The 144,179-nt window shown below is 42.4% G+C and overlaps 2 protein-coding genes across 8 annotated transcripts; both read right to left on the bottom strand.

Moving 5' to 3' along the window:
- Positions 1-62,311: 62,311 nt before the first annotated feature.
- SOD2 (superoxide dismutase 2) lies at positions 62,312-77,075 on the bottom strand. The gene is made up of 5 exons (XM_039532068.1): positions 76,920-77,075; positions 73,016-73,218; positions 69,053-69,169; positions 65,796-65,975; positions 62,312-63,339 (listed from the first exon to the last, which is right to left on the bottom strand). The coding sequence occupies exons 1-5, from the start codon at positions 76,952-76,954 to the stop codon at positions 63,194-63,196; spliced, it is 681 nt and encodes a 226-aa protein (XP_039388002.1). The 5' UTR covers positions 76,955-77,075; the 3' UTR covers positions 62,312-63,193.
- Positions 77,076-93,365: 16,290 nt separating this feature from the next.
- Positions 93,366-143,579, bottom strand: LOC120400455 (WT1 associated protein). Of its 7 annotated transcripts, none has more exons than XM_039529037.1 (8): positions 142,370-143,579; positions 120,830-120,865; positions 120,675-120,730; positions 109,391-109,449; positions 107,385-107,512; positions 102,010-102,188; positions 96,904-97,058; positions 93,366-94,723 (listed from the first exon to the last, which is right to left on the bottom strand). In XM_039529037.1, exons 2-8 carry the CDS (start codon positions 120,857-120,859, stop codon positions 94,140-94,142), a joined length of 1,191 nt encoding a protein of 396 aa, XP_039384971.1. In that variant the 5' UTR covers positions 120,860-120,865; positions 142,370-143,579; the 3' UTR covers positions 93,366-94,139. The 7 variants fall into 7 exon arrangements, 6 of the variants coding, with proteins under 6 accessions (XP_039384971.1, XP_039384973.1, XP_039384972.1 ...); XM_039529039.1 differs by having other exon boundaries at positions 143,231-143,579; XM_039529038.1 differs by lacking the exon at positions 142,370-143,579 and adding an exon at positions 132,244-132,519.
- Positions 143,580-144,179: the final 600 nt, after the last annotated feature.

Below are 144,179 nucleotides of genomic sequence, written 5' to 3'. Positions count from 1 at the left end.
GCGTGTGTGTGCACAGCAACATTAGCAGCAGCAGCAGCAACAAAAGTTTAAGGATGATCAGCTCTGGGAGAATTTTCACTTTGTCTCTGAGAGTCCCACTCTATGTGCTTTCTGACCCCGTGTGATGGGGTTTTCACCACACAGCAGAAAAGAAGGGCTTAAAAGGTCTTGTGGAGAAGGGAGAAGCAGCGGATGTGATATACCTAGACTTTAGTAAGGCATTTGATACAGTCTCACATGATATTCTTATCAATAAACTAGGCAAATACAATTTAGATGGGGCTACTATAAGGTGGGTGCATAACTGGCTGGATAACCATACTCAGAGAGTAGTTATTAATGGTTCCCAATCCTGCTGGAAAGGTATAACAAGTGGGGTTCTGCAGGGGTCTGTTTTGGGATCGGCTCTGTTCAATATCTTCATCAACGACTTAGATATTGGCATAGAAAGTACGCTTATTAAGTTTGCAGATGATACCAAACTGGGAGGGATTGCAACTGCTTTGGAGGATAGGGTCATAATTCAAAATGATCTGGACAAATTGGAGAAATGGTCTGAGGTAAACAGGATGAAGTTTAATAAAGCCAAATGCAAAGTGCTCACTTAGGAAGGAACAATCAGTTTCACACATACAAAATGGGATGAGACTGTCTAGGAAGGAATATGGCAGAAAGGGATCTAGGGGTTATAGTGGACCACAAGCTAAATATGAGTCAACAGTGTGATGCTGTTGCAAAAAAAGCAAACATGATTCTGGGATGCATTAACAGGTGCGTTGTGAGCAAGACACGAGAAGTCATTCCTCCGCTCTACTCTGCGCTGGTTAGGCCTCAGCTGGAATATCGTGTCCAGTTCTGGGCACCGCATTTCAAGAAAGATGTGTAGAAATTGGAGAGGGTCCAGAGAAGAGCAACAAGAACGATTAAAGGTCTAGAGAACATGACCTATGAAGGAAGCTGAAAGAATTGGGTTTGTTTAGTTTGGAAAAGAGAAGACTGAGAGGGGACATGATAGAAGTTTTCAGGTATCTAAAAGGGTGTCATAAGGAGGAGGAGAAAACTTGTTCACCTTAGCCTCTAAGGGTAGAACCAGAACTGCAGCAAGGGAGGTTTAGGTTGGACATTAGGAAAAAGTTCCTAACTGTCAGGGTGATTAAACCCTGAAATAAATTGCCTAGGGAGGTTGTGGAATTTCCATCTCTGGAGATATGTAAGAGTAGGTTAGATACATGTCTATCAGGGATGGTCTAGACAGTAATTGGTCCTGCCATGAGGGCAGGGGACTGGACTCTACGACCTCTCGAGGTCCCTTCCAGCCCTACAATCTATGAAAAAGCAGCCTAGGGAGGCTGTGCAGGGAGCACTCACTGGGAGAGACACTGCACAAAGCAGCCAAGCAGGGCCCTGCAGGCTTACATAAAAGGAACTGCAGGGCCCTGCACATTCAGTTGCTGCAGGGAGCCCAAGTAGAGAGGACTGCGGGAAGGTAGTACCTTGGGCACAGCAGTTGCTGGCAGGGATAGAAGGAACAGGAGGGAGCTCCTGGCTTGCTGCTGGGACTTGCTATCTAAAAGCCCTGAGAAGAGGGTGAAGAAGATGCTGGGGCTGCAGGGAAGTGGCCCAGGAAACTTAAGCCGCTCTGGTGGAGAAGTTAAGGAGAGGCAGCAGGAGGCTGCTATCTACAAGGTCCCTGGATCAAGACCCAGAGTAGTGGGTAAGCCTGCTTCCCTCCCCCCACTTGCCACTGTGACAGTGGCTGGACTATAGAACTGGGAGATAGCTCACGCTGTCCCCACCCTGGAAGGGGGAAATTCAGATAGTGGCACAGATGGAGGACTGAGTCATGAAAAGGATGCTGCAGTACTTGAACTGAGGCAGGTCTGCAAGCAGAGACCACAATGGGAGGGGTGCACCAGCTGGCAGAGCTAATCCCTGTGGCAGCCAACAGGAGGCGCCGCTCTGGTGAGTCAACCCCATCACACCCTGATTGAGGAAAGCGCTTAAGTACATGCTTAAGTCATCCCTTTTCAGGACAGCATATGCTTAAATTTAAGTAAGTGCTCTCCTGAATAGGGATGATTCCTAAATCAAGGTCTCTAGGAGCATACTCTGTTATATAGGGGCATATAAGGAGATATAAATCCTGCTATACAGGAGTCAGCCAGAGTTACCAAATCACAGATTCCAAGTTCCACAGAAGTTAGACTCTGAATGAGTCTAGTTGTGCAGTAGATGAACCAAGAACAAGAATTTTTGCTGAGTGTAGGCCAAGCTTGATGGTCAAAGTGCTATTTGAATGCAATCTGACTAGTACATTAGCTGATCGATTGTGAAAATCTGAAATTGGAATCATTGAAGTGAGAGGAAAAAATGAAAGTAGATTATTGCCTATATTAAGTTCATTGAAATATTTGTGAATCTCACCTGCAGGTTCAATAGAAATCTTCCAGATGTGCTATTCCTCATCACTTTTCTGAATTCAATTTAATCTAACATCCACTGTCTCCCACCACTAACATGCTGGAAGCTTTTAATGCCTGCTAAACCCTTATCCCATTGTTATTTGCATATTATTTAGCTTCTTTTATTCTCTACTGAAGGCATTGATCCTTGCTTTCTGCTCTGAGTGTGTCAAAGAACTAGCATCCCTCCAGGAAGGGAAATTAAATGCTTGGGTAAACCAATCAAACAGAAGATTTTGTTGACAGAATCTGGTAATTGGTCCCAATACATCCACAGGAGGGTCACAGCAATTTCTATAATGGAGGCAAATGTTGCTCTTCTACTACTGATCACTTCGAGGTGCAGTGTTGCCAACTTTTGTGATTTTTACCAGGAGTCTCACAATATTTGGTGTTTTTCATAAAACCCCAGCTCCTGGAGGCATCTGGAGTACAAGAGATTCTCAGGCCTGGTCTACGCTACATGGTTAGGTTGACATAAGCTGCCTTGCGTCGACCTAGCTGTGTAATTGTCTTCACTTAAATTTGGCTCCTGCTGACATAAGTGCCTCTCTATGCCAGTTTAGTAACACCACTTCCCAGAGCAGCATAGAGTCACAGATGATGTAGTTAGGATGATGCAGTCCATACAGGCACTGCACAGCTTACATCAACTGTTGCTGACTTTCAGAAGCTGACCCACAATGCCCCACGCTGACAGTACAATCGATACAAGCGCTGGGGGTGAGGATGTGCACCGCCAACACAAAGAGACAAGTGTGCACACACACAAGTGATTTAATAACTGCTGTGGCTCTATGCCAACATAAATTAGGGCCACATACTTTTGTAGTGTAGATATGGCCTCAGATTTCATTTGAAAAATATAAGTAAGTTTAACCCTCATGGTCGCAGACAAAAGTGTGAAAAAGTGACTCCAGTGTGCCCTAAAAGCTCAGAAACCGGAAGGCCAATCAAAAGAATGGAAATTCCTTATTTTTTACAAATCTCATGATTTTGAGGGATGGACTGACTCAAGATTTTTGACCTCATGATGTTGACAATGCTGGGGAATATTCCAAAGAGCTTGAAGTCGTGAACCAAAAAGAACATGGAGTAAAAAGGAAGCCAGCATAAGAGGCTAAACCTATTCCTGGTGGAGCTGCCATTGAAGGCAATAGAGTTGTACAAAGGATGAGTTTGGCCTGCTTAAGTCTGGGGGAAATAAGTCCTCAAGATTTCTCAGCATGAATAGGATTTGGTGGCGCCCCACCTCAGTGGCCAAAGCTAATGTGCTGTAGGAAGAAAAAGGAGGAATGTGTAGTTATCTGTGTGAATAAATAGGGAACCTTGAAGGACAAGAAGGGAGCCATCAGGCAGGAAAACCTGATGAATGACGTTTAACAGAAATCACTGAGGAAAACAATATTGAAACTTATCACACAAACTTAACAGGAAACCACTGAGGAAAATAGTTTTCTAAGGGTAAGTCTCAACTACAAAATTAAGTTGACCTATGTTATGTCAACGTACAGCCACTGAAGTAATTAAATCACTTTTGCATGTCCACACCATACTCCTTGTGCTGGTGGTGCACATCCTCACCAGGAGTGGTGCACCAATTTAACTGTCAGTGTGGGGTATTGTGGGACAGCGTCTGAAAGGCAGCAACAGTCGATGTAAGCAAGGCAGTGTCTACACTGATACTACGTTGACCTAACTACATGGACCTAAGCACCACATCCCTCGCAGAGATGGAGTTATTAAGTTGATGTAGTAGGGGAGATACATCGGTGGGAGCTACCTTTTAGGGTAGATGCTTACAGAGTTAGATGCTTACATAATCTGCCTTACATCGACCTAACTCTGTAGTGTAGACCAGGCCACAGAAGTGAAAACAGGATCAGGCATCTAAAGAAATAAGTTCTGCAGTCATATTAGCTAGGTCCTAAAATTACAGTGGCTATAAATTCACATGCTCAGAGGACTAAAGTAATCACCAAAGGGTACTGGGAAGAAAAGCCACAGTACAGTAATGGTACTGTACAGCATTGTGCAGTGGGAAAAGTACATTCAAAATGATCTGGGCAAATTGGAGAAATGGTCTGAAGTAAGTAGGATGAAATTCAATAAGGACAAATGCAAAATACTCCACTTAGGAAGGAACAATCAGTTGCACACATTCAAAATGGGAAATGACTGCCTAGGAAGGAGTACTGCAGAAAAGGATCTGGGGATCATAGTGGATCACAAGCTAAATATGAGTCAACAGTGTAACACTGTTGCAAAAAAAGCAAACATAATTCGGGAATGTATTAGCAGGAGTGTTGTAAGCAAGACACAAGAAGTCATTCTTCTGCTCTACTCCGTGCTGATTAGGCCTCAACTGAAGCATTGTGTCTAGTTCTGGGTGCCACATTTCAAGAAAGATCTGGACAAATTGGAGAAAGTCCAGAGAAGAGCAACAGAAATGATTAAAGGTCTAGAAAACATGACATATGAAGGAAGATTGAAAAAAATTGGGTTTGTTTAGTCTGGAGATGGGAAGACTGAGCGGGCACATGATACAGTTTTCAAGTACATAAAAGGTTCTTACAAAGTGGCGGGAGAACAAAATGTTTTCCTTAACCTCTGAGGATAGGGCAAGAAGCAATGGGCTTAAATTGCAGCAAGGGCAGTTTCGGTAGGACATTAGGAAAAACTTCCTAACTGTCATGGGTTATTAAGCACTGGAAAAAATTGCCTAGGGAGGTTGTACAATCTCCACCATTGGAGATTTTTAAGAGCAGGTTAGACAAACACCTGTCAGGGATGGTCTAGATAATATTTAGTCTTGTCATGAGTGCAGGGGACTGGACTAGATGGTCCCTTCCAGTCCTACAGTTCTATGATTCTATGACTATAGGGATATTACACCTTCCTCTGAAGCATAGGTTATAGGTCAGTGTCGGAGACAGGAGACCAGACTAGACAAAGAGCCAGCCTGGGCAGTGTTTGTTTGCCACTAATACAATGAGTCATAGACCAAAGAATTTGCTAGAGTTGAATTAACTCCACCATTGTTAATTATCTGAACACATTATACTCTGCTTATTGTAACTCAGAGGATATGTTTCCCCCATATGCCAGTGAGTAGCCCAGAAAGGAAACAATACATTAATAATCCTTCTGTAAAGTGGGAGAGAACAGTCCTCAAACCCTCAGCAAATCAACCATATTGATAAGCTCAGTTCAAACTCATATTCATGCTGCTCCAGAGCCACCAGGGCTCAGCACCCTGCATCTGTCCTCCTGACCTTCCAGGAAAATACCCATAGCTAGTTCATTGCCATCTAAGTTAAGAACACCTAAATGTTTTGGGATAGTCTGTGTTACTCAGCACTGATGCTTTATATCTGGATGGCTTTCATGAAAAAAAATCACAGGCCAAACTCTGTAGTCCTTATTCAGGGCAAACCTTCCCTGACATTGGTGCTAGAGCTAACAAGCCCACTCTGCTCTTTGCAGGGAGATCAGGAAGAAAAGCAATGCCTGGAAGAGGTGGGCAGGCAGTGCCTCCCCCCACTCCAGATTGCTGGCTTCATGAGTTTCTATGGAACCTGAGCTCTCATTCCAAATATAACTGAAATTCTAGTCCAGGGGTCGGCAACCTTTCAGAAGTGGTGTGCTGAGAATTCATTCATTCACTCTAATTTAAGGTTTTGTGTGCCAGTAATACATTTTAACGTTTTTAGAAGGTCTCTTTCTATGTCTATAATATATAACTAAACTATTGTTGTATGTAAAGTAAATAAGGTTTTTAAAATGTTTAAGAAGCTTCATTTAAAATTAAATAAAATGCAGAGCCCCTCGGACCAGTGGCCAGGACCCAGGCAGTGTGAGTGCCACTGAAAATCAGCTCGCGTGCTGCCTTCGGCACCCGTGCCATAGGTTGCCTACCCCTGTTCCAATCTGCAGGGTGATGAAGAAGACCCTCAAAAGATTACTTGTGGGTAACTGACGTGTTGTCCTCCTGACACTGCACAGAGTGAAACACTAGTTCTGAGAGATGTGAACTGCCCTATTTATTGGAAGGAAGGATAACTCTAAAGGCCAATGAAGACGATTTAAAGGGACACGTGACTAACTTTTTTAGTATTGTCTCACTTTTTCATTTTCTGAGACACCCTTTAAATATTATGTCCAACGTTTAAAAAGTCCTTTAGAATTTGCTAATAGCTTTTCTGCTCCCTGTTAATGTGTAGAAAAGTCTTCGGAGCAGGTCTGCAGAGTAACACCACTAAACAGTTCCAACTCCACCCTGTCTGTCCCTTTCTGCAAGCCCAGATGCCTGCTGTTTGTGGCCTTCAGGGCATGGGGAGGGGATTGCACTGTCAATAGAACAATGAAATTTGGCGACCCACAAACTGACAAGATGCTGGCCTTGCCCTGTACCCTGCAACCACAAATTCCTCCAGCAGCTCAGTGCAATAGGGGTCACCACCAGAGTAAGGAGGGAAGGCAGGTGCCTTTCAAAGAGCTGCCTGGCACTTCACCTGGAGCTGCATGTTTGCAAGGTGTGAGTTGGATTCAGGCTCATACTGTTTTTCTCATCCTCATAGACCCACCCCTCCATCCCCAGCCTAACAGACGTATTGGAGCATGAGCTTTCATGGGTGAATACCCACTTTGTCGGATGCAGCTGGCAGGACTCTTTGCTATTTGCTATTTGAAAACTAATAACTTGCTGGTCGATAATATCAGAGTGAAATGTATGTAGCAACATTATGTGTGAAGTTATGAAATCCCCCCTGCATAATGTAACATGTTTATGTAGCCTCAATTAGGTAAAAGTAGTCAAGCAGGTCTTAAACAAAGGGCTGTGTGTTTGCCGCTATTTGCATATAAGCTGTAAACAGAGTCCTCAGACAGCAAGAGAAAGAAGGAAGAAGACAAAGAAAATCTGCATCTGAGCAAACAGACAGTAGAGAGGGAATCGCATGAACCACCCCACCACCACCAAGTTTGACATCTTCTTGCTCGCAACTGAAAAAACTTTATCTAGGGACACTCTCAGGAAAACGTATTTCAAAGGGTGACTGAACTATAAAAGTGAGGGCCAAAACCACCAAATTATCTCTCCCTAACTGTAGTGGTGTTGCGGTCATCCCTCCCGTTCTGGGCTGGAGGGAGGCCACACAGCCTCAGAACATCACCAGGATCGCTGCCTAGTATCAGAGAGAATTAGCAAAGCAAGCATTAGCATCCCGACCAGCGTAACAGGGCTTACCCACCAAATAGTCAAGGGCCAGAGCAAACACAGCAGTCTATAGTCTGTAGGCCCTTTAGCCAGGGGCAGAGCAAACAGAAAAGTTTGGGATCTGGCGTCCTAGCTCTGATGGATGGCAGACAAATACAGGCCCACTCGACTCCACCTTGTCCCAGCCCAGGGCCCTAACAGTGGTGGAGCAGCAGTCCCCGGGAGTGCCAGAGCAGCTGGCTCCTGGGAACACGCGAGCAGCAGCCGGTGTGGCTGGCCATGGGGACCGCCCAAGCACCGGTCCTGGGGGCGGCCCAAGGGAGCATATAAGCAGCAGCCCCCGGGGCTGTCCTAGGGCCAGCCACACTGGCTACTGCTCGAGCAGCCCCGGGCAGCTGGCTCCGGGGCCCGCCAGAACAGTGGCCAGTGTGGCTGGCTCCGGGGAGCACCCGAGCAGCAGTCCTGGGGGTGCCCTGGGTACTGCCTGAGCAGCAGCCCCGGAGGCCATCTGGAGCGTGGTCCCAGGAGCAGCGGCTGGAGGCAGTCAACACCCAGCACTGCAGCAGGGTCCCCCGGAGTAGCTGGGCCCCAGAAGTAGAGATTTAGTCATGGATATTTCTGGTAAAAGTCATGGACAGGTCAGGGGCCGTGAATTTTTATTTATTGCTCGTGACCTGTCCATGACTTTTACCAGAAATCTCATGACTAAATCTTAGCCCTAGTTATCGTGCCAGTGGCTCTTTTAGGTACTTCTGCCCAAATCATGCTCCCTGCTGTAGTCACACCAGAGGTTAACCACAGCCCTCCTCAGGCCAGCTAGCCGCACACTGGGCTGGCATCTTGTCTGGCTGTTTGGCCAATGCAAGCTGAGTAGTGCAGAAATGGAGCTGGCCCTATGGAATGAAGAGTTCAGTGCCAACCAGGTGTGTCTGAACCAGCAGGTGGCTTCTGCTGCATAGGAGGCAAGTAGGAAGTGAATAGGATAAAGAGCTGGAAAAAAGTGGCATTAGAGGGTTATCAAAGCACAAGTTCCGTTACCCAGCTTCAGCTACATCCTCACTGCAAAGCGGGTGGGTCAGAGCACACCTAAAAGTGCTCTAGCCTGTCTCCCAGACAGCCAAGCAAGCCTGGATTCAAAGCACATAAAAACATCAACATACGTGTTCCGTCTGAGGACCGTCAGGAGAGTTGGGCTAAAAACCAGCTAGGAACACAGGATAAGCCTGCAGTGTTTATCTGGACTTGGCAAGATTTGAACAGGGTTCTGCAGCACAACTGTAATGCTGCTTCAGAACTCCGTCACGTGGATGCAAACCATGCAATACACTTTGTAACCACAGCACAGTATGCTAGCAAGGTTTTATTAAAAAAACAAAAGAAAACAACTGGCAGTCTGGTTAAAATATGAGCACTTTTCATGGTAGGAACTCAAAGCAATAAGCCTAAATGGTAACAGAAATTAGATAGATAGGATTAGAGCTATTTATATACTGTTGCCAAAGAAAAATGTTTTATATCCCCAGCAGGCTTCCTGAGCTGGGGGAGGTTTGTGTCTCTGTTAAGATGGAAGTGTTGTATTAACACAGGAAAAGGCATGACCTGCAAAAAAATGTTCTTGTATATTAGGTTAATTCAATAAAAAGCTATTTGAAACAAAAAACATACAGTAGTGTGGGCAGGGTGTAAGTGACTTTGAATAAAGAGATCGTTTTGAAACAATATATAAGTGATATTTTAAAAACTCTGGCACGTTTTGATTTTTTGAGACAAGATTCAAAATGAAAAACAGCAGCCTGACTAGGGAGAAATAAGAGGGTTTTTGTCAGGGGAACAGGGAGAAGTGGTAGGTTAAGAGATATGCTGCTAACTGGGGAGATGCATGTCAGATGGATGAAATTATTAAAGGGATTAGGTTTATGTCGTACATTTATATATTTAGAAGTTTTGGTTTTAGTGGTTTAAGTTCTGAATGTCTGTCTACATTGCTAACATTTTTCAGAACCCCAAAACTTGGCCAAAAATCAGAGAAAATCAATCTCAATATGACATGCAATTTTCTCTGCGACACTTGCAGAATAGATGCCAGCTCATGCCAAGATCCCAATGCCACAACTGAATACTGACAAATCCATAGCTGAATACCAGTCTGGCTCACCTGTGTGTTAGTATTGTTAAAATAGATATTAGAATTATAAGAATGTGTTTAGAGTTGCTTGCCTGAGTGCCTTAATTTTCACACAGCACTGCTGCGGGTCCCTGTTATAACCTCTGTCCTTCATGCCCTTGGAGATTTTTTCAAATATTCCAGCATTTTGTCTTTTGGAACAGAGTTTGGATAGCACGGATTCATCTCCTCATACAGCGATCAGATCCAGTACCTCCCGTTCGGTCCATGCTGGAGCTCTTTTGCAATTCTGGGACTCCATGGTCACCTGTGCTGATGAGCTCACCACACTGGCGAAGCAGGAAATGAAATTCAAAAGTTTGAAGGGGCTTTTCCTGTCTACCCAGCCAGTGCATCTGAGTTGAGAGTGCTGTCCAGAGCGGTCAGAATAGAGCACTCTGGGATAGCTCCCGGAGGCCAATACCGTCGAATTTCATCCACACTATCCCAGATTCGACCCAGCAGGGTCAATTTCAATGCTAAGTCGGGGGAGGAGTACAGAAATCGATTTTAAGAGCCCTTTAAGTCAACAAAAATGGCTTCGCCATGTGGACGGGTGCAGGGTTAAATCGATCTAACGCTACTAAATTTGACCTACACTCATAGTGTAGACCAGGGCTAAGATATGACCTTTCCTACCCATCCACACAGACAGAACTCTCACCCAGGCTTTCAGCAGCTTGCTTCTCCATTACCGCACCATCTTTCTCTCCAGCCCTGTCGAACCCAATCTTGCCTTGCTCGGATCCATTCAGAATGCTGCTGCACAGATCATTTTCCTAGCCCATCACGCTGATGATGTCACTCCTCTCTTTCATCCCTCCACTGGCTCCCCCTTCTCCATCATGTCAAACATAAGCGACTTGCCTTCACTTTCAATGTCCTTCATGGCATCCCCACCTCCCCACCCTACCTAACGTCTCTGATGCCTCTTCAGTGATGCCAGGCGCCATCACCCACACGTTAAAGTTTCAATCAAACACTTTTGTGCTTTCCCCCATGCTGCCCATCCGGCCTGGGAGGAGCTCCCTATAAACCTCCACAAAACTCACTCATTAGCCTCCAAGTCCCTCCTTACAACTTTCCTTTGCTGTGAGCTCTTTGGGGGCAGGGACCAGCTTTTTCTTCTGTGTTTGTACAGCACCTAGCACAGTGGGGACCTGGTCCATGATCGGGGCTCTTAGGGGCTATGGTAGCAATAAATAAACTGAATTGGGTGTCTGGCTTATCTGGAGTAATAACGGTCTGGTTCAGAGGGAACTTAACTACGCCCTGTGGGAAACTGGAGAGAGGAGGGGGAATCAGTACCATGTTAAAGGTACATGGGGGAAAAAATCCCTGGAAACAAAACCTTACATTGCACACATGATGGGAACAGGACGAGAGAAAGAACAAAGCACATGTGACAGATGTGAGTCATGTTGCTTAACACACTACTGGAAATGGCTCAGATACTATGGTAATGAGGGCAGCATGAAAACCTACCGAGAATTGAATAGAAGGTGTCATTCACAGCCAGGAAGTACCAGGCACAGAGAATGCAAACAATCTGAGGAGTATCAGGCAGGTACATTATAAAGGTGGAGAAGAAAACTTACAACAGTTGGACCAGCCTGGATGCTGGGAAGGGCTCACTGGCAAATATAGACTATATCATCTTGTCTTGCCCTTGGGTCACAACAGACTGAGAGAGAAAATAGAAAATCAAATGTGAAAATGAAGAAACTGGAATCAATAAATGGGAACTAATGAGCTGAACTACTGGAAATGAGAATGAGACAGACTGTATGAGCTGTCTGGTTAGTGCATCCAGGTTAGATCAGCAGCTTTAATCCTTTCTTGGCTAAAGCTGGACTTCCCACTGAAACAGTCATTGCCAGCACTAAACACTGTGCAAGTGCTGGCACTCAGGAGCAAGTAACAAATTGGTTCACAAAAACCTTCCCAGCAAATGGACAGAGAATTGGAGTGGCTTTCAGTAACAGTGTTAGAGAAAGTGAAGTTGTCAATGAGAACTAGGATGGATTCTTTGAACAACCCCTCCTTCCAAAGCCAACAGCGGTCACATTTTCACAGTAAGCACAAGGACTGATGGTATTATGACAACCAGCACTGAACCCGTTGCTCCTGGTATCAACCAGGAAACCCAGAGCTTGGGGAAATGTCCATAAAGAGCTACGTGTTATTAGACGAAGGAACTAGCTCATCATGAAAGAATGACAGCCATTGGCAGTTTTTCAGGAAGTAACAGTGAAGTCAAGTTTCAAACTGGCAGAGAGTGTTCAAGCAGAAAGGGGGCTAGGAAGTGAATGATTAACACCAAAGGGTACAATGTCTGGCATATTAGATTAAATGACAGAAGTGTAAGAGAGGCAGTAAGCCATGCGTAGGGACAAATTCAGACTCCAGAGCAGTCTTATGGCTCAGCTATATTCTGGCCAGCAACAAATACACCTATACCCATACAGGTAATTTTTGTTTTCAGCTCGAATAACCACTGTGTACAGTGCACAAACCTGTAGGGGGCCACTGTCAAGTTAAGGGGGAAATCATGCAGAAACATGTCGATTGCAAACAATAGCATTAATCATGAACAGGGAAGAATTTGTTTTTAACAGAGCTGTCATTCATGTGCCTGAGTGTGCCTAAGTAGGGATAGCATGGTATTTATGGAGATGTAGTACATTGCTGATGGTGGGTCTTCTTGATGGGAAAACTCAGATGCTAGCCCTGAAGAGCACCAAGGACAAGGTTACTCTTGTCCCCAGCTATTGGATCTTTAACTAAGTATCCAGAAGGGATGGGACATTCCTAACAACTCCACGAATGCATGTGCGTGATGGAAGAGAAGAGGCATTTGGATAGATGGCCGGAGGAAAGTTCAGTAGTGCCAACCCCAAATATGCAAAAATCATGAATCAGGCTCACCAAAAATCATGAGATTGTCCTTAAATCACGAGATTACGTAAAACTAATAGATTTGGTGTTCTTTTTATTTGCCTTCTGCTTTTTGAGCCATTAGGATGCACTGGGGCCACATTTTGAAGCTTTCTTCACAGCCACAAGGGCTAGAAACTTACTTTTTCTTTAAGAATGAAGGCTGTCACATATCCACTTGACTCCAGGAGCTGGGCTTTAAGGAAAACAATAATTCTCATGACACTCATGACAAAAATCACAAGAGTTGGCCACACTGAAAGTTGGTGTCTAGTCTCTGCTCTGGAATATCTGATTCATAAGGAAAAAACCCACTCACACAGCATTGCAAGGTAACTGGAAAATGAGTTAAGCTTTTCATTCCTGCAGGCAACTTATTCACATTTGCTAAGGAAAAAGTGCCAAGGATATTCAAAGTCCCTTCCATAGTTCCAAGATGTAGTAAAGCACAGGACTGTGACTAAAGAATGAAAAAAGGTACCAGTCTTTAGTAACAAGTAACCAAACAGATTCAGATTTAGTGTATGTCTCATATTCTCAAAAGGATGGGAGAGAAAGAGACGGAATATGCCACCTTCTTCTTTTTAAATGGGGGTGGGTGAAGAAGAGGAGCTACTGATAGACAAGAAGTAAAGTAAAGAATGCTTTGAAGGGTATAATTGTAAAGTTTTTTACATTAATCCACTGGCTGAGGGACAGCACAGAGCATCTGTTTCTAGCTATAGAACTGCTCATGGAAAATACCCTGGCGACTACTAAAACTCCCCCCTCCCCCTTCTTCTCCTCCCCAAACTGCACATGCACTGGATTGCAGACACCATTGCTTGGGGCATTTCAACTGTAATCATTGGCAACAGATTAGTAAGGGGAGTCCAATTATGGTCTCAGATTTATTATTTATGGTTATAATGCGGTGACTTATACTGCAAACAATAGACCTGCTCAGTCACAGGGCTTGTCTTCCTGTGCATTTTTTGTTTGTTTCACAGTAGAAAGTGAGGAGGACACAGGGGGCGAATCAGACATTGAGTAGAGACTTATTCTATCTTGTATATTTAATTGTGTGTAATTTATAAGACCTAGCCACAGAACAGCTGCAACACAGAGAAGCACCCTCAAAAATATGAATGGGGATGAGCTTGGGGAAAGAATGTAAAGAGTTTACCCTCCAAAACTTGAAATATTTTCTTGCTGAATTGCAACCTACTGCAGAGCACAACTGCACTCATGTCAAGCATGTGAGCAACTGAGAAAAGAGATGAAGGGCTAGATCCTGGCAATGGATCTGCCTGGACGCATCCCTGCCCCCACTCAGGCTCCCAGTCAATGATCTTTTTGCAGAATCTAGCCCTAAGATTCTCTATACTACATTTAGGAATGAGCACCCACAGTTCCCTCTCCTGCTGTCCCCTTCTCCCTTAATGTCTAGCGTGTGAGATGCATCCTGGACCAGAGCAGGCCTGATCTAAGCTGGAGCAACTCCACTGACTTAGTGGAGTTGCATCTGCTTCTGCAAGAGATGAATTTTGAACCCCAATTTTGATTATATGTTTTTAGTATATGAAGGAAAACAAAAAGAACTACAACTACACTGAAATCAAAGGGGAAATGACAATGATAGGTACATTACAGAGCTGGACTTGCCATAGCACAGCGACTTCTCTACATTTAAACCATGACATATTTGCAATTTTTTCATGTCAGAACAGCTCCATAATTAATATCCTTCCACCATCTCCACCATTACACCTTCAAGGGTTTCTTAAGATACATTTTTATAGCAAGTCCAGTCAACATAGACAGTTGTTGGGATCATCTTATCAATTTGTCTCTTTTCTTTTTCTCTTTTTTTTTTTTGGCTGGTTTTCTAGCAACATGATAAGTACTTATCCACTAGATAAATACTATGATAGCACCTGTGATGGTTCTCAGGGTACCAGGACTGCGAGTCACCTTGTTACCCCCTGCCTCCAGCATGAGGGAGTCTTGCTTGTGGTAGCTGGGTGTAGGTCCCTAACACCTCCGCCTGTTAGTCACTCAAGCACTCTCCTCTGGTCTATGCCTGCCCAGACTTTGCCTTGCAGATTAACAATAGGTGCACCCAAGTCCCCGAGTCCCCTTGCAGCATTCCCCTGTGATATCCAGCCCCTGACACTGACTACTCACAAAAGCCCCAGAGCCTCTGCCCTCAAAGGACAAGTGTACCCCAGTTTACCAGTTTTAGTTACCTTTTCTGGCTAATAAAGCAGGTTTCCCATCCCAACCCCTGCCAAAAGTTCAGTCTGTTGTAGAGCTGGCTGGCTTCACAGAAACCAGGATCCAATCTTTCATGAGAACTCCCTCACTCCTCAAGATGTCTCCTCAGCTACAGAATTCCCTTCCCCCTTCCCTGTTACACTGAAAAAGTCTGTTGTCTTTATTCATTGGCAGGGTGATTCTGTCTGCTGTAATGTTCCTTTTTTCCCTCCAAGTGGTTTCAGTTGTTTGCAGTTGTGATCTGATGGTTTTCCATTGAAAGTCTTGGGATGGGTCACTTGCACTACATCATTGGCTAATCACGGCAGGGTGACAGCTCCCTCCTACCCAAATGGGCCATCACTGAGATATATTATCCCCTGGTGATTAATTTTTACTCCAAATCCATGAAGCATACTTTCAATATAATTGCATTATTTCATAAATATTACCCATATATACATCTCACCGTAATTATGAATCTTGCCAAGTTGCAGGCTTTCTGTAGACACCTTACTTGCTACTTTTTATGGCTAAATATCCTGCAAGATGTGTTGGGTGTAGTGAGTTTATCAGGTCTGAGGTGAGAATTGTTTGCAAAGAACATGGGACCCTTTGCCAAGGACCCTCTGTGTCACAACAGCCACACAAATATATTGCATAAAGTTGAAACTATTTTGGAAAATGGGTAAAAAGAAAGGTGCAACAAAAGAAGTGATAATTATAATAGCTTAAAAGCATTCCCACGTTACCATCTTCATTTAAGTATGATACAACCATCAAGCATGATGCATTGCCAGGATGCTAGCAACTAAAAATCCATTAATACGCTACATAATTTCTTGCTCACAGCAGATATTGGTTAAATGTTTTCATCCTCTTCTGCTGTAGCAACAAAGTATTGGCAGTGATCGTTCCTTATCACTTTGCTTACCTGACATCATCACTAGACTGTTGGGCTAAGCTCCACAAAGATTATTTAAAAGGGTCCATTGTCTGGAAGTTCTGCAACGACTCATGCCCACCCCAGTTCTCAGCATATCGTCATCATCTCAGCATCAAGTAGATTGGGACCTGTTCCAAAAACTGGTTCTCCTTTTGAGCAGACTCATGGTCAGAAAAAAATAGCATTAATGTCAGTCCCCACAGCTTTACTACGTATTCTGGCATAATATTCTGAGCACTACGTCCTGATATTGCAGTCTCAAAATAGTTAGACTATGTCTTCACTAGAAATGCTGCAGTGGCACAGCTGCACTGCTGTAGCACTTCAGTGTAGACACTCACTACAGTGACAAGGAGGGGTTCGCCCATTGCTGTAGTTAATCGACCTCCCCAAGAGGCAGTAGCTAGGTCGACAGAAGAATTCTTCCATTGACGTAGCGCTGTTTACACCAGAGATTAGGTAAGTTTAACTATGTTGCTCAGGGGTGTGGATTTTTCACATCCTTGAGCAATGTAGCTAGGTCAACCTAACTTTTTAGTGTAGACCTGGCCTGAGTCTCCTCATTAATTACACCCATTGCCAACTCTGACCTTTAGCATAGGAGACAAGCTTGCATTAGTTTAACTGCAAAGATCTACGTGTTTTTTAAATGGTTTAAACAAGTGCACGTATGTGTACAGACAATTTAATTCTCTTTAACAGTGGTTTATTTTGGTTAAGATTAATCTGTTTTTAACAGATTAAGATAAATAATAATAAAATGCTCAAACCCAAATAAAAGTGTCTACACACAAACTTGAACTAGTTTAAATAAATCAATTTAACACCACACCTTTAGCTAAACCAGTGCAACCCTGTGTGCAGACCAGGCCTCACTGTCAGAATTCTAGGTATGCGTTTCCTCCACCAACAAACTGCTGCTGCTGCGGCAGCAAGAAATACCTTTTCAGAAACATATGTATGAGACTTACTGTTAGCACTGTATGCCAGTTTGACTGCAAGCCTCTCTGTTATCCCTGAGTATGAGCACTGTTTTGGGTTTAACACTGAAGATATGTCTACGCTGCAGTCAAAGGTGTGACAGTAGCACATGTAGACGTCCCCTAGCTAGCCTGAATAACAATAGCAGTGAAGCTGCAGCAGCATGGAATGTGCAAACCTCCCTGGGACCCCAGATACTTACTCTAGAGCAGTGGTTCACAACCTGTGGCTTGCAGGCAGCTTGCAGCCCAATCAGCATGGAGCTGCGGCCCATGTGACATCCTCAGGGCCAGAGAGGTAGTATTGGATGCGGCCTATGTAATGCATTGTGGGCCACATATGCGGCCCACAATGGTAAGTAAGTTGAGAACCACTATTCTAGAGGAAGTAGCCTGTGCTGTCACAGTTTCACTACTACTGTTATTCAAGCTTGCTAGGTCAAAGCTAGCTTGGGGATAGCTACACAAGCTCTTTCACAACTTTGCAGTGCTTGTCTAGGGATTTTTCCCTCCACTGCTGCAGCAGAAATTGATAGGTGGTGGGGAGGCTGGAAACAGTTGGAATCCTAAAGAACAGACCTTCAGTATGTGACCGCTTTGTCAAGTTAATGTACAGCCAGGGGCGGCTCCAGACCCCAGCACGCCAAGCGCATGCTTGGGGCGGCATGCCGCGGGGGGTGCTTTGCCGGTCACCGGGAGGGCGGCAGGCGGCTCTGGTGGACCTCCCGCAGGAGTGCCTGCAGAGGGTCCGCTGGTCCCACGGCTTCGGTGGAGCATCCGCAGGCGTGCCTGCGGGAGGTCCACCAGAGCCACGGGACCGGCGACCGGCAGAGCGCCCCCCGCGGTGTGCCACCGTGCTTGGGGCGGCGAAATTGCTAGAGCCGCCCCTGTGTACAGCTTAGCTCTATCAACCTCGATAATACCCTATCAGAACATTTCCATTTCAAAATATTGCTATTAAATCTCTCTATGCTCCTAAGTAATGGAATGAACAAAAGGAAGATAACATGCCTGTGACTTAGTTTTCATCATAAATAAAAATAATGTCAGGTTCTGATGTAAATGAGAAGGTGGAAGAAAGTAGACAAACTACACAACGGATTATTGTGCATATGAGCAATCAATGGCACTGGAGGGCTCCTCTCCAGCCTATGGAACTCACTTGGATACTCGCTACCTATTAGGGCCCACATCCTGTACCAAGCTGTGAGCAGAGGCACTGGTGTAGCCTACAGGCTTTGGAAGCCAGTACCAAATTGTTTCATGCTTATTTTGTGTTTGGAAGGTTATATTTTCAGCAGTAATGGCTAGATAAGTATTTTGTTCTCTTTCATTCCCCAGACTTCCCCTCTCCCCACCTTCCCAAAAAATTAATGCTTGGACACTTTAAGGTTTCGATGGTACTTTCCTGGAACAGCTAACTAGGGTTGCCAGCCCTCCAGGATTGCCCTGGAGTCTCCAAGAATTAAATATTAATCTTTAATTAAAGTTTATGTCATGTGACGAAACCTGCAGGAATACGTCCAACCAAAACTGGCAACCCTATGCACCGCTGAAGTCAATGGGAGCTTTGCCATTGATTTCAGAGAGCAGAGGATCAAGCCCCAAAAGAGTTCTATGGTGATCTCATCACTGTCGGTGTCTGTATAGTGAACCTTCGAGACATCCAGGCTCGATGTAGTCTGATCTTTTTATTCTGCTGCACTGAGAACAGCAAGTTCAGGCTGGAGACCTCTTCTAATGCTGTAGTGTTTGGGAATGTTTTGGAATAAAACCATAAATAATAGTTATGAAGAACACATTTTTTGTACCTTACAGTGACAGAATGTGCTTTAAATTGCTCTTTCCATTCGTCTATCCCTCTTTCCAACATTATGATTCGGACTCGCACATGATTCAGAGTTTTTAACCTCGCACAATATCTTTTTTTATACACACACACACACACACACACACACACACACACACACACACACATATATATGAGAGAATCCTTTGGCCACAAGCTCAGCATTCTCTGCCTTTAAATCAAAATCATATGGAAAGTATATTATAAAGAAATACACTGGGAATTTTGAACCTCAGGGAAAGAGTGTATGTATAGCAGATGTTCCCTATTAAAGGAGAATGAATTAGAAGTTGGTAAGAACCCATCTTGTCCCAGATTAAACTCTGAATCAAAGACAGTCCCCACAGTATGGTGCTAACCAGCCTTCCATCTCTATGTACTTTAGCTTCGAAGACCAGAATTATTTATGAATGTAACTGACTTTCTTTGGTCAGTCTTGCTACCTCCAGAATTGCACTTTAGAAATGAAAATATTAAAAGGATTAGTGGGCTGATTCCAAAGAGCAAAAGATGCCAGTTTATGTTATTTTTAAAAAGCGCAGAGTGGCATGCAGGTTTTATTGGCACTTGTTTGAGAGAGGAAAACATTCACCACTCTGAAGTAATATGTAGCCATCTCAAACACAGTCTTATAAAACCTCTGGACCATCCCCTAGCAGCAGTATCCCTGGAACGCTTTTTTCCTATTTAATGTACTTCTTTCAGAGACAGACCTTCCTGTCACAATCCATCTCTTTGTCGCACCAAGACTAGACTAATACAATGCCCCTTTACGGAGCTAAGTCTTAAATGCAGCCAGAAACTGCAGCTGGTGCAGAATGAGGCAGCAGGCTTGGCAAGCCATGTATCGTGCCGGTATTCCAGGAGCTGCTCTGGCTGCCTTTTGGTTCCCAGATGGAGTTTAAAATGATGGGTTTGACCTATAAAGTACTAAGTGGCTTGGGACATACTAGCTGAGTGACTGCCTCTCCCTTGACACAGTCCCAGGCAGCATTTCTTCTCATTTCATAATAGAAACCAACAGATATCAGGCCAGGTCCTCCATGGTTGTAAATCACTGAAGCTCCATTGAGGTCAGTGGAGCTATGATGATTTACACCAGTTGAGGATCTAGCCCATAATGTATATTCCTCCTTTTTAAACCTTGTTGTCTGATTTGTCTCTGTGCCATTAAGCCAGAAAGGGTTAAGCCACTTGCAGGCTAAATGACCCAAATTCTACCTTTAAAGACATAGTAGAGAAGTATATAAATGTTAATTAGGGCTACTCCTTACAAATAGCTAACAAAGCCATGTTAGCTAGACTAGAGCTTTGAACTGCAAACCTGTATTGTTAGAGAATTAGAGGTAATACTGATTGTATGTGGTTACTCATATGGTGGGAGATGTTAACAATGTAAACAGACAGTTCTTGTCTGTTACTATGTTATATTGATTCAAAAATCAAAAGGGAATATTAACATTTTGATGACTTGTGAATGGAGTAATACCATTGTCTTCATTTCTCCTTGAAGTTTGTAATGAACTGCCTATAAATGGCGGCAGTGGGCAGTTGCCTTATGATAATTCATGCAGCTAATTATTGGTAGAGCTTAGGAAACAGGGGGTTACTTCAAAGCCACTATTCTTCACCCAAGGAATGCCTGCTGTCAAGAGGCTATCAATGGCCTGCTAGAGAACTGTAAAAAGAACTCTTGAGCCATGATCCTGTTATCTCAGATCTGCTTAAGCTTCATTGGGGGAAGTTTGGGTCCCAAGACTGAGGTATCCAGCTCCAGTCTGGGTCACCCTGATATTGGACATAGGACTATAACCTATGGAACTAATTCTGAAAGAACTCTTTGTAACTCTAAAGCTCACCATCTCTACTATGAAACTGACCAAAGAACTCTATTCATATCTGTATGCACAATGATCTTTTAATCTATACTCTCTCTTTTCTTTTTTAATAAATCTCAATTTAGTTAATAAGAAGAATTGTCTGTAAGTGTGTATTAGGGTAAGATCCGAAATATTCACTGACCTGGTAGGTAATGTGTCTGGTCCTTTGGGATTGGTAGAACTTTTTATATGATGAACAAGATTTTCAGTAATCCTCATCATATTTGACTTGGTGTCTGGGTGGGAGCCCAAGGCTGGGTTGCTTTAAGGGAACTGTATTTCTGGCTTCTGGATAACCAGTAAGGTATCAGAGAAGCTGTTTTGCTGATGGCTTAGTGAATCTAAATATTAGAATAGCCACCGGTTTTGGGGATTGTGTGCCCCATTCTTTGCAGTTTGCCCTGATTGAACGATCTCAATGTGGTCCCCCGGGACACCGGTCACAGTCTCATTACACTCTACACATAACCCATTCTCCTCGTTGTCTGTGACTATATCTATGCTTCCACAAATTATCCGGCCTTGGGAGCATTTCCAATTTCAGGTTCCTAAAACAAAAAACAGGCCTGATGAGATCAACAGCTGAACAGGCCACAGATGGGGAGCTGCTCAGTGCGTCTCGTGCTTGTGACCAAGGCAAAAGCACATCAACAAGTACCTCCTCTGTCCCTGCTAGCTCCTGGAACAGCAAAGATAGATAGTTCCAACTACAGTCAACTGTCTGACAGCCCAACGCACAACACCAGTACAGCAGAAAGGCAGGTGTCAGGCTGCAGACTCTCTCAAGTTGAGAATCTTTCCCAGCAGGAAAAAGACATCAGGGATCAGGATGAAAAACAGTGAAAAGGAAAACCATCAGCAAGGCACATCCAGACTACAGCCACATCTACACTGCAGAGGGAGGTCAACTTAAGTTATGTTGACAATTGTAAACTGCTGTATGTACATCCCTTGTGCATGTTCACAAAACGCTCCTTATGTCGGTGAAGTGTGTCCACAGTTGGTGCTCTAGCATCGAGGGAGAGAGCATTGCACCATATGCAAATCACCACCTTCTTCCACTAAGAGTTCTGGGAGTGGATCACAGTCCATCATCAGAGCCACCTTCCTTGAACTGTGTGTGGAGCTCGCCTCTGCCCTCTGGCACAAGCACACCAAAATGAGAGGTGCCATAATGGTGGGAAAGTATGTGGTGATCGCTTTGTGGAAGCTGGCAACTCTAGACTGCTACTGGTCAATCACAAATCAATTTAGACTTCAGAAGTCCATCGTGGGGGTTGCAGTGATGTAAGTTGCAGGGCCATTAATTGCCTTCTGCTACAAAGGACTGTGACTCTGGGCAATGTGCAAGAAATAGTGGATGACTTTGTGGCAATGGGATTCCCTAACTGTGGCAGGGCAATAGATGGCACGCATATCCCAATTTTAGCCCCAGACCATCTTGCAATGGAGTACACCAACAGAAAGGGCTACTTCTCTATGGTATTCAAGGTGCTGGTGGATCACTGGGGTCGTTTCACTGACATGACCATGGGGTGGCCAGGGAAGGTGCATGACACATGCATCTTCAGGAACATTGGCCTGTACAGAAAGCTTTCTTTCCAGACCAGAAGATTCCAACAGGAGATATGTGTGGTGGGTTGGATCACAGAACCCCCCTTGGGAGCTGCCACCTGATGTGCCAAGACTACTTCTGCCCCTGCTTTCCTGCCCCATCAGCTTAGGACTTCAGTGCCCTGCCTGGTTTGAGCCAGACTCTCTAGCCTGCTGCAAACCCAGACCCAGGTCTGAATCACATCCCCTAACAGCTGTAGGCTTCACTGAAAGCAGCTTACAGAAGTGTTCTTGTCTTTAACACTCAGATGCCCAACTCCCAACGGGGTCTAAACCCAAATCAATCCATTTTACCCTGTATAAAGCTTATACAGGGTAAACTCATAAATTGTTCGCCCTCTATTACACTGATAGAGAGATATGCACAGCTGTTTCCCCCCCCCCCATTATTAATACATACTCTGGGTTAATTAATAAGTAAAAAGTGATTTTATTAAATGCAGAAAGTAGGATTGAAGTGGTTCCAAGTAGTAACAGACAGAACAAAGTAAGTCACCAAGCACAATAAAATAAAACACACAAATCTATGTCTAATCAAACTGAGTACAGATAATCTCTTCTCACCAGTTCCAGAATGCTTCCTTTTACAGACTAATCTCCTTTTAGTCTGGGTCCAGCAATCACTCACACCCAGTGGTGAGCTGCAGCCGGTTCGCACCGGATCGCGCGAACCGGTTGTTAAATTTAGAAGCCCCCTTTAGAACCAGTTGTAAAGGGCTTCTAAATTTAACAAAGGTTCCAGCAGCTCCCTTCCCTACCCTGCCCTGCCCCCAATCCCAGCTCACCTGGCTCCAGCTTTGTCTCCTCCTCTGAAGGCTCTGTCTCCAGGCTTCCCGCCAATCAGCTGATTGGCGGGAAGCCTGGGAGGGCTGAGAAGGAAGCAGCAGCAGCTTCCTGCAGGTAAGCTGGGTGGGGTGGGGGGAGGCGCCGCGCGTCCCCGGCCAGGCGGCGCAGCTCCGGGCCGGCCCCCGGCTCTGACCCTGACCCCGACCCGGCCCGACTCCTGGATCTTAGCACGGCACTGCTGCATGTACTTTTCATGCCCCTTCTCTTCCATGCCATGAGGAATCTTCTCTAGGAGTCAAAGTTCCTATGGCTGGATCGGAGCTGCAATTGCAGTTTCCTCTCCCCACAGACCCAACCGATCCAGCAACATCTGTGTACTACAGGTGGGAACACGTTTGCTGCAGGGAGTCAGCATGGTCAACTAAGAAGATGCTATGTGAGCTCTCCACACCAAGCAAACAGGAAGTGGAATTTCAAAAAATCCTGGTTCTTTAAATGGGGAGGGGTGCAAGCCTGTGAACCTGGCTGCAGGGCAGCAGAGTAGAAACTGCTTACCAGAGCGGTCAGGATGGACATTTTGGGACACCTCCTCAAAGCCACTTAGGGTGCCATAAGCAAGTGCACTGTCTACACTGACACTGTGTCACTCTGTCGCAAAAAGCTCTATGCAGCTAGTCGAGGTGGTTTTATTTTGTTGGCATAGCAGGAGAGTTAAATCAGCAGGAGAAGCATTGTTCTGTGTACACCTCCACTGTTTTGTCAATGAAGCCTGACTTTTGTCAACAAAGATGTGTAATGTCGACAAGGCCTAAGTCAGAAAGGGTGTTGTGCCTATCTTGCTATCCACAGTCATGTTAATTCAGGGCCACTGCTGTCCACTGACCAGGAATGGAGTGGACCACGTTAAAAGAGGCCCGGATTCCATGAAAAACACATCAGATGCACTGCACTTTGTAGTGGCCAAAGCACTGCCTCCATTAGAAAAAGCCAGAGGGCAGGAGCAAGGACTCTGGGAACCTCACAAGGAGTTTCTACCGTGTGCTTCCTGCAATGGTGAAGAGGGGTTTGCAGCCTTGCAGAGCAGAAAAGAGACATGGCCTCCTCACTCGGGGTTTCCAGGTTGAGAGTCATACTGTTCTCCTCCACCGCACCATTCCTGCTTTGGATACTGTGTTGTTCTCCTTTCCAGCTGTGCATCATTTCCCTCCCTAAGGCTGGACAGAAGTTTCAGGGAAGAGATCAATTAATATAATTGACACTTATATAGGAGAGACCGTTGATGCTTTGAAATGGCCATGAAGCAATGAAAAATGTTTTATTACAGTTCCCCCTATAGATGACTTGACTGTTGAAAGTGAAATAAAACTGGCAGGACACTCACCACATTGACTCAATAAAGTATAACATTAACAGACACTAAAAACAATCAAGATGAAAAATAGGAAACTTTACAACCTCAGTTATGTGAAAAATAAAGATGTCGTGCAACTGTTAAGCTGGACGTGATCATTAAGGCAGTTTGTATTACTTGTCACACGGTTACTATATGTGATGCCACAAAGCCTGTGGGCTGGATTTCTTTTAGTCTGTTGCTTGCCTGAATATTCCCACTTTACAAAATGAAGAGAATCAGTAACCATTGTAACAACATAAAATGAGTTGTCGGTTTAATTTCAAAATATTTACACTGAACCACTCCAGGCCCCGAAGTTTAGGAATCACATTTCATTCCACTGTAGAATTAAATATGTATTCCTAACACCATAATTTATTTTAATCATGTTTTGCATTTGTATTTTTTAGTTATTTTCCTAAAAATGATTGATTCTCACTGGTTGGTAACCACTAAAATATGTTGTATGCAGTGTTGTAGAAGCTGCATCGGTTCCAAGACATTAGAGACACAAGGTAGGTGAGCTAATATCTTTTACTGGACCCACTTCTGTTGGTGAGAGAGAGACAAGCTTTTGAGCTTACACAGAGCTCTTCTCCAGCTCTTTGTAAGTTTGAAAGCTTGTCTCTCTCACCAACAGAAGTGGGTCCAATAAAAGATATTAGCTCGCCCACTTTGTTGCATTAAAACATGTTGATTTTCATCTAAGTACAGCCTTTGTACTAAATGTGATGCTTCTTTTGGCTAACCAGGAGGATACACAACATCTATACACATTTGTTCAGCTATTATATATATAGCTTAATGTACATTAGTCAGATAATAACAAATGTGAAAATTAAGTATTTTATAGAACAGTGAATTATGCATTTCTTATTTACTAGGTGATTAATTTTTTACTCAAAATTTGCATCAAGCTCTATTTGGATGGATATTCAAATTCAATTAAAATGCACAATTCAGCATTTAATTTTGTTATATAAAACTACCTCAAATGTGCTGGATACATAAGCAAAAAATGGTTATCAAAATACATGTTTGCATTTAAAACTAACTGATTGAATTAATCAAAGGAATTATCTGTCATTAGTGAACTGAACTAATTGTTTCTTCAAGGTTTTAGAACTAGGAGAACTCAACCTCTCACACCTAGTTTATATTCATAGATTAGAAGAGAAAAACAAGCTTTTCTGCTTTTTCAACTCCCAACTGGTTTCTTACCTGTGAATGAACTAGTCATTGAACTGAACTCATTGAATAGACTGAAATGAAGAAAATATTCTCTGCACCTGCAAAAAAAGTTACTGCTGTCAAAAGCTGGTTTAGTATTTCAATAAACTGGTTCCAGCTGCTGAGCCAGTCACTTCCACCAGTTGGACTTTGTTTAAAACTTGGCAGCAAATAAGTAGTACTTAATATTATTGTGTATATAATTTAAATGATTTTGATAAATTTGTGACGCAGTAGCGTGGATTGACCTGGGAATGTCTAGTTCTGCTGAGACTGTCTGCATGGGAGACGGGAGAGCAGGGGATGACTCCACTTGAGTGAGGATACCTGAGCCTGTAACCTGAGCTGGGAGGGGGTTGGACCCAGGTGACACCTTTGCCTGGGAAGCTGGACAAAGGCCGGGAGGAGGGGAGCCGTGAGGGAGGAGGAGTGAGACTGCAGCAGTGGAGTTTCAGTTTGGGGCTGACTGGGAAGACGCAGGGAACCCCAAGTCTGGGGTCTAAACTCCTTGCCCCCCAGAGGGACCTGGCTGAGGGGTCCTGGTTGTACTTACAAGCCTTGGTTGGAACTGTGTTCCTGTCATCTAATAAACCTTCTGAGTTACTGGCTGGCTGAGAGTCACAGTGAATCTCAGGAAGTGAGGGTGCAGAGCTCTGACTCCCCCACACTCCATGACAAAATTATGAGTTTAGCTTTAACACAGGTTGTCAATTTCATATTTAATTTTAAATAGGCTTTATTTTTTTAAATAAACCTGTATTTAATTTAAATTTAAAAAAAAATCTGATTTAACTTTAAAAAGCCCATTTTTAACTTAAAAAAAATGTTTATCCACCCGATACGCCGGGCATCAGATGGCACCTATCCCATTCATCTTGTCATGTGTCATTCTCCTGCCTGCCTACTGTACCTCTGCTTTATAATGCCTATTATAATTCTAAAGCTGTTAATCACTTCTGCTTTAGGCACACCGACACCATACACAGATCAATGATTTCCCCATCCCATTCTCTGAGTGTGCATGATGCATGGTATTTCCAGACACGGCACCTTTCAAATGCCCCTTTGCAAGACATGATATTAATTAATGCTGCTGCAAGGTTCCTTTATAATGCCTAGATACACATGGTGAGGAGTAGGGACCATCTTTTTGTTCTCTGTTTGTAAAAAGCCCTAGCACAAGGGGTCCTGGTCCATGACTGGGTCACCTAGGCTATTAATTATTATTATTATTATTTATTATTATTAAGAATGCATGTATATAATGACAAGTGATACAAATGTCCTGCCTCTCCTTAAATTCTACAGTTGTTTGTCATCATTTGTCCTAGAAAAGGAAGAATCTGAAGACCAGCAAATAAAGATTTAATATGCTTCCTCCCTTATTCTCATCTAGAGTTCAGCAACACTTCCCTGGTGTTAACGGCAAATATACTTACAGTTATCCTATTGCCTTACATGTTAAGGAAGTGGCAAATTAACTGTTACCAAATGGCAAAGGTTTGCCTGCCTCTGGATGGTTCTGGGGTTTATAGATAGATTGATTTCCTGCTAGAAGTGACTAGTATATGAATAGTATCTCTGGCAGCTCACTACAATCTTGCCATTATGAAAAGCTGGTAAGATCCTAGTTTCAAATGTTTTCACTTATCCTGCTGGTAAATTCCTATGTTTTCATGCAGTTACTCTGGTTTACCTTATCAATTCAGAATAAATTACTTGCTAAGGGAACAAACAGCACTGGGTAGTCGCCATTAGTTCTCTTCCCATAGTCCAAAATCTTTTTAGAAAAGATGCTTATTTTCTCTCTACACCATAAATTCCCCAGTGTGCTCCTTCAGTCACAGCACAGTCTGCTGGGCAAAGTCCAAAATTATTTGTGAAGTTTCTCAAACTTCCTTGTATGCCCCCCAAAAAACTAATTCCTGCACATGGGAAAATGACAACCAGTCATTTTGCTTTGCATAATACTAATGCTGGAAAGCCACGTAAACTGATCAGTAAATTAAAGACACAAAATCCACATGGGATTTTGCAACAGACACACTCCTCTCTCAGGCAACCACAGTATTTTGTATTTCAGATTGGCCTCATTCAGAATCAGCGGCAACAGGAGGTGACAACACAGGCCAGCTTGTTGCAACATAAGTTGTCTCCAGTGAAAGGAGTGTAATAAAGAAGTTAAATGAAAAATGTAATAATAAAAAAGAATAATATATGTACAGGAGTATAATGTATGTACAGTACTAAACAAAACAAGCTTTTCTACAATCTTGTGATTACTCATATGCTTAAAGTTAAGCACATTTTTAATTGCTTTGCAAGATCAGAGCAATAATTCTCAGCACCTTGCAGGATTGTGCCCATGATGACATCCTACTGTTGATATCACGTATCACAGATATGATATTATTCACACATATGCACAGGGAACCATTTGTTCTATGGATTCTGCATTGGAGTCCCATGTTTAAAAAGACAGAAAGGAAAAAAGAAATAGCTAATAACAACAATGTTTTGCTGCCATCTCAGTAGACATTCTAAGAGGGCTAATGGGGAAAAAAACTCACTAGGGAAGGAAAAGGTCAGCAAACTAATAAAATAAATGCAGCTATGTGGCTTTAGCTCAGCCATTTATGATGGACGATTTTTCTTCCAAATATGATGAAGTCCACTGGCAGATCCATAATGAAACTTTATCTATTCATATAAATCTTATTACTGCAGACAAGTTAACAGAGTTAGCAGCTTCACACTGACTACAGTCTTAGATTTATGCTTGCTATTCCCCCGCACACACACCCCAATCAATGTTTTTAATAAGCCATGCAGGGCCAGTGCAACCATTTAGGCAAACTAGGCAGCTGCCTAGGGCGCCTAGTGGTTAGGGGCACCTAAAAGCCCGCTCAGGCGAGAAGGTGGAGAGTGGAGGTGAGCTGGGGGGGGCACGGGGAGGGCCGCTCGCAGTAACGGGGGGAGGGCACACAGGGGAACCTCTCCCCGCCCCAGATCACCTCCACTCTGCCTCCTCCGCTGAGCACACAGTCCCCGCTCTAAGTCTCCTCCAATCGGAGCCACAAGCCTGGAATGGGAGGAGACTTAGGCCTGGTCTACACTGGGGGGGGGGGGAGTCGAACTAAGGTACGCAAGTTCAGATACGTGAATAGCGTAGCTGAAGTCGAACTACCTTAGTTCGACTGACTTACCCATCCTGACGCCGCGGGATCGAACTCCGCGGCTCCCCCGTCGACTCCGCCACCGCCGTTCGCGGTGGTGGAGTTCCAGAGTCGACGGGAGCGCGTCTGGAGTTCGAACTATCGCGTTTAGATTAGACGCGATAGTTCGAACTCCGAGAAGTCGAACGCCACCCGTCGACCCGGCGGGTAAGTATGGACCTACCCTTAGAGCGGCGCCGGAGTGCTCAGAGGAGGAGGCGGAGCAGAGGTGAGCTGGGACAGGCTCCCTGGTCGGGGTTTGCTGCCGCGGAGGGGGGGGGTTAGTTGCCGCAGAGGGGGGGCTCCCCACGCGGGGTTAGCTGCCACGGCGGGGGTCTCCCCAGGCAGGGTTAGCTGCCGCAGGGAGGGCTCCCCGGGCGGGGTTAGCTGCCACAGGGGGTCTCCCCAGGCAGGGTTAACTGCCACAGAGGGGGGGGCTCCCCAGGCGGGGTTAGCTGTGGAGGAGAGGTAGCTGCTGGGAGGGGCTCCCCAGGCAGGGGGGGTTGCGGGCTCCCCAGGTGGGGGGCTAGGTTAGCTGCCACGGGGGGGGAGGGGTTATCTGGGTGAGGGGGTGGCGCAAGGTGGAAGTTTCATCTAGGGCGCGAAACTTCCTTGCACCGGCCCTGAAGCCATGTCAGTTATAAAAACAAATCAACACAACTCTTATCAAAATGTTGGCCAACATGGTGAAAACACACTGCACTGGGAGCATTACAATACTCACAGGACACAATAGGCCATTTCCCTCCCTCATTTAGGTTCCAATCCAGCAAACCACTTCAACGCATGCTTATCTTTAAGCACATAAGTGATCCCAAATTTAGGACGACTCATGCCCAATGTTAAGCATGTACTGGATTGGCACCTTAGACCCTGATTCAACACAACACTTAAACACATGCTCACCTTTAAGCACCCATTTAATTCCATCCTTATTCCTAGAATCGGGACCTCACGCCCCGTGTTAAAGTAAAGAGGATCATACAGGTGCAACTGAGACTTGAATTTGACCCATTGTACCTGCTTACCATAGCAAAAGGACAAGATCATTCAAGCCATGCCCATCTGGCAGAAGAGCTTCAATAGCTTGATTTCGGAAAGCATATCTATGCAGGAAAGGTGCGCAAAGCATGTGTTTCAGTCACTTTGAATTCAATGGGACTTAAGCATAAGCCTAAGTGCTTTCCTGAATCAGGGCCCTAAAGCACCAACAATAGCATGGAGTAAAAAATCTCAACTCAAATAAGGAGGATATGAACCACCTGTGTTTGAACATATAGTACCAAGAATGCTAAAAAGTAATTTACCAGTGAGAGGTTAATGGATAGAAGTCTGAGGACAACAGCAGTCTGGGAAGCTGCAAAAGAAGTTATTATGGACACCGTCTGGCCACACTTAGCAATGCAAAACAATTCATAAAAACTAGTGGAAAAAAGTCACCTGTTATTCATAAAATCCTCATCAGCCCGATGGAAAAATACACTCAGAATAGATCCCTGTTTCTTTTTAATAGCAAGGCACAATTACCATAGATGGAATCCTACACAGGGGTAATCGTTTGAAACTGTAGCATCTGCAATTTACCAATGAGGGTTAAAAAAGAAGCCACATTTCAAATCTACATAACACATGATAAGAGTTCTATCCAGAATGTTTACGGTAAAACAGGTTGATATATATAAATATAATTATTTCAATGTTCTATCGTGGAAAGAGGGCAGTGTTTTGATCTGATGCATTTTCCCTTCAAATTTCAAAGGGAAAAGTAGCTGAAAAAATCAGTCAGTTTGGTATCAAGTGGCTTTGCATGTTTTATGAGTAAACTGAAAAGCTTTTTAATTTTTTAAAATGTTTAAAATCCTAAATCTATAGCAGAATATATTTACTCATCTATATTATAAATGAAAAGAATGACTTCACTTGGTCTATCCCTCTGTTGATGTACAATCTTTCTCTAGAGTATTGTTTAAAATGCAGTCTGGTTTTAAAAGACTCTCATTATGAGGCTCCCACCTCTCCCCTTGGTAAGGTTCTTCTGGAAATGCACCATTAGGAAAAAAAATTGATATGAAGGCTACGTTTTCCTTGACTCAACATTATCTACTAACTCCTACAAATACCACCCTGAACTACCCAAAATGACTACTGCCGTCCTAGGATGTATAAATAGGAGACTATCAAGTAGGAAGGTAACATACCATCTCTATGAGACACTGGTGAGCCCAATACTGAAATAGTGTGTCCAGCTCTGGTGTCCCACTTATAAAAGGATGTTGAAAAACTGCAGAGAGCTCAGAGCACAGCTACAAGAAGGATTTGTTCTTTGTTGGTTTTCAGATTAGTGTAATAAATGAAGGAATTGTGGAGGATGCTGTTATGTTTGCGGCATACACACAGAGAAGCTAGATAAAAACATAAATAGTCTTGCCGGAAGGTTGCAATGTAGCACTACTTTATTTCTTAAATTCAGAACAATAACATGGAAGAACCTAAAAAAGACAGAGACAAAGCAGGATGGTTCCTAAAACAGAAAGGACCAATGCAGCCTACCTTACTCAAGGCTGGCTGGCTGCACACTATCCTACAGAGCCACCTAGCCTACAAGCAGGACCATGAAACCCCTTACAAATTGAAATGGTAGCCTGCAATTCCAACACCATTTTCAAATACCCCTCCTGTGCCCATTATGCAATTCAGTTAACCAAAGCACAAGAACATGAAACAAATTTGTGAAAATTTGTAAATGAGTTGACTGCCCCCATGAGCCCTCTCCTTGCAGGGTGCCTTTGTGCCACCCTGACCTGTATTCTCCCTCTTCCAGGCCCTTTGACAGAAACTTCACACACTTGCTTGTCCAATCACCGCCCTGTTTATTCAGACAAATAACTCAAAAGTAAAACTCTAAGGGCTTGTCTACACTTACTGGAGGATCGACGCTGCAGCGATCGATTCATTGGTGGTTGATTTAGTGGGTCTAGTGAAGACCCGCTAAATCAACTGCCGATCGCTCTCCCATTGACTCCTGTACTCCACCTGATCGAGAAGAGTAAGGGGAGTTGACAGAAGAGCGTCTCCCGTTGACGTCACATAGTGTGAACCCCGCAGTAAGTAGAGCTAAACTACGTCGATTTGAGTTACTTCATTCACGCAACTCAAATTGCTTAGCTTAGATTGATTTTTCCCTGTAGTGTAGACAAGGGCTAGATCCCAAAAGTCTGTCCCAAGGCACAGCTCTTACTTCAGAGCCTGGCAGAGCAAAAAGGTTCCTTCATTGAGTCATTTTTATGAGTTCTTAGAGGTGACCTACTCTGGGGTTCAGCTTGCAGCTGTCCTGCTCAGAGATGACTCCCCTGTAGCCCTTCCAGAGTCAGCCCTTTCAAACAACTGCTTCAGCTCTCATATAAGGAACCAGCAGCTTGAGGTTCCCTCCCCTCACCAGATGTCTCCAGTCATTTAGCAAGCCTGCTCCACACTTCAAGTCTCCTAAAGGCAGCTCCCTCTGCTTTCTCAGATACCCTCTGCTGCCCCCTGCATCTTTGAGTGGGCCTGTCAGAGCACTCAATGAGTGGCTTGCCATCTTCATCCATCCTGGACACCATTCTGGTGGTTCTTGCTGGGACAATGCTCTATATGAAAAAGAAAGGGCTGCAAGACAAGGTACCAATGTATTCAAGTCTTTTGTCTGAAGCCATTGGAGCTCTGTGTGGTCAGGGACGAGAAGAAAGGGAGTTCTAAACAAATAATAGTGCAGGGTATTCACTGCCCATTATATTGCTAGACTCTCCTCCTTGAGGACTGAATAGCATGTTTCATGGTCCAGGAGTTTCCTACTCAGATACAGAATAAGGTCTTCCTGACTGTGGAACTTCTGGGACAGTACCATTTCCCAGGGCCCAGTGTGAGATGTACATGTGTAAAATAAATTCTTGTGAAAAATTGGAACTATGCAGTACTGATTTATTACAGAGAATGCTTTTAATTTATTTAATTTATATGGAAGCGTATTAAATGCCTTCCTAATATCAAGGTATACTATTATCCACTACATTTTCTTTACCCTCTAACCTTGTTGTCCTATTGAAATAAACTAGGGGACAGGCTGCTTTTGATTTTGATAAATAGGGAGGAACTGGTTCAGAATTTGAAAGAGGAAGGTAACTTGGTGAAAGTGATCATGAACTCATAGAGTCATGATTCTAAGGAATAGTAGGAGGGAGAACAGCACAATAAAGATAATGGATTTCAAGAAGGCAGACTTTAGCAAACCTAGGGAGTTGGTAGGCAAGAACCCATATGAAGCAAGTCTAAAGGGTAAATAGTTCAAGAGAGTTGGCAGTTTTTCAGACACATTATTGAAGGCAGAAGAGAAAACTATCCCACTGTGTAGGAAAGATAGGAAGTATGGCAAGAGACCACCCTGGCTTAACCAGGAGATCTTCAATGATCTGAAACTCAAATAAAAGTCCTACAAAAAGTGCAAACTAGGTCAAATTACAAAGGATGAATATAAACAAACACCATAAGCATGTAGGGACAAATTTAGAAAGGCCAAAGCACAAAACAAGATTAAACTACCTAGAGGCATAAAGGGTAACAAGAAAACTTTCTACAAATACATTAGAAACAAGAGGAAGACCAAGGACAGTGTAGGCCCATTACTCAATGGGTGGGAAAAGACAATAACAGAAATGGGATACATGCTAAATTATGTTTTTGTTTCAGTTTTCACCAAAAAAGTTTAGTAGTGATCGGACATCTAACATAGCATACGCCAGTGAAGATGAGGTATGATTTGAGTCTAAAATAGGGTGAGAACAAGAACTTTGACAGGTTACATGTCTTTAAGTCAGCAGGGCCTAAGGAAATACATCCTAAAATACTCAAGGAGCTGACTGAAGAGATCTCTGAGCCATTAACAATTATCTTCGAAAAGTCATGGAAGATGGGAGAGATTCTAAAGGACTGGAAGAGGGCATATATAGAGCAACTCTATAAAAAGAGGAATAAGAATAACACAGGGAATTACAGACCAATCAATTTAACTTCAGTATCTGAGAAAGATAATGCAGCAAATAATCAAGCAATCAATTTTCAAACACCTAGAAGATAATAAGTAGATAAGTTAATAGTCAGCATGGATTTATCAAGAACAAATCGTGTCAAACCAACCTAATTGCCTTCTTTGACAGGGTAACAAGCCTTGTGGATGGGGAGAAGCATTAAATATGATATATCTTGACTCTAGTAAGGTTTCTGATACTGTCTCACATGAGCTTCTCATTAACAAACTAGAGAAATGCAGCCTAGATGGAGCTTCTATAAGGCGGGTGCATAACTGGCTGGAAAACTGTTCCCAGAGAGTAGTTCTCAGTGGTTCACAGTCAAACTGAAAGGGCATATTGAGTGTGTCCTGCGGGGATCAGTTCTGGATCCAGTTCTGTTCAATATCTTCACCAATGATTTAGATAATGGCATAGAGAGTACACTTATAAAGTTTTCAGACAATACCAAGGTGGGAGAGGTTGCAAGTAGGGCTGTCGATTAATCGCAGTTCACTCACGTCATTAACTCAAAAAAAATAATCACAATTAAAAAAATTAATTGCGATTAATTGCAGTTTTAATCACACTGTTAAAAAATAGAACACCAATTGAAATGTATTAAATATTTTGAATGTTTTTCTACATTTTCAAATATATTGATTTATATTACAATGCAGAATACAACGTGTACAGTGCTCACTTTATATTATTTTGTTACAAATATTTGCACTGTAAAAATGATAAAAGAAATAGTATTTTTCAATTCACCCCATACAAGTACTGTAGTACACATTCTTTATCATGAAAGTGCAACTTACAATGTAGATTTTTTTTTGTTACATAACTGCTCTCAAAAACAAAACAATGTAAAATTTTAGCGCCTACAAGTCCACTCAGTCCTACTTCTTGTTCAGCCAATTGCTAAGACAAACAAGTTTGTTTACATTTATGGAAGATAATGCTGCCCTCTTCTTATTTGCAATGTCACCTGAAAGTGAGAGCAGGAGTTCACATGGTATTTTTGTAGCCAGCATTTCAAGGTATTTATGTGCCAGATATGCTAAACATTCGTGTGCCCCTTTATGCTTTGGCCACCATTCCACAGGACATGCTTCCATGCTGATGACACCATTAAAAAAATAATGCATTAATTAAATTTATGACTGAATTCCTTGGGGGAGAATTATATGTCTCCTTTTCTGTGTTTTACCTGCATTCTGTCATATATTTAATGTTATAGCAGTCTCGGATGATGACTCAGCATGTTGTTCATTTTAAGAACACTTTCATGGCAGATTGGACAAAATGCAAAGAAGGTACTAATGTGAGATTTCTAAAAATAGCTACAGCACTCTACCCAAGGTTTAAGAATCTTAAGTGCCTTCCAAAATCTGAGAAGGAGGAGGTGTGGAGCATGCTTTCAGAATTCTTAAAAGAGCAGTACTCCGATGCAGAAACTACAGAACCCAAACCATCAAAAAAGAAAATCAACCTTCTGCTGATGGCACCTGACTCAGATTATGAAAATGAACATGTGTTGGTCTGCACTGTTTTGGATTGTTATTGAGCAGAACCCATCATCACCATGCATGTCCTCTGGAATGGTCGTTGAAGTATGAAAAGACATATGAATCTTTAGCACATCTGGCACGTAAATATCTTGCAACACCAGCTACAACAATGCCATGTGAATGCCTGTTCTCACTTTCAGGTGACTGTAAACAAGGAGCAGGCAGCATTGTCTCCTACACATGTAAACAAACTTGTTTGTCTGAGCGATTGGTTGAACAAGAACTAGGACTGAACGGACTTGTAGGCTCTAAAGTTTTACATTGTTTTATTTTTGAATGCAGTAAATTTTTTGCACATAATTCTACATTTGTAAGTTCAACTTTCACAATAAAGAGATTACACCACAATATTTGTATTAAGTGAATTGAAAAATACTATTTCTTTTATTTTTACAGTGCAAATATTTATAATAAAAATAAATATCAAGTGAGTACTGTACAGTTTGTATTCTTGTTGAAACTGAAATCAATATATATGAAATTGTGGAAAATGTTCAAAAATATTTAAATAAATGATATTCTGTTATTAACAGCGCAATTAAATGCACGATTAATCGCCATTAATTTTTTTGAACATAAGAACGGCGATACTAGGTCAGACCAAAGGTCCATACAGCCCAGTATCCTGTCTACTGACAGTGGCCAATACCAGGTGCCCCAGAGTGAGTGAACCTAACAGGTAATGATCAAGTGATCTCTCTCCTGCCATCCATCTCCACCCTTTGACAAACAGAGGCTAGGGACACATTCCTACCCATCCTGGCTAATAGCCATTAATGGACTTAACCTCCATGAATTTATCGAGTTCTCTTTTAAACCCTGTTATAGTCCTAGCCTTCACAACCTCCTCAGGCAAGGAATTCCACAGGTTGACTGTGCGCTGTGTGAAGAACTTCCTTTTATTTGTTTTAAACCTGCTGCCCATTAATTTCATTTGGTGAGCCCTAGTTCTTATATTATGAGAACAAGTAAATATATTTTCCTTATTCACTTTCTCCACACCACTCATGATTTTATATACCTCTATCATATCCCCCCCTTAGTCTCCTCTTTTCCAAGCTGAAAAGTCCTAGCCTCTTTAATCTCTCCTCATATGGGACCCGTTTCAAACCCCTAATCATTTTCGTTGCCCTTCTCTGAACTTTCTCTAGTGCCAGTATATCTTTTTTGAGATGAGGAGACCACATCTGTATGCAGTATTCAAGATGTGGGCGTACCATGGATTTATATAAAGGCAATAAGATATTCTCTGTCTTATTCTCTATCCCTTTTTTAATGATTCCTAACGTTCTGTTTGCTTTTTTGACTGCCGCTGCACACTGCATGGACGTCTTCAGAGAACTATCCACGATGACTCCAAGATCTCTTAGCTAAATTAGCCCCCATCATATTGTATGTAAAGTTGGGGAGGGGTTTTCAATGTGCATTACTTTACATTTATCCACATTAAATTTCATTTGCCATTTTGTTGCCCAATCACTTAGTTTTGTGAGATCTTTTTTAAGTTCCTCACAGTCTGCTTTGGCCTTAACTATCTTGAGCAGTTTAGAATCATCTGTAAACTTTGCCACCTCACTGTTTACCCCTTTCTCCAGATCAGGATTAAAATTCAAAATGATCAGGACAAACTGGGGAAATGGTCTGAAGTTAATAGGATGAAATTCAGTAAGGACAAATGCAAAGTACTCTACTTAGAAAGGAACAATCAATTGCACATATACAAAATGGGAAATGACTGCCTAGGAAGGAGTACTGCAGAAAGGGATCTGGGGGTTATACTGGATAGCAAGCTAAATATGAGTCAACAGTTTAACATTGTTGCAAAAAAAGCAAACATCATTCTGGATGTACCAGCAGGACTGTTGTAAGCAAGACATGAGAAGTGATTCTTCGCTCCACTCCACACTGATTAGGCCTCAGCTGGAGTATCGTGTCCAGTTCTGGGAGCCACATTTCAGGAAAGATGTGGACAAATTGGAGGAAGTCCAGGGAATAGCATCAAAAATTATTAAAGATCTAGAAAACATGACCTGAGGGAAGATTGAAAAAAATTGGATTCGTTCCTTCTGGAGAAGAGAAGACTGAGAGGGGACATGATAACAGTTTTCAAGTACATAAAACATTGCTACAAGGAGGAGGGAGAAAAATTGTTCTTGTTAACCTCTAAGGATAAGACAAGAAGCAATGGGCTTAAATTGCAGCAAAGAAGGTTTCGGTTGGACATTAGGAAAAATTTCCTAACTGTCAGGGTACTTAAACACTGAAATAAATTGCCTAGGGAAGTTGTGGATTCTCTGTCATTGGAGGTTTTTAAGAACAGGTTAGATAAACACCTGTCAGGAATGGTCTAATTATTATGTAGTCCTGCCTTGAGTGCAGGGGACTGGACTAGATGACCTCTCAAGGTCCCTTCCAGTCCTACGATTCTATGATTCTACATGAATGTTCTCAGAAGGACTTGCCAAGGATCAATGTTTTATTCAAGATTCTGTTCCAGGATCTTTCATCATTGCTCTCACGCTTTGACTTAAAACTATCACCAATATTTGGAATGTTCAGTTTCTTCACCTTTATACTCAAACATCAAACATCAAACCACCGACAATACCAAATAGTTTCTTTCTTCGTGACATTTTTACCTATTTCTATTCACTGTTGTTCTGTCACAGAGACTTTGGCAACTACCACATTTTCCTGGAAAATAATATGCTGTCAAGTTTTAGTGCCTGAAAATAAAATATAGTGCTCTCAAGCTTTCCTCCTCTCAAAGAGCCTGATTCAAAGCCTACTGAAGCCAATGGGAATCTTCTCATTATCTTAATGGGCTTTGAATCAGACCCCTAATTATTCTCAATCACATTGGTCTACCATCTTCTCATTGTCTTTTCTCTTTGTGTATTTTTTTCTTTTCCTAGCTTTGTGGTTGCCTGTGTTTCTCTATTTCCATGATTCTTTGTCCTCAGCTCTGTCTCCTTTTCCCCTATATCAGCTGTCTTGAACCCGCACAAGAGTTACCATACTGCCACTGTACTTGTTCTGAAAGCTTCACTTTCAACTTTGCATTCACATATTCCTCTGCCTATCAAGATAGTAATGGAGGGATTACTCATTGGAGAAGGGTTAATATGGGATGTTTTTTCTTTCACAGCAACAACTGTGTGAGCCACTGCTAGGAAGAACAGAGTATGCTTCTGGTGGTCAGGAACTCTCAGTTTCCATGTCTACTGGCTTTTCTGAGTGACTTTGAACAAATGACTTATCTGCACCTTGGTCATTGATATGTAGCTACTCTCAACCCAGTGCCAGTCTAAAAAACATGCTGGTGAACAATAGCATGTAATTTGGTTACAAATATATTGGTTCAGAATTTAGAGCCATGCATAAATTTTCATATTGAAACCACAACTTCACCTGATTTATTAACCCAGGTTTTATCAAAAGAGTCATTGGGGTTCATGAAACTTTGAACCGGATCTGGACCAATTTCAGGTTTTGTTTTGCAACTGTGCAAAATTAAGAGTGCATTGCAAGGATTTGATTCAAAATCAAGTGAAAATTCAGCAATTTCACTTTGTATTATCAGGTCCATTTAAAGCCAGAAACTCAAAACTAACTCAAGGCATACAGATCTATGTAAACCAAATTGAAGAAAAGATTCACCTGGACCCAAGCAAACAAAATGCTGAGTTTTGCACAGCTCAGTCCCAAAGATTTATGTCTGAACCAGTGATGTCTGCAGCAGTTACATTCACTGTTATAATATATTTCTAGGGTATTATATTGGTAGTACTGTTTAAAAGGATTTGGGGATTATAGCAGCTCAGAAATTGAATATGAGTCAACAAGGTGATGCAGTTGCAAGAAAGGCTAATATTCTGTGATGTATTAACAAGAGTGGCATATACAAGAAATGGGAGGTAACTGTCCCACTCTACTCGGCACTAGTTAGGCTTCAGTGAGCTGAAGTACTGTGTTCAGTTCTGGGTGCCACACTTTAAGAAAAATGTAGGTAAACTGGAGAGAGTCGAGAGGAGAGCAACAAAAATGATAAAAGGTTTAGAAAACCTGATCTACGAGGAAAAGTTGAAAAAAACTGGGCTTGTGTAATCTTGAGAAAAGAAGACTGGTAACAGACAATCTTCAGGGCTGTTATAAAGAGGATGTGGATCAATTATTCTCCATGTCCACTAAAGGTAGGACAAGAAGCAATGGGCTTAATTTGCAGCAATGGAGTTTTAGGTTAGATATTAAGAAAAACTTTGTAACAATAAGGGTACTTAAGTGCTGGAATTGGCTTTCAAGAGAGGTTATGGAATCCCCATCCATGGAGGTTTTTAAGAACAGGTTGGACAAGTACCTGTCAGGGATGGTCTAGGTTTACTTGGCCCTGCCTCAGTGCAGGGAGCTGGACTTGATGCCCTCTCAAGGTCCCTTCCAGCCCTACATTTTTATGATTCTATGGGCACGTCTACACTTACCATGGATCGACACTGCAGTGATCAATCCACCAGGGGTCGATTTAGTGGGTCTAATGAAGACCCACTAAATCGACTGCTGATCGCTTTCCCATCGACTCCAGTATTCCACTGGAACAAGAAGCATAAGGTAAGTCGACAGGAGAGTTTCTCCCACCGACCCAGCATGGTGTAAACACTGAAATAAGTCGACCTAAGCTATGTCGACTCCAGCTACATTATTCGTGTAGTTGGAGTTGCATAACTTAGGTCGACATAACCCAGTAGTGTAGACCTGCCTATTTTTCTCAAGCAAAGCTCAAATAGCAGTCCAGTAGCCACAGTTGTTTTCAATTATGTAATTTTAAACATAGTTTGTGTTTTATTTTTAACTAAAGAATGTTATTCCTAGGATGGGGTGGAGGGGTACTCCAGTAATGGGATCGTACTGAATTACCTAGTTGCCTATGGCATTTATGGAGCTTAAATTGTTTTTACTTTCACTAGCAAGACTGGGGATTCTGGGTAATTCCTGAGTATAAAAAGAGTTGCTAATTGAATATGTAGGGGAAAGAGCTGTGCCTCTCCTGCCTGATTGGTATTTTATCAGTCAGACAATAGGAACAACATTGAACCAGTTGTAAATAACTGTTCATCTCCATCATTATTTGTTTTTTAATTTAAAAAAAATACAATTTTTTTCCACCTTTTCCTAGTTAGTTTAGTGAGTTTCTACAACTTCTGACAAGTAACAGGAACTGCATCCAACTGAGAATAGAACCGAAGAAACAAAACTAAAGCTCACACACCTCCCATTCTTCAAAATTACACTTTTGTCAGGCTGAGAAATAAACTCTGATGACTTGTGCCCAAGCAGCTAAGCATTTGGATTTATTTGGCTTGCAAGAAAATGTGCCTTTGTCCGGCCACATTCTCATTTTCTCAGATAAATTCACTTGAAATATTGATGCTATGATTTTCTAAGGCATTTCTCCTTGTGTTGTTTATTCTGTTCTGGACTATTGTACCACAGCCTCTCTTTTTATTCTCTTGTTTTTACTGTGTCTGACTCTTACTTGGGTCTATGTTTAGTTTACTCCCCACCTTAACGTAAGTTAAAATGCCACCGCCACTACCCTTCTGAGTGTGACAGTCAGATCTGAGACCTTATGATTTATTTCAAATTCCACTGAAAATTCTAATATCCGAACAACATTATGGATAATGTCCAAGTGCTTTGAAATCTAGATCTCATCATGTAAATAAACCCACTAGACTAGATCTCCTCTAGTGTTGCTTGCTGTTGAGTGCTCACTGTGTCAACAAATATATTTTGTTCCTGGTTCCCCTTCAAGACAATAAAAAATAGCCTGATACGACTGGAAAGCATCTACACTGGCCCCATATATTCCTGCACACAAACGATATCCAGCTATTGGAATGTCCTACTGGGCCATAAGCAGCTGATGCAACATAGGAGCTGCTCTAAATTTTCAATGAGAGGCCAGCTCAGTGCAGGTCAGCCCAGGACTAACGGGTGCCTTTAGCATCCTCTTTCTGGGCTGGGCCAACCACTCCCCCGCTACAGCTCAGGATCCAAACCACTGTACACAGTTTGAGAATGGATTGTTGTGTCATATCCTGTATTGTCTCCTTTCCAACACTAATCTTTCTGTCACAGATGTACTCACACAACCCTACAACAGCTGGAGATTATATCATTAAAACCTTAGTGTATATGGACAGATAGACAATAGCAGCCACTTCACTGCGATGACTTGTGTTTAAGATCAAATGAAATCCAGGAACAACTCCAATTCCCAGCTAGGTAATAAAGAAAGTAAGCTGTTCGTACAGAGCTTGATCCAAATCCCATTGAAGTCACAGGAAAAACTCCCATTGATTTCAGTTCAGACGCAGAGACAGGATACCATTTTACTTTTCTTGCTTTATTTCAGATGTGCAAATGATCGACTAGTTGCGAAAAGCTACAGTTTATTATGTAACAAATATACAAAAATCTACATTAAAGTTTGTTTTGTGTTATTATTTCAAAAGGTTTACAAACCTTTCTTACCTGATCTACAGCAGTTTTGTTTTTATCTATTGTAATTACAGGTCTGTCGCATCTTACGTGCATTTAACATGCACGATTTCAGCTTTGCGCGGTTGGGAGAAAGAAAACAAAAAACAAAAAAACGGGCGATTCCACCAGCGTGAGACACGAATCTGCTGTTCCCACTAAAATATTTTTTGTGGGGGACTTGACAGCAACAGCATGTCTTTAGGCCTGTGTTGACCTGCTGTAGCCGGGACTGTGTGTGGTAAGTTCCTGGCTGTTGTCCAGGGGCAGCCCCCCCCAGGGGAGAGAGTGTGCATTTGCATATGTAAGCTAATAACAGCCTGTGATAAGGTTCTCCCCTATAATAACCTTGGAGGGTTGGCCAAAAAAAAACAAACAGTTTAAATAGTGTGTCTGCCCTGGAGTGAGTGTGAGATGGGAGAAGCGAATCTGCTGTTCCCACTACAGAACTCAGTCCCCCTATGCCTCTCAGACTGTGCGCATCTCGCCATGCTGAGTGAGATTCTACTGTGCCTGTACTGTTTAAAGAGACAGTACGTATTTTTCATACTGTATAACATGGCCCCTATACGCAAGGCACCTACTTCATCTGGTGCTCAACCAAATAAACAGCGATGTGTTCCAACGCTGGAGGAAAAACTGGCCGTGTTGGACTTATTGAGGGATGGTATGTCCATCACCAATGTGGCGCATAAATACGGCCACAACAAATCTAGCATCCATGCCATCAAGGTTCAAGAGACAGAAATTCGTCAAGCCGTGGCATCAAGTGCTCCAGTAACTGCTAAGGTGACGAGCCAAGTGTGTGATAAGACTTTAGCGAAGACTGAAAAGGCATTAAACTTATGGCTGGAAGACATGAGCCGTAAATGTGTGCCTATCAATGGCAACATGTTGAGAGAAAAGGCTCTTAGCATCTATGCGCTGTTCAAACCTCCCGCCGAAGAGGGACAGCCTTCTGATAAGAAGGAATTCAAAGCCAGCCAAGGTTGGCTTAACAGTTTTAGGAACCGCTTCAACCTCAAAAACTTGCAGACTACTGGTGAAGCTGCATCTGCCAATGAGGACGCAGCAAAAGCCTACCCCGAATAATTAAAGAAAATCATAGAGGAAAGGGGCCATCTTCCAGAACAAGTTTTTAATGCTGACGAGACTCAGCTCTTCTGGAAAAAAACCGCCCACCCGCACTTACTCTTCGAAATCAGAAAGACAAGCCCATGTCTTCAAAGCAGCTAAAGACCATGTGACTGTGTTGCTTTGTGGCAATGCGGCTGGGCATTTAATAAAGTCGGGCTTGCTCTACAGGGCTGCAAATCCCCGTGCCCTAAAAGGCAAGAACAAAAATCTCTTGCCTGTGTTCTGGCAATCAAATAAAAAGGCCTGGGCGACGGCAGCATTATTTCTGGATTGGTTCCACGAGTGTTTCATTCTGGAGGTCAAGCAGTACCTTGAAGAAAAAGGACTTGACTTTAAAGTGTTGCTATCGTAGACAATGCTCCTGGCCACCCCGCGGCACTCCCGTTTGCCATAACGACGCAGAAGTCATCTTTCTCCCCCGCAATACCACTTCCATCCTCCAACTTCTCGACCAAGGCAGCATTAGCTGTTTCAAGGCCACGTACACGAGGCTTACATTTTCACGGATCCTTACCACTATGGATGCTGATCCCAATGTTAATGTGATGGAGTGTTGGAAGTCCTTCAACATTGCTGATTGCATCACTTATATTAAACAGGCAGTGGATGCAATCAAGCCTGAAACAGTCAATGCATGTTGGCGAAACCTATGGGAAGACTGTGTGAGTGATTTTAAGGGTTTCCTGACCATTGACAAAGGAGTGCAACTCATTGTTCAGGTGGCCAGGCAAGTGGGTGGTGATGGCTTCATCTACATCCTCGAGGAAGAAATAGAGGAATTAATTGAGGGCCATAGAGAAATACTGACTAACGAAGAGTTAGAGGAACTGATAAAATCGTCTACAGAAGACAAAGATGATGACAAACAGGAAGAGCCAGCAACTTGGAATCTTCATAAATTTTCTGAAGTGTTCCAAGCAGCAAAACAATTGAATGATTTAATTTCTAAATATGATCCCTCTATGGAACGAAGCCTCAAAATCACATGTAGTATTACGGATGATTTGAGACCGTACCAAGAAATGTTTGAGGAGCTCAAGAGACAACAGCAACAGTTGCCAATCACCATGTTTTTAAAGAAAAAACAGCCAGCAGCAGAAGAGCCTACACAATCAACTTCTCGAGCTGAACCAGAGTCAACCACTTCATCTACAACTCGCTCTCCGTCACTCAAGCCTGGCCCATTGTCTCCTGGATCGATATCAAGCCCTGACGACTCAATAATAGTGTTGTCAGGGGAAGAGGAAGACTAATCATTGGAGTGTGTACAGTACAAGACTAGCAAGAATATCCAGGATGACTGGTGACTGTTCAGGTTTACAGTACTGTACTGTTTTCATTTTTTATTCTTTCATTCTTCTGTGTCTCTGTTATGTTATTAAAAATACCGTAAAATTATATTTTGCATATGTAGTCTTTATTATATACTGTACTGTACATTGCTGTATACTATACATAGTACTATACAAGGTTGTATACATAAAATTGTACTTTATGGGTGATTTAAGGGATTTTCAAGGGTCATTTTGACTATACGGGTTTTCGCTTTATGCGCTGACCGCGGAACGTAACCCCAGCGTAAGATGCGACAGACCTGTAAACTCAGGGGTCTTTCAAAATTTCCTCAGACCTGGAAGTGGGGTAAGAGAACAGCTCCTGACACTCTTGAGCGAGTCTCTCTGGCATTGCATTGACAGACTCTGGGGAGAATTGAGAGTCCCACCACTCTCAGACAAACAGGTGGATTGGCCTGATTTGTGGCTTTTCAAGAGGGATAAATGGAAGGTATACATTGGAGACATTCCTCCCAAAGAAAGATCCTTTGCACATCTTAATGCCCCAGATTCTGCTCTGAGTTACAGTGGTATAAATTCAGAGTAACTCCATTGAGTACTCAGGATTTACGCTGCTGTGACAGAGCAGAATTTAAGTTAACAGTTTTGCCAACCCCAAGTGTTAAAAACATTTGCATCAGTCTCCAAAATATCACAAGACTGGCTTACAAATCCTGAGATTTGGTCAAATAATGAATTTGGAGTGCTTGGGCTTTGCCTTCTGGTTTCTGAGCCTGTGGGGCACACTTGCTTCACATTTTCCAGCTTTTCTCTGCAATGACAAGAGCTAGGCACTTACTTTTTTTTTTAAAAAAAGGAGATTTTCATGCAATCTTGGGATTCCAGCAGTTGAGGCTTAAAAAAACAACACATCCCATACACCACCACACACTAAATATTGCAAGGCTTCATGCTAAAAATAATGAGTTGGCTATACTGATGTCTACTATACAGATAGATTCCACAGCAAGCCTTTAGGTCTGCGTTGCCCAAGCATGAAAGGAGCTTTCAGTTTAAAGCTGAAATCTAACAAACTAGATTTGCCAATATACAATAGACTTCAACAGGATAACCCCCTTTTTCTTGAGTCCAGGGAGCGTTAGCTTACTAATTTAACTCTGGGTTCTTTTCAGGTCCACTTTTAACTTCAACAGTATTTCTGAAATCAGGACACTTGCTTACTCTTAGCCAATCAACAATTTATTAATTTACCCAGAACCACATTAATATATAATCAACAGTTCACCACTCAAATGTAGATACAACCAATTGTGCGTACTACACACACAATACAGTCTTGCAAGCAGTTATCACAAACTAGAGTTGAGGCTCAGCAGTTATACTAAAGATCAATTCAAGTTACCAAAATGTCTTATTTAATTTATGATCAATAATTCTTGGTTCTTTAGTACCTAACACAGTTATCACATTCCAAGGCTCCACTTTTCTTTAAGGTTCTGTGAAGGGCATGGTTACTTCTCTTTGGACCAATCTAGTCAAAAGGGACAAGTTTAGAATATTAAAAGTACTTGCTTAAAACAATTATTTTCAGTCTCTTAGGCCAATTTGCTTGGACTTTTAGAGGAGTTCAGATCTAAAATACGATTATTGAGGTCTCTCTAGAGAGTACGGAATGCCCAGGCTTGGCTGATGTCTGGTTCCTTAGACAAAGTGTCTCACATAATATGAACCATTTTCTTATTGTCTTTACAGGTGGATCCTGCTTTGGGATAGACAGAGGTGGGTAGCTTTTCTCATTTAGAGGGCCAGAAGGAATTATTGTTAATAATCATTCAAGGCATATCTGTCCCATATATCCCTTACAGCTGCCATTAGCAAAAAGGACAAATCCCTTAATTTTTCTCCAGTAATATTAGCCTCTACTAACCAGAGTTCATAGGATAGTGACAATGGGAAGGTAGCAGACGCTGAAGATCAAGGCTGTGGTGTTTTGTCTGAAGAGCCAACATTTGCAAAAGGCTGTTCATGCCTCATTTTGCACTTGCAAGACTGAACACTAACTACTAAGTTTTACCAGCACAGTTATGTCAGCCAGGAGGGGCAAGGGAAGAATTACGCTCCCTATCCGACATAGTTATGCCAGCAAAACCCACAGTGTAGACACAACTATGAGACAGAAGAATGCTTCTGTTTGCATAGATAAACCACCTCCCTGAACTACGTTAACTATGCTGGCAGAAGAAGTCCTTTTATTGGACTATGCTGCACAGGCCCGCTGGGCCCCAGGGCCAGTGCCAGGGCCATCTCTGGGGGGAGCGAGGCCTAGGGGAGAAGTGACAAATCCATCACTTCTGGGACCACTGGTGCTGGCCAATCGTGCCAGCCCATGGGGCACCCCAAAGTACGGGCCTAAAGCGGTCTCATGTGCCTAGGAGCCCTGCGGACTGCCTGGATGATTTAAAAGGGCCTGGGGCTCCTGGCTGCTGCCACTGCTACCACAGCAGTGGCCAGGGGACCCCAGGCCCTTTTAAATCACCTGGTCCCTGGGCAATTGCCCCCTTTGCTCCCCCTCCCCCCTGTCAGCGGTCCTGATGCTGCATCTCCATTGCAGGCTCTGCCAGTAGAGCTATACTGGAAAAGCCCTTGCAGTGCAGACAAACCCTCAGAGCGCATCACTGGAGGTGCAGACATCACCCCACAAATAGGGAGTCTGGCCCTTTTGAAACTATGGCCCAAAATTATTTTACTCACAAGTACCAGACATTCTGCACCTACAACAGCAGTTTGTAATCCATCCCACTAATGCTGTGGACCACACAGTACTGAATAGGACTCCTTGGCACATTTCTCCAAATTAGGAATCCCTTTACTTTAGCTGTGAGAAAGTTGCAATTTCTCCTGCTAGTGAGGTATTCAGTCATGATCTGTCATGGGGGATTATGTCGTTCTCTGCACACCTCTTTACAACCAAGCTTTTCATGAGGCAGTGTGCTGTGGTGAGTAGGGCACTCAGTCTCAGGAAAATTGGATACTAGTCTTTAGAGCTGGTTCATAGGCACTGACTCTGTGGGTGCTCCGGGGCTGGAGCACCCACTGGAAAAAAATAGTGGATGCTGGCAGTCTTGCTGATCAGTTCCTCCCCCTCCCTCCCAGTGCCTCCTGCCAGCCAATGGTCCTGCCAATCAGCTCCTTCCCCACCCACCCCCAGCACCTTCTGACTGCAGGTAATCAGCTGTTCAGTGGCATGCAGGAGGGGGAGCTGGAAGAGATGGGGCGGGGATTGAGTCCCCCCCCCAAACAGGGAAATTAGAAAGTCAGCACCTATGAGCTGTTAGAAGTGTTCTGTCAAAAAATAATGATTCAATGGAACTAAAAACATTCCACAGGAACATGTCGATTCCATCCAAACTTTCAACGAACACAAAAGCAGGCAGGCTGACCTCATGCACCAGGTCTCAGTGCCAGAGTTTTCTAGATTATCCCCAAATGCAACAAGACCCTTTTATACAGTGAACAGTTTAAAAAGTGCATAGGTTTTTAGGCACCTGCACACTGAAAAGTAAACTCAAAGTCCCTGGTGTTGCTACCCAGAACCTTCACTTCACTCTATTAAGAACAGAAATTTAAAAAAAAAAAAAAAAAATTGGGCTTTGATCCCTCCCAGGATCTGACTTTTCCCTTTCTTACTCTCAGGGGAGTCGGACATTCTGGTCCAGTCAGTAGACCTACATCCGTGTCTAACTGGTGGGAGAAGAGAATCAGGCCTAGAGTTTCTAACAGCTACATGTACTTTATACAGATTGGTCTGCATCAATCGAGAACTTAACTAGATGTCTTAAAGCGCCTGTGTTTGCTCAGGGTATTTTTAATCACACAAAGCCACTGGTTTGGAGAGAACATTTGCAGGCAAAGAGACCTACAAAACTAAAGAACACAGTATGGAATTCCAAGCTTGGCATCGCTGTAATGCTGACTTGCTAAGGTTTACAGAGCCTGCCAGAGAAAAATAAAGTGGATACGTACCCCATCTGCTGGTGACATCCCAAAATTGTACTTGCAGAATCTTAAAACACACACACTATTGAACACGCAGCAAAGAATCCTGTGGCACCTTATAGACTAACAGACGTTTTGCAGCATGAGCTTTCGTGGGTGAATACCCACTTCTTCGGATGCAAGCAGTGGAAAATTTCAGGCAGGGGTGTGTATATATATATATAAGCTAGAAGAATCAGGATCAATCAGATCAGGATGGGAGGATGCCAGCAGCAGCTGAGGTGTGAGGTGGGAGGAGGAAGGAGAAGGGGAACACAACTCCCTAGAGGAAAGTGTTTTCTTCGCTCTTTGAATCAAAACAGTAAGTGGCACTCAAGATTACATCTGAACACATTTTTAAGTTATTAACCAGAAGCAAATCTAAGAAAAGCCAAAAGGAAGGGAAAGGACTTGATTTATCAGATAGTTATAAAACCAGCCTTCTTTTATCATTTTTAAATCTAACCAAGAATTTTACCCTGAATGTATTATTGATATTGCTATAGACAGTGATTCACTGCCTTGCACCTGTGTAATCATTTACATCTGCGCAAAGGGAGTGTACAATAGGAGTGAAATGCTACCAATGCAGAATGATAATGTTTTACATCTGTTTTGCTATTTCACTAGGTAAGAATCCCTGAAAGGGGGACGGGGGAACTACACAAAATACTTACATCTCCAAGATTAATTCTGTGAATAAACAACATTTACTGTGCCTAGATTTTTCATTTGTCCACATAACTATTTGGAGGAAATCTGTTATCCTGATGAGAAAGTACTAATTCATATAAATCTATACTTTCTGAGTGAAGTTGCCATACAACTTAAATGGGAGATATAAGTCCAAATTGGTAAAAACAAGCAGCTGCAAGATCCCCAAACATTCATAAAGATTCAGGTTTCATCTCAAATTTTCTTCAGTTCTATGATCCCTAGCACTTACTGCAAAAAGTATTTAATAACTCTATATAATCTTTCCCTTCCCCCCACACCACAAAAAAAAGAAAGCATTAACTTAGAAAATTAAAATGGTTTTCTTCTTTCCACCACAAGAAAAGGCAACACTCAGCTATTAAAATCCTTAACTGCTCAATGAAAGCAGTGACCCAAACTGAGTTTAAGCAGCAGTATAAAAGCCCCACCTGCTGGCCATTTCAGTGACTTGCTAATAATCCATGCTTGAATAAAAGGAGTGTAGGAATATACTACCATCAGTGATGAGCTGCAGCCGGTTCGCACCGGTTCGCACGAACCGGTTGTTAAATTTAGAAGTCCTTTTAGAACCGGTTGTTCCCTGTGGGACAAACTGGTTCTAAAAGGGCATTTAAATTTAACAAGCAGTCCTAGCTGCCCAGCCCCAGCTCACCTCAGCTCTGCCTCCACCTCCTGCCATGAATGCTCCTCCTTGCTTCTCCTCCCCACCCTGCTTCCCGCGAATCAGCTGTTCGCGGGAAGCCTGGGAGGGCTGAGAAGCAAGCAGGCTTCCCCGGCCCAGGAAGACAACGCTGAGGTAGGAAACTAGGGGGTGCCGTGTGCCCCGGCTGGTCTCCAGCCGCGGCCCGTCCCCGGCCGCCCGGCCCCGCCTCTCCGTCCGCGACCCCCCCAACCCCCGCGTCCCCCCCCCATCCCCGTCTCCGCGTTCCCAGCCCCGTGTTCCCAGCTGCGCGTCCCCGACCCTCCCGGCCACCCGGCCCCGGCCGCGGCACACCCCCCCCAACCCCGCATCCCCGCGTTCCCAGCCCCGCATTCCCGGCCCCAACCCTCCCTGGCCCCGCGTCCCTGACCCTCCCCGGCCACCGGCCGCGGTACCCCCCCCGGCCCCAACCCTGCCCGGCCCCGTGTCCCCGACCCTCCCCGGCCACCCGGCCGCGCCCCGTCCCCGAACCCCGCCCGGTCCCGACCCTCCCGGGCCCGCGTCCCCGACCCTCCCGGCCACGCCCCCTCATCCCCGGGTCCCCGCCCGGCCCCGGCCCCATGGCTCCAGCCGCCCCTGCTGTTTTGCCATGGGGCCGGGCCCGCAGCGGGTCTGGGCGTGGCGGCGGCCCCGGCTGCCCGGCTCCAGCTCTGGCCGCGGCCCTCCCTGGCTCCACCCGGCCAGTCGCCTGGCTCCGGCCGCCGGGCTCCTGCCACATCCTCCGGCTCCAGCCGTGCGACTCCTGTCCCGGCCCCGCATCCCCAGGCTCCCGGCTCCAGCAGCGGCCGGACTGTAGCCACCAGCCACATCCAGGCAGCGTGCTAAGGGGGCAGGGAGAGGGTGTTGGAGAGTGGGTTGGGGAGTTTGGGGGTGGGGGGTCAGAGGGCAGGGAACAGGGGGATTGAATAGGGGCAAGGGTCCTGGTGGGGCAGTCAGAAAGGATCAGGGGTTGGATGGGGCGGTGGGAGGCAGTCAGGGGCATGGGTTCCTGGGGCAGTCTGGGGACAGAGAGATGGGGTGGTTGGTTGGGGCTGGGGTCCTGGGGGGCCATCAGGAATGAGAGGAGGGGTTGGATGGGGCGGCGGAGGGTACTCAGGGTACAGGGAAGGGGGGTGGATGGGGCAGGGGTGGCATCAAGGAAGGCGGGGGGTTGGTTGGGGCAGGAGTCCGGGGGGGGGCATGATCCCTCCTGGGGTAAGGAGGGAACCGGTTGTTATGATTTTGGCAGCTCATCACTGACTACCATCCACCTGCCCAGGATGTAAATGGTGGTTGTGAAATACTCAGGTTGTAGAGAAGCTACAAAACAGAAGACTCAGTAACAATGGGGGATTTCAACTACTCACATATTGACTGGGTATGTGTCACCTCAGGATGGGATAGAGATATAAAATTTCTAGAAACAATTCATGACCACTTCCTGGAGAAGTTACTCTTGGAACCAACCACAAATTCTTGACTTATTCCTAAGTAGTGTGAAGGATTTTGTCCAGAGGTGATTATACCGGAACCATTCAGCAATAGCCACTATAACAGGTGTGGTCAAACCAGGTGGATCTGTGGGCCTGAGAAGCTGCGGGCCTCAAGAGGCGCTTCTAAAGCCAAAGGGGCTTGGCTGAGTTTGTGATGGCACGACTTTGAGGAGCATCTGAAGCATGGAAGGGGGAAGGTCGACAGAAACGGTTCTCAAAACCATCCACATCGCGTTCCACCACTACGCTCAGCTTCAAGACCTGCACATGGGGACATGTTTCAGAGTCCCAAAGGGAAATACTCAGGCATGAGGACAAACGGACAGGCAGCAGGATGGCTTCCTATCTTGTTTCCTTTTCTTACAATCTTAACGGTGACAGTAATGGGGGGGTCTTGAGAAAGACCTGTGGCCGTAGATGAGGTAGGCGGCTTCCCCGAGAGCATGGAACTCAGCATTTGCCATTCAGCTCTAGCATCACCTGGCAGCTGGCCGTGATCGTATGGTGGTTAGTACTCTGCGCTGTGGCTGCAGCAACTTTGGTTCAACTCCGAGTCACAGCATCTTTTTCGGTGGGGGATCTCTTAGTGGCTCAGCCTGATTGCCTCCATTTGCAAAGAGAGCCAGTGGCTGGTAAAGGCAAGTCAACATCTTTATTAATGATCTGGATGATGGGATGGATGGCATCCTCAGCAAATTCGCAGATGACACTAAGCTGGGGGGAGAGGTAGATATGCTGGAGGGTAGGGATAGGCTCCAGAGTGATCTAGACAAATTGGAGGATTGGGCCAAAAGACACCTGATGAGGTTCAACAAGGACAAGCAGATCAAGGGAAGTGATTATTCCCCTCTAGTCAGCACTGCTGAGGCCACATCTGGAGTACTGTTGGGCCTCCATCTACACAAAGGATGTGGACCAATTGGAGGGAGTCCCGCAGAGGGCCAGGAAAGTGACCGGGGGCTGGAGCACATGACTTACGAGGTCAGGCTGAGGGAACTGGGCTTGTTTAGTCTGCAGAAGAGGGGAGATTCGATGGCAGCCTTCAACTACCTGAAGGGCGGGGGGATTCCAAGGAGGCTGGAGCTCGGTTGTTCTCAGTGGTGGCAGATGACAGAACAAGGAGCAATGGTCTCAAGTTGCAGTGGGGGAGGTCTAGGTTGGCTGTTCTCCTGCAGATCAACATAGCACAGCGCAGTAGCCCACCTTCCCTCTTCCTTGTTAGTATAGTGGTGAATATCCCCACCTGACATGCGGGAGAGCAGGGTTCAATTTCCTGATGGGAAGGGCAAGGCCTTTTGAAGGGGGAAAGAGGAATGCCTTGCCCAGCCATTTGCACCCCATGGGGCTGATTTTCACCTCCAGAGAGACAATTGGCCCAGAAGCCCACCCCTGCCTGCTTGCCCGCCCTAGCAAAAGCCTCTGCGTCAAAACCTTCCACGTCGCCTTCCGCCACTACGCCCAGCTTCAAGACCTGCACGTAGGGACATGTTTCAGAGTCCCAAAGGGAAATACTCAGGCATGAGGACAATCGCCCAGTCAAACGGGGTGGCAGCTGGTTAAGGGGCGAGGAAGAGAGAAAAGCGGACAGGCATCAGGCTGGCCTCCTGTCTTTTTTCCTTTTCTTACAATTTTAACTGTGACGGTAATGAGGAGTCTTGAGAAATACATGTGGCCACAGGTGAGGTAGGTGACCGCCCCGAGAGCACAGAACTCAGCATTTTCCGCTCAGCTGCAGCAGCGCCTGGTGGCACACCCCTCGGGGATCCCCAAGGCAGATCAGCATTGTATATTGCCAAAGCTCTTGCAAGCATCGCAAGCCATTTTGGGGAGGGTCAAAGGTGTGTGAATGGGGAGTGGAAGTTTCCTTTGCAGGTACAAGAGGCTGAGAAGGGAGGAAGGAGAAGAGCGGAGAACGGGTTAACTCAACACTTCAGCTCACTCAGTCTCAGGTCAAAGATAAGACGCTTGCAGCCGCCCCCACCCCAGGCCACAGCTCACAGCTGGTGCTGGCTGTCAGCCAAGAAAGACGGGGTTTGAATGTGCCCAAGCGGCCGTGAGAAAGAAAAATCCAACTGTACAGACATGCAAGACAGGAAGGCCAGCAAAGAAGAAAACAAAGTCCGGGGCCGTGGAGATTAAAAACAGAGACGAGACGACAAGTGGAGGGGTCGAGCCTTGCATCCCGGGAGCTGGGGTGTTTTGGGAAAGCTGAAGAAACTACAGAAAACCAGTTTGGACTCACACAGAGGGCACCAGGAGCAGAGGTCCCCAAACGGAGCACCCGTCCTCCCCACCCAAGGAGCCAGGACTTAAAACCATCCTGAGGGCTCGAGCAATTTGGAGATCAACAGCAGAGCTGGATGGCCTGGGCCCAGGACAGCACTCTCGTCCATCCTTCCCCCCGCCCTTCTTCTGACATTACACCCAGGCCTGGCCAGTCTTGGGTAGTGCATGTGTGAGTATGAAAATGGGTTAGGGCTTGGGGCGCTAACACTTTCTTTCTTCCCCTGAGTGACGTGGGAGTGGTCCCAGCACTCTCTGCTGTTATTTTATTTATTATTTCATTAATAAAGCTTTAAAATTTAACCCCAATCCCAGTTCCCTTCACCTCTCCTCATAAGTCATGTGCTCCAGCCGCCTAATCATTTTCGTTGTCCTGCACTGGACTCTTTCCAATTTTTCCACATCCTTCTTGTAGTGTGGGGCCCTAAACTGGACACAGTACTCCAGATGAGGCCTCACCAATGCCGACTAGAGGGGAATGATCACGTCCCTCAATCTGCTGGCAATGTCCCGACTTATACAGCCCAAAATGCCATTAGCCTTCTTGGCAACAAGGGCACACCGTCGACTCATATCCAGCTTCTTGTCCACTGTAACTCCTAGGTCCTTTTCTGCAGAACTGCTGCCTAACCATTCGGTCCCTAGTCTGTAGCAGTGCATGGGATTCTTCCGTCCTAAGTGCAGGACTCTGCACTTGTCCTTGTTGAACTTCATCAGATTTCTTTTGGCCCAATCCTCTAATTTGTCTAGGTCACTCTGTATCCTATCCCTACCCTCCAGCGTATCTACCACTCCTCCCAGTTTAGTGTCATCTACAAACTTGCTGAGGGTGCAGTCCACGCCATCCTCCAGATCATTTATGAAGATATTGAACAAAACCGGCCCTTGATACCGGCTGCCAACTAGGCATGGAGACATTGGTCACTACCCGTTGAGCCCGATGATCTAGCCAGCTTTTATAGTTCATTCATCCAGCCCATACTTCTTTAACTTGCTGGCAAGAATACTATGGGAGACTGTATCAAAATCTTTGCTAAAGTCAAAGAATAACATGTCCACTGCTTTCCCCTCAGCCACAGAGCCAGTTATCTCATTATAGAAAGCAATTAGGTTAGTCAGGCATGACTTGCCCTTGGTGAGTCCATGCTGACTGTTCCTGATCACTTTCCTCTCCTCAGAGTGCTTCAGAATTGATTCCTTGAGGACCTGATCCATGATTTTTCCAGGGACTAAGGTGAGGCTGACTGGCCTGTAGTTCCCCGGATCCTCCTTCTTCCCTTTTTTAAAGATGGGCACTACATTAGCCTTTTTCCAGTCATCCAGAACCTTTCTCGATCACCATGAGCTTTCACAGATAATGGCCAATGGCTCTGCAATCACATCTGCCAACTCTTTTAGCACCCTCAGATGCAATGCATCCAGCCCCATGGACTTGTGCTCGTCCAGCTTTTTTAAATAGTCCTGAACCACTTCTTTCTCCACAGAGGGCTGGTCACCTCCTCCCCATACTGTGCTGCCCAGTGCAGTAGTCTGGGAGCTGACCTTGTTCGTGAAGACAGAGGCAAAAAAAGCATTAAGTACATTAGTTTTTTCTACATACTCTGTCACTAGGTTGCTTTCCTCCACCTTTCCTGCCCTGCCTGTCCTTCCTGAACAGTTTATATCCATCCATGACAGTACTCCAGTCATGTGAGTTATCCCATCAAGTCTCCGTTATTACAGTAACATCACAATTCCTTGACTGTGCCAGAACTTCCAGTTCTACCTGCTTGTTTCCCAGGTTTCTTGCATTTGTGTATAGGCATTTAAGATAACTTGCTGATTGTCCTGCTTTCTCAGTATGAGGCAGGAGTCCTCCCCTCTTGCACTCTCCTGCTCGTGCTTCCTCCCGGTATCCCACTTCCCCACTTACCTCAGGGCTTTGGTCTCCTAATGAACCTAGTTTAAAGCCCTCCTCACTATGTTAACCAGCCTACTTGCGAAGATGCTCTTGCCTCTCTTCATTAGGTGGAGCCCATCTCTGCCTAGTAATCCTTCTTCTTGGAACACCATCCCATGGTCAAAGAATCCAAAGTCTTCTCTCCACCACCTGTGTAGCCATTCATTGACTTCCACAATTCGACGGTCTCTACCTGGGCCTTTTCCTTTCACAGGAAGGATGGACGAGAACACCACTTGCACCTCAAACTACTTTATCCTTCTTCCCAGAGCCACGTAGCCTGCAGTGATCAGCTCAAGGTCAATCTTGGCAGTATCACTGGTGCCCACATGGAGAAGCAGGAAGGGGTAGCAATCCAAGGGCTTTTTGAGTCTCGGCAGTCTCTATCACATCGTGAATCCTAGCTCCTGCAAGCAGCACACTTCTCGGTTTTCCTGGTCGGGACAGCAGATAGATGACTCAGTCCCCCTCAGGAGGGAGTCCCCGACCACCTTTTCTTGGTAGTGGTGGTCGTGTAACTCACATCCCTAGGACAGTGCATCCATGCCTTCCAATCGGTGGAGTCTCCTTCTGCTCCCTTCCCTCAGATGTATCATCTAGGCCACTCTCCGCATTGGTACCTGTTGAGAGAACATGAAAATGGTTGCTCACCTGTATCTATATTGCTGGTACATGGATGCTCCGATCTCTTCTTCTAGAGGTCTCATGCTGCCAATTTTCTTCACCATCCTTCTGTCCCCCTTAATGTACCTATTCATTTTGCAGTGCTTGCTGTATGTGTATAATTATTACAGTTTGTCGCTGATCCTTTGAGTTTTGTTGCCCTGTACAACAATAAGCAGCAGGTTTTTTCAGTAGCGCTTGGCATTCTGCAGCATTTGTTGTAAAATAATAAAGAAGAATTATTTTCCTAAACACAGATTTTTATTGCACACAAACTAGTGCAAAAAAACCCTGCACACAATCAAAAAACAAATACAATAAAGTCTTCTGAAATAGATTAATGGAACTGTACTTAATAAAGGGAAAGAACATTCATCGCTATTCCAGTCCATTTTCGCTACACATACACCAAGCATGGCTCCCACAGGTCAGTGTATGTGAAGCTGTAGTTGTCCTTAGTGTCCCTTGGCATGTAGTCATAGGGGAGGGATGCGGCCCCTAACAACATGTTGAATATTGGGGGATGCAAGGAGGTGGTAAAATGGAGTTCTCCAGTGCCTCCAAAGGGAGGCGATCCTGAGTGTGTTGAACCTTTAAATCAACTAGTGCCTGCAGCACCTGTTTGCTGCCAGAGAAGCCCCATTGTGTCCTGGTGCAACTCCCTCTCCTCTTCCTGCTGGGACTTTCTCCTATCCGCTTTTGCCCTCTCCAGGCTGTTTGAAATATTCACTCTCCAGACTCATCACAGTCAGGCATTCCACAGATGTGGACAGGGGATGTCTCAAGCCACAATGGCAACAAGCACAGATAAAACAGAAGTATTGTATTTATAGTCACAAAAAAAGCAAAGTTACGTTCAGAACTCCCTTCCCTTGTTCACCTGAAGTTTTAAACAAGATATGCTTATTGACACTTCAGCTTTGTAGCACACAGCACACATGGGTGACTCAGGGGAGGGACACAAAAGGGGGCACAGCTCAAGGGGGCACATGACCACCCCTCATGACTCCTCTCCACCCCACCTCCACCTCCACCCCAGGCCCCCATACTCTTCCCATCCCATGTTATCTGTGGGAGGGGGGCTCTGTCCTCCCGCTGTACTGGATACCAATTTCAGGCGAGAGGGCAGCCCCAGGCCAGCAGCTCCTCTGGTGCAGCTGTACTGCCCCCAGCCCTTCCACGCAGCTGCATCTCCTGGGGTCTGTACAGCCCCGCCTGAGACACAGGGCTGGGGGCGGTACTGGTACAGCTGTGACAGAGAAGATGCCACCGCAGGACACTGGCTCCTGGGAGCAGCGCTCCCACATTCTGCTCCTTTTGCTGCTGCGGTTCCCGGGAGAGCCCTTTGTGATGGTACCTCCCATAAGGCTTTATGGAAACATGCATATGAATGTATATATAGATATAGATATATAACATAACTAGAATGTGTTTTATACTATATATGTCATGTAACATATCTCTGTAAAGGTTATGATCTATTGAATCTATTAATCCTATTTGTATGCATGTATCATTTTTTGTATTCGAAGTTATGAATATTGGCTGCATTCTTGTTTGATTCTAAGTAGGCTGTAGTTCTCAGTAAGTACCTAATCAAGAAACACTTAAAGGACAATGGATCTTGAAATGCTCCAATCCACATAAGAAGTCTACTTGAGGACGTTCAAGGTAGCATGTAAACAATGGATGCTACCTGTAAAAACTGTGAGTCATGCATGGACATGTGACTTGCCCAGGCGACTCCTAAACTCCATCTTGGAGCTAGACTTTGCATAGGAGTGAGGAGGGGGGTCTCCACCCACAAGAGAAAGTCTATTTAAACCCCTGGGAAATCCCTCCATTTTATCTTCAGCTGGCTAAAGAGGGAGCCTCTCCACCCCCCAGGATACTTGAAAGAAACTGGAACAAAGGACAGTAACTACAGGGGGTGTGAGTGATTGCTGGGCCCAGATTAGCCTGTAAAAGGGAGCATTCTGGAACTGTTGAAGATCTTGTCTGTATTCAGTTTGATTAGACATAGATTTGCGTGTTTTATTTTATTTTGCTTGGTGACTTACTTTGTTCTGTCTGTTACTACTTGGAACCACTTCAATCCTACTTTCTGCATTTAATAAAATCACTTTTTCCTTATTAACCCAGAGTATGTGTTAATACCGGGGGGGGGGGGCAACAGCTGTGCATCTCTCTTTATCAGTGTTATAGAGGGCGAACAATTTATGAGTTTACCCTGCATAAGCTTTATACAGGGTAAAACGGATTGATTTGGGTTTAGACCCCATTGGGAGTTGGGCATCTGAGTGTTAAAGACAAGCACACTTCTGTTAGCTGCTTTCAGGTAAACCTGCAACTTTGGAGCAAGTATTCAGACCCTGGGTCTTCGTTGGAGCAGACAGGAGTGTCTGGCTCAGCAAGACAGGGTGCTGGGGCCCCAAGCTGGCAGGGAAGGCAAGGGTAGAAGTAGTCTTGGCACATCGGGTGGCAGCTCCCAAGGGGGTTTCTGTGATCTAACCCATCACACCCTGTAGTTCAGTTCAGCACTGATTTACTGCAGTGGTGCTTGCCAAAGACATTACATACTGGAGTGAAAAGTGTCCTACGACAGAGGAAGAAATTAGGCTGCCAACTCCAGAAACCTTCAAGAGCAGATTGTGGATACCTCCATGAAGGTTTCATTTAGCTCTCTCAGGATTCAAGTGCCACCTGTGTGCACATAAACTGCACCACGTGTCCCCCACCACCTAAACCTATAGGGGAATGAAAAGCAGGTAAGAGTTTGTTGTACTGCCACCTCTTCTAGTACAAGTAAATACCTCTTTCTTGCTAAGCTGGGGTCAGGCACCATCTATACATTTAAGCATTCTAATGGGACATGCACTCACACACTTATCTGAGGTTCCTTCCCCTGCAGCAGGCTCACCTGTGCTGAGCTGCCAGGACTGACTAGAGTGCAGACAGGTCCTCACTAACAGCACAGCTGGGACCCTGTTACATATCCCCCATCCTCCTTGCTGTTCATGGCAGGGGCCTATTACTTGGGCTCCACAGTGCCCTGAAGGGTGCTGGTGGATGTCTGCCCAGGACGGCATGCAGCTCATTGCAAAAGTGGCAGGTGCACAGCTTGGTGCCAGATCAACTGTTGGCCTGCCTGGCCGTCTGGTATTCCTTTGCTTTCACATGGCACTGCTGCCAATTCCTGTTGTGGCCCTTCTTCTACATGCTCCGTGTAATCTACTCCCCACCGGCCCAGGAGATCCAATACCTCCTATCTACTACAGGCAGGAGGGCATTTAAAGCAGGTAGGTGGCCTGGTGAGCTGTACAGTTGCCCACAAGGGAGAGCTGCTAGGTATGATCACCAGGCTCAGCAATCAGGAAAAGGCATTTAAAAATACACAGTGGTTTTAAAGGTGGGTGTGGTTTCTAGTCTCCAGGACCCCCAGGCAGCGATGTTAACAATTATGATCAGAGCAGTCAGCATCAGGCACTGTGAGACAGCTGCTGGAGGACTGTTAGTCACGCAGTGTCTACATTCCCACTGCGTCAACAGTACACCAATCCATGTCAATGCTTTCAGGGAGGACGTTACTGTGGCGATGTGACAGGGTGTTTACATTGGTGGGAGACAATCTGACTGTAGACACATGCAAAAATAGGTTGAGGCAAGATGGCTTACACCAATCCAACTCTGTAGTGTGGACCAGAGACGACCCCCCCCAAACAAGCAAAACACAACTTAAGATTTTGCTCTGCAAAAGCCACCAACTAAACACCAATTTTCTTGCATTTGTATGGGTATTCTTGATGGTGTATCATTTATTGCAAGTTTCACTACTGATTAATTTTACTGGTAGAGAGACAATTATACTACACACTGGATATTATGCCCGTCTTTCTAAATAAGAGCCAGATAAAGGCAGTATTTCACAGAACTTAAGTTACCAAAAATACAGCAGAATTCAACTTAAGTGAAACCTACAAGTCATAATGAACAGTAGAAAGCACTTCATGTTTCTGGGTTTTTTAAAAAAACCACCACCACCACCCTCCCCCAAACCATGAATCACAAAACACATGCTGTCTTAATGGCCATGCAATATTCTACGCACCCTTTCATTTGGAGCCAGGGTTTCAAATTGCAGTTTGTGTACTGCTTACTGTACACGAGCTTGATGTTCTAGCAATACACTACAAAACGGTTTAAGAAGGTGGTACGTGAACCAATGAACTGTGGGAAGCACTGCTCTGGGATGTCATTTATTGACTGACAAGTAAAATTAGATTTCTTTATTGTGGTAAAGGCTGGACAGAAGATTGTACCTGGGCTAGTAACTTTGATGATTTTTCTAGACTGTTTTACATGGCACTTCAAATACAGTTATCTAGTAACTTATGGAAAAGGGAACATCTCAAGAGATTTATTTTTAAAGCCACTTACATGTAGAGTCAAAAAAAGGAGAGATGGTCATTTTTCTTTAAAAAATACTTAAAGCCTCTGAACCAAATATGAGCTCATGACCACAAGCTCTTTGTGCTAATAATTGGCTATATATGTGATTGTACAGCACCTTGCACAATGAATTCCTCATCCCACAAACTTTGGACATGACCAAAAAAAACCCAATAATAATCAGAACATATGACTTTCTTATGCTGTTAAGGTGAATATTAATTGTTGAGCAGCCCTCTAAAGCATTTATTTTTCTGATTTAACTTTTCCTAAGTTCACATTTACAAAATCTCAACTAGTGACAACTGCAAAAATTTTGCTTTTATATATATTTTTGCCCAGCCAACTTACTGCCAGATTTTTGTAACATGTTCCATTTGCTAAAAATGTATTAAGGGAAAACAATTACATTAGGACACTTGTATTCACATCACAGCTGAATTCAACCTATGTTTATTTCTGAAACTAAATGGAACTTTAAAATATGGCTTTTCTATTTCAATTTTGTAGCAGTAATATTAAAGCCTCATATGCTCATATAGGAACAGAAGGGGAGAACAATTCACTCTGCTCTCAACACATAGATAAAAACAGATCAGATTTTTAAAAAAAATTGATTTAAACCAGATTTTTTATTTAAATGAGGGTTGTTTTTTTTTAAATAAATCTGTTTTAAATGAAATCTGAATTTAATACAAAATATATTAAGGCCTAAAATTATAATCTCTTAAACCATTTAAATACAAAATAAACTGAATCCATGAACCTCTATCAAAAACTTGGGAGTTAAAGACTTTTCTATAAAATGCATGTTTCTCCCCCTCACGATTCTTTCTTTTGAGGTCAATTTTTTAAATATATGGCACAATAGTAATAAATAAGCAATACACTATTCACCATTTTCTAACACACTAAAAGTGTATAATGAATAAGAATCTGAAAATATCAAGCTATATAATTGCTTAATGTATAGTTATAGCATACTCTCCTAAATGGCAAAAGGATGTACCAAGCCTAGTGAAAAGGCTTTTTATTGTAAATCAACATTTCAGTGGTTATACCAATGAGAATGCACCTTTTTTTAGAAAAATAAAAGTACAAATGGAAAAGATGATTAAAAACAATTTAAATCAAGGCTTTCGACTTCATAATTTAAACCATGATTTAAATTGCTGATTTAAAAATCAATCCATCCTGGCTCCCAGTATTGCATTTTCTTGCTAAACTACATTTACTATCTGAACTCTGAGTTATAAGAGCATATCTATTTTCAGAAAGATACCTTGAAAAAAAGCTTATTTTACCAAGATAGTAGAGGCAAAACATTGCATCTTTAAATTATTTTAAAGCCAATTACCCCATGTATTGTATTAAAAAAAAATGCAGAGCACACAAAGCATAGCAGTTCCCACTTGGCCCTGCATCACGCATCCTCAGAGGTCCAAGGAAGTTTGTTGTGATGCCTGTTGTATGTAGGTAGCTTGGTGGTCCCTTTGTGCTGCAGCTGAAGGGGAAAGTTTTATTACTACGGATTCAGTTATTGATTTTTTTTATTTTTATTTATGGCAACAAATAAGGTACATACATTTCTACTTGAATACTTAAGCGCAACAAGGAATTAAGTTAGATCAATAAGCATCAGAAAACATTCAGTAAACGGATCATTATCACTTGCTCTCAGTTATATTTTCATATGGAATGGAACGGAGCTGTGGGAAAATACTTCTATCTTCACTGGCTCCTAAATAAAAGGGACCAAAACTCATACACTGAAGCTTCAAGAGCATAACAAACCCCCTTACCACAAGTGAATCAGGTGTCCCGCTACTCCTCATTCAATGCAGTCTTTTTTTTTTTTAAATGTTTGCTACTATCACTTTCTAAAGGAAGCTCCCTGGCACTGCATATTTAACTTGTAATAGTTATTTTGAGTATCACTTTTGCCTTTGAAATCATTAAATGCTCTTGGAAACAATTTCCCTAACAATCTGTGCAAGTATTGTGAAATGTATTGGTATGATATTAATAATTAGCACTTTTATAGTGCTTCATATGTAACTATTCCTCACAAAGCCACTGTGATGTAGATTAGCTTGGTTTTCCCTTCTATAATAAAGGACAATAGTAGATACATTCATAAGTTTACTGCTATCAAATACAGGAAAGTTCAGTAGAACCACAATGAAATTTTAAAGAGTTATATCCCTACAAAGAATGAGAGAATTGTTTCCACTTGTTGCACAAGAGTTTAAAGCTTTAAGTCTATGGGTAAATACCTTTCACAGAATTCGACAAGCAACACTTGGCTTGATTGCAAATTTTTTCATTGGGTGCATTAAAGTGTTTTCAGCAGTGGATCGACTCATCAACAAGCCAGTAAACACACTACTACAAAAATGATTTCAGAGTAGAACTGGTGCTCTTGTAATAGTCTGTGTGAGACTTTATTTTTTGCAAGCTGTGTATCTTGCAGATACATTCTCCCAGCTGATCACATTCCAGATAGCTTTTAGATAGTCAGGTCTAACATTTTTATACTGAAGATAATAAGCATGCTCCCACACATCAATTCCTAACAGAGGAACAAGACCTAGAAAAGAGAAAATAACTTTGTGAGTTTATGAAAATATTTTCAGATGAATACGAAATATTTCAAAACCCTACTTCAGAATATTTCCAAACTATTTTATTCTTCATTTCCATACCATTTAAAGACGACAATGAACCCTCCAATACACAGGTGCGCATTGCTAGATCTTATACAGCTGCTTCCCATAAAAAAGGAAGTGCAGTAGCTGATTTTATGATACACAGCTATGAAAACACCCAATCCTGAGAGCACAAATAAGTTCTAAAAATAAAGTTCTGAACTGAAAAAACTGCCTTAAGGAACACAGTTACTGCAAAATACTCTGCTGTGGTGCAACAATAATCATATTTCTAGAAACTTGTGCTTATGTAACATTCCACTCTAATGTATTTTGTGCCTTAAAACATATTAAACACCTGATTTAGTTATATATTATTGTTTTTGTGAGATTAAGGATTAGGAAAACCCAACAAGGAATTGCAACTGAATCCAGCTAAAGAGTCTTTGCAGCTGCTAATCCACAGAGATTCAGTTCATCCCCTGTATTCTGTTCTACATAGGTTCTTGTATGGCCCTCAACACCACAATATCGGAGTGCCTTCCAAAAGTCCATTAACTGATGTGATTAACAACTGTCATATGTGGTATGTTCTCTCTCTAGAGCCATGGAGGAAGTTTGCAGAGTTTTTGCACTGGGGTTGGAGGGAGAGACAGACAATAAGAGAAACCATCAAAAATTATGCACCTTGTTAGATGTACTGTGGTATCTTCCCTCAGCAGTGCAGTCTGAGTCCAACTGGCTCAACTGCTACCATCACAGCAAAGAGTCAAATAAAACCCGCACCCATGACAAATCAGACATCTTTTAAAAGGGGTCAGGTCCAAAATTTTGCTGTTGGCTTATCCCTGGCTGAGAAATCTTTAAGAGCCATCTCTGGCTGATAATAAACTGTATATACTCGTTCAAAAGCCAAATATTTTTGGTTAAAAAATGATGCATTAAAGAACAGAAGCCAGCGTATAAACGGGTCTACACCAAAATTTGATGATTTTTAAACTCTATGGCAGGGATTGGCAACCTTTGGCATGCGGCTCGCGAGGGTAAGCACCCTGGCAGGCTGGGCCAGTTTGTTTACCTGCCGCATCCACAGGTTTGGCCAATCGCGGCTCCCATTGGCCGCGGTTTGCTGCTCCAGGCCAATGGGGGCTTTGGGAAGCGGCGCAGGCCAAGGGAAGTGCTGGCCACCACTTCCCGCCGCCCCCATTGGCCTGGACCGGCGAACCGTGCCCACTGGGAGCCGTGACCGGCGAAACCTGCGGACACAGCAGGTAAACCATCCCAGCCCACCAGGGTGCTTATCCTGGCGAGCCGCATGCCAAAGGTTGCCAATCCCTGCTCTATGGAATCACTGAATTGAATATCTAATACATGGTCATTTTGTTTACCTGGAGCTTCTGCAGGCATGGAGCCCCTCAGCTCCCTGTGGCCGCGGTTCGCCGTTCCCAGCCAATGGGAGCTGCGGGAAGTGGCACGAGCGAACTGCGGCCACAGGGAGCTGAGGGGCTCCATGCCAACAAAACGTCCCAACCCGCCAGCGGCTTATCCTGGACAGGCTGGGAGCCAAAGTTTTCCAACCCCTGAAATATAGGGGCGGCTTATGAAAGGGTCATACAGTTTTTGCTATTTTTACTTATCCATCTTGTGGGGTCAGCTTATAAACAAATGGGCTAATGAACGAGTATATACGGTATCTGTCATTAGCATATACTCTCCTAGTTGTAGTGATTCAAAGAAAGGTAAGTGTCATTTCAGGTTTTAACATATGCCCCAGTGTGCCCTGTCAATGTCAGCATATTTAAAAATAAAAGTGGTGTGATTGTAAAAAGAGAAGAGGTTTCTCTCCCCTCTGTTGAGAGAAAAGCCTACACACAGGGGAAATTATGCACAAAGTGCTGTCAAACACACAGAACAAACCAACCAGTTTAATCTTCCACTTCTAGGTGATATTAAGTGTTTGCAAAGAGAGGCAAAAAGTTTTCAAATGAAGGCAATTTTTAAGTTGATGCCTTTTTAAATTACTCTCTCCAAAAGAAGAAACCTTATGAGGAACCCTCCCATCATCCATGAAAGCTAAAGTCCCTGTACAGCTGAAAATTCATCCATCTTCCTCCTCTCCCTGTCCACTGAAGTTAAGATTTTAAACCTCCCCCCATACATTCTCCAAAATTTATAAGCTGTTCTTCACAAGTGTTAGGTTTAAAAAGGATATTACTACTTTTCATCATTTTTAATAAAGATACACTCACATGCAGTCTCTCTCTAGCCATATTTACTTAGAAAGAAAAAGATGCATGTATTAAATAGCTCTTTCAAGCTGCCGCTGCAGCTACTTTCCTCATAAATATACATAACAGTTTGTGTTTTCTTTCAAAGATCATTTAAAAACAAAACTAACCTGTTGTTCCTTGCAGAGGGTCTTGATTGGAACAAGCAGTGACCTGCAGGCGGCCTTGGTCCTGGTTAAAACCAAGCCACCCCCATCCTGAGCCTTGAACACCAACCGATACTGCCGTCAGCTTCTCCTTGAAGTTTCCAAAGGAGCCAAAGTCACGCTTGATGGCTTCCATCAGTTCCCCTTAAATTTATATTAAAAAAATAAACAAAAAAAACCACACACACTGCACTTTACACTATTTTCCAGCTGATATCAAGATTTATTTTTGAAGTCAGAGAGAGGCAGAGGCAGTTGGCTTCCCCCTCCTCATTTTTTCTGAGAAAGGAAAAAGAATTAATTCTTAACAGATCTTATGCATTAGTATTTTATACAGATTCTGCTTTCCTTTTAAACTGCAGTAAGGCAAAAAAATCTCAAGGTGCAATAATCAACGTAAAGGTACGACCATGTTCTTATACAGTATTTATAATGCTAAGGAGCTTGTGTGTTTGTCAGACAGACAGGCAGTCCACATCAGGATGAACGGGGGGAGGAGGGGGGGCAGTGTTATTTGAAGAGTGCTAGATAGTTTGACTTGAAAGTATGCGAGACAAGTATCCTTATAAACTTTCGCACAGATTGCACCTCTGATGCTCACGGATGAGCAGGTGCCAGCTCATGCCAAGGTCCCCACGCCTCAATTGAATACTGAGGAAGACAGAGCTGAATCAGGCTGGCTCACTCATGGCATTGTTAAAACAGGCATTAGAATGATAAGAACGTGTTTAGACTTTACTGAATGTTTGTGAGCTGCAGCATGCATTAATATCACTAACATCTGTATCCCATATTGTAAGGTAATATTTGAGCAGTTGTATTATAACCCTCTGTAACTAACATAAGAACGGCCATACTGGGTCGGACCAATGGTCCATCAAGCCCAGTACCCTGTCTTCTGAAACTGGTCAATACCAGATGCTTCAGAAGGAATGAACAGAACAGGGCAATTTATTGAGTGATCAATCCCCTGTCATCCAGTCCCAGCTTCCAGCAGTCAGAGGTTTGGGGACACCCAGAGGATGGAATTGCGTCCCTGACTATCCTGGCTAACAGTCATTGATGGACCTGTCCTCCATGAACTTACCTAATTCCTTTTTGAACCCAGTTATAGTTTTTCCATGACCTACTCTCTTCCCTAGCCGCTTTGCCTAATTTCAGCTGTAAGATCTTTAAGCAAATGATGCATCTTCTGTACCTGAGGAGGAGCATGAACTCTTATAGTGCTCTACATATAGGCTTTAATGCAGCATTGCGAGGTCTTTGCTTAAACTTTCTCGGTTAGAAATTATTAGAACATGCTTTCTTGGAAGCTGCAAGGAATACAAGATAAAGGGAAGCAAAACTAAGGCAGACTTTAGTCTAAAGTATTTCACAAAGTTCTTGTGCACAAGTGAGCCTGAACTGTATTATTCAAGCTTAGCCTCAGTGACACATTTACTCCACCTTCCTGTTTCTCAATTCCATAGTGGGAATTCTGAAGTTTCTAATTATTATTTTTTTTGGTAGTTTGAAGACAAAGAAGAACTAGCAAACACTGAATTATGAAGCTACAATTTTAATGAGTGATTATGAGGTTAAACTACAGCCCTATATATAATGGCTAATAAGATGATTCTGTCATGGAGGTTGCAGATTCCATGATTTTCCAGGACCTCCATAACTTCTTCCACAGTGGCAGGGTTGATGCAGCTGTCAGCCCCAGGGCCACCAGAGCAGCAGCCCCAGAGCTGAAGCAGCAGCCAGGATTGGGTCATCCCCGCTGGAGCAGCAGTGGTCAGCATCTGCCACAGAAGCAGTGGCGGGAATAGAGCAGCTGCCAGAGGTCAGCCCCCAGCAGCACTCTGACTGTTAGTTCCCCCCCCCATAGCACCCCCGGGGTATTCTTAGTAAAAGTCAGGGACCGGTCACGGGCTTCCGTGAATTTTTGTTTATTGCTGGTGACCTGTCCCTGACTTACTAAAAAAATACCTGTGATAGAATCTTAACCTTACCAATGACTCTTCAAAGCATGTTAACTACATCACAGCAACAACAAATGCCTAGTTTCTACCAGAGCAAAACTGAAGTAGTTACGTACTATCCTGAATCCCAGAGATTGAAAGAACTGACACCTCCACTCAAAACACTTTCTGATTTTACATAAAAATGAAATCGTTAATTTTTTGGGAGGGCTGGGGGAGAATCACCTTTGTCTAAAGCCTCCTTCATGTCCTTCTCCAGTTCTTTTCTACATGGTCCCCAATATCTTTAACTGCCTCCCTGTCATGGTCTATAGCACAGTTATTCTCAACCAGGGTATGTGTATCTCTAGGGGTATGTAGAGGTCTTCCAGGGGGTATGTCAACTCATCTAGAGACATGTTTCTTAACCTGGAAGTCGCAGAATGGGTTTAGGGGGTTACAAGTCCAGGGCCGACATTGTGGGGTGGCAAGCAGGGCAACTACCTGGGGCCCCACACCACAGGGGGCCCTGCGAAGCTAAGTTACATGCTTCAGCCCTGGGCAGCAGGGATCGGGCTTCAGACTCCCAAAAGAGGTACACTAGTCTGGAAAGGTTGAGAACCACTGGTCTATCACACCTCTACACTTTACTTCTTTAAAACTACACTTCTTCCATGACGTTTTTTAAAGCCTTAAAGCTAATGAGTCAGGTCAATGACAGCCTGATCCAACTCCTGGAATGGTTGATTTTTGTTACCTGTGAGTTTTTTCTTTCCATGGATTGCAGCGCATTCAACACTAATCTAGGTCTTGGGGACTTTTATTGCATTATCAGAGTTTCGGGTGGCTAATTTATTCCTCTATAGTCAATCAATAAAAGGTTAATGAATTTTACAATGGCAACATCATAATAATGGCAGCTTTTATACTGTAAACAAATATATAGCTACCTATGTAACCAAATCTGTCTTTAAAAAAAGACTAGACTCATGCTCAGTAAAGCTTTATTTTAGAGTGTATGCAAAAAATTAGAATATTAATTATTTGTATTACAAGAGCCTCTAAAGGTCTTGATCAGGATCAGGGCCCCATTACGTTAGGTGCTGAGCAGACATACTAGAAGACTGCTAATTTTGAAGGACCTTAATTTTTCAAAGTCTTTTAGCTTTTAAGTGACAAACTAAATACAAGAGATTTCTTTACAGGCCACAGTTTGTCACAATTAATTCTATTGGTTAATGCTGACATATCGGTAAGCCAGCAAGAATAAGTACTAACCTTGAGGCTCTCCTCCCCCATTAGGAGAAAGGTTTGTCCAGAAGATGGTGTGGTTGATGTGACCCCCACCATTGAACTTCAGTGCAGGCTGAAGAGACACCTGAGCTGTAACATCACCTGAAGACACACAAGATCAATAGAATTAAGTGGAAGAAAGTATTGCCACAATGATGAATACAGTAAGCCCTGTTCGTACCAAGATAAAAGCTTAACTACAGTATAGTGCTGCAACAGGTTATTAAAATTTGTGAAAAAGTACGTTTGTGGCATTTGTGCTCACCACTGTAAACCATGTTGTACACAAAACTGTTTTAACATAGCTCTCTGACATCTTAACACATAATATGTCATTGTTTGGCAACTCTTTGCAATGATCCACTCTGCATCAAAAGACCATGTACATTCCTGCACAGGTGTTTACTGGTGTTCTACCATTTGGCAAGATGAGCAGAAGAGGGTAAAATACAAGTGCTTTAGGTTGTAAAAATGTACCGAATTCACAAGGGTTTTCTGAATTCATACCCCCTGCAGATTTCTTTGCTTCCCCGCAGAAAACGACAGGGAAGACTCAGAAGCAGTCATGCACCCCTCCCCAGCAGCACGAGCATGTCATTTCCGGTGCCTGGAGCAGCTGGTGGAGAGGTAAACCACCACACAAGGGGATGGGGATGGGGACACCCAGGGGTGTAGTTTGAGTGTCGGGAGTACATTGCCCCCCTCAAACAAACAAAAGGCAAGGTGCCACTGCCCCCTCCCTTCGCAGTTTCTGAGAGCACAGAGCTGCCCAGGTGAGGGAGGATGCTGCCCCAGCTTGCTGACTCTGCAGGTGGACATCACCTCCTGGGTCTTAGTGCCAGTCGTTCCCCCCTCCTATGTGTGCAGTGGGAAAGGAAGGGGAATGGGATACGGCAAGGGAGGAGGATGAAGAATAAAGAGGAGCATCCATATACCAGCAATGCAGATACAGGTGAGCAATCGTTTTCATGTTCTCTCCACAGGTACTGATGCGGAGAGTGGACTAGATGATACATCTGAGGGAAGGGAGCAGAAGGAGACTCCACCGATTGGAAGGCATGAGATGCACTGTCCTAGGGATGCAGGTTCTACGACCACCGCTCCCAAGAGATCAAAACCCAAACAGCCATTTGATAGACTATCATTACGCTGATTTTGCAACCCACTAACAGTGCTACATATCACTGTGTGAGAAGCAAAAAAATGAATGTACTATAAGCCAGAGGCAAGTCACTATATAACTGCAGTTAATAACCATAGACCTCCATTTGGAAGACGCTGTATAACCACATATGAAGACATGGCGTACACTCTAAAGAACTAGTTGTCCAAGAATCTGATCTTGCAACTGGCAAATCCCTGAAATTGTGAGAGGCCAGTTATAAAATCAGGGCCTACATTGGAAAAAAAAAATTTTATTGAAGTAAAATATTCTTATTTTCTGTAGTAAGGACCCAGTTCAGGAAAGCAAGCAGCACGCATTTAACCACTTTCCTGAACTGGGCCGTAAATCTCTTCGGGTACCTTGTTAATTTAATATTTTTCAAATGAATACAAAACTCTGAAAAGCAATGTTCGCTAAACAAACAAACATACATTACATGAGCTATACTTAATACTAATTAACAGAGTACAAGATAGCACACACCTACAGATTAACACTGCTTTAAAAATACTACAGTATGATCCAATATTGAAATGCATTACTAAAACATTTCTCTTTAAATATGAGGAAGTTTCATTCTAATTTAAATTTTCACTCTCAGAAAGGCATGCTTTCGCACATTGCTTATGGTGTTGAGGGTTTATTTTTAAACTAGATGACAAAAATGGAGACACTGCTCTTTCCTAGCAATGTTTACAAAACTGAACTCTGAAGGACAAAATTCATGCTACTGGAAGTATTGAGTTTATTGGCATTTAAAGCTGTACAAGCAACTATTTACTAACACTGCTGTATGTTAACAAAAAAACAACATTACATAGTGAACATTCAGGGTGTACAGAATACATCTGAAAGACTTTTAAAAAAGGGATAAACCCTGTCTTCTGATACACACATGCAATTCAAAGTGAAGGCAGTGGAAGCTGCGTGTACATATCTAAGTGCAGTACTTGGTCTGTACCATTAATACACCATATCAGGAACAGTTTACAATGCTGCAGACAGATATCTGTTTATCTGGGAGCCACCAATGGAGACAACAATCCTGCATTTCTTTAATTACTACGCTTTTGTGCAATAAGCAGTATGTCTAGTTCTTTTCTTATTTATACTTTTCCTTCCTTAATCCTATTTTCTCTAATTCTTTTCTGCAACAAAACTTTCCTCTGACCACTACTGAAGGGAAAATGCATTGTCTAATCCAGATAAAAGAGGGAACTAAATTCACACTTCTACTATAGACAATATGGCATTTGAAGAAAATGGATTTGAAATGAATGACCTAGTTAGTTAAGTACCAAGCAATTTTCAGAAATACCCTGATTTATGTGTGTAAATCCCACTGACCCTTAAAGTGCATCTAAATCACCTAGTTATTTTTGGAAATGAATCGCACATGCTGATACATGACCATCAAATGGTATTGTAAAGCAGTGGGTAAAGTGGTCTTCTTTCATATGGGTTCAATAGGTAGCAACAACTACAAATTTATATCTAAGTTTGACAGCCAGCACGCTGCTGCAGCAGTGAGCTGGTGAATGACCTTCAGGCCCCTGGCAAAAAAAAAAAAATTATATATAAGGACGCTCAGATATGAGGTGTTCCATCATTTGTGCCTGGTGACCACAGTCGCATACAGGTGTTTGCCTCATTTTCCATTTAAAGGAGGTTTGTCCACATCTCCCATAATATGTCCTGATGTAATTCAATCTGCACCAGTCTTTCCAACATAAAACAAAATCCAGTGGTTCCTCAACAGGATCAACAACAAGCTGTTTGTATTGAACGGTCGAAGTGCTCCATGTGACGCTCCACTGAGCCTCAGCATCGAAGTTGGATGTAAGGGTCTTGGTACAGTTCCAGAGAGGGTTGCGGAATTTTAATTTCATCTTTGGCAAATTCTGCAGGTCATGGTGCAGAGAGATTGTCGTGATTGCATTTTTACATGGTTAAGAAAGCAGCTCTTCTAAAGGTTTTCGCCAAACAAAAAAGGTTGAGGACCACTGCTGTAAAGGGTTAACCAACTATAGTAGCAGAGGTGACTCTCTAGACAGAACATATCTTAAAAATCAGGTGTTCTTTAGAAACAGGTCACCAGCACCAACAAAAATTGATCTGCCTGGCTAAAGGGAGGTTCACTCATTTTTACCAGTCCAGTATTCTGACAGAACAAGAAGTAAGATGAACTTCTCAATACGATTATACTGAAACATATTTGAAAACAGTGCTAAGATTATTGCTGCCAACTTTCTGAAACAGAAGACATGCAGCACTGATATTACAGGAAACCAATGCAGAACTTTTTAAATATGTTTACTTGGCAAGCAAAAATGTGTAATATTGCTATGTATCTAAAGTATTATTAATATTTTGCAGTTCTATAGAGTCTTTTAGAAAACCTTAAGTTTGAGCCTTTGGCAAATTCTGCAGGTCATGGTTAAGTCTGACACGCCTGAGAGGAAGGCGGATACTCTAGTATCACCCTTTTATAGGTGTCTCAGTTAAGTGATTTTTCTAAGGTCATGACAGTAAGACTGTAGCAAAGCTAGGAGTAAGACCCATATCTCCTGACTACTAGTCACATGCATCAGAGGGATAGCCGTGTTAGTCTGGATCTGTAAAAGCAGCAAAGAATCCTGTGGCACCTTATAGACTAACAGACGTTTTGCAGCATGAGCTTTCGTGGGTGAATACCCACTTCTTCAGATGCAAGTCACATGCAGTAACTACAAGATAAGATTGTAGTAGCTTTCTTCCCTTCTGTTAACAGCACCCACACATACCTTTTGCCAATGCCTCTTTATATTTCTCCTCTGCAACATTCAGATTATTCACATAAGTAGCATGATGTTTGCTGTGGTGTAGCTGCATGATTTCTGCACTGATGTGGGGTTGCAGGGCACCATAGTCATAAGGCAAGTCAGGAAGAGTGTGTTTTTGCCTGGAGGTCAAACATCCCAAAGCTGCAATTAGCTGAGTGCGACTCCTGGGGGGAGGAGGGGAAATCATTTTATTGAGCATTCAATATTAAATTATTTTTAAAAAAGCAAATACAGTTACACAATGGTCTCGTGTGCCAGATCCTGCCACTCTTATGTGGATTAGTCTCGTACTGTGACAGACTGATGTTAACATCTTGGACAAATCTTATGGAGTTAAATTTAACTTCACTGAATGAAGTTAAACTTTAATGAATTAGATTTAATACTTATGGGGTCCAATGCATTTAAAACCTACAATTGTTTGTGTGTCATAGTATTGTTTGTAACTGTTCTAGGAGACTAAAGTAAACCTTGGGAGAAATGTTAGGAACTTCAGAGGACATTTGGGGACAATGCACATAAAGTGGATTTCCTAGGAAACACCTGGGGGTAAAAGGAATGCAAATTATCCACCTTAAATCCATCCTTCTGAAACTATGCCCTGGGAAAAGAGTCCCAGTGTCTACTATTTACCTGCTCCCCAAACTGCATGAAAGATGAACTCCACTGTTTAGGAGTGTGCTAGTTCAGAGCTGAAATTACTATGAATTTGTGACTACAAAAGAGACCTCCTTGTGAGTTTGAAGGACTCACCGGCCAAAACTGGAGGGAAATCTCCAGTAAACTGGCTAGCAGATAACTTGGTTCTTTTATTGTTTTTAATGTGTTTTCTCTGTCATGCTTTTACCCCAAGAATAAAAATAGGCCAGCATAGGAAGAACTGTGTGGTAACTTATAACTGCACTGTTATGTCCTTGAAGAGAAACTAAGCAGGGCTGATTAGACAAACTGCCTTTGCTAGGAGTAACACAATGAAGGCAGGGAACTCCTCAGCCTGGAAATACCCCAGTCAGAAGGGAGAGTAGATTTCCACTCTAGTGAGGTAACAGCTCGGCAGCTGAATGCCTGAGTGTGAGTGGCCTTGCTGGCCCACAGAGGGGAACAGGAGTGCAGTTGCCCTGATCTGTAACACTTTTCAAGTTGTCCCATTACTTTCATAGTGATTACTTGTGGCATAAGGTACTTCTCAATGTGAGTAATACTGGTAGAATTTCTCTATGTAATTAAGGTCCAGACGTACCAAGAAGTTATTAACAGTATTGGCAGCCCCAAGCAACCTTTTCACTGCAACTATGGGAGCTAGAAACCTCTCTCTTTTTAACAAAAGCCAAGATTCTTGTGCAATCTCTTGGTTCCAACAGCTAAGGCTGCAGGAAAAACACCAGCAACAACACAAATAGTGATAAAATTATGAGTTGGCAACATCCAGTTCCCTTATGCTAGACAGTGTTGTTGTAGCCATGTTGGTTCCACGACATTAGAGACACAATGTGGGTGAGATAATATCTTGTATTGGACCAACTTCTTCAGGTCCTCAAAAGCTTGTCTCTCTCAGCAACAGAAGAGCTCTAGGTAATTTCTAAAGCTTGTTTCGCCAACAGAAGTTGGTTCAATAAAAGATATCTCACCCACCCTTGCTCTTTGATGCTAAACAGTTCACACAAAGGAAACAAGAGCTGTTCCTGGGGGCTTTGCAGTATGAAGGGCTCAAGTCTCTGAACACCTAAGCATTTGCTTAGATTTACTCAGATAAGTAGCCCCATTTAGTTCAAGAAGCCCACACAGCTGTAGAAGCATTTGCAGCCCCAGAGCAGGATGAAGCTGATGAAAATTAAAAATGATAATCTAACCATAGCCAGAAAACAAAACTGAACCCTTCCCCTGCGCCTTGCCAGCCAGGGTATCTGAGCTGATGGGCAAAGGCCCCAGGCCAGGGAACTTCCCACCACTCTGGGAAGAGAGAAGTGAAGTGGGCCTGGAAATCACTGTATGAACAAGCCTCTGGCCACCCACTTGTCTGGTCCAGTGACACGGCGGGGGAATATGAAGTACGAAGAGAAGAGTGGCGGGCAGCTGAGGTATGGAAGGGCAGAGTGTGAGGATGTAATGAGGTAAGGGGAAGCAAAGCAGGGAGCAGATGGGATTAGGAGGTAACAGGGAAAGGCGGAAAAGAGAGTGGGAGTAAGGGGGTAGCTGTGGTACAAGGGGCAGAGTAGGGAAATAGGGTAGGTGGAGCAAAGGAGTAAGGAGCAGATGGGAGAGGGGGCAGAGCAGGGGGACAAGGGGGCGCAGAGTAACAGGGTAAGGAGCAGATGGGGAGCAGAGTAAAGGGGTAAGGAACAGATGGGGGAGGGGAGAGCAGGGGGAATAATGAGGCAGCAGAGTAACAGGGTAAGGAGCAGATGGGGGAGGAGCAGAGCGGGGGGGATAACAGGGTAGAGGGAGCAGAGTAAAGGGGTAAGGAGCAGATGGGTAGGGGCGAGGCAGAGCAGAGGGATAATGGTGCTGCAGAGTAAAGGGGTAAGGATAAGGTGACCAGACAGCAAGTGTGAAAAATCGGGACAGAGTGTGGGGGGTAATAGGAGCCTATAGAAGAAAAAGACCCAAAAATCAGGGGAAAGTCCTCATAAAATCGAGACATCTGGTCACCCTAGGTAAGGAGTAGATGGGGAGGAGGAGCAGAGCAGGGGATAATGGGGAGCAGAGTAAAGGGGTAAGGAGCAGAGCAAGGGGCTGATGGGTGGGGAGCAGAGTAACAGGGTAAGGGGCAGAGCAAGGGAATAACGGGGTGGGGGCAGAGTAACAGGGTAAGGGGCAGGTGGGGAGGGGCAGAGTGGGGGTAATGGGGTGGGGAACAGAGTGGGGGCAGGCCAGGGGAATAATGGGGTGGGGAGCTGAATGGGGGTAACAGAGTGGGGAGCAGGTGGGGAGGGGCAGGCCGGGGGATAACAGGGTGGGGAGCAGGTGGGGAGGGGCAGGCCGGGGATAACGGGGTGGGGAGCAGGTGGGGAGGGGCAGGCCGAGGGGTAATGGGGTGGGGAGCAGGTGGGGAGGGCAGGCCGGGGATAACGGGGTGGGGAGCAGGTGGGAAAGGGGCAGGCGGGGATAACAGGGTGGGGGAGCAGGTGGGGAGGGGCAGAGCGGGGGAATAACGGGGTGGGGAGCGTGTGGGGAGGGGCAGAGCAGGGGATAACGGGATGGGGAGCAGGTGGGGAGGGGCAGAGCAGGGGATAACGGATGGGGAGCAGGTGGGGAGGGGCAGAGCCAGGGGATAACGGGATAGGGGAGCAGGGGTGGGGAGGCAGAGCCGGGGGATAACGGGGTGGGGAGCGGGTGGGGGGGGCAGAGCAAGGGGGGAGAGGGTGGGGAGAGGCAGAGCGGGGGTAACGGGGTGGGGAGTGGGGGGGGCAGAGCAGGGGGTAATGGGGTGGGGAGTGGGGCAGAGCGGGGGTAACGGGTGGGGAGTGGGGCAGAGCAGGGGGATAACAGGGTGGGGAGTGGGGGCAGAGCGGGGGTAACGGGGTGGGGAGTGGGGGCAGAGCGGGGGTAACAGGGTGGGGAGTGGGGGCAGAGCGGGGGTAACGGGGTGGGGAGTGGGGGCAGAGCGGGGGTAACGGGGTGGGGGTGGGGCAGAGCGGGGGTAACGGGGTAGGGAGTGGGGGCAGAGCGGGGGTAACGGGGTGGGGAGGGGCAGAGCGGGGGTAACGGGGTGGGGAGGGGCAGGCCGGGGCTAACACACACTCGGTTAATAACCCGGCCCCTGGGCAGGTCACACTGACATTGAGACACCTGCGACCCCCGGCTCCCGCGCCTCCCTCCGTGCCTCGGCCGGGCGCCCCGGGACCGCAGCGCGGGCGGGCCTCACCTGCCGCGGGAAGCCAGGCGGCACAGCAGGGCCATGGCGGCGGCGGCGGGTCCGGGCCGGACTGAGCGCAGCAGGAGGCCGCTCGCTGCCCCGAGGTCGCGAACAAGGCGCCTGCGCCGCCGCCCCGCCCGGCGCGGGGCGGGACCGGGACCGGGCCCAGCGATCAGCCCCCGCCCCCGCCTGTTCCCGGGCCCCCGGCACCGCCCAGCCCGGGAAGGGACCGGCCGGGCCGCCCGCCTGCCCCGCACGCTGCTGGGCTCGGACCCGCCCAGCCCCAGGGCGGCTGGAGCCGGGTGACGGGGCCGCCACCTGTAGGGCAGCTCAATGGCGCTGGCGGGGCCGGGGCTTTCGTGGTGCTCGGACCAGCCACAAACCAAATGGTGCCCCGGGTGAGGAGCGTCTTTGACGCCCCCCTCCGTTTGTTAATCTTTTGAATCGCTTGTTTTTTATTGCATTTGTAGCCATTTCACGATAGTGAGGCCCGAGCTACGTGCACAATTTAGCCCTGTCATAGACAAGATGATAAATTTGCACGGAAATCGTGTATAAACATAATGAAACAAAAACAGTCCCGTCCCCCCCAGCATAGCCCCCCAGCCAAATAGACTCCTGAAAACGGATGGGGATGAGGGTGTGGGAGGGAGGATGGAGGTGACATTAATGAAGTAACCAGATGTGATGGCCTGCAAAATATAATCTGCTCCTATGCAGGTTGGAAATGGGAAAGGAAAGTGTTTAACAGTATTTTGGACCTCCCTAGGAAACCCAGACAGCTGTAGCCCACAGTGAGGCTTTTGCTAGGAGTTTATGCTCAGCTATTATGGACTTGACCTAGTCACAGTGTTCTGCAGGGAGGTGCTCAATAAAATGATTGGATTTTTCACAAAGTATGGTTGTATTTCGTCATCAGCACTCGGTAATTTGCAATCCAAAATTGCAGGGTTGCTGAAGAATAGCTCTTGGGATGCAATTGGTTGAATTGCTGTTGGTCTTTATCATAAGGTATAGACCTTGTGTGATGTCTGTCATGTTCATTGACACGCTCCACAACTAAAGAATTTGGCACAGGATGTGAAAACAAAAATTCCAAAATTTTCACCATAACCTAATACGTTTATTGGCCCATTTTCATCTGGGTGGTGTGGTGGCAAGCGTTTGCCAGATAGTCTTAGAAGGATACACGAAGGTATCATTCCCTGGTAGAGCCACACAACTAGAGCAAAATGTATGCAAAATGTCCAACATTTTATGTTGTGACTCCTGGACTTCCTCTAATAGAATCTGTATTGAATCAGCAATGTTTTTCATCAGTTACTGAAAATGTTTAAAACTGTCAGTAAGAGAAGGTGGGGAGGAGAGGCATTACCACTTCATCTGGCAACAATGCTGAAATATTAGTCTGCAATAGTCATCACTTTGTCTGCTGCAACCTCTTGCTCCTCAAAAGAGTCCTCCTGAGGTTGGGAATGTTGAGAAAGGAGTGATGTAGCAGGAGAATATCTCCTTCAGTGATCTCCTCAAAAGGAGCTAGGTCTTCAGAACTACTGATGATAGGGAGCCCAGGTGTCCCAGTATGGCTCCTGAGGTGGACCATAAGGCAAAAAAGGGGGCATCCAATGTTGGTAATGCCAGTGAGAAGCGGCATGAAATTGTTTTTCCTAGGAATTTCCCTGCAAGGGACAGTGATAGGGAAAATGTCCCTTTAATGACAGGCAGGAGACCCCTGTACCAAAATCTGGGCATCTAAGGAATCATCCTCGACATAGTCCAAAGGTGGGGCAGACAATGGCGAAGACAGCTATTGTCTTCCTGTGAGGTAGGTGTTGGAGATTGGGTGCTGGAGATCAGGTGCTATCAGGAAAAGATACGGTCTGGTGACCTAGTTGTTCAGAATCCATTAACAGTAGAGCTTCTATCACAGTGGTCCCCAACCTTTTTTGTCTGGGGGGCACCAGAAAACGAGCCACGGAGGACCATAGCTGCGGACGAGCATCCATCAAAATTCCGCCGACAAGCGGCAACATCAATAGGCATTGCCACCAAATTGCCGCTGACAAGCAGTGTCATCCAGAGGCATCGCCACCGAAATACTGCCAAAAATCGGCAGCATTTCGGCAGCGACGCCTCTGGATGACACAGCTTGTTGGTGGCATTTCAGTGGATGCTTGTCCACCAGACAGTACGTGGGCGCACTTAGACGCCCCAGCGGGCGCCATGGTGCCCACGAGCACTGCGATGGGGACCCCTGTTCTATCACATCAGAAATATACAATTCCTTGGTGCATCAAACTTCCTGAGGTACCTGATATACAGGAGCTGAGGTAATATGAGGCTTCATAGAGGCTGGTGTCGGTACCAGGAGCGCTGAATGCTTCAGTGGTTCCATTTTAGAAGATGGCATTTGTACTGAGGGTGCTGCTTCAGCAATACATGTTTAACAGATGACAATGGTACTGAACACATTGATGACTTCTGGGATACCATCTGGTTACTGACACTGAAGACTCTGTAGGCAGTCTGAAAGCCAGAGCACTTGGGCACTTTGATAAAGCAATCATGCTTAGATGGTACATAAGAACAGCCATACTGGGTCAGACCAAAGGTCCATCTAGCCCAGTATCCTGTCTTCCAACAGTGACCAATGCCAGGTGCTTCAGAGGGGATGAACAGAACAGGCAATCAAGTGAACCATCCTGTCGCCCAGTCCCAGCTTCTGGCAGAGACTAGGGGCACACACCATCCCTTCCCAACCTACCTGGGTTGGTTTCTGACGCCATGGATTTTTTGAAGAATTGAAAGTCTGAAGAGCTCCCAGTACTGGCACATGAGGTCTCTAAAGTGGTCACTGTCTGGGGTAATCTTTGATGGAGGCTGTCTGTTGGGAGTTCTAGAATGCCTCTTATTTAGAGCCTTGTCAGTATCTGCCTTACTCTTCTCCCATGAAAATCTCAGGGACTGGAATATGGAGATTGACAGGGCAGTGTCATACTGAGCCAAAACAATCTTCCTATTTTTTTGAAATGTGATTTTAAAAGAGGGCAGATCTTTCACTTGAAAGGTATGTAGGTATCTTCCAAACAGCAAAGGCACCAAGTGTGTCAATCACTGAGATTGATCCCCAGCAGGAGAGGCAGTGCTTTTACAAACAGCGGCCGCCAACAGGAAGTTTCGAGAGTGAGTTCTCCAGGTGAAGGAGGAGCAAATATGGGACCCTTGGGGTAAGTGGCTGTCTGTAGTGTGTGTTTGTGTTTGGGGGTTACTTGCTGTGTGCTGAGTTTGTGTTTGTCTGTCTGTTTCTTTGTTTGAAGGATTGGGGGCTGCGGCCTGCAGTTGGGAACTGTGAACTTCTAAACAAGGTTTGAAATCTAGAAGCCTCTGTTCATTGCCTGAGCCTTAGTCAGGGGGCAGGGCTATCAGGAAGGCCAGGGCTTTATAAAGCAGTGAGCAAGCAAGCAAGCAGGGGCCGCTAACAGAGTTTGGAGGGGGAGTGGGAAGGGGGCAAGGTACACTTGCCATTCTTTATTACCTTTAAACTTCTTGATTTAAACAAAAACCCTATCATTAACCTAGATAGCTATAGGAGAGAATGCAGGCAGAAGCCCAGCAGCAGAGTGGGGGCTATCCTGTTTATTGCGCTCAGTGTAGCATGAATGATTACCTGCCCTGTGGGCGGGTGACGTATGTGTGCATTCAGTGCAAGGAGCTCCTGGCCCTCAGAGACTGCGTACAGGCTTTGGAGGTCAGGGTGGTGGAACTGGAGGAGCTAAGGGAGGCAGAGAGGTATGTTGATGAGGCTTTCCGGGACCCTGTAGATTTGTTCCACCTTCGGTCAGACTGCCCCTGCACTGTTAAGGAGGATGAAAGGCCCAGGGAAGCAGAGCAGTAAACGGGAGCAGAGGGAATCCTTCCCATAGTTGGGACCCTCCTTCCTGATGATGTTGGGGGTATCGTCTCGCACTAAGGTTACCTCTCTGGGGGAGGGAACTCCAGTCACTAGGGAAAGGCAGGTGTTAGTAATGGGAGATTCAATCATTAGAAACATAGATAGCAGGATTTGTGATAACCGGGAGACCTGTATGGTGACTTGCCTGCCTGGTGCGAAGGTTGCGGATCTCTTCAGGCATCTAGATAGACTTATATGTAGTGCTGGGGAGGAGCCAGTGGTCGTGGTTCATGTAAGTACCAATGGCATAGGGAAGGGTGGGAGAGATGTCCTGGAGGCCAAATTTAGGCTGCTAGGAAAGAGACTGAAATCCAGGACCTCTATGGTGGCATTCTCAGAAATGCTTCCAGTTCCACCCGAAGGGCCAGGTAGGCAAGCAGAGCTCCAGAGTCTCAATGCGTGGATGAGACGATGGTGTAGAGAGGAGAGGTTTAGATTTATTAGGAACTGGGGAAACTTTAGGGATGGGGGAGCCCATACAGACTGCTGGCACTTAACATTAAAAAGGTTGCAGAGCAGTTTTTAAACTAAGAGCTGGGGGAAAGCCGATTGCTACAGAGGAGCACGTGGATCAGACAGAGACTTCTCTTAGGCTACGTCTATGCTACCTGCCAGATCGGCGGGTAGTGTTCGATGTATCGGGAATCGATTTATCGCATCTCGTCTGGACGCGATAAATCAATCCGCTAATCGACACCCGTACTCCACCTCGGCAGGAGGAGTAAGTGGAGTTGACGGGGGAGCAGCAGCAGTCGACTTGCCACCGTGAGGATGGCCAGGTAAGTCGAACTACGATACTTCGACTTCAGCTATGCAAATAGCATAGCTGAAGTTGCGTATCTTAGTTTGAACCCACCCCATAGTGTAGACCAGCCCTTAGAGGAGAGTCTATTGATAGAGATTCTCTAGGTTTTAGTCAGGAGGAGAGGATGGAAGTGGATAAAGTATGGGCCAGATCAGATGAGAAATATTCACATAAAAAAGAATCTGACACATTAGAAAAGGGCAGACAAATAAACAGTGACACGTTTTCAAAGTGCTTGTACACAAATGCTAGAAGTCTGAATAATAAGATGGATGAACTAGAGTGCCTCGTGTTAATGGAGGATATTGATATAATAGGCATCACAGAAACCTGATGAAGTGGGGACAATCAATGAGACACAATCATTCCAGGGTACCAAATATATCGGAAGGCAATGCTGTAACACGGACAAGGTGAGTGAGGCATTTGCCTCAGGTGCGCAAAACTGAGGGGCACAGAAAAAGATGATGTCAGTGCATTTGTCTGCAGACACAACAACTGTCATTCGAGTAATTGAGTTCTAGTATTCCCAGTGAGCACACGCATATTATATATTAGGACTTCTCAGATCTGCTTAAGACCCACCAAACGGTGAGTGCCTTTGTTTATCATTCCTTATTTCTTATGGAGATCACAGATTGGGAATCTGCAATCACTATAATATATTAATTTTGTTTAATGTTTAGATGAATTTAATACATTTATTTATGCATTTTTAATTTTTATTCCAGTCTATTGAACAAGACCCTGCATTATGAATAGTATGAATTCTAAACGTCCGAGTGAGGCACAGTGCTGTAAACAATGAAAACACGCTACGGTAGAAAATGAAAAAATGTCAATGACAATGGGGAAATGGCTAGTGAAAAATGCATCAAACGATGGGAATACGCCAATAGCTGATGTCTCTGATGTCATAAATTCAGCACCGCTATCTAATAGTAACAATGAGAATTATACAACTTCAGAAATTATTGTTGCTATCGACCAGCAATTGGATTGTGAGATTACAACTTCACCTTCAGTATCGATTACTGACAATGATGAGATACTCGACACCTTAGATATCATGACTAAAACTAGTGTGAACGGCCGCGATCAGCAACATAATTCCTCTGCAATGCAAATCATTGAAATCAATTTTAACGATCCACCATCTTGGTCCTGTATAAACGATAAAATAGGATGCCACCTTATTGAACATGGACCTGACTAGGGAAAATCTGCAGATTTCTGTGAATGAACATCAGAAGATGGAATAAAATTTTCAGAAGACTGTTTTTTTAAAAAGCTTTTTAATGGTGAAACCGTAGAGCGTAATTGGCTTATTTACTCAGAAACCAGTAAGTCCATTTTTTGTTTTCCATGCATGTTATTCAATCAGCGCTTTACCAAACCTAATATTGCAAATCAGAAAGTAGGATTTAATGATTGGAAAAATTTAAACCATGTCGTGGAACATGAAAATTCAACCAATCATCATGAAAATTTCTGTAAATAGAAATCCTTACAAAAGAGATTACTAAGCGGAGAATGTGTCGAAGATGCAATACAAAAAGCTATTGAAACTGATAAACAAAAATGGAGACAAATTCTAAAAATAATTTTTGATGCCGTGATGTTTTGCGCCAAAAACAATTTACCACTTAGAGGATCATGTAGCAGTATAGAAAACCCCAATTCAGGAATATTTCTTAATCTATTGGTATTTATAAATCATTATGATGTTCAACTAAAACAGCATATCGTAACTCACAAAAAAGGTTCAGTGAGTTATTTTTCACCGGCTATACAAAATGAATTTATTCGCTTACTAGCAAACCAAGTTTGTAATGAAATTATATCCAAAATAAAAAAAACTAAATATTATTCTATCCTTCTGGACTGCACATCAGACATATCTCATCGAGAGCAAATGTCCCAGATTGTGAGATACATGAGAATCAATATCGGAATTGTATCTATAGAAGAAAATTTCATAGATTTCATTGAAACCAAAGAAAAAATGGGAAGTGGATTAGCTGAAGAAATAATAAAGAAGCTCAAAAATGATGGGCTTGATCTTCAAAATGCGAGATGCCAAGACTATGACAATGGCGCAAATATATCATATTTACAAAATACATATATAAAAAGGCGTCAAAGCTGTAACTTTGCAAAAAAATAGATTAGCGAATTTTGTACCATGTTCAGCCCACTGTCTAAGTTTAGTCGGAGTACGTGTGGCTTCCATAAATTCTACTATGGTTTCATTCTTTGCCACTGTACAAAAGTTATACACATTTTTTTTCTCATTCAACCAGTTGCTGGGATATTTTAATGGGTATGTTAAAAGTATCACTAAAAAGTCATGCTGATACTAGATGGTCATCAAGAGCTAATGCAATTGAAGCCTTAAATTTGCAGATTACAGAAGTGACCAAGACTCTAAAAAATGTTGCTGTTGCATCGAAATGTCCAGAAGCAGTATCAACAGCTAATAGCCTTCTTTAAAAAATTAATTATGAATTTTTGTGCACGTTATCCATATGGCCTAATATCCTAACTCATATTGACAGAGTGAATAAAGCCCTACAAGCAAAAGGCATCACTGTTTCTCAGGCTTGTAAAATGATCAACGGATTATGAAATATTTTACAAGAGATGCGTGAAAGCGATAACAATATGGTCAATATTTTTACAGATTGTAAAATAACGGCTGAAAATATAGAAATACCAGCAGAATTTATTGAATCCAGAAAGCGAAAAGTAAAAAGGCAGCAACTTTATGAGTGTGCAGATGAATCTTCTAATTTATCAGCAGAACAATCTTTCAAAGTACAAATAAAAACCATATTTGACACCATAATAGTTGAGTTAAATTGGAGATATGAAACTTTAAATGAGATATCTTCTGATTTCGATTTTCTTTCGGCTGATTTGCTTGTTAAAATGGACACTACTAATCTTCAAAAAGCAGCAGTGGATTTAAGTCTCAAATATGACAGCGATTTGAATGCCTCAGAAATTTCGTCAGAGATTCAGAGTTTTAAACATCAGGCGTTAGCGTTGTTTCCAAAGGTTTCATGCGCAACTAGTTTGGACCTTCTCCAGTTAAATCGTGAATATAATTTGGCTGAATCTTATCCAAATTTAGAAATTGCATTAAGAATATTTCTCTGCCTGCCAGTAACTGTGGCTTCTTGTGAAAGAAGCTTCATTAAGCTCAATTTAATTAAAAACTACCTTTGAGCAACCACGGATCAGGAGAGATTAACAAATATCTCTATCTTGTCAATAGAACATGAAGTAGCGAATAATATTAATTTTGATGCAATTATCAATGAATTTGCCTCACTAAAAGCACAAAAAGTACAATTTTGAAAAATAATCATTAATCGTATCTGATATGGTTCTACAGCTACATTTTATTTGTGATTATTTAAATAGTATGTTACATGTACTATGATGCACACCTTATATGTATTAGTTGATTTTGTACGCGGAACTTATTATTAAAATAAATAAATGTTCTATTATCATTATTATTTTTGTTATTTAAGTATTTTTCTTTTTTTTACAAAGTAGCTACTATGAATTTATATAGAGGGGGGAGGGCGCAATTTTATATTCTTGCCTCATGTGCAAAAATAGCTAGTTACAGCTCTGTCGGAAGGACAGAACAGGTCGTGCCAGGGGGATTGGCACTATATGTGAAAGAAAATGTAGAATCAAATGAAGTAAAAAATCTTAAATGAATCCACATGTTCCATAGAATCTCTATGGATAGTAATTCTATGCTCTAATAAGAATATAACAGTAGGGATCTATTATCGACCACCTGACCAGGACAGTGATAGTGACAATGAAATGCTAAGGGAGATTAGAGAGGCTATCAGAATAAAAAACTCAATAATAGTGGGGGATTTCAATTATCCTCATATTGACTGGGTACATGTCACCTCAGGACGAAATGCAGAGACAAAATTTCTCAATACTTTAAATGACTGCTTCATGGACCAACTGGTACAGGAACCCACAAGGGGAGAGACAATTCTCAATTTAGTCCTGAGTGAAGCACAGGATCTGGTCCAAGAGGTAACTATAACAGGACCGCTTGGAAATAGTGACCATAATATAACAACATCTAACATTCCTGTGGTGGGAAGAAAACCTAAAGAGCCCAATGCCCAACACTGTGGCATTTAATTTCAGAAAGGGGAACTATGCAAAAATGAGGAGGTTAATTAAACAGAAATTAAAAGGTACAGTGCCTAGAATGAAATCCCTGCCAGCTGCATGGACACTTTTCAAAGACACCATAATAGAGGCCCAACTTAAATGTATACCTCAAATTTAAAAAACACAGCAAAAGAACTAAAAAAAGAGCCACCGTGGCCTAACAACCATGTAAAAGAAGCAGTGAGAGATAAAAAGGCATCTTTTAAAAAGTGGAAGTCTAATCCTATTGAGGTAAATAGAGAGGAGCATAAACACTGCTAAATTAAGTGTAAAAATGGAATAAGAAAAGCCAAAAAGGAGTTTGAAGAAAGGCTAGCCAAAAACTCAAAAGGTAATAACAAAATGTTTTTTAAGTACATCAGAAGCAGGAAGCCTGCTAAACAGACAGCGGGGCCCCTGGACGATCGAGATGCAAAAGGAGCACTTAAAGACAATAAAGTAATTGCGGAGAAACTAAATGAATTCTTTGCTTCAGTCTTCATGGCTGAGGATGTTAGGGAGATTCCCAAACCTGAGCCATCCTTTGTAGGTGAAAAATCTGAGGAATTGTCACAGATTGAAGCGTCACTAGAGGAGGTGTTGGAATTAATTGATAAACTTAACAGTAACAAGTCACTCGGACCAGATGGCATTCACCCAAGAGTTCTGAAAGAACTCAAATGTGAAAATGCGGAACTATTAACTATGGTTTGTAACCTGTCCTTTAAATCATCTTCTGTGCCCAATGACTGGAAGATAGCTAATGTAATGCCAATATTTAAAAGGGCTCTAGAGGTGATCCCAGCAATTACAGACCGGTAAGTCTAACGTCAGTACCGGGCAAATTAGTTGAAACAATAGTAAAGAATAAAACTGTCAGACACATAGAAGAACATAAATTGTTGGGCAAAAGTCAACATGGTTTCTGCAAAGGGAAATCATGTCTTACTAATCTATTAGAGTTCTTTGAAGGGGTCAACAAACATGTGGACAAGGGGGATCCAGTGGACATAGTGTACTTAGATTTCCAGAAAGCCTTTGACAAGGTCCCTCACCAAAGGCTCTTACGTAAATTAAGTTGTCATGGGAAAAGAGGGAAGATCCTTTCATGGATTGAGAACTGGTTAAAAGACAGGGAACAAAGGGTAGGAATAAATGGTAAGTTTTCAGAATGGAGAGGGGTAACTAGTGGTGTTCCCCAAGGGTCAGTCCTAGGACCAATCCTATTCAACTTAGTCATAAATGTTCTGGAGAAAGGGGTAAACACTGAGGTGGAAAAGTTTGCAGATGATACTAAACTGTTCAAGATAGTTAAGACCAAAGCAGACTGTGAAGAACTTCAAAAAGATCTCACAAAACTAAGTGATTGGGCAACAAAATGGCAAATGAAATTTAATGTGGATAAATGTAAAGTAATGCACATTGAAAAAAAAACCCAACTTTACATACAATATGATGGGGACTAATTTAGCTACAACTAATCAGGAAAGAGATCTTGGAGTCATCGTGGATAGTTCTCTGAAGACGTCCACGCAATGTGCAGCGGCGGTCAAAAAAGCAAACAGGATGTTAGGAATCATTACAAAAGGGATAGAGAATAAGACAGAGAGTATCTTATTGACCTTGTATAAATCAATGGTACGCACACATCTTGAATACTGCATACAGATGTGGTCTCCTCATCTCAAAAAAGATATACTGACATTAGAAAAGGTTCAGAGAAAGACAACTAAAATGATTATGGGTTTGGAACGGGTCCCATATGAGGAGGGATTAAAGAGGCTAGGACTTTTCAGCTTGGAAAAGAGGAGACTAAGGGGGATATGATAGAGGTATATAAAATCATGAGTGGTGTGGAGAAAATGAATAAGGAAAAGTTATTTACTTGTTCCCATGATATAAGAATTGGGGCTACCAAATGAAATTAATGGGCAGCAGGTTTAAAACAAATAAAAGGAAGTTCTTCTTCACACAGCACAGAGTCCTGTGGAACTCCTTGCCTGAGGAGGTTGTGAAGGCTAGGACTATAAACAGAGTTTAAAAGAGAACTCAGTAAATTCATGGAGGTTAAGTCCATTAAATGCTTATTAGCCAGGTTGGGTAAGGAATGGTGTCCCTAGCCTCTGTTTGTAAGAGGGTGGAGATGGATGGCAGGAGAGAGATCACTTGATCATTACCTGTTAGGTTCACTCACTCTGGGACACCTGGCATTGGTCACTGTCCGTAGACAGGATACTAGGCTCGATGGATCTTTGGTCTGACCCAGTATGGCCATTCTTATTCTTATGTTGAATCCCAGGGATCTTTGCACACCTCAGCGATGCACCCCTGAAAAAGCCCCTCAGATAGGAGGGGGTGGGGAAAGGGACCCCTTAAACCTAAAGAGGTGTAAAACTAATACAAATTAACACTAAGAATGTATGGTCAAGGTATAAGCTAAGTGGCACACTAGATGCTCTGTCTCAGGTGGCTGATTGAGAAGGAACTCAGGGCAGTTCGTCTACACAGCTCTATATATACTCTGTATGGGGCACAAGGATGGCTGGAATGGAAGTGCAGGCCAAACAGGCACTGCTATGAAAATCTGCAGTGGAGCACCCCTAGGGATGTTACTTGACATTCAAATTTATTCCATTTAATATTAATACTGTAAATATAGGGTCATACTGACCCATCAAGAAACACATGTGGCACAAAATAATCAGATAATAAAGTGATGGGGGCCACATAAATACCTATCTAGAGAAATAGCCTTGCCCTTTTTTAGTGTTTTTGTATTTATTTATTGGTCAGTTATCTTTTAAAAAAAAATCAAGGGGAGAGGGAGAATTGATTTATAAATTTCCATTATAGTTTGGTTTGTCTCAAAGTCTGCCTTATGGTGGTAGTGTTGAATTTCTTAGATTTGGTAGGCTCTTCAGCCACAAGGAACAATTTTGATAATCTAGTCTCACCTTTTAGGTATAGCACTGGACATAGAACTTCAACCAGTAATTTCTACATCTAGCCCCAGTGCTTGAACTAGACCACTGTTTTTAAACCTTTTTAGGTTGGTGGCCCCTTTTTCAACATATTTTTCCCCCGTGCCCTTATGTTTACTACAAAAGAACAAAATATATCAATGCTAACCTTGATTTGCGAGAGTATTCCAAGGGGTTGACAAAGCATACTTAGCTTGAAGGAGGGTAAGGATGTGCACAGAAGCAGGGTGCATGATTCCTTGCTCTTAGTTTGTAATAAATTTTTTTCAGTGCCTCACAGACCACTAGATGAGAAATACTGGACTAGATTAAATCAAGAGTAAATTAAGTTTGGAGAGGGATAAAGATGTTGGTCTCCATTCTGGATGAGCTGTACTTGAACATAGTGGAGGTAGTAGCCAAAGCGAGCCAGTTGCAGCCCTTCAGAGCCTCAGTTGCCAGGCAAGTTAGAGCAGGAACGGTTGTACTCTGAACTTGCCTAAATCCTGTATGTCAATGTAGGATTGGGTGTAGCAGAGCTGAGTTATGCCTCACCCCCTTCGGAATTTTCCCTTCTGAGGCATCAGCTGATTTACCTATTTTGCACTGCTTAGCAAATGAAAAATGGGAAAGAACTGGATAAGCAGTACTGCAGAAAAGAATCTGTAGGGGTAGAGTGGGTCACAAATTAATTATGTCAGTGTGATTCTGCTGCAAAAAAGGCAAATATCATTCTGGGATGCATTAACAGGAGTGTCATATGTAAATGGTAGAGGTAATTGTTCTTCTGTACTCAGCAGGCGTGAGACCTCAACTGGAGTATTCTGCCTAATTTTGGGCACTGGACTTTGAGAGAGATGAATTGGCAAAAATCCACAGGAGAGCAAAAGTGATAAAAGGACTAGAAAGCATGACCAAATAAAAATGGAAAGAATTGGACATTTAGTTTAGATGGCAGGGGAGAGTGAAGACATGTTACATCTTAAAATATGTAAAAAGTCATTAGAAAGAGGATAGTGATCAATTGTTCTCCATATCCACTGAAGGCAGGAGTAGAATTCCCTTTAATTTGCAGCATAGGGGTTTTAGGTTAGATATCAGAAAATACTTTACAGATAGTTAAGGACTGAAACTGGTAACCCAGGGAGGTTGTTGAATCTCCATTATTGGAGGTTTTTAAGAACAGTGGGTATTCACCCAAAAGAGGGGAATCTCAGTATTGTCACCCTTACTTCTGCATTGCCTTCAGAGCTGGGGAGCCAGAGAGCAGTGGCTGCTGTCAGCAGCAGTGTAGAAGTAACAGTGGCATAGTCTGAGGGTCATCACAGCCTGTAATATTTTCAAAAGGGGTTCCCACACAAAAAAGTTTGAGAACACCAGATTTAGACAAACAGAGTCAGGGATAGTTTTAAGTCAGTGTTTCTCAAACTTTTGTATTGGTGACTCCTTTCACACAGCAAACCTATGAGTGCGACCATCCCCCTCCTTATAAATTAAAAACACTTTTTTTGTATTTAACACTATTATAAATGTTGGAGGCAAAGCAGGGTTTGGGGGTGGAGGCTGACAGCCCACAACCCCCCCCCATGTAATAACCTTGTGACTACCCTGAGGGGTCACAACCCCCAGTTTAAGAACCGCAGGTCTAAGTATTCTTAATCCTGCCTCAGCAGAGGGGAAAAGACTAGATGACTTCAAGGTCCTTTCCAGCACTACATTTCTGATTCTATTATTTATAGCAACACCCAGTGGCCTTAGTGAACTGGAAAATCTGAGTCTTCAAGTGATCAGGAATATGGTTTCAGTGTGTTCACTGATACTGGGTGCATTAAGTTATGTTGAACCTGCTATTTCTGTTCTCTTCTTTATTGATCTTTTCAGGCTTTGTTTTCCCCTCTGTTTTCTTTCATGCAGCCACTCAAACTCCAACCCCATTCATTCTCTCCCCACCACTGTTTCATTCCAACACCTTTTCCTTTATCAGATAAATAATTAGATAGGAAGTAGTTTGACATTTGTGTTATTGGGGAGTTAACTGTGAAGCCCGCTAGCATCAATAACAAAGAACTCACGCCTCTACACCCTTAAAGTTGTTTGCAGAAACACTGCCACAAGTTTAGATCACATCAGAAGGTGGTTAGCCAACATGAGTTAAAGTTTGTTTTAAAATAAAAGTGAAAGATTTCAGATTCTGCAGAATCTAGATGTCAATTATGCCCCATAAATACATCAAGAAATGTATAAGCCAGCATGTTATACTTGGCTTCTGCTAGGGATGCTACATGAAGCATCATTTCAGAAAATCCAAGTGGAGGGCACCATATAGGAACCATAAATTGTATTCTGTGCATAATCTGACAAAGTTACTCCTTTGTTTTGTAACCCCATTACTTAGGATGTGTAGCACCATAGCATCTAGGAGGTCGCCAGTTTAGGATTTGCTAGGACAGTATAGCAATGTGGCATATGGCTCCATCTGAGCCAATTACACTGTTTGGCAATTCAAGGATGTAGAATAAAAATAGTTGTATACTCCAACATCTAGAGTGAAATCTGGACTGCACTGAAGTAAATGGGCATTTTGCCATTGACTTGAGTGGGGCTAGGATTTCACCCCAACATTCACGACAAATGCAGTGAGATTACACATCTACACTTAAGATGCCACTTCACTTGTATGTTGATGAATTCATTAAATTTGGTAGTTATGACTATTTATATATCCACACATACTTAATATTCAAACAGTCTACCTTTTACGTTGCCGCATTTCCTGCCAGTTGTGCTGCATTCTGACAAATATGTTCCAATAAGCAAGCCATTTTGCAAAACAGATCAAACTTTTCTCCCATTAACCAACATAAGGATTGCAGAACGGCTCAGATTTTTTCAAATATATAGGCTAGATACTAATTTTATTTTTTTTTTAAACTCTGGATATTGGAACACAATTAACATGTAGCAAGTGGAGAATAGAGAGGGAAAGAGTTGTTTAACACTTGGCTTACCCTTGGCATAGAAAAAGTTTACTAATGCAACTTACTAATTTTGATAAAACTTGTATTATCTGCTTTAGAATGGAGAGAGCCTAAATGCTGTCAAACTATTCCATGCTATCTTTTTAATAAAAGTTAATTTAAAAACATACCATATACAATGACTTTTCCCATTTTTATTAAAAAGATTTAAAATGTAAACTGGCAATTTAAATGAAACAATGCTTTTAATATTCAATATCAGAATGCATTATTTTGCAACGTAGATAACTACATAAGAACAAAGTCAATTAAAAAAATCACATTTGAAAAATCAATTAAAGACAGCATATTGCTGTAATTTGAAGATTAGAGGAAAAGGTATTTTTCATATATTTACTCTGAATATTTGATGCCACGGTGCAATTTTATCATTTACCTGTAGTTTCCCTAGTTGCTGTGAAATAGGCAGATACAAGCAATAAAAAAAATTGCCCATCAAACCACAAAAATATCTTGAGGATTCAATGCAAGTGTATCTGAAGCTACTTTTAACTCATTTATTGAGATCTACTATATTTCATGTTGATGTCTAAAAGGAGACCTGCAGTTTATTACATCGATGGTTTTGTTTCATAGCATATCATCTCCATCCCCTCACCTCTTGATATTGCTATTGTAGACACTTTAGTATACCATGGACTCCACATTCTTCTCTAGATTACAGTACCAAACAAAATATCAAAACATTTATTCTTATAAGAATTTAGTAAAATAGATTGTGGACAGTTTCTTTTAATAGCAATTGGTTAAAAGATGGTTTCCAAAAATCTACATGGCTTACAAGTACTGCTTTACAGCAACAGTAGTGCAAGTGCTTCCACAATTAGGCTGCAAAGCTGGCAGCATTTCTCTCCTTTTGCCTCAGCTATGCACCAGCAGCATAAAACAATCAAGTAGCAGATTGATAACTTTATGAAAATGTGAATTTTATCAACACAATTATATGGCTAAAGCACTTAGGGTTAATTTAGAGTTAAGAACCAAAACCCACCAGATAAGTGAGTGCCATACCTTTTTAAATTGCTTTAATTTTAACCTTTAGCTAGAAATGCATTGACACTAGATAAGTTCTCCTTGTTTTCATACTGCCACCTTTAAATTGGTAAAGCAGATTGTGTGTCACCAGAAACTCAGGTGCCGAAGAATTTGTAACTAAAAAACACATTTGACTATATAAAGTGATTTTTAAAGCAGTTTCAGATTTGCTTTAACTCAAGGTTAAGTTTAATTATAGTGAAACCAGGAATAAACTATAAAAGAAGAAATTAATTCACAAGGAATTAACTTTACACACAAGACATTTATACCTTGCTAAGAATCCGATATACGACACCATGAAGTCTGCAATATCAATTCTTCACACATGGTATCGTCACTTCATTTGTTGTCACCAAATCAATTTACAAGATAAGCACACCCCCCAACCACCAAGCCAACCTGAAATTAAACTACAAGAACTTATTTTTATTTATTAAAAACAAAATGCCACAGGTCTCAAGCTTGAGTCTTCAGCATGATTTTTTTACTATGTAGATTGGTAGTGGGCAAATAACCCAACAGAAAACACGTACAATAAAAATGCATTGTATACAAATACATCATATGAAACCAATGCAGACTAAAATAAATTACATTATTAAAAGTCTTTATTTAGGTTTGGTCAGTACAGGTAAGAGAATATTGGAGTCACAGAGCAATATGCATAAACAGGATACAACAGTTCTTAAAACTGAGTAACTATGCACACAAACTTCTTAAACATTCGGCCACCTAAGGAGAAATGCACAGATGAATGGTGGGAAAAAAAACTGTAATTAACACTGGAACTACTACAGGACTCCTTCAACAAGTCCATCTTTTAGTGATAAAACTACGGTACTGGGCAAACTTGGCAGTCATAAACCCACAGCTAGTATGACAAATTTTGAATGTGGTGTAAATATAACAATATGAGTAAGAATGCCCTTACACAGCACAGGTTCTAGATATACACAGATTTGTACAGACATCATTTATGTTATACTTTGTGGAAATAATTTCCACTTTCAACTTCACATTAACTCATATAAAAATAACTTGAGCCTACACAAATGTCCTTTTAGCAACGTTCAACGTAATTAACTGTTAAAATTTCCAAAGTGGCAGAGGTATTGAAGCAAAAAAACCCACAAAAAGGCAAAACTGTGACGAGTATGCACTAATTTAAACAGTTTCTGGACAGTATCCTCTCCCAATTTAAATGACACTGTATAAAAGTGTTGCAGAAAAAAAATGTTACAAAACTGAACCCTGGACATTTACATTGGAGTCCAAACCATTCTGAACATGACGAGAACCCACAGTTCTATTACCTTTCATGCTCACTGTTTTCTCTTCTTGAGGATCATGATTGGAGTCTGTGTCATTTGAGTGGTGAGTGAGTGAGTTTTCACTGCCAGTGGGAGAGTCTACACTTTCATACCCAGTACTTAGTTGGTTTATGTAGCTACAACCGCCTCTGACAGTTCTATCTTCAGAGTGGTTGGAGAGCTTATTACCATTCCCTGGAGATGCTGAGAAGTCATCTTCTGTGCCACTACCCTCCCTATAAAATCCAGGCCCAGACGTCCTCTGATGGGAAGAGCTGCCGTTGCTCGGTCCATTAGCCAGACGGCTGCAGTCTTTACCCATGGCCTCTCCCTGGTCTGTAGGCTCAGAAGATGGAGTCCTGCTGGTACCTGGTGCTGAGGCCTGGGACTGCTGCTGCTGGAACTGAGCCAACTGCTGGCGAGTCTCCTTCAACTGCTGCTGGAGAACTAGAATGGTACTCTGCATACCCTCTACCTCCTCATCAAGCTGGATGATGAAGTCATTCAATTCTATATAGAGAAAACACATTTGGAGCACACACTTAATAGCTCACATATCTGGATCCTAAAACAGTACATAAAAGAACCCTAAGCAGATAGAGTTATTACTAAAGGTTTGTATGTTCAAGTTCCTAGAGGTCTGTATTTTCAGCTGTTGCATCTGCGAAATGTGTGATGTTGCAATGTTTTAAATGGAAGAAACCCTAAATTCCAAACTGCCATCTACATACTTTTTCAAAAAACAGATATTGGGTGAGGGTGGGGGTTTGTGTGGAAAAATCCATTCTTGGACAAAAGGGAGGATGTAGAAATACGTGCTGGGAAATAGCTGAACTCAAAGTATTAGTAGGAAATATGCTGCAAGTGAACTTTACTTCCAGGTACACAATAGGTTAGCTGCTATCCTTTAAAAAAAAAGGGGGGGGGGGGCAGGAAACGGGGCAAAGCACATTCTGATGCAACATATGGGCTACTTGTAGGTATTCAGAATCATTAGTTTACTACCAAGTGTTTTAATTACTTTTCCTCCTTTCAGCCCTGCATAACAAGTACAACAGGAGAGAGATGGATTCCAGTCTGATTGGCACATCATTAACAGAATTGTTAACCAAGTTCCAACTGTAGAATTTTTAGTATGGATGTATAACAAAAGAAAGAACAGCTTGCCTCTCATAGCCTGGATTGAGATTGCAATACTGCGAGTCAGGGAAAGAAAAAAATTGTATTGGCAAATTGAGCAAGTTTGACCAGGTCAATAAGAGAAATATGGAATCCCACAGTGCAATCTTTGGTCACTTTTTACATTAAACTGCACATTAACTCGAAGATGACAAAGCAAAATATGCAGTCTATATTACTTTATTTTGATGTTTTATAAACAAAGTATCTCAAAAAGTGAACTTTTCAGAACTCTAACATACTATTTGCAGCTATAAAGGAAACTTAAAAAAAGGAGAAAATGAATGGTCATGGGTGGAACAGAACAAAATTGTGGGCTGGTTAAGATCTCAAGCCTTTTATAATCTCACTTAAAAACATTTGGCTCTGCAGGGAAGCTGTGCTCATACCCCCAATGGCTGCTTTTAAATTATTCTGAAGCTTGTAATACTGCATCATATTCAAGAGTAGATATCTGCAGAGGCAATTTTTGAAAGAACATTCGCTTCCTTTGATTCAATTACCAACTTGATAAATTTAGAAGGAAAAAAAGTCACTTGGGTGATTAACACATTAATTTGGGGAACCCAAAAAGTAGTTTTTATTCCAGTAACATATTGCAAACTGATGCCACAATTGTAAGAACTGTTTTCCCTAATTCTTCTAGACATTCTACAATGAGGTTCCTCACAAAAGGAAACAGATAATCCTATCTTCAAAAACAAGTGCATCATGTCACAAGCCAAAATCAAATAAAAACTGCAGTCCTGTTGAACATCTAGATTTCCTTTTTTGCAACTGGATTCAGGGACAGTATCAGACTTAACTCCTAAACTTTCTTTTTTAAATATTTTATAAAAAAGTCGAAGGGTCACGCTCAGGACAATAAATTTAAAAGAAATTTCCTGACCTATGTTACAAACTCTGAACCGTTAAGGCTGGAAATTTAGTAGGCTAGGAATTTTTCTTCCATTTCAGCTATGGGGAAAGTAGTCAGTTCACAGATAGTTTCACTTGCAGGTTCAGAGGCACTAATAAATGCTGCAATATTTGGATTGTGAATATTGCAGACATTTGCGTATAAAATAGTCACTGAAATGTAAAAAGATTGCTGTGAAGATTTCTATTTATTTTAGGTATTGTTAAAAGGCTGTTTTTAACAAATGAAATGAGACTGTAAAATATCCCATTAATAGATTTGACAGTTCAATAGTATTCGCAGTCCAAAATATTGTGTTCAGACCCAAAAAGTGAAATAGTTTCATTCGTCACCTTAAAGTGACTCTCACCCCAGTGTAAACGGCAAAGTTAGCCTTAATTTTTTTGTTTTAGTAATCTAAGGCAACCAGCACCACAGATAAGAATTTTTAAGTTATGTTTAACCTGACATTGTCCCTTTGATTCCGAGAAAGAAAAAAAAGTGTCTCGTGCTCAGTAACGGGAAAATTAACAATAGCCACACGACCAGTAGATTAAATAATTAAGCCAGTGCAAGTGCAAGGCAATTTCCATTTTCTTAAAAAAGCCCTTACCATCCTGACTGCTTTTTAGTTCCTCACTATATTTCTTCTGTAAAGCCAGCTCTGCCTCAAGCTGTGCAATGCGTCCTTGGGACAGCTGCCTTCCAAGCTCTTGATTCTCCTGGATAAGCATTCGACACTTCGCCATTAACTTTTTGCCTGTTTGGCTGCAAAGGAAAGAGCCATCTATCACAAAATGAAGATAAAACCTTCTGTAATCTTCCTCAATTACAATTATAACAGAGATAGGAGATGTGATTTCTGCATGTCACAATTTAAGGAACATTGTGCCTCCAGGTAATTGTCATAGCAGAAAGTCTCCCTATAGTTACCACATGCTGTTCCAACGTCTGTTGATCTTCTTCTGTCGTTGTTCCGTAAAAGCGAAAGGCAAATTCTATTACTGTAAATACGAATGGCCACAATGTTTTTGATTACTGACATCTGGACTATCAAGACACAATTTGGCATTTGTCCATTCTCAAAGGAAGAAAAAAAGGTTATGTATGTGTCTGGTAATCAGACAGTGAGTTACAAAACATTAAAAGTGCTCCTTTTCACTTTATGTACTAAAAATATTTTAGGCTAGCTATTCAGCTTTTATTTATTTATTTGTCAGGTTTGGAGAATATTGAATGTAATGATTTTTGACCAGCATGAAAACTTATTTAATGTACCTGAATGATTAAATATTTATATTTTTCCAATTTTGTACTTTTGACTACACTATATACATTGCTTTGTTGTTTCCCCAATAGCTACAGTAAGCTCCTCCTTTGTCTCTTTCACAGAGTGAGAGAGGAGATAACAGACAATGGAGCTGAAAAATACAAGGCAGCAAGGGGATCCAGGAGCAAGTATAAGCAGCTTTTTTTGGTTGTTTTTTTTTAGTTTAGCCAGATTTGAAAGTTGACAGTGTCCCTTTAAGAGTGTCTGGCGATCAAAAGCCAGGAAACACCAGACCAAAAGTATTTCATAGGGAAAAAGCAGATTTGATATTCTGCTTTTTGCAAAATCAGGAACACAGGCATATCTTAAATCTTCATGTTAAAACTGCAATGTAGAGCATTATAGGAACTAGTATGCAAATTAATATATAGGCAATAATGTTTATTTCATCACAAAATAAAATTGATAGCTAAAGCACCCTCTAACACTGTTGGTCTGCCAAAGCTAGGAAAGTAACCACAAATATTTTGCCTTCCTTGAGGTTCAGCAACATATATAATGAAGCAGTCCTCTTTTTCCACAGGAAATGAAAGCCTGGAAAAACAGAATTAATCAGGTTTGTGATTGAACGTCAGGACTTGTATTAGGTAACAAGCCTGAGAAGGTCAGCTTGAGAGCGTATAATAAAGAATGAAATTTTGCATATTAAAAAAAGGAAAAAAAATTGCTAGTATGCTTCACAACCACAGCAAAACTGGTGCCCAGCCAAAAGTCACTTCAAATAATCTCTCAATTAGCTACTGCTTAAGCATTCAAGCTTTTAACACTTCAGATTTTGAAAAGTTCTGCCAACTGTCCCATTTAAAGTCTTCCAACTGACTGTCCCACATCTTTCAGATGGGCTGCTCCAGAAGGAATCTGGCTGCGTAAAGTCCTGGAAGCCTGCAAATGTGTTTAATACAGCAACCTGTTCTTTATCTTGATGTGATGTCCAATGCCAAGTCCTTGAAGCTTAGAGTTGTGCTGACCTAATACAATACAAGTAATACAATTTAAGATAAATTTTTCTACGGGATGCTTATTTATTCTGTGTAAACTAGGACCACTTTGGACTTAACCAATGTGACAGATATTGCAAAAGCTTTTAGGCAGATAGGCAATGATTTAGGCATTTTCAAGTTCCTGCTACTGGTAAACTTTTATTCTGTATTTATTACCACTATAGATTTCAGAAGTTTATAATCATGTAATGTCTTCATAACAGCCATTGCCAACTGTTGCATGCATTAGTATGCACTATTAACAACCCCAGAAGCTTTGCACAATTCTAGAACGCCTGCTAATTTCTTCACCATGTCTGTTCCTGCCACAACAAACCTTTTGCTTTTATTACCGGTATAGGAATTTGCACAGTTACCTATAATGCAATTTAACTTTTCCCCTCAAGATTGTCTAAACATTTTGCACTACTGAGTTTGAACAAACCTACCTTGCATGTTGAATTATGTAATAAAGATAATACATGCAAGAATATCAAAGGTAGTAAATCTTAGACTAACTCTGATTAAAGTCACAGAACCAGGTTTTGCAATTGTATGTTTAACAAATTTATGTGAACACATACTATAAAACCTGTAAAAATGGAAGCAGTTAAATTTCAAAAGACTAACATCTGTAGCAGTACGCTTTCTGTAAGTGAAGTTTCTGCTGACATTTTATTTAAACAAAAATGATTATGTACTGAATGTTTAAATGGTGATTTAAATGGCTTAATGAGACCACTCACTTCTTTCCCCCTCTAAACATCTGTCAGCAAGGATAATGCTGTATGCATTTACTACAATGAAGTCCCAGGCTTGATGCTAAACTTGGGCTTGCAGTGGTATTGGAGCAGACGTGTGTTTGTTAGTTCAGAACAATTTACGATTTTGAAGGAGAACATCAACTCTTTCAAACATGAGATGAGGTGCCATGAAATAAGAGTGGTTATACACAAGGACGGGACGATAAATGGGAAACAGTTCCTAGTGAAACGATATATGAAAATTTCTACAAACTCTTTATAGCTTGAGCAGTCTGACTCATTATCCCTTTACCAATGAAAATAAAATCATGAACCCAATGACAAATAAAAGAGTTCCCTAAATAACTAAACAGACTAGAAATACATTGTTGATTCCTTGCATTCTATTTCCTGCACATATCTAATATGTATTTATATACTTGCACCATGATTAGACTCAAATTACATAGAATTTGAATTAGGGAATATTGTTCAGTTCTCTTTTATCACTTGCATTTAAACACAACATAAACTTCCCCCTCAAGACTATATAAAAATTAGCAAAAAAGATTTCTAAATACTTCTGCTTGAAATTAAGACAAAGTGGTAGGAAACATCTGTCACCTCAGTGTCACACAACACATTTTGATCCAGAGGACAGTTCTGCATCCTTTATCTAAATAAATTAACTGATTTATAAACTCCAAGTTAACCAAGCAATCAGCATGGCTGGCTTTTTTGACTGCATATTATAGTAAATAGTAATTTCAAATTTGGTAACACATTAACACAATTGTTCACTAATGCAAGTCTTACCTTTGTTTTGATGCTAGACCACTAAAACCTTACATAATACTGCCACAGCAAAGTAGGTTCAATATATGTATAATTTTTTTTAAAAAGTTAATATTTTGAAGGTTTCTTTTGATGTAAATCCATTGCTTAGGTAACAATAAGCCTACACACAAGCACACTACACTCTTTCTCTCCCACATTAATTATCTGAAGCACACAACAGTTTAAGTGAGTTGAATTAAAATTTAAGTGATCTTAATGAAAACTGCATTTTCAACAATAAGCAGTTATTGTCTATCCACCTTAGAATACATTACCTTTTATAAAACTGAACCTGGTGGATTTGGGGTTTTAGGTAGGTTTGTTTTTTTAAATTATGTGGTTACACTGAACTTTCCACAGTGTTGGACGGAGTCATGAAATAGTGCCCGACTGACTCTATATCTAGAACATTAATGTTCTGATGACAAACTAATCGGATGAAAATACATGAGCACTATACCAGTCCACATAATTTCACATTTCTCTGCACACTTACACATCTCAAATGTCCACTCTGAGCTGTCCCATATTACTATTCTTGCAAATAACTTGGGACATTACAAAAAGGCATCAATAGAGTAGCAAAGCTCCTTGATTGATTCCAGCCAGAAGGATGCATGCATTTAAATGATTATTTTTTAAGAATATGGTCTTCCCTCTTTCAGAGAACGAGACATCTTAAAAAGTAACATTCTCGTTCATTACTTCAAAAGTTTCACAGTACAATAGTATGACCAGTCATGTTCCTTAAGCTCTATATTAACAACTCTTTCAAGGCACATTTTATATAGAAGTGCAATACAAAAACAGGCATACAATGAAACAAAAAAATACCCCACACCAACACTGAAGACAGTTGCCATTATGTGTGCCTTATATATGGAGCATTTGAGAACAGTTCTCAGAATAGAAGTTTGAAAAATTCTAATTTCTGCATGGAAACATGCAGTGAAATACTTATCACAACTAGTTTTCCTCATCATACACTCTAGTTGTGATCAAATATATTGCTTCAAACAATTTAAAACCTGCAATTAGATAGTACCTGTATTTTATACAGTCCTATTTGTGAGTCCACAGTATTATCAACCATCCAGAGAACAATCCATTATTTAAAATCATATTGACTTATGGCTCAGTGAAATGCTATATAGCCCAAATGCTAAACAGTCATTCAAAAGTGTATACTACCACTGATGCGATATGAAATAGCACTCTCTCATGGCTATTTAAAGCTGGTTAGCAAATAAACTCTTTAATGCAAAATTCACCTCCTTGAGTTTTGACCCAGCAGTTCAGTGAACAAGCAGGAAGTCCACAGTCTTATTAGCAAAACTGACTTACAGTGTCTCTAAGTCACTAGGCTCAAGGTTAAGAGCGAAGCATATTCCATTTTTACATTTTACTGGAATTTTACATGTTCAATTCATGATTTAAAATCTCTAGGTTCTCTCTCCTCCAAACTGTCTGTAGACACAGTGTGCCACAGACTTAAGACTTCTGTTTCTCCCTCTATTTCTTCAAATAGAACCACTTTGCACGTGTCTACATGTTCTAGAAAGGAAAAAATTTTCAGAGGCGGCCACTTCTTCAGAATAGTCCGACGCCATCAGGCCTCTGAAGCAAAGGGGGAGAAAAAAGCTGAAACACAAGGTTCATCTGGTAAGTTTTACATTAAGCATTACAAGCTGGACAGTATAAGAATGTGGCTTTTTGGCTCAAAACGTCTGAGTCTTGGTGTGGAAACGAGTACTTGGCTGTCCCACCATAGCATTCTCGCAGTGAGACTGTCAGGGAAGTCTTGACTGGGGAGTATTTGTTTTGTTTACCTATCAGGCGTAAATTTCCAGGCACTCAGTTCATTTTGGGCTTGTTCCAGTTTGTCTTTAGTCTGTTCCAGTTCACCTTTCATTTTTAGGAAAAACAAGTTGATGGCTGGGTCCACCATTGTTGATCTCAGTTGGGCAACACTAGGCTGCTGGACTTGCTTGAGGTACTGAATCTGATTCTGCATAAAACAAGAGAAAAATTGTTACTCATTTATAATTTTAAAAGCTTCAATGATTACAGAATGGACAGTTAAAAAACCACACTGTTCTGCTGATAGAGTTAAAAGCAGCTCATTTTTCTTCCATATTGTAACTGTTAAATTCACATGCAGATAGCAGTATTAACTAAAGTATAATCAGTAGGAAAATGAACCCAGAATAGAAAAAAATACAACTCAATTTACTTTAAATTTGAAGGTTACAAATTTTGCTCCTCTCTCCCAAATCTAATTCTTCATACCACCTCAATTTAGGTTTGCATAATAAGAGTAGCATTTAGGTTGGTTACTATGGGTACATCCATACTACCCGCCCGGGTCGGCGGGTAGCGATCGACTTCTCGGAGTTTGATACATCGCGTCTCATCTAGACACGATATATCGAACTCCGAACGCGCTCCCGTCAACTCCTGAACTCCACCACCGCGAATGGCAGTGGCGGAGTCGACAGGGGAGCCGCGGACTTTGATCCCGCGCCGTGAGGACGGGTAAGTACTTCGAACTAAGGTACTTCAAGTTCAGCTACGCTATTCGCTATACCTTAGTTCCAACCCCCGCGCCCCCCCAAGTGTAGACCAGGCCTATAATCCTCTACTTTTGTACTGTTTGTATTCTTTTGAAAGGTGACTACAAGTAGGAAGAGTATCAAAAACACAACGAGTTTTCCCGGAGTCAAATTAGAAATTGAATAGTTTCCATATAGCTGTAATGGAGGCCAAATCAGAGTGATGACATTAATGTCAACAAATAAACAGTGGTTCTTACTATTTCCAAATTGTTTGTCTGAAATCCTGATGTGTTTCTGAAGACCACAAACAGGCACCTTTGATGTGGTTTGTATTATTTGCAGTATTCTTCTTTAAAAAAAAAAAAATCAGAAAGCTAAGGTTGAAAATCTGTGTTTTGTTACTGAGTATGAAACTTAATTATCTTGTTTTAAATGAATATAAGCTATACTTCAACAAAAAAGACAAGGGTCTTTGTTTGGATTTAGGTTCTCTTGCAGAATCTGCAATCCAGTAATGAAATCCTTGTAGAATAATGGTTAGATTTGTATTTATTTTCAATTTACTTATTTTCCTTTAGCACATTACTTATAGAACTACTGTTACCATATTTAAATATGATTCATTCAACTGCATTTTTGGAAGTGTGATTTCTTTCAACTTAAAAACCAGATCTTTATATATTTTACTTTAAAAGGGGTGCTAAACAGAAGTATTTGAATTCTAAATCCATCTACTTGTTAAAATTACATCTCCTTAGCACAGGCAGAATCTGTTTATACTAAATTCAGTTTAATATGCTTCCTAAGCCTCTCATGTTTCTTGATTACAGCAATAAAGTAAATTAAGAGTTTCACAGGCTGAAAGGAACATAAACTTTAAAAATTACACTTCTGTTTGATTTTTTTAACTGCCATGGTCACTTACACACCCCAATACTGCAGGTAGGTGTGCACAGGCAAATCCTTGTGCCTAAATAAAGTTTCATTTAAGTGAAGGAAGCTCTGCACCAGGCACAAGGATCTGCCTGCAGGACTGAGGCCGCTTTGTATACGTGATAGAAAAATATTTGTGGGTTTTTTTAAAGTTTAGTTTGTGCATTTGACAGAACTGCATGTCCAGTTAGCTTGACTTTTCTCTTTGTATAGTCAGTTTATGCTATTTGAGGGAGTCTTTCAAATAGCAACAGGGAACAAACAAAAAAAAACCCACACACAAAACACCTCCCCCCCAAAAAAAATCTGACTGAAAAACCACTACCATTGAAAACAGCAGTGAAGACCCAGGGGCAGGTTTAGTCCCTGAAACCAGTTTAAACTCTGATTAGATTTTATTTTAATTATGCAACTTTAAGATATCCACTGTTTCACTTGGACTTCAACTAGAATACCAGTTTTATTTTAATTGTTTACAGGAGGTCTTTCAAACAAACTTCAACCTGTCAAACAATTTATTACAAAGCCTTTTTTCAAAGATTCTTTCCAAGAACATGTTTATTACATATTCCCTTCTATATAAACATATTACATACAAAACTACACTAAAAGAATGTTACAGTTGCAAAGTTAAGCAGTCAAAAGTTAGCGAATGCCCTGTGGTGTCATTTTGTATTTTTACCAAAATTATCTAATCCACACAGTACATTATTTTACATAGAACGTTTCACTAAACAGGCTTCATCTTTCCACTAAACAGTGACTTATTTTGTTCATTTACAAAACCCCAGTGTTCAACCCACTTTTCACTTAGGTTTGCTCCCCTCTCATATATAATGCTGCCAGTACTGTACTTTATTTATGAAAATACTTCACTTCCAATGTTACAAAAACAGGTTTCTAACACCACCATTTAAAATATATACCAAGCTTCCTCAAGAACTGCATTGCCAAAATCAATTCTGGAAGAGTTAAAAAACAAAAAAAACCCAAAACCCTAGCCTCTCCATTTTTTAATTTTTTTTTAAAAGCCCACATACTCAAAAGGTATATATCTTACACTGTATCTTTTCTGTATCTTCACTTAGAGGTGGATATTCCATCCTTTTAACCATCCCGGAAAGAGGAGATTCATAAAGGACATGTTCCAACATGTAAATGGGGATTTTTTTAATTTTTTTTTTTTAAGGGACAAAAATCGAGCTGCAATTTGTATTTGACACCCTGAAGTTAAAATAAATTTCCACCTTAAAAATATGAAAAAAGTTTCTGTAAGAGAATCTCCTTTAGGTGTATGTGTCTTATCCGCAAACAATTTAATGACATTCCAAGAAAACCTCATAGGATTGTCACAGGCTGGCTGTCTCTTTAAGGCAAACCTGACTCAGCCCTGTCCTGACCTACCAGCTAACCCCAGCTGATGGCGATATGGAACTTAATCAGTGACCCAGCTGCAGAGAATCAGGAAGGACTTAAATACAGCTGAGAATGCAGTATAGGGAGAGATACTGTAGAGGAGATAGGATACTCCTACATGGGAAGCCCAGTAGTTTGGGGCTGGCTGTGGTTAGAGAGCAGAGCTCTATTGTAGAGCTAACGCCTATGGTGAGCTCCTGGAAGGGGCCAGGCATCCAGGGACACTGTCTTGGGGCCAGTGTTTCAGAAGGGGAAGAGGGGCTAAGAGACCCACAGGGAGCAGAGTAGACTCTGGTGGCTGAGCCATGAGAGAGATCTCTCTACTCCTCATAGGCCTTAAGTGAAGCAGCCAGAGTCCCTGGGGAAAGGAGGCAGTAGGGGAATCCTGGGGCAGAACCAAGACACTAAAAACCAAGAAGCTCCACAGGGGCCAGGAGAAGGGGCCAAGAAGCAGAGTACTTTGGTAGAACCTGAGAAGGCAGAAGAACCATAAATCTGAGCATTTGTTTTGGACTTTCAGTTGGACCTTTTCTTACCCTAGAAGAGGAGTGAACTTCTTTGGCCTGGCTGTCCTGCCAGCTTACACAGAAGAGCGAGGCCATCTCAGGGCCAAGAAAATGATAAGCCATAGCCAAAGACGAAGACCCCTGGCAACACTGCACCCTGACACAAAGGAGCAGTACTCAAGGTAAGGATGCATCATTACACATTTTGATAATCACGTAAATCCTTGTCATCTCATATCTACAGCTACTGGATAATTAAGTATTTCAAGTTCAGTGGTATGCCACACACACACACACCCCTACCTGAATTCAACAATTGATCTATGTTCTACAGACTCATTTCAGAAAAAGTTTAATCGGACTATCTAACAAGATAAAATTATTTCTGTATGTATTTCAAAAATCTGAACCGAAAAGAACGTTTTTTTTTTACAAGAAAAAAATTGCTGAAGTCATTAATTTGTAAATAAGAGTATGGGGGGGAAGGAAAAAAAACTAAAAAACCCTCTCCTCATTTCTTAACTTTCACAGCATGAGTAGAGGACTGCGACAATGTTTCAATGGTGGCTCTGCACCAGTGGTGTGAAACAGATTATCAGGCTTACACTACTACTTCTGGCACCTCTGTGATCCTGAAGGAGGAGGAGGAGAAAGGAAGGTTGGAGAAAGGGAAGGGGGTTGTGAAACTGTTCTCAACAGAGCTTAGGTCTTTGTTCCCCATGCAAGCAGTTCCTAGGAGTGCACTGTGGATGGATGGCACACTTAACCCCTAGGATTAGGAAGCATTTTACAGCGCGCGCTCTCTCATGGGTTGCTCACTGAAGAAACAAATACTTGACTAGATAAGAAAGGTAGAGGTGATATGGAAGAAACATGTAAAAGGAGAAAATACAGAATTCCAAGAGAATCCCAAACAAGGAAAGAGGAATCTCCAGAGGCCAAATTAAAGATATAAAAAAGAAAATCAGAAAAAGGGGAGGGGAGGCAAGAGAAGAGTAGAAAGAAAAAAATTAAACATAAAAAGAGGAGCAATAGAAGTGTAACTCTGAGGGAAAAGAAAAACTGATGCTAAATTTCAAAAGAATTCTGATCAGAAAAAAACAAACGAAAAAACAAAGCCTCCTTTCCTAAAATTACTGCATGTCTACCCAATCTGAATCAGGGGGAAGGATAACAAAAACTAGCAACCCAACACCAATATGAATGTCAGACCAGAAGCTCCAGCAGTAGACATTGATTCTTGGCGCTTAAGGATAAAATGCCACTGACTTCCAAAGTCTGCTCCCATATCCAGAGTGAAGAAGTTATTTGACATTTATATATTCGATAAACTATATATTAAAAAAGAAAATGGACTCATGCAACAGGTTAGCAGCAGCAAAAGTACAGCATTGTTTATGAATGTAACAGTACTTGAATTAGTGCCACTCATCAGGAGAGGAATGTCTTTGCTATACACCGCTACCTCGATATAACGCAACCCGATAGAACATAAATTTGGATATAATGCAGTAAAGCAGTGCTCCGGAGGGGCGGGGCTGCACACTCTGTGGATCAAAGCAAGGTCAATATAATGCAGCTTCACCTATAATGCAGTAAGATTTTTTGGCTCCTGAGGACAGCATTATATTGAGGTAGAGGTGTAGTTTAAGTTAAAATGTATATTCTTCCATCATTACACTTCAGATTCTGATCCTATTTTTTCCCCCACAAGATACTAACAATATGCAGTACATGCTCAGCTGAAAACACATTCCTGTAACATTAAGACGTTTATCAACATTAAATACTTACAGTACACTCTTGCATTTCCTGTTCCTTAGTTGCCAACCTCATCACCAGGATATTCTCTCTTCGGGCAGACTCTTGCTGTTGTTGCTTCAGCTTCTCTTCAGACTCTCTCAATCCAGTTACATCATTAGCTAATGATGATAAAATACAGAAAGCACAAACTTTAATAGCCTAGCTTACAAGAGACTAGCTCAAAGACTATTACGATTTTAGAAAGCATAAACTGGTTGCTTTTAAAATAGATTAAAGAAAAACTAAGTCAAAAACATCAAGGTTTAGATACTGGAATTACTCTAGAGTCCATTTTAAATTTGTGACAGTTCCTGTTAAGCAGTTTCTACTAGTCCTTTTTTGAAAACTTGCTACTACTGGTATTTAACATGATAGAAACTGCAAAAGCACTAATGTAAACCAGCCACTGCCTGTGCCTCTTCTTCACTAGCACTCCAACTCTGCTGCTACCACCCAAGGAGCTGCACTGGTACTATGGGAGGGCAAGGTCTTCAGAAAGAGACCAGTACAGGTGAGGAGTGTGCATTCTCAGCAACTGTGCTCAATTTCTAAGCAGCACAGGTTTTAGACAATACTCAAGCTGGAATGTCAAAACCCCACGGTCACATTTTGACATTACAAAACTTCAGAGATGGCAATCCAATCATATTTAAAAAAAGTTTCATTCCAACCAAACACACCATGTTAAAACATTTATATTAGATATGTTGGAAATGAAAGTTAGGGATTCAATTTTTGTTTCTACTGACATTGTAACAACAGAACTTTTGCCAATGTCTGGCTTCAATGGAAGCACCATCAGACACCAGATGTAACTTTTTTGTTTTGCTCACAGCATTTGTCAACTAAAATGACAAGATGCTAGGACTGCTATTTAGTAATGTTATTTTAAACGACTTGAGCTCTTTTAATGCACACTATGGAAAAACTTTTAAAACTAGCTTTGGGGACAATTTAAAAAAAAACACTATTGTTTGTATAAAATCTGTACTAGTTTGTGTCACTGATTATTAGTGCTGGTACTACTGCTCCTGCACCTGAAGATGGCAGGAGCATTAGAGTGAAAGTTACGTATCCAGTCCATTTAATGCATTTCTACAGGGCTAGAGTGGTCCCAGCACAAAGGGAAACCTATGGTATACACTCATTTCAGTTTGTTGCATGTACAAAACCACAACAAGAATGAAACCAATTAGATGTCAGTCTCTCTCAAAGCAAGCATGATAAATACAGGTTGAAAGAGAGCAACGCCACCTTGAAGAGTAGTGGTACAAAGAATTCTCAAGATTTGAAAAGACAAAAGATGGTAAATCAATTATTTTAGCTGCCAGTCCAATTAGTGACAGATAACTAGGATTGGTAACTCAGCTACCCTTAAAACACACCCATTCATCCAATCTTGGGGTGGGTGGAAGTCTCTCCTCTTCTCTTTCAAAAGGATAAGAGCTACAGTTAAAGAATAGCTGGTGAATATTCAAAAGGGGTAAATTAAGATACATGACATACGAGACTTAACTGGCGATTCATTTTAGACCTCTTCCCCTAACCAAAAATCCCTTCACTTCTCATCCTATAATGGTTTTGTAAAAACAGCCTCTCTTTCACAGGATAATATGATGGGTCTGAATGGACCAGATTGCCAAGATCTGTCTTAAAAGGGGCATGTATTTTTTTTCCCCCTAGTCTGGACACACCTGCTAATTTTAAACGTGCCCAAACAAAAACAGACCATTTACTGATAGATGAAGAAGCCACTGGAAGACCTTCAACAGAAGACAACTGACTGAATGTACGGGGTGGGGGGAGATAAGAGAGGAAGGGGGGAGAAGGAGAGAATCTGCTCTTGTGGCCTATACTAAACCAGCCAGGTAACCCCTTCTGTCCAGATTATTATTCCCTACTGCGTTTATTTATTTATTTACAAGGCATATAAATCACTTGACACTGTATTTAAACAGTTGTGTAACATTTATGACTTTGAAAGTGGACTAACTTACAATTAAGATCTGTGTATTTGCCCTCCAGAGCCTGTACATATGCTTCATATTGCTTCCACCTATTGAGGGAGGAAAAAACAAACATTTCTGAACCTTGATTCATTAGACTGAGGCATCTTTGTTTAAAAACACTAACATAATACACATTTGTACCATAACCAGAATAAGTCACAAGGGAAATATGCAGGTATATATATTAGATCCTCTATATGCTAGTTAAAAAGATGGAAAAGTTGACTTTCATGGCTGAAAAAGTCAAGTTTAATTCTGCTTCTGAACTAAAGGATAAAGAAAAATCACTGCTTTCAAAAAAAGTGACATACTAGAGTCTTAGAAGGTTGTTTGTGTTATTCTGGACAAAACTTTGGACCATTCATATTTACTATTTAGCCATTAATATATGGAACACTTTACTTGTTCATTTAAATATTATTGTGTTCCCAAATGCAAAACTATCAAACAAAATAAAAAGAAATGTGAAGACATCACAAACGCACAATATACAAGCAGATTTAGAATCCATCAAGAAATTCAGACAGTCAAAATTAATAAAGTGAGAACTTGGGAAGTTTTCTTGGCTTGTTCAAGCCAGGATTGTCTTCTGAAAATCCAATGAATGGGAGACAAATGGTTAAGTTATTAGAGTTGGCCATCTTTTGGATACTCTAGCCACGGAATACTTAAATAATCCATTTATTCAAGAAGAGATTCTAGATTTACACAATTCTGATGCAAACAAAATGGGCGGGGGGGGGGGGGATAGAGAGAGAATGGCATTTGGGCATCCAGGTCAAAATCTTAACAAGGAGGAAAAAATTAGACTACTAAATAAACTATCTAGATTTTTCAAAGCAATGAGCTCCCATCTGACTTAACAGCGGACTTCAAGAGATCTTTATCAAATGGTAAGGTATACAATAAGACTAATATTTTAGTAATGACCATGAGACACCACAACTTCAGAATTTCACTTAAATAAGACCATTCTTGCAATTATTCCTTGTCTAGAGATTTTTCCATTTTGTTTAAAGGTCTGGGGGAAAAAAAGTCTAATTTGAGATAAAATTCAGTTACAGTGAATTGTCAAAATAAAATCTTTGAGAGCACCTGACTCCTAGGAACAACAACATGTATGCACCCAGTAAATAATATTTCTGGTAAAAGTTGCTATCTCCTAATTTATAGGAGCATTTTCAATCTGTTCTATTTTATGGCCAGCTTTTTATTCAAGATTTCCTTTGGAATTTCTACTAAGTTCTGACACTTAAAATATCAATTTAAGAACAAAATTACTTACCTTAAATTATTATTTCTCTGAAAATACTATACAGGATTCATTCTTGGGTCTTGTGCCCGCTATACATTTAGGAAATTCCCTTGGCTCTTAAGTTGTGCGGGGGTTTTTTGTGCGTTTTTTGGGAAGGCCTCTAGCACTCCTGTAGTTTAACACAGTCTGAATACTGAGCTTGCTCCAGCCTAATTTTTCAAGAGGCTTCAGAATGCTCTAGCTTGTTCCTTGCAAGAAATCACCAGTTTACATGCAAACTGACAACCTGTGTATTAACAATTTCACAACTTCTCTACTGTAACACTGTTAGGCACATCTTAACATTCGAACTCTGTGGCAGACAGTTTGCATTCACAACTGCTGACCCTTTTGTAGGCTCCTACCAAAACTTCAGGAGTTGGGAAACCTCCTTGAGGACCTTATACCTATTGAACTTGGAAGTGAACAGCCATCTAAAACAAAATTCTTAACTTGCCACAAGTGGTCTAATAATCTCATACCGACACAGACAAATGTGATTTCTCTCTTCTGTTTGGATGGCCAAGACCAATCCCAGGAGACTGAGGGCACATCTTCATGGGCAACATTAAAACACTGCCATGGCAGCAATTTAACATGGCTTGTGTAGTTGCAGCACAGCGTTGGAAGAGGCTTTTTTTTTTTTAAATAAACCCACCACGAGGGGCATGGCTCCCAGCGCTGGTTCACTGTCTATACTGGCATGTTACAGCACTGAAACTTGCAGCACTCAGGGGCGTGTTTTCCCACACCCTTGAGCAAGAAAGTTGAAGTGCTGTAAAGTGCCAGTGTAGACAAGCTGTAAGAGTTTTGCTTCAGATGTTCACTCAGTTTCAGAAAGCTTTGCTCCAGAAGGCATGGTGTTCCCCAACCAGGTCTCCCAACTCTGTGTCTTGGAAGTACTGTAGATTATGCTAATAGCAATCCTGATATTAGCAACTTCCAGTTAATGGCAATATGTTGACAGGAACCAATCCCATCCCATTAACACAATGCTAAGGGGATTCGGATATTGGCAACAGCATGCTGCTTTTTTTTTTTTTTTTTAATTTAAATTTTTTAAGTTGCCACCTGAAGCCAGGGAAAGAAGTGCTAGGACATGCCTTCCCTGCCTGCATCTGGTGCTCAGTCCATCCCAGTGCTTCCTGCTGCGGCTGCAGTGTGGCACACCCACCTGCACACAGGGACAACCCTGGAGGTATGGGGCTGCAAGCTGAGATGGGAGATTGTGGGCGGGGGTTGCAGCCCAGATGTCAGAATCACATGGTACCTCTCTCCTTGCATTCTCCAAGTTGTGCCCTGCCAAGGGACTACATATAGGCAAGGAAGCACTTGGATGTGCTTATCCCCAACCCCAGAGAGCACAGGGAGAGGTACGGTGCAGCCCCACTGGCTCCCAGTCCCCTTGCTCCCCACAGAAAGCCCTGGCACATGGGCTGTGGCCTCTCTCCCCTGCCTGCAAGCAGATTTTCTAGGGGCTGCAGCCCTTGGTTTCCTTCCTTGGCTGTTGATTCAGAAACCTGCCTTCCACTTATCACCTTGGTTGCCAGCAAAAAGTTGCTATTTGGCAGTTGCTAATAAGTGGAATCTACTGTGTAAACAGACTCAAGGGAACCTTTTATTGCACACAATTAACCTTCATATGTCATCAGACAGCTCATATAGGAAGTTCCTTTCTTGACCAGTCAAAGAGGAACTAGCTCAAATGTTCAAGCCTTTGAGGTACCTGGGGTTGGAATGTTCTGAGTAGGGAAAAGCTCTGTCATACAGCCAGCCTACAGGTGCCCCAGATGGGCAAAAATCTGAAGAGCCAGGAGGGCACAATATCCAGGAGTGAAAATCCTGCACTGAGGTTATTTACTGTGCTTTAACTCCTGCCTTTGACATATGTTCCTATAATAGCATCTATTCCATAACCCCAGAGAAAACTCATCTGCAGCAGGCGCTGCAGTGAAATGCTACTTCCTGAAACGTTAAACTTGAATCAGAACAGCACATTTAATAGGTGTTAACTAACAGCACTTTTTCATGAAAATTGATGGTTTAAAGGCTAGGAAGACTGACAGTTACTAGTAAACTGGCTTAAAGTGCAGTTTTACTGAAGTATGACTAAAAATGCCACATTCTTATTCAACAGATTTTGTGTGTAATAGCTGTCTGTATCTGCTTGCTTTCATGACAAATTACTACTTCTTGTCCCTGTTAATACAGAGCAAAGCTAGAAAAACGAGCTGGATTCTGTTTTCATACATCATTAAGTATTTGTATTATAGTGGTACTTAAAGGCTTCAACAGCTATCAGGGCCCAATTGTCCTAAGCACAGTACAAACTCCATTAAAGAATCCTTGCCATTAAGAGTTTACAATCAAAACAGACATGACAGACAAATGGGTGGTAGGGGAAACAGGTTACCCAAGCTCACACAGCAAGTCAGTGATAGAACTGGGAAAAAAAACCTGGATTCCCAACGCAGCACCTTATCTACTAGACAAATGGCACAAGTACCCTCTGAGGAGGGTTTGACAGATTTTAAGGCTAATAATAGTCTACATAATCTAATCCAGTGGTTCTCAAACTTTTTATATTGGCAACCCCTTTCAGACAGCAAACCACTAAATGAGACCACCATCCCCCCCATATAAATTAAACATTTATATTTAACACTATTTTAAATGTTCAAATGAATTTACTTTTTCTCACCACTTTTAAATTAAGACTTCAACAAAAATGTTTCATTGTTATAAGTAGAAAGTTTTTTTAAAAATAGGTACTGTTTAATTCGGGGGGGGGGGGGGAAGAGAGAGAGAGAGAGAGCGCTTTGTCTATCACTTTTCATGCCAGACATTAGCACAGACTTCAGAGAAAGACTTGCTAGCTAGCTGGGAGGCTATGAAAAGTGGTATTAACAAATACACCTCTACCCCGATATAACGCTGTCCTCGGGAGCCAAAAAAAAACCTTACTGTGTTATAGGTGAAACCACGTTATATCGAACTTGCTTTGATCCGCTGGAGTGTTCAGCCCCCACCCCAGAGCTCTGCTTTACTGCGTTATATCAGGGTAGAGGTGTATCACTTTTCACAGCAGACTTGCTAGTGCCCTATTGCCACTCTTACTTCTGTGCTGCTGCTGGCTGCAGGTGCTGCCTCAAGAGCTGGGCAGCTGGAGAGCGGTGACTGCTGGCTGGGCGCCCAGCTCTGAAGACAGTGCCACCACCAACAGCAGTGCAGAACTGCAGAAGTAAGGGTGGCAATGCTTGTATCATGCCACCTTGCATTCTGCATAATGCTTGGCCTTTGTGCTGGGGGTGGGGGGTGTGTACAGCAAGTTTTTTGGGGGGAGGGGCGTGCACACTAGGCCACACAAGCTCTCCTCCTTCCCAGTACCACCCTGACTGTTAAATTACAAATTACTTTTTTGGAGGGCTGATCTCAGTGTTTTGATTGGTCTAGTTTAGTGCAGCTTTTCAGCAGCTGAACAATCAAGCCCTCTAATGCTGTCCCATCTTTTTAGTCTCAAGATGACAAACCTGCATGCATGATATTACAATCCCCAGAGCCCAATTTCCTTAAAGTGGTGATAATAAACACAATATATATTGTGTTTAGGAACAAAGATTTATGCATTATATGTTTACAATAAATACACTACACTGAAGTGGAAAGATGTGTATAATTTTCCAAAACACTAGATTTCAATTATATAATTTAAAGCAGTTGCTCTCTGCTTTGAGAACCTCCTGATCTAACCTGATCTCCTGCATAAACACACTGAATAGAATTCCACCCAATAATTCCTCCACTGAACTTAACTTTTGTGGAAGCTAGAGGGGTGGTGTGTGTGTTTTAAAGATGTCAAACTCGGATGTGAAGAGTTCAAGTGAAGAGGACCTATCAATCTGTTCCAATATTTCATAATGCTCGCTGTTAGCCTGCACTTATTTCCCCATCCGATCCAGTCATTGGATCTTCTTATGACTACCTAAGATTAACGTGCTTTCTAGCCATCAGGATCTTCTCCCTGTATAGGTCTTCAAATAAAGAGCGGATGCCTCTCCTAAAGATACGCTTTAGTGAAACATGTTACTGAGCTCAATACAATACAACAGCACTATACAAGAGGTCAGACTACATCACGGTTTCTCAAACTTCATTGCACTGCAACCTCCATCTGACAACCAAAATTACTATGTGACCCTGGGAAAGGGGACCAAAGCCAAGGCGCATGATGCCCCACCACCCCAGGCAGGGGGGCCAAAGCCCTGCCATCCTGGGGGGTGCCACAACTTGAAGGCTTCAGCACTGGGCAGCAGGGCTCAGATTTCGGCTTCAGCTCCGAGCCCCAGCAAGTCTAATGCAGCCTGGTGACCCATTAAAATGGGGTCACGAGCCACTTTGGGGTCCTGACCCACAGTTCACGAGCCACTGGACTAGATGATTTAATGATCCTTTCTGGACTTTAATAAAATCTACAGTTCGATATCTGATTAAAGAGACTGTTAATAGACTGAAGGACCTCAGTCTCTCATTGAAGGACGTTTGAGACCTGAAACTTAAAAAAAAAAAACAAAAAAACCACATTTTTCAACATCCTTTTTAAAAAAAAAAGGACACACATTACTGTAAAGACCTCTGGCATTTCTTCTTGTTGCTTTCCACAGCCTGCAAGCATAACTTATCTTAAAATGATTGACACTACAGTCCATACTTCCTCACTAGGCTTCCTACTGGTTTTACTCTTATTATTTTATGTATTAACAACAAAATTATGCACAATAGAGTCATCCAGGTAGGGGAGTAATTTGTTCCACACAATCTTTGGGGCTCTCATTCCCTTCCCATTGGTAGGCTCCAATGGCAAACAAACACTTTATGGGCTTTAATACTGTTGCCTGATATTTCCAGAAAAAGGAGCATTGACATCTAATCTTAATCCATTACTAGGAGTGGAACCACCACAGCTGACACTATTCCCACAGTTTAAAAACAATGACTGGAGTCAAGGCGATCATTACTTTTGGTTCTGTCAGAACTGTTCAATCACAACCTTCAACCACCATTCCCCAAAAAAGATGATTTGGGCAGAGCAATAGTTGAGAACGAGGACAAGAAGCTTTCTTAAGCAACATCCTACCCTTCCTGGAGTTGCTCATTAATGCCTTCCCTTCAACAATAGTCTAGCATATTCCCACTTGCCTTTATTAGACAAGTTATGGACCGAACCTGTAGGTTTGTACCCTGCAGCGCCCTCAGAATTTATGTCCAATCTGTCAAAGCTCAAGTAGGAAAGATGGTGCCAATCATGCACTGTTTTGTCACTATGAAGACAGCTTAGTCCAAATCCAACTGGTTTTATCTGCAAGTAATTTTAAGTCATTCAAAATAATAAATCTGACTGTTGCTAGATTAAAACAGCCTCAGTTAGCCAGGCTGTTCATCTTCTGGAAAGGTGCTGCTGATCAGAACTTTGAGGATGCTATGATGAAGATCCCTTCTTTCTCCTCTACAGCAAGGCGTTTTCAAAATTAGTGTTGCAATTGTTCAGCCTTAGAACAGGACTTCTGAGTAGCCTCCCTTTGCATGTTCCACTTCAGGTGCGCATGCACTCTACGTGCCTTTAATCTGAGATTTTTGGTAGCGGTGCCTCTTCGGCCCATGGGTGTACACTAGACTTCCTCGCACCCATATGGGGGAGATAGAGCTGTGCCCAGGAGGGCAAACCACCACCCTTCATTACCTCTCAACTGTCCTGCAACAGGGCATCTAGCGTGCCTGCTTCAGGTTGACATTGTTTCCTTTTACTTTATAGCTCTATTTTGTTTTAGGGTTTTTTCCTCCATTAAACACCTCATTTCTCTTCTCCCCTCACTGCCGCCTGCCTCCCATCAAGAGACTCTGCTCAGGGGTTGTCATCAGTGTGGTATACCAGGATCCCTGGGACTCGAGCACTGCCTCACATGCTTGGAATCTGTTGCAGATAGCAAATGACATTCACAGTGCATCCACTGTCTGGGAGACACATACATAGCTGAAAAGTATACCAGTTGCAGAAATTGGCAAAGCTGCAACTTGAGCATCAGTTCACACAGTTTCTAAACACTTTGTTCTGGTATACACCTCCAGGCAGTCAGATGCTGCTGTTGACACAGCAGTCTTATCAACAGTTTTAGATCAAGCTCTGAAGCTTGCTCCTCTTTCCAAGAATGCTGCCCTGGAGTCTTGAGTGGAGCATCAACAGGGACACTACTCAAAGAAAGAGAGGTTACTTACCTTGTACATTAAGTTCTTAGAGATGTGTCCCCCTATGGCTGCTCCAGTACCCACCCTCCTTCTGCAGGACTTTATGGTGGAAAAGGAACCAAGAGTGTTTCACCGTGGTACAATGTCTAGAGCACATGCCGAAGAGACACTGCCACAAAAAAAAATCTCCCAAAGACACATGCACACATGAGGTGGAGTATCTATAGGGACAGCCCCAAAAATACTCCAGTTACTGTACAAGGTAAGCAATCTCTCCTTCCACTACTACAGGGAAGTGAGTTAGATTACTTTTTACTAGTAAAGTGAATTAGAACACCACAATGACCTGTGAATATTAAAGTCAAGAAAGGGGTGTTTTGGAATTACTATATCAACAGTAGACAAAAGGTTAACATAATATCCTACCAGACCATCAACAGAATTCTGTCCACACACACTCACTAAATTCATCCTCAGAAGCCCAAAGGATTCCATCAATCTTCAAAAAGGCCCTTCAGTGACAGAAGTACAATTTCATAAGTCTGTTAAAAAATTCAGTTTAAAAATTTGTGAACAAGTTAAGCAGACCATCCCTTTTCATGATACAAGCAGAGAATATAGGCAATGGTATTGTTTGCCCATTTTAAAGGGCACTAAGTATTGGGCACACAAGCTTGGGGGTTATAAGCTTTTATCTGTTTGCCCAATTCTATCGTAGAAATTTCAACAATCCCGACACAGCCTTTCAAAACTGTAAAAGTTATCAGTTCACACAATTTGTTTGCTCTAAGCATGATGGAGAATAAAAAGTTAGTGTGTGTGTGTATCGCTATAAAAAAAAAAAATAGTCCAGGCTAGTGAAATGGTAGACTGCAAAACAAAAATCTGTCAATTTGTGGGGAAGACACATCTAAGGGTTATCTTGATTGTTTTGAACTGCTGGCAAAAAAGTAACTTTTCCAGGGGTGGAGATGTTAAAATGGAAGATCAAGGAGGGAAATAAGGGATTAAGTTAGAATTTGAAATTAGCACACGTTTAAATTGTGGTGTTTACAATCTTGCTAGAAGTAGAATCTTATAAATTGTCATTTCAAATGTAAACAAACGTTTTAATCTTGTGAACATTAGAGCATAATTGTTTTTCTGGATTATTTACCCCCATTACATTTTTACTGACTACTGGGTAGTTACTTAATATGCTTTCCACTCTGTCAGTCACTCCTCCTTTTTATCACAGCGTCTCCTCATTTGCTTTATCAGTACAGGCTGTTAGAAATGGGACATGTAATTGGAATTCTATCTTTGAAAAGCTTAAGCTAGAAATCTGAAACCTAGAGTCTAGATGACACTACTAGAAGGAAAGGAGTAGGTGCAGGAGATAAATGGAAGTTCACTGCAGTGAAATACTATTCCAAAAAAATCAAAATCTGCTGCAGATCAGTGTGCCCATGAGATTCCCAGAAGCCCTTTGTAATTTTGTCTGTTCTGGTAGCTCACCTTCATGTCTCTCTTATTTTCTCTTTTTACCAGTTATATTTAGTACAGAACAGTCAAAAGGAGAACGAATAACCACATGATTGCTGACACATTTGCTGCCTCATGAAGGTCACAAGTGGTTTACATACATGCTCTACAGAAGCCATTTGTAGAGTGGGAACTGTTAGGAATGACGTGTGGGGGTAAGCAAAGCAGATTTAAAGGCAGGATTCCATGATAAATGTTGGAACCATAGTCTTCTCTTGAACAGTCTGTATAAGCAAGGGGATGTCATTTCTATAGTAGTTAGCTACTGGATAAAAAGGGGGGGGGGAGGGAAGGGAAGAGACAACAGCTGCTGTCATGCAGCGCTATAATGAATTTGGGTTCCCCTAGGTGTATCATAGAATATCAAGGTTGGAAGGGACTTCAGGAGGTCATCTAGTCCAACCCCCTGCTCAAAGCAGGACCAATCCCTAGACAGATTTTTACCAGTTCCCTAAATGGCCCCCTCAAGGATTGAACTCACAACCCTGGGTTTAGCAGGCCAATGCTCAAACCACTGAGCTATCCCTCCCCCATAGCGAGAGCTATTTAAAAAAAAGTACTCCCATAACCAGTTTGGGAAAAGTTGGAAAGAGACAGTATTTGTTGTGAAACTTCAAGTTAATATTTGTTTACTCACTGATGTAACCAGTGCCAGGATGTGAAGTCTACTTAATGTGTACATCTTTTAGATCCCATTAGAAAACAGCAAAACATTACCCACAAACACACTGATTATCTGTGCACAACATATATAGACACCACAAATGATACTGAAACATTTTAAGTTGTCAAAATATATAACCAAGGAAAGTAAGTCTATGCAATCCCTACATACTATATATGTAAACATGAATACTGTCAATTAATAAATATTCTAGTATCTTGGGGGGAGGGTCCCCAACATATATAAACATTCATACTTCAAGGTTGTGAGACACCACTTATGTATATTCCTGTGTCCAAAGACAACTATGAAGTAATTTGCCATCTAACAGTGAGATACAGGCTTGAAAAAAAATCACTGGATGAAGGCCATACAATAGATCAGGTGGTTATGGTGGGATGCAGTCACCAGCAAGGTTCAGCAGTAACAGACTGGTGAAAAACCCAACCCTACCACTTCCAGCTGCTTGAAGGGGGGAGGGTATTCCAACCCACGGTGAATTCCCTTCATTAGGGCTGATCTACATACAATATCTGCAATGATTTAACTAAAATTGTTTTTTAAATCTATTTACTTAAACCAGCGTTCATCCCTGTATTGACAAAATCCCAACTGCGTGAACAGTTAAATTTGTTTACAACTGGATTTGCTCATCACAAGGCCTGACACTGGAATAAGTGAACAGATTTAAATTAAACTGTTGCAACTTTTACAATTACAAAAACCTATTAGCCAGAATCTGAGACCATCTGACCAATCTGAAATACTCCCACTTAATGGCTCCCACTTCCCCATATAGTCAGTCTCTTCTGCTCTCTCCAGTCTGATTTTGATGTTCCCTCCTTTGAATAGTTTCAGTGTATTTGTTCCAGACAGCTTTCCATAACAGAGAAAAAACAAGATTGTCAGTTTCAGTGCTGGCTAAAGAACTCCCAATAGCAGTAGTGAAACTGATTAATTTTGCCAATTTCACTCAGCTGCTACTTGGGAAAAATGTTAAGCAGCTGCATCAGTTTATATTTGATCCACATTCAAGAGATCTTTATGGGGTATGAAGACCACCAGAAATTTGTTTTTAAATAAAAAGCTTAAATTACATAGTTACTAGCTGCTTAACTCTCCCTACTCACCAATACTAATATGCTATTTACAATTAAAGTGGCCTTTTTTTTTTTTTGGGAAACCCTGATAACTCCAAGGACATATTTACAGATACTGACAAATGCTTTCAAGAGTGGCTAGTGATTTCAGGTGCCTCAGTTCTGGGTATCTAAGTTTAGATACCTTTAAAGAGGCCTGATTTTTCAGAGGGTGGAGAGCAGCAATATGAGAAATCAAACCCTTTTAATATGTTTCAAGTTGGACACGAAAACATCAAATCACTTTGAAAATCTTGGCTATTGTCAACTATCAAATTACAAGTATTGCTACATGGTGTGCTTTATGAAAAGCAGTTTGGACAGAGTAGTACATTTCCCATTAGGATTTGAGAGAAGTCCCATTTTAAAAATGTTTTTGTTTATACAGTAGAAACCCATTTGTTACTTTACCTTAGGATCAGTTCATCTCTACCCAAAACCTTAAAGTCTGTTTCACTAAGGCGAACCTACAAAGTAAAAAAAAAAAAAACAAATCAATCAATTTAACTGTTTGTCACTGCTACCAACAAAACAAGGAAAAAACCATAAAAACATTTCAAACTTACCTTCTTTGGGAGAGGTTCTTCATTAGTCATTGTGAACTGAGGAAGAAAAAAACATTACTTAGTCTGATTTGGTCCAGTTAGGGAGTTCAGAAAGTTAGCCCATCTTTGCATTCCCAGCCTTGATTTAAAAAAAAAAAAAAAAAAAGTGAGGTCAGATGCTGAAGTACACAACATCTGTTTGATAAGCAACCATTACCATGCTAGTCACTCTTCCAGCACAAACATCAGGAGGTAGAATTCAAGTAATATTTTATTTTGGTGATACTATTGATACTGGTATTGTTATTTTTACTGTGACGAACAAAAGATTGGTCTGTTAAGACAATTTTCAATTTTAAGTGTTTATTCTCATTTCTATTTTCACAAGTGTAGTAGGAAAACTCTACATAGACGCTTACATATTTAAGCAGACATCTATCATTTTGCTATTCACCCTGGTGAGAACTTCCAGAGAATACTCTTCCAGTTAATACTTATTTCTGCTATACATATGCAGTTTACTCTCCTAGTGAGACAGTTTGCAACTTTATTCTGTAGTACTGAGTTTCATAAACATTGGTAGCAAAGTCCTCAGAAGTTTCTCTCTCTCTCACGGGTCATGCCTTGTAGCAACAGGTGTAATGACAGGCATAACAAAACCTAATAGGCAAAGATCAAATACCATAAGAGGCAATGGAAAAACCACCACCAAAATAGAGGCAGAGTCTTGTGGCACCTTATAAACTAACAGACGTTTGGGAGCATGAGCTTTCGTGGGTGAATACATGCATCCGACGAAGTGGGTATTCACCCACAAAAGCTCATGCTCCCAAACGTCCGTTAGTCTATAAGGTGCCACAAGACTCTTTGCTGCTTTTATAGACCCAGACTAACACAGCTACCCCTCTGATACTTGACACCGAAATAGAGAATCACTTACTTAAAACCTTTTGGTTGGTTATAGTGTTTTAGAAGAAATACAGGAGCTCAATATAAGGTCAAACAGCAAAGATAGCAGTCAGGTCTTCTACATTTTCATTTATGCACAACATTAATTTATTTGGCAGTCCACTACTGCAATGGTCAGTCAGTCAATCATAGGCTGATCTTGTTAAACAAGGTTTCTCACAAAAAAAATTTTAGTGGCCTCAGAGTGCGGCCATCAACTCTTGCTGGTGGCCACTTTGTTTTTCGAAAGTTAATTAAGATTTTAGGAAAAATTGTCAAATATGCATGTCCAATTCACTGCAATTTTTTTATGTAGTTTTTTTGCAGATGCAATAATAAAAATTATTGTACAGTTGTTTCTATTTACTGGACCTAAACAGAATAGAAACAGAAGGTGCCGTGCATCTTCTTAGTGTTTTTTTGGGGTTGTCTTTTCTTTAAGGCTTGCTAGTTAGTCTGTTTCTGTGAAAAGTAATATTTGTATGTTTGTTAACATCACTTTTCTCAGCAGCAGACTTGCTAGCTAGCTGGGAGGCAGCGACAAGTGATGTTAAACATACAAATATCACTTTTCACAACAGACTTACTTAGCCCTAGCAAGCCAGGAGACAAATTAAGCTCTGGATGGGGAGCACAGTGACGATGGGGGGGAGGGGGAGAGAGATGAACAAGGAGCCAAGGGAGGCAGCAGGTGTTTGGTGGAATGGATGGGGGACCGAGGGAAGCAATGGTGGCCAGGGCAATGGGGTGAGCCTGCAGCTGGAGCCTGGGGACCAGAGGCCTGCAGCTGCACCACCAAAGTGCGGGGCTGGAGGATCCAGTAGGGACCAGGAACGATGGAGGGGTGGGCCCAAGGCCAGCACCCACTGCCATGTGGCTGAGGGCTGGGGCCTGAAACCCTGCAGCCAGGGGACAGAGCCCACTGCCTTCCTCCCAGGGCTGAAGCTGAAAGCCAGAAGCCCATGCCCTACCGCCCCCAGGAAGGTGGGGTACTCACACTGGCTGCCTGCTTCTCAGGCGTTTATGGCTCCAGAGGAGGGCAGGGCCCAACCCCTGCTGACAGCACCAGGGGAAAGGCCCCTGTTTTGTCCCCCTCCCACACCAATCACCATCCAGGAGGCTGTGGCCCCACAAAAAGCCCCTGGTGGCCACATTTGAGAAACACTGAAATAGCTCCTGAGTAACATTTATAGCCTGTTTGGAAAGTGGCTGATGATTTAAAACTGTTATAGACTCCCTTTGTTTCAAATCAATTTGCTGGAGAAAAGCCACTAATTCCACACTGACTCAACTCAGGGGAAGTAGTTTATGAATACACACACACACACGAAGGATAAAACAAAATTAGCTTTTCAATTTAACTAGGATACCCCAGTCTATTATGCTCAAACCTCTCTGCAACCCTTCAACATTAAATAACCTCTAAGTAAATCCCATGATTTTTATTTTTGACACAAGTTTTAAAAATAGGCTGAAATTTTAACCAATTCTAACCAGGGAGGAAGGGCAGGGCACAGGGAAAAGGTGAAAGAGAGACACACTCCAGCTTTCCATAAGCCAAAGAAGTCTTTTAAACAAAGACTGATCCCCTCCTCCCTCTGAAGGAAAGCTTCAAAACTAGAAATCTGCTGTGATTTAGATGAAAGGGAAAGAAGTATAGCCACCAGAAAAGCATTTGTGGAGCAGGAAAGATGCTATGCAGTTGGAAGCAGCTCTACTTTAAAAAGAGTGCAAGAACTCCTTTGCCAAACACTGAGATTCTGTTCTCAAAGACCCTAGTTAAAGGGCAGCAACAGAAACGTTTCCCAAGAGTGTTTTTAAAAGGGAATAATAATGGTGCAATAGTCAACAGTTCTGTTTTCCCAAGGAAACTTTAAGACTGCATTCAGTAAGTATCATTAGCTTGTCCATTATACTACTGATGCAGAGAAAAGGCAACCATATTTTGGCTAATAGGTTTTCATTAGTTTTGCGAGACTGATCTAAGAAATACCAGAGAGTTTTACTAAAAAACTTGCTTGGTTCCCAGGAAATATGTTCATCAGATTTTACTTTTACTTCTTTAGTATGTATTGTTTTAAGTGTGAAGGGCGGGAAGTAAAGAACTTTTTTAGATAAAAATTCATCTCGGGTGCACAGTTCAGTTCTCATAGATAACAATGTGCCTTTTAAAAGTTTTAAAGGTGAATGGCTAAGGCAAGAGGGTCATCAAATCACTTGCCCAAGGTGAACCTCTAAGACACCCAGTTTCTGTAAGCATTAGGCTACGCTGCCTCATCATGCATTTTATTATAACACTGGAAGTGTTAACATGTTTGTCCTATAATCTGGTATTCATTAAAATGGGCCCTAGTCTATTATGAAATAGAATCTATGGCTATGTCTGTACTACAGATTTCTGCTGAAATAGCTATGTCAGTCCAGGCAGTTCTCAACCTATTTACCATTGTGGGACAAAAATACAGCTCTCTCTGTTATGTGGGCCGTATCCACAACCTATATATACTACCTGTATGGCCCCGAGGATGTTACATGGGCTGCAGCTGTGTGCTGATTGGGCTGTAAGCCCCTCATGGGTTGAGAACCACTGGTCCAGGATATTGAGACATTATCCCTATCTGGCTGAACTCTACTTTTCTCCCAGTAGATCAATCTAGACCAGTAGCGAGGGCTTGTCTACACAGTGCATTAGTGAACAACAGAGTGTAAATTCTCATGTGCAGCAGCGTGTCTCACACTGTGTGCAATCTTGCTGACACAGATTAAGAGTTTCAAACAGTACTATGGCAATGTCAATTAGGGAACTTTTAGAGTGCACCAGCACAGTTTATGACATACTGCTGCACACAAGAATTTACATCCCCATTGGTGCTCACTAACATACTGTGTAGACAATCCCACAGAATCAACTATGGAATGCATCTTTACCACTATAATCCACACCAGGAGAGCTCCGCCAGTGTCGTATATTGGTATACCTACATAGGTAAAACATACCTAGCAGAGACATAACTTGTGATAAGAGCAACTTGGATTTAGACTTTTTTTTTTTTAAAACCACAGGAGAGAGGTACCAATGATTAGTTTTCATCTGAGAAGCAGAAGCAACAGCCTTCTTAGCTGTTCTCAGGACCAGACTTATCAGCATGTTACAAGCAATAAAGAACACTTGCACTCAGAAAAGACAAAAAGATCATTAAGGGCAAGTCTATGCTTAAGATGCTGCATCCGCACAGCTACACCACGGTAGCACTTCAATGAAGATGCACTAAGCCGACAGGAGACCTTTCCTATCAGAGTTAATCCACCTACCAGAGAGGCAGTAGCTATGTTGGTGGGAGAAGTTCTCCCGCCAACATGGCGCTGTCTACACAGGGACTTAGGTTGGTATTACTACATTGCTCAGGGGGTGGTTTTTCACACCTCTGAACAATGAATGTAGACCTGGCCTAAGAGTAACGAATGGTTGTTTCTTTAAAAGAAAGTGGTCCTGTGGTCAAGTGGGTAGGTAAGTTATACCTACCCAAATTTAAATAAATTTACTTAAGTAAAATACTAGTCCAGTTCCAGTAATGTGGTTTTTATATAATTACAAATGCATGGACTATTTTTAAATTCATAATATAATACAGAATTCTGTTGATTTTAGTGTTTAAGGGCTTAAATCCCACACCGTTTCTATTGCTTTATAAGATGTACCTTTCTCCCAGACAGCAAAGAAAACGGTAAGTTTCCTTTTGTTTTGTTTCACAGGAGAAAGTTTAATTTTTTTTTTAAATCTCAGACTTTCAAAGAGCAAATGCTTCTTTTGAATGATCAGTTATGAAAAAATTTAGTTTTTAAACTGTATCCACCCACTTGCCATGAGCAAATTTGGGGGGGGGGGCGCGGAGGACGACAAGTAATCAGTTATCACACACCCTTGAGGAACATTTTCAAGATACTTAATTAAGCCTTGCAAAATTATCATGAAGCTTCTTCTCTCCCTCCATTCCACACTATTTTTTAAGAACAAATATAATTCAAATACAGAAAGTGCACTTCCTAATAAAATGAATTTATGGTACACAACTGCCAAATATCTGCACTGATCATCAAAAATATTCTGTATTTTTGAAGTTTCAATCAGAACATTTAAGAAAGGTCATGAAGAAATTTTCTGTTTATCGTCAAGTTTTCCACAGTGGCTATCAGAAGCTAATACTAGTTTATTTTTAATGGAATTAATGTGAGTTTCTTCAGTTGTTCAAATGCCCTGTTTGGCCAACTACACTCCCAAATAAATCTTAACTCTGACACATAATATCAAGAATATATGTCCCAGACCATACCTATGTAATGTCATTCTACTTTCACACTGCAGAGATCACTATTAATGTTTTGCCCTAGAATCAAAGTTTGATAACCTGGGATGCATACTGCTTTTTACTTCTATTGGTGATGGAAGTGAATAACTTTGAGCGTGTTACTGACTGTGTTGTAGGGGATGTGAAGATGGCAATGAATGCTGGAGACTTCTCTTAAGAATACAGAAATAAGAAGTTAACGTTTTGGATGGATGGAAAGTATACTGCGGCAACTTAGAACACCGGAGGTTGCATAGTTATTACCAAAGTTTAGGGTGCCTGCACAGCCTAAATCCTGCTCCATTGTGCATGTGTCACAATACAGTAATTACATTAGGTTAGATTACACTTTCTTGAATTACTGTATACACTTCCACACCTTAAACAGATGTGGTATTTTTTAATCACTGAAATGCCAGAGTCCTCAAATGTCATTAACGTACAAGAATCCAGTACAGCCCTCCAATCTTCTGAAATACCTTATATTACAAAATGTAGTAGTTTTTCAAATTCTATACTATCTTAAGACCATGGTGTGAGGTATACACACAAGCAGCAAACCTTAACTTTGGCATTACCTCGTTTGCAAGCAGGGTGGATTGATTAAAAATCACTGATTTTAATCATGATTTACATTGACAAGCAGGAAACCTTGATTTAAGTCACTGATTTTAATCACGTTTTTCATTAACAAATGCAAATGTATTTGCATTTGTTATTTTCCTAAAGAAAGTTACCAGTCAAGGAGAATCAACCTATTAAAACAGGTTGTTTTGCAACTAAATATAGCTTTTGTGCTAAATTTGGCACTTTGCTAACTAGGATACATGATCCATACACATTTAAGCAATTATATAGCTTAATTTATGTTTATTCAAATTCTTAATTTTTAATTATGTTAGAAAATGGTGAGTGATGCATTTCTTATTTACTAGGTGCTTAATTTTTCTTGTGATGTGTCAAGCTCTATTTAGATAGAAATCCCAAACTCAAAATGCATGAAGAGCATTTTAATTTTTTTCATTAAATAAAATTCTTAAAGTTATGTATTTTGCACATTTATCAAAACATGCTTTGCATTTAAAACTGATTATATGTAGTTTGTGAACTGAACTGATAGTTTCTGGTCACCACGTCATTCAAGATTTTAGAACTAGCAGATCATCTCATCCTCCCACCTACTTTTTATACATAGATTGGAAGAGGAAAACTTATTTTCCCAAATCCTAATTGGTTTCTTAACTTTCAATGAGCTAGTCATTAAACTGAACTAGTTGAATAAACTGAAATGAACAGAATATTCTCTCTGCAGACGAGGCTACTGATGTCAAAAGTTGGTTTAGCATTTCATCAAACTCTGGTTCCAGGTGCTTAGCTATTGACTTTCACTAGCTCAGTGGTTTCATTTTCTTTACAACCTGACATGTGCTGCTTAATGTTCTGTATTTAATTTAAGTGATTAATAGATTATAGAAAGTTTAGGTCTTAACATAGGTGGTCAATTTCAAATGTTATGTTACAGGTTTTTTAAATAAGCCTGTACTTAATTTAATTTAAACAATTTTTAAACTGATTTTTATTCACCATTTGCAAGCATAATACTCCTAGATGTAGTTTTTAAATGATTTTTTTTTTAAACCAAACATATAGGTTAGACGCTGCAAGACGTTCTAGATGAGCACCTAGTAAGGCAAGGGCTTAAAGTTTTTCATATTTTTAAATACTGCACTGGCGATGTACTGTTTTCAGATGTGCAAAGCCATACTCACTCAATGAAAGAGGGCTCCATAAATGTACATACACCACACTGCTATGTTAGCCATGCATAGAACAGTGACAAAAAGTACTTAAGTTGCACCTGAAGTACAGTGCATGTACAAAGTGCAATTATCAACCTCGCCACCTGGTTAAATAAAGACACTTTTCCTCAGAAAAAGTGGAGTTACAGCTATTCAAACTTTTTAAAAAGGGAAGCATTTGCCACTACCCCTCCCCCACCCCAACACCCACACCTTTGAAAAGCCACCAAAGCCTTTTTGCTCAAACTTTCTAAAACTAGCCATTTGTGGGCAGAAACCATGCTCTGAGATTTCCGTTCAATAGATGAAAATTTTGAAAAGAGCTAAGCAATTGAAAATGGGATTGTAATGGAAATACTCAGTCTTGGTTTTACTAAATCGCTTTTGCTCCAGGTGTTGTCATCCAGAAAGACCTCAAGTTATTCTACATCATAGGATGGAACTGGTAGTGGCCCCCTATGTTTAGGTTACCTACCACTCTCCATTAAAAAAGGCTCATTTATTTTTGTAAGTAATTCTAACACATCTTCATTGTTTGGCATGTCTGAAATTCAGCAAGGCGAAAACCTTGGGGATAGGGATGTGCCTTTTGCTTGTCTCATAAAATGCATGAGAAGTTACAATCTGTTAGACAACTCTTTCCCAGCAGAACTCTTTCCCAACTCTTAGCAGCACGCCAAAACAAAACGTGAACATTCTAAAACAGGTCCTAGTTGCTGTGCCAAAATTGCAGTAGCAGACACTCTCGAGCAGCAAATGCAGTGGTGGGAGCACTGCTGGGCTCCATTCCTACAACCATCTCTCTGGACCATGCACAAGGCTTTAGGGCAGCGGTGGGCAAACTTTTTAAGCCTTCGGGCCACAGCAGGGTTGCAAAACTGTATGGAGGGCCAGATAGGAAGGCTGTGCCACCCCAAACAGCCTGGCCCCCACACCCTCCCACTTTCTGTCCTCTGACTGCCCCCCTCAGAACCCCCAACCCATCCAACCTTCCCCCTCCCGCCACTTGTCCCCTGACCACTCCCTCCTGGGACCCCCCCCAAAACCCTAACCGCTCCCCCAGGACCCCACCCCCTAGCCAACCCCCCCGCTCCCTGTCCCCTGACTGCCCCAACTCCTATCCACACCCCTGCCCCCCAACAGCCCCCCCAGGACTCCCACACCTATCCAACCCCCCATTTTCCATCCCCTGACCACCACCACCCAGAACCTCTACCCCATCCAACGCCCCCCGCTCCCTGTCCGCTGACTGCCCCCCAGAACCCTCTGCCCCTTATCCAATCTCCCAGCCCCCTTACCATGCCGCTCAGAACAGCATGTCTGGCAGCCATGCCACTCGGCCGGAGCCAGATGCGCCGTCCAGAGTGCTGCCTGTGTGGAAGGGGGAGGGGCCAGAGGCTAGCCTCCCTGACCGGGAGCTCAAGGGCTGAGAAGGACAGTCCCATGGGCTGGATGTGGCCCACAGGGCATAGTTTGCCCACCTCTGCTTTAGGGGGCACTGTACTGATCAGAGCCAGGCCAGGTTGCCTCCACCCCAGCAAAAGCTACCAGCAGCTAATCAACCCAAGTTGTTTCTCCTGCTGCCAACTACTGTAGTAAGAGTCCTGAAGCAATGAAGGTTCAGAGTTCAAACCACGCTGCTATATGAATAATGATGCATGCCAATGATGCTATATGCATAATGTTAACACTTTTTCCTTTAAGAACTACAAAATTATATTAGTCTACATTAAAACAGTTATTTAGGTTGCAAAGCCAAATGGCTCAAATATTAGGAAATACCAGATGTAAATTTCCTGTGCACTCTTAATTCTCCCCCCTTGTGTATATGCATAATGATATAACCTTTAATCTGACTGTGTGTATCCCCCCCAGCTAATATTATTCAGTGCACCAGATGGATGCACAAGGGGCTGAATTCATACTGCATGAGCAACTGTACATCCAGTATTTCTTAACTTAGGGGTTAATTTTGCAACCTAAATAGCTAACTTTCTCTTAATAGTTTTTTTGTACATATTATATATATTTCACCCTATTACTGGAACATGGAAGACTTTCTGCATTAGCAATACTTCATAGTAATTTAGCAATTTAAACTTGAGAGATTTAGATATACAGAGCAGATTGATAGCAGCACCCCAGTAGTCAACATTTTGAGATGCATTAGGTAATTCCTCAAAACTGACACCTCTACAGCAGCATGAAGGAGTGTCAGAAGCCAACCTACATTTGTTTTTTGTCTTTGAATGCTGACTGGCTGTTTTAAATTGCTTATTGTTTTGTCAGTATATGTACCTGGATATAGGAAAAGAAAAAAATAAATCAGTAAGGCAACAATCCTATAAACACTTAAGCATGAGGTACTCTTACTCAATGTGTAAAGTTACTGCATTCTTAATTATTTGCAAGCTTAAGGCCTAAGAGGTCTTGTTTGTTATTTTATCAATTTTTATTATTTTAAATGCCATTAACATGCCAATAGTAAGATGGTGGTCCATTAGCATGTTTTCTTACACATCTCCAAGACACTGACCACAGTACATAGAATGTGTTAACTAAAAATAAGTTATTCTTTGTGCTTTGCTTTTAAACAAAAAAGGAAGCAACTTTAAATACTGTGCAACAGCTAAAGATGCCTCCCCTCAATTGGCTCTCAACTGAAAGAGCATTCAAGCTCACTGCTAAGGTGATCGTAGTTTTCTGTAAGAGCATGACAATGTCATTTTCTATAAGAATAAACAACGGAAATTCTTTTAGAGAATAATCTTCAATATGTCCTATTGAAATAAACACAAATTCAGTGTTTATATATGGCATAATTTATTCACTATCATACTAAAAATGTACATCTTAACCCAAAAATTCATTCTAGAGACAAATGGTAGCTTGTCAACTTTCCAACCTTTTACTTTTGCTCTCAGTAATATCAAGATACAAATAGGTGAAATATTAATGTAACACAGACAGCTGGAACACAGGATGGGTTTTTATTTAATTTTTTATGTAAATTCTTAAAACTTATTACAAGCTAATTATAGCAGCTGTTACTTTGCCATATTTGACACACGAACTAAAAGGCTCATGCCTGAGGATCATCGTGTTCTATTTTATCTCACATGCCACTTTACAATATTGTGTCATCAGTACTGTAATATTTTAAGAGATATAAAAGATACAGAGGTAAAATTATAGGGGTTAACTAAAACAATTGCAATTAAAACATTGCTTTACAGGCTTTTTTAAAAATAAATACCTGGCAGCTAATATTTATGTTATAGTTTATGTAGAAACCACCACCAGTGTCTCCAAAACAAACAAAAAATACAAAACAAGGCCCCGGATCTGCAAAGATTTCTTCACATACTCAACTTTAGGCGCGGTGACTAGTCCCGCTGCCTTCCCGGAACCCACGCACAGCGCGTAAAGCTAAGCATGTGCATCAGCCTGCGCAGGACGGGAACCCAAGTGAGCTGCGCCTCCGCATTCAGCCGGCGAACCCTGCCGCCGCCGCCACCCTGAACAGGCCATTGGAAACCGTTCAGCTCTCCCGCCCGGCCGCAGCGAGACGGGCCATTTGACAGCGGAGCGCACAGGCCTCTCCCTGCGGCGGGGACGCGGCTCACTGCCGGTGGAAGGAGGCGAACGGCTCCCAATCCCGCCCGGCCCTCCCTGGCCGCTTTCGCCGCCTCCTACAAGAGAAATCGGGGCCTCCTCAGCCGGCGGGTGGGGACAATGGACGCCCCCGGGGCCGGGCCGTGACTCACGCACCCAGCCGAGCTCTCGCCTGCGCCTCACACAAAATGGCTCTAGGTGCTTCTGCCCCTGCCCCCGTAGGTAACGGCCGGAGCCGCCGGGCTCGGAGCCCCCAGCCCCAAGAGCAGCAGGGCGGGGACACCCCGGTGCGCACCGCCCCCGCTCCAGCGGCCACATCCCGCGCGGAGGAGGAGGCGGCGGCGGCGGCCTGGGGGAGGCCGCTCGGTCACTCACCTCCTGCTTGCGGCGCGGAGGCCTCGCTGTCCCCGCGCACCGACTGCCCGGGCCTGGCCCGTCACATCAAGTGCGGCACCTTCCGCACCCGCCTCAGCGCCCAAACCCGGGGCCTCCGCGGTCGCCGCCTCCCCCACCCCGCGCTGCCGCTCGCTCTTTATTTGCGGATTCTCTGCGCTACAAAATGGCGCCGAAGGAGGAAACGCGAGTGCCGCCGCCCCACCCCCAGCCTGCCCCTGGGAGGAGCCGCTGCCGCCCGCAGTGTCCGCCGCGCGCAGGGGGCGGGAGGCGGAGCAGCTGCAGCAGCGCGACCCGCCGGCGATGCCCCCTGTCTCGCGCCGCCTTTACTCACCCGGCGGCGGTGGCGGCGGCGCGGCAGTAGCTTCCCTTCTCCGGCTCCGCGCCGGAACTACTTCTCAAGCGCCTCTCCTCCTCCTCCTCCTCCTCTCTGCGGGGTCCCGGCCCAGAGCCGCCGCCGCCTTCCCACGGCGTCGCGCCTGTTATGTGGCGGTTAACTTGGCAGTTGAACGGACATCGCATGGGGCAGCCGAACATTTGATCGGAGCAGCGGGGGGAGACGCGGAGGGATACCACCTGCTGACGTGAGGCTTCGAGCGAAAGAAGACTGAAAGCCAACCATTTTAGTCCGCACGAGGAGGCGACGCTATTGGCCGGAAGCCTAGCGCGGGGTCACCTCCTCCCCCCCAGTAGCTGCTGACTCCCCCTCCCGTGGCAAGCTCCAAACCCACCCCCAAGAGAGCAGCCAGTGGGGGGGTGGCGCTGACAGCTCCGCGGCCTCACCTCCGCCCTTCCTCAGGGCAGAGCAAATACTATGTCCCCTGCATGGCTCTCTCGCCAACAGAAGTTGGCCCAATAAAAGGCATGGCCTTACCCACCGCGTCTCACTGGGACCACGCGCATTTTTTGAAGCCCCCCTGAACCATCCTTTGGATTTGGAGGCGCCCTTGGTGTTGCCGTTAAAGGGTCACCAAAAAGATAAAACATGTTGAGAAGCAAAGTTACTTGTTGCTACTAGCCAGCTTACTAAACTAAAAGGAATTTTTATTTTCACCTTTTACATGGTTTACTTTTTGCTTTTTTCTCAGCGTGTAGAGTGGAAATTGGACAGTCAGTTTCAGGCAGTAAACTGCAAGGAAATGTTTAGATCCTATTAGTGTTCAAAAGAAAAAAAATATTTCTATTGATTTTACAATTTGGAAAAAATTGCCTAATGTTGGCACAGTTTGAACAGCTACTGTCTAAATTTCATTTCGTGGAGCCCTTTATGTACTATCCATTATTTCTAGCTTTAAATATGTTCAGCTGACAGAAATATTCCCTCCCTGCTAATCGTGAGACGTAAGGAGAACTGCCCTGGACTTGTTAGTGCGGTGCCTTTCCTGGGGTTTGTATCCAGCATTCACGCTGGCTGCAGCAGTATTAGATCTGGCTCACAACTGCCTATGCCCTGGCCTCCAATGTCAGTTTATTTCAATGGTAAATATATCTTCACCTCAAAAAAAAAAATTCAACAAATAATAAAGGTTCCCTGGGTCAGATTAGGCCCTCTGTTACACTTATGTCACTGGGTTGTGCGGGCATAACTGATTAGAAATCAGTAAGCAATTCTAGTGTTGATGCACACGGAATAACAGAATCCATCCAGTCCATTCTCTCTCAGCTGTGTTAACTGAGCTCTGTAGCACTAAAAGGAGTAAAAAGCAGTACAGATGTATTTGTCCCTACAGGGCAGATCTGATTGTGAAAATATATACAGAAAATGGATCTGTTGAATATAGAAGATGCTATTTTTACTTAGTTATTGTTCACAGCAAAAGTGCACTTTAAATTACTTGTCCTTTTAATAATATAAAAAAAAAGGGTGGTAGTGTGGGAAATAATCCTAAACACAATTTAAATCAAAATGGTTTGTGCTGTGACCAGCGTTGAATGACATAAGACTCCTTGGAAGTCCTACTTTAATCTGTAGGTACCCTCAAAGTTTGAAATTAAAGAGAAGCATTTAGCTTTGATGTTGCCTCCTGTGGTTCCTTGCTGTCTTGCATACCCTTCCTCTCACCCCTCACTCTCACCCCCAACCTTGCAGAAGTTTATTTCAAGTTCTTGCATTTTGTATTAAATTATAACATATCCAAAGTCTGGGAGGTCTGCTATGTTATCAGACTAGTTTGTAATATAAACAACATTGGTATAAGTGGAACACTTATGTATTTGATCATACAGTGAGACTGCTCACACTCTACAAAACTGGGACTTTATATGTAAAGCAATTAGGACAAGAAGTGGGAGATTTATACAATGGAAAAGGGAAGATTTCCCACTTTAAAACAGTAATGGTCAGTTATTTTAGGTAATTTATATTCCATACATAAATTACCTAAAATTGTTTTCCCATGTATAAATCACAGTTTAAATAGAAGACATCTCAAAATTTCCAGGGCTAGAAGGAAGTACTGTTTGTCTCATTGGAAAACCAGGAATCCCCCTTCTCTATTGATATAAAGCTCATGTCAAGCTCTGGTGAGTTGTGAGATGTTGGACTTTAAATCTGTCATTGGTACATATTGTCCATATTGCACCTCAGAGAGAGAGAGAGAGAGAGTGTGTGTGTTTCTATACTAGGTAAAAAAAGAAAATATTTCTTTCTTTTTGCTGTTGTTTTTTTAAAGATAGTATGAGAATGCCTAGCTTCCCCGGGTTTGACGCTCAGGCTGAGACTTTGGTATGTGATAGTGGCTGAGGCAAGTATGGATCTGTTACAGTGAAAAGTTAAAACAATGAGGAGTCCTTGTGACACCTTAGAGACTTACAAATGTATTTGGGCATAAGCTTTCGTGGGCTAGAAACCACTTCATCAGATGCATGGAATGGAAAATACAGTAGCAATGTAGTGAAAAGTTAAGTGCTGAATGAGTTTAGGAAGCAGCTGAATGGAGGTTTTGTGGATCTCAGAAGTGTCTAAGTCTCTTTGTGGATCTGGGTCTTCCTGTATTGCACTTGCTTTTAGTGGAAAATTTGTTTTAAAAAAAGAGAGAGAAAAATGTCTTGAGAAGAGAGCACCATCTGGCATTAGAGTAGAATCAAAAAGTATGTCAAAGATGTTTTCATCCAACTACTAATCTTGCTTAGCTTCCAAGATCAGGCCTGTTCAGAGTGGTATAGATATAGACAGTTTTAATTGTTGCTTTTAATCTTTTCATCCTCTTATCCTGTTGTAGGTTCTGTGGATAATAGTACATTGCACATTAACCTAATTATTCTACTGCTGAGAGGCTTGCAACTAGAGTGCTTCTTCACTTATCCAGTCTGGATTTTTTTGTTTTGCTTTTGGCTTTTCAGCATGGAGGCAAATTAGAACAAAACAAACTTTAAAACATTTAAAAGCAAAAGCCTGTATATGTCAATAATAGAGATTTTTTTATCTAGAAAAGTGGTCTTAAACCACTGTTACTACTTTTATTTGTGTGTTCTCTCCCTTCTTGTTCTTCATTTGGGCTGGTTCTGACCTCTTCTATAATTGCATGGCATGCAGGTTCCCTAGGCAACCAGCAGCTGAGATGCATCTTGCAGAGCTAGAGCTGCTATTATATAACTTGAATAGCTGGCATGGGATGGTTGGGTCCACTAAGCAAGCAGGAGAGAAGCAGTTGGACTCTGAGCATAGTATTGCTACAGTTGTCTCCTGCTACCATGCAGCCTGGACAAATTTACAAACACAAGTACAGTCCTTGCCAAATAAAAAGTGATGCAGTATTGCCAACCCAAAGTATTTAAAATTCATGAGTCAGACCAGACCCCCAAAGTCATGAGATTGTCTTAAAAATCATGGGATTTTTAAAAAATAATAATAAATTTGGAGTTCTTATTTGTCAGTCTTCTGAGCCATGCACTTGATTTGTGTTATCAAACTTTTCTCTAACTACGAGGGCTAGAAACTTAGTTAAAAAACCAGGGCTTTGGAGTGGAGCCCGGAGCTAGAGCACTGGAGCTGCAGGTTTTTGCCTGGAGCTGGAGCACAGCTCCAAAGCCCTGTTAAAAATAAATAGTTGAGATTCCCATTAAATAATCTGGCTCCAGAAACTGAGGGTTTAAGAAAATAAAATATTGTGAGGAAAAAGGGCAAAAGTTGGCAACAGCTCTGATGCCAGCTATGATCTGTAGCCTTGGAGAGCTTGGCAGCAACAGCTAAGAGAAAATAAGGGTTACAGCACTATTCAGAAAAGAAAATGGAAGCAGTCAAGATAGAAGGGTCAATACAGTTTCCATAAAGCATTGGTAGTCGGCCAGAACCTTAAAAGAGCAGGACCTGAAGAGAGGCTGATCAGATCATGAAAAGTCAGACTCTGATTATATTTACTGGGAAAAAATTCCCCAGTAGAAAGGAGAGTAGGAATGAATCAGTACCCCTCACCTAGTTCTATAGACAATGAGGTGTGGAAGGAGCATGGAATGAGGAACAGGCAAGAGCTTTTTCAGGGACAATGGGGAAGGGGTATTTTGTCTATCACTAGGGTGACCAGATAGCAAATGTGAAAAATCGGGACAGAGTGAGGGGTAATAGGAGACTATATTTAAAAAAAAAGCCCCAAATACTGGGACTGTCCCCTTAAAATCAGGACATCTGGTCACCCTACCTGTCACCAACAGGAAAGATAATCCAACAGAATGTATGGATCAGTGAAACCACTGGGCAGCAGGGAAGTGATATGGATGGTGTGACACATGAAGTGGGGGTAGATCCCTTTTATGGACACACAGCCAGCCAGTTAGCTATAAAGTCCCTCTTGGTAGCTGTTCTCTGATTTACCTGTAAGGGGTTAAAATGCCTCCAATGGGAGGGCTAGAACTTTTTAAACTTGGGGAAAAAATTCCCTTTGTTGTCTGTTGTTTTCTCTGGGCTGAAGAGACTGGGGCAGCAGGAATGTTGTGTAAGTTTTGAACCAGGTATGACAAATCATCTTCCATACCTAGAAGGATTCATTGGGACAGGGAAAGTTTAGATAGACGTGATCAGGTTTATTTCTTTATTTTGGCTTGTGGATTTCCTCTGTGCTAACCCCAGATGCTGTTGTTTGCCTGTAACCTTTAAGCTGAACCCCTAAGAAAGCTATGTTAGGTGCTTAATTTTTTTGAATTGCTCTTTTAAAATCTAGCAAAAGCCTAAGTTCCAGATGTATTTTCTTTCTTTTTGTTTTTAATAAAATTTTTCTGAAGGATTTGGATTTTTGTGTCCTAAGAGGTTTGTGCATATGCTGTTTGATTGTGCATATGCTGTTTGGTGGCAACAGATAATTTCCTTTGTTTCCTTTCTCAGCTCTTCTCTGGAGGAGGTATGTGTGAAAAGGCTTGAGGGTACCCCAGAGGAAGGAACTCCCAAGTGCATCTTCCTAGGTTCCAAAAAGGGGTTGGCATTTGGGTGGTGGCAGCATTTACCAAGCGATGGTCAGAGAAAAGCTGTAACCTTGGGAGTTTAATACCAGCTTGGAGTGGCCAGTATTAATTGTTAGAATCCTTGCAGGCCCCCACCTTCTGCACTCGAAGTGCCAGAGTGAGAATCAGCCTTGACAGACAGGCTTACAATGTGATTGCTGGGTGGGGACATCTGAGCAGAGGCAAGCCCAGGTTTGAGTTCAGTGACTCTCTCTCTGCAGAGAGGGTTGGGCTAAAGGAATATCTTAGATACTAAACTGGAGGAGCAAGGTTATTCTTGAACACTCCTATTAAGCACTTCCAAAGACCTCATTTAGAATTAGCACATATTTTCCTTTTGTTTCTAATGAAGGCTTTGTACCACAGGTAGTCAAAGCCATTCTCTTTTGACAGCCCTTGGAATGACTACTCCTTTATTAGTAAATGTGTCTGAGTATTTACAGAGGAACTAACCAGAGCATATAAGGTCAGATCCTCACTTGGGGTAATTTGATGTAGCTCCATTGATTTAAATGGAGCTACATGGACTTTCTGCAGATGAGGATCTAATCCATAGGGGCTACTATGAAGACCTACAACACTTGCCTCTGATGTCATAGTGCACATCATGATACTGCAGATCTGAATTGATTGGTGGAATGTGACACTCTGAGGTTTGTTAGCAATATTAAACAGATTCCCCATTTACTCACCGTGGGCCTGTAGCAAGACCAGAGTCTTCCCTGGGGACTTCCCACAAACCACACACAAGCCATTATGATTCATCTAACTGAAAGGGCAGTGGTGTCTTGATTCACTGTAGTCTAGGGTTCTCATACTTCATTGCACCGTGACTCCCTTCTGAGTTCTGACAACAAAAATTACTACACAACCCTGGAGGGGGGGGGGAACCAAAGCCTGAGCCCCACCGCCCTGGGTTGCAGGGCAAAGTACTAGCCGCATTGCCCTGGGCTGGAAGGCCAAAACCAGATGCCAAGGGCTTCAGCCCCAGGCAGGGGGCCTTTAACCTGAGCCCCACTGCCCAGGGCTGAAGCACTTGGGCTTTGGCCCCGGACCCCAGCAAGTCTAAGACAGCCCTAGTGGCCTCATCAAAGTGGGGTGATCCACTTTGGGGTCCCGACCCACAGTTTGAGAATCACTGCTGTAGTCAGTCTCAATTTTGGGAGAACAGTTAATACAAACTTGAGTTCAAAGCACGACTATCTACAATTTTTTGATACAGACAAGGTGGATGAGGTAATATCTTTTATTGGGTCAACTTCTGTTGGTGGAAGAGACAAGCTTTCACACTACACTGAGCTCATCTCTTCCACCAACAGAGGTTGGTCCAATAAAATATATTACCTCACCCACCTTCTCTTTCTCATATCCTGGGACCAACATGGATAGAACAACCCTGCAATATACAGTTATTTGTCTAAGGGATAAAATCATGTTTCTGTCAGGCTCCTTTTTAAGTCATAGAAAAGCCCCCACAGCTTTAATTTGCAAAGATTTTTATTTGAAAGCAAGCCATAATTTTTTATATGATCCTGATTGGGGGATGAGTTGCACTTGCCCTGATTAAGTTATATTCAGCAAGGAAGCTAGTTGCTTACCCTGAGCTTTGCATAGCTGAGAGGAATTCCTGCCTACTCCTCGGAAACTTTTCTCCCACAATACAATCAGTTAATAATTTGAGGATTGGGAATTTGAACTCTTATATTTTGGCTCTTACCTCAGGATAGCAGTTTGATCTTTAGGCTATGTCTAATGGCCTGAATCTGTCCCTGCACTGCAGACTGGGTCTGTGGGTTCTCTTTGGTGGGAAAATCTGAAAGAGGAATGTCACAGCCTCCCTATTAGAGATGGGTGAATAACCGATTTTTTTGTTCACTCACAACTCCAAAAAACTGGGAGGAAAAAGATAGTTTTGGGTCAAATCAAAACCAAAAGTAAAAAAATGATTTTGGGTCAAACAAAACATGTAATTTGTATTTTGAACTTTTTTTTTTTTACATGTAACAAATTTTTAGTACAATCAAAGGAAGTTTCAAAACAAAAAACCCTCTAGAATAAATAAATCACAATGTTTTATTTCAAACATGTTGAAACAAAACATTTTGATTTATTTGGAACATTGTTTTTGGTGTGTTTGTTTTTTAACCAAAACAATTTGACAAACTAGACATGAATTTGCAAAATGTTTCTGTGGTGCTGAATGTGCATTTTTCACTGAAGAAAGTTTCCATCAAAAAATTTTACTCAGCTGTATTCCCTGTCCTAGACTTTAGAGCATACACCGGGGTCGGCAACCTTTCAGAAGTGCTGTGCCGAGTCTTCATTTATTCACTCTGATTTAAGGTTTCACGTGCCAGTAATACATTTCAATGTTTTTAGAAGGTCTCTTTCTGTAAGTCTATAATATATAACTAAACTATTGTTGTATACAAAGTAAATAAGGTTTTTTAAATGTTTAAGACGCTTCATTTAAAATTAAATTAAAATGCAGCGCTCCCTGTACCGGTGGCCAGGACCCGGGCAGCATGAGTGCCACTGAAAATCAGCTTGTGTGCCACCTTCGGCACATGTGCCATAGGTTACCTACCCCTGGCATACACTATAGGCCTTGAACAGGCCCAGGCACAATGTGAAAGCAGGCCCTCCTGTGCGCAAACTATGTGGAAGGGCAAAAGTGGAAAAGATGGCTTCATCAAGGCTTTCTCAAATCAGCCAAAGGTACTCATTTTTGCAGTATGAATGCAAAGCTTTAAGATTCAGATTATTGTATATCTGTATATAAAACAAAGAATAATAGAGTGTTTAATTATTTTTTAATGGGCAAAAGTGTGTGTATGCTCCCCTCCTCCCCATCTTCAGGCACAAACATAGCTGAAGAGATTTTGTCCGAACCACCAGACTACAGATTCACTCTCTCTTTGGCCCCATGACTGTTCCATTGGACCAGAGAGAGAAAGAATAGGAATGACTCTGTAGTCCCATGGTTAGGGCATCTATCTGGGAAGTGGGAAATCCAGGGTCCAGTTCTCCTGTTCCAAATTCTTTCATTATTTAGGTACTGTGGACAGCTTCAACAAGAGAGACTGAGGGAGTCTCACATCAGACTATCCTATAGTGCAGTGGTTAAAAGACTCTCCTGAGGGGTGGGAAACCCCTATTCAAATCCTTTCGTCCCCGTGTTGGCAGAGGGAAGGGAATTGAAGCAGGGTCTCCCACAACCCAGTGCCTTAGCCACGAGGCTAAGAGTTATAAGGTGGGCAGCACCACTACCACCTCCTCTGGTGGCAACCAGACTGTAAATGGGACCCTGTCTGGTAGGCGGCCTCTGAGCATGCTTATCAAATCAGGCATCATATGCTACTTAGGCAAACGTCTATCTTTCCTGTGTGTGTGAATCACTCTGGGGCTTATGCAGGAGAAAGATGACTGGATGACTAGAGTGAGGAAGCACTGCGCAGGCCCAGAGACAAAAACGTGGGTGGCAGGGAACATTTACCCTGAAAACATAGGTACCGAAAAACTTTATGTGCCTACAGAGTGCGGTGGCAGTTCAGTAAAGATTAGGATGACCAGATGTCCCGATTTTATAGGGACAGTCCTGATTTGTGGGTCTTTTTTCTTATATAGGCTCCTATTACTCCCCACCCCCTGTCCCGATTTTTCACACTTGCTGTCTGGTAACCGTAGTGGAAATTAAAACAGGGACTTAGGTGCCTAAACCTCAGACTTTGGCACCTAAATCTGAGGTTTAGACGTCTAAGTATCTTTGTGGATCAGGGCCTCCATTCCAAACTAATGTCCCCAGCTTACCCAATTGGATTTGTCAGGTATGAATGAGATTTCCAAGGAATGGGAAAATGTACCAACTTTGGACACTATTTCACTATTCAATAACTGCTGGATCCAAAGCACAACCTGCCAAACCGCTGAATGTACTTTTTTTGTATCACTTTTTTGCAGTTTGACTTATTCTGATCTGTAACCTACCTGTTTCATAATTGTCTTATGCAATTGCTGTGTTCTTTTGAGCATTGCTTTTATGAATTTGGGTCCCATCCTAGCCATTTTCTGATCAGAGTTAGGATATTGCAAGTTTGGTAGGAACACTTTTATAAAATTCACATCTTGACTGTTGTAACTTTCTCTGTTCTGGGCTGTCAAACAATTCTGTTGCTTGCAGCTAGAAGAAAAATACTGCAGCAGGCTAGCTTACTGGGGTGAGCAGTCCTGTTGATTTACTGCCCTGTCTGGACTTTGCACTCCTAAAAATAACATTTAATGATACCAGAAGCTCATCTTAGATTGACTGTACATTGTGCACCATCAGTGAGGCATCAAATATTAATAATTAGTCAATTGATAATTATAGTGGAACTCTACCTGAGGAGGTTGTGAAGGCTAGCACTATAACAGCGTTTAAAAGGGAACTGGATAAATTCATGGTGGTTAAGTCCATAAATGGCTATTAGCCAGGATGGGTAAGGAATGGTTTCCCTAGCCTCTGTTTGTCAGAGGATGGAGATGGATGGCAGGAGAGAGGTCACTTGGTCATTGCCTGTTGGGTTCACTCCCTCTGGGGCACCTGGCATTGGCCACTGTCGGTAGACAGGATACTGGGCTAGATGGACCTTTGGTCTGACCCGGTACGGCCGTTCTTATGTTCTTATAGTAATGATCATGTAAGCATGTGTATAGCATCAGTTATGTGCTACCCTTGAATATCCACACTAGTCATTCCCTCCTGGTCTGTAAAAAGATGTTAAGACTACTTCATGCTGCAGATGCTATGGTGTCTCAGGAATTATATGGATTTTTTCTAAGGTTAGCTACCCTGTTTGGCATAAAAGTATGTAATCATAATTCTCCCTTATCTGATGGTAGGCATAATAATTGCTTATTGATCAGGTCTTTTAAAGGACTCCAAACTGAAATACATTTTTTTTTCAAATTGAAACAAATCATAGTTAAGGGACCAGTTGCCCCGGCCAACCACAAGGAGGAAGCATCTGAAGGAAGAGCTGTTGTACCTTGAACCCTTCATATTTCAATCTCTAGATGCTTGGGAGCATATGGTATGCCTTCCTCTCTGCCCACCTAACGATTCTGTTGCTCAAGGGATTTGTCTGCCTTCCTCGTGCAGCTCAGCTCGTATACTGAACCCGAAGAGACTGGGAGCACTTCTTCCCCTTTCAAGAGCTAGAAAACCAAGAGTAGCTGAAGCTTTCTTGTATTGTCTGGTTCCTTCAGTTCCAGTGTTCCTCCAACCAGACCAGACCAGAGCATGTGAGGAGCATTCCCTGTTCCAATTGTCACAGTTATACTGTCCAGCCTGGTCTACCCTGATTACTGATGAAATCAGGCTTTTGTGGGAGTCCATGTCAACCGTCTTAATCATCTATGTAACTGGAGTGTTGTATTTTCCTGTACACTAGCTCCATGGCCTTCTTTGCATTATAAATTAGATTAGTGACTGTTATGAACAAAGTGCATCGAAGGCAGTGGTAGCGTTGCTGCTTTTACCCTATGCTTCCACATAGAGGGTCGAAATACAGGTTAGCATGCAGATTAAACACCACCAAGTGCAGATTACGTAATAGGCAGTACATGACCATCAGTAAGCTTTTGTTGCATATGCTCTCTCATGTCCTATCTACTTGTCATCATTTTAGGCTATGTCGTCACCCATCTTTTTAGCTCACTCATACTTCTCTGGGATTGCATTTGCCCCCCAAAATACAATACTTCAATATATAGATAAAATATAATTCCCAGCTCTCCTAGGACTTTAGATAAATTGAGAGTCGTGCCAACTTTTCTGGTCTTCTGGAGCTGGCAAATTTCAGTGTGTTATACTGCACCCTAATTGGCATATCAGCAGTGTCAGATACCTCTTGTGCAGGCCTGTTGGCAGGGGCTCTGGCATCTCAGTGCATCTCAGTGAGAGAGAGGGCACTGATCTGCCCAGGTGGTTGTCAGTCTGTCCATCTGTCTTTCTCTCCTCTCACTTTCTCTCCCTTACTCTGTCGGTTCTTTCCTTTGTTCTGTCCATTTTCCTTTCTTCACCTTGATCACTTTCCCCTCTCTGATCTCCCTCTTGCTCACATGCATCACCTGGCTTCCTAGTAACATTTCCTCCCAGCTTGGTTCCTGTCCATCTCCTCTTCCAGGGATCCCTCGTGCTGCTGTCATGTCACCTTCCTCTCACTCACTCCTCCTCTCCAACTGCCAGGGAACCCTGCCGTTCTAACATTCTGTGTCATCCCAACTGTCACAGAACTTTCCTCTTCCAACATTCTCTCCATTCTCCTCTAGCAGAGGCATCACCCCCAAATATTCTGCTTGATGCTTGTTTGTACAGGATTAGAGAGGAATCCCTCATCTGTAACAGCATATCTCTCCATATGTTACTCCCCATTATGTTTCCACCATATAAAATGATCATGGTAGAGGTACCTAACACATCAAATGGGTTGGTAATAATGGCTAAAATAACCAATAATAGGATTTTAACATAAATAGTAGAGAAGTGTTAAATACTTTGAATACATTGATTTAAACTGATGTATGATGTTTTCCAATTATCTGGGCTCTGTGGATGACTGCTCTCCTATAAACCCAGCTGCAGCCTGTTGTTTCAAGGTCACTTGACATACTCACTCACAATTGTAAAAAATAAAGTGAGAGTTTGGAACAACAAGAGGCTGCTAAACAAATGTTAGGTTAGGGTTTTTCATATAAAATGAGAACTGAAAGTGATTAGGCAACCACCAAGAACTGTTACAAGAGCAGTTCACAAGAAGTTTTTAATGTCAGTTCTTACTTCAGTCCTACATTTCA

This window comes from Mauremys reevesii, linkage group 3, assembly GCF_016161935.1.
Source record: "Mauremys reevesii isolate NIE-2019 linkage group 3, ASM1616193v1, whole genome shotgun sequence".
NCBI classification, from domain to species: Eukaryota; Metazoa; Chordata; order Testudines; family Geoemydidae; genus Mauremys; species Mauremys reevesii.
The sequence above is the reverse complement of the archived record's forward strand: the minus strand, read 5'-3'. Positions and strand labels throughout refer to the sequence as shown.

Coding starts and splice junctions, on each gene's coding strand:
- SOD2 (XM_039532068.1), bottom strand. CDS start 76,954: ATGGCCCTGCTGTGCCGCCTGGCTTCCCGCGGCAG. Junction 65,976..69,052: donor TGGGGGAGGAGAGCCTCAAG/GTTAGTACTTAT, acceptor TATAAATTTAAG/GGGAACTGATGGAAGCCATC. Junction 63,340..65,795: donor CCCTCTGCAAGGAACAACAG/GTTAGTTTTGTT, acceptor TCTCTTTTCTAG/GTCTTGTTCCTCTGTTAGGA.
- LOC120400455 (XM_039529037.1), bottom strand. CDS start 120,859: ATGACTAATGAAGAACCTCTCCCAAAGAAG. Junction 120,731..120,829: donor AAGAACCTCTCCCAAAGAAG/GTAAGTTTGAAA, acceptor TTTACTTTGTAG/GTTCGCCTTAGTGAAACAGA. Junction 94,724..96,903: donor ACTAAAAAGCAGTCAGGATG/GTAAGGGCTTTT, acceptor TTCTCTATATAG/AATTGAATGACTTCATCATC.